The following is a 137,168-nucleotide window of genomic DNA, read 5'->3' on the forward strand; positions in this document are numbered from 1 at the left end:
CAGCACAGCATCCTGCACCACCACAGCATCCTGCACCACCACAGCACCCTGCACCAGCACAGTATCCTGCACCAGCACAGCATCCAGTACCAGGGCAGCACCCTGCACAGCATCCAGTACCAGGGCAGCACCCTGCACAGCACAGCACCCTGCACAGCATCCAGTACCAGCGCAGCATCCTGCACCAGCACAGCATCCAGTACCAGGGCAGCACCCTGCACAGCACAGCACCCTGCACAGCACAGCACAGCACCCTGCACAGCACAGCACAGCACCGTGCACAGCTCAGCACCCTGCACAGCTCAGCACCCTGCACAGCTCAGCACAGCACCGTGCACAGCTCAGCACCGTGCACAGCTCAGCACCCTGCACAGCGCAGCGCCCGGCCGTGCTGCGGCTGCTCTTCAGCCCCGGGCGCTGCCACATCCCGAGGTGGCTGCGGAGGCACACATGCCCGTGAGAACCGCGCTGCTCCGTGCCCGGGCCGGGCGGGCGCGGGGCTCCGGGGCGCAGGGCTCGGCCACCGCGGGGGATGAGCTGCCCTAATTAGCTTTGCCATCGTTAACCCTGCTGTCCCTGCGACCAGCGCTGCCTGCGGAGGAGGCAGCAACGACGGGCGTCCCATCGGATCTGAGCGGTGGCCTTTGGACCGCGGACACCTCAATTTGGGGGTCCTGGGGAGACCCCCCACCGCCCCCATGCCACCCCCCCCAGGGTACCGCCTGTCACCTGCCTGTGACAAAGGCAGCAAGGGGCTGCAGCCCCTCTGCCCGCTGGGAGGATGCGGATGAAGATGAGGATGAGGATGGTGGGCGCCCTCGGTGCTGCTCCCCCCGCGGGGCCGGCTCCTGCTAACAGGATCTGATGGGTGGGGGCCGCGCTGTCGCTCGGGATTTCATAACCGGGCGCGGGGAAGCGGAGCGGGGAGAAGGTCCTGCCTGGACTCGGGGTCCTCAACCGGTCCCCCCATCTCCCCAACCCACCCCCAGCATCAACCAGTCGCATCTCGTATCACAAATCACTTTTATTCCTCATCCCCCAGTTGTAAACAAGAAGCGGCCCCCACACACACACACCCCGAAGGGGCTGTTCCCAAGGGGGCTCTTCACATCCACCCCCCCGCAAAAAACAGTGCAAATCCAGCCCCAGTGCGAAGAAAGGCTTTGGCAGGGGCGGGGGGAACCATGGGTGCCATGGCGGGGGGGGCAGCACCCAGGGGACCCCAGAGGCGCTCGGTTTGGGGTGCGGAGCCTCCGGCAGCACCTTCTGCCCACAGGCAGCGAGCACTAGGGGGCAGCAGGTCCCAGCGCTGGGCCGGCGGCGTCGGGAGCGCATCAAATCATAATTAACAAGTAATAAATAAATGGATGGGTGGCTGGGAGAAGGGGGCGGGTGTGACCCCTCCTCCTCCGGCAAGCGGGGCTTTCCCTCCCCTTCCCGAATGTACAAATATATTTTAACCATCTGAGGTAAGTAACGAGGCTGTAAAAAAAGCAAGAGGGGAGCGAACATTGCCGGTGTCGCCCCCCCTTAAAAAAATAAAGCATCATCAATAGTTCTAAAGAAAATATGAGGATCTCCACCCTCTCTCTCACGTGCACACGCATAAATATAGATTATATTATTATGGATAAAAATATGTTTTTCTCTCCTGTGAATTCAAAAAGTGGAAAAATAGAGGGAGCGAAGGGGTCGTGCTCCCAGGGACCCGAGAGCTCCTGCCCTGTGTCTCTGGGAAAGACAAGGGGAAAAGACAAAGGAGAACCCCCCAGCGCTATGGGTAAGTGGAGGGTGCAGGGAGGCCGGGGGGGGGGTTCAGACGTCACTGGGGGAGCGGGAGCGGAAGGGCGGGGTGGGGGAGAAGCACCCGCAGCACACGGTCCACAGCACTTTCTGGATCTCCTGGTTCCTGAAGGCATAGATGACGGGGTTGATCATGGAGTTGGAGGTGGCGGGGAGGAAGGTGGCGTAGGTGTAGAGCGCCGGGTAGCTGTAATCCCCCAGGAGACAGTAAACGGCGAAGGGCAGCCAGCACGACGCGAAGGTGCCCAGGATGACGGCCAAGGTGGCGATGCCTTTGCGGGTGGTGACATAGTGGGAGCTGGCCAGGAAATGTCTCTGCACGGCGATTTGGTGGGCGTGCCGGCAGACGATCTTACAGATCTGCACGTAGAGCTGCAGCATCACCGCAAAGACCATGAAGAAGGAGACGGAGAGGATGATGAGGTGGTTCTTCATCAAGGGCTTGATGATGCTGCATGTGGACGGCTCCTTCAGGCAGTTCCAGCCCATGATGGGCAGGAGCCCGTAGCAGATGGACGCTCCCCAGGTGAGGATCAACATGATGTAAGTCCTGGTGACCGTCCTCTCCGAGTAGTAGGTCAAGGCGTTGTAGAGGGACAGGTAGCGGTCGATGGTGATGGTCAACAAGCTGCTGACGCTGGCCGTGAAGGAGGTGACCAGCAGCCCCACGGTGAGCAGGCTGACGGGCTCCGACGGGATGAAGTACACAAAGGCAAAATGCAGGATCAACCCCAAACCAGCCAGCAGATCGGCCATGGCCAAGCTGCCGATGAGGAGGAACATGGGAGCCCGGAAAGCCGGGGTGTAGAAGATCACCACCACCACGATGGCGTTCTCGCAGGAGATGATGGTCCCGGAGATGCAGAGGACGACGTCCCACGGGTTCAAGGCGAGGGGTCGCACCACGGACTCCAGGTCCACGGCGCTGCCGCTGCCGTTCCTGGCCGTGAACCAGCCGTGGTGGCCGTTGCTGGAGTTGGGGGGCCCGTCCTCCATCATGCTGGCGGGGGCTGACCTGCTGCAGCTGAAAGCAAGAGCAGCCCGCTCAGCACCCGCAGTGGGGACCCCCCGCTGTCCCTGTGCCACCCGCCAAGGACAGTCTGGCCTCCCCCCAAAAAACTTATCTCTGGAAGTGGGGGCAAAGGTGCATGTGGGGTGGTTTTTTTTTGGGGGGGTGTTTGCTGTTTGCTCTGAGGGGATTTTTCTGAACAAGGTGGTTTGGTTTTAATTCTTTTCAAAGCAAAGAAAAATAAATCTATGAAGTGGGGGGTTGGAGCTAGAAGTGGGGGAACCCCTGCTCTACCGCTCCTGCCTTATCTGCTGGGGCTTGTGCACTGCGTGATTTTGGCGGATAAATGCAGGGGGGCAGCACCGGCCCCGGTTCACCCCCCACCCCCCCGACAGCTTCGGGGATCCCAAGCAGCAGGTGAAGGGGGTGGCCCTGCCCCCCAGGACCGACACCCCGGCGGGGAGGGAGGGGCGCCCTCCCGGCCCCGCCATGCGCCCCCCAACCGGGGGGACCCCAACTCGCCTTGGGGAGGTTCTGCCCCTCCCGAGGCACTCACAGGCAGCACAGACCCGGGGGGACTGGGGGGGGGGGGCGCACGGCTGCCCCTCGCCCTCCTTCCCACAGCCAAGTGGGGTGACACCTCCTCCCGCTCCCCCTCTGATGTCCGTGTTCCCCTTTCCCCAGTGCCCCCCCGGTGTCCGTGTCCCCCCCCGGGTGCCAGGCACTCACCTGCCGGGATGCTCGGGCTGGGGTCCCGCTGCCATGGGCGCCGCCGAGTTATAGTGACCGAGCCCTGCCGGGGGGCTGGGGGTGCGGGGGGGGGTGACTCACCACCGTGCCCCCCCAAAGCCCCGTTCTCCCCGCTGTGACGTCAATGGCGCGTCGGAGCCAATCAGCGCCCCGAGAGGCAGCGCGGGCGCGCGCGCGCCGCATAGTAATCGCGCCGGGCATGGAGCAGCTCATTCATAAAAACAGCCCCCCCCCCATCCCACGCCACCCCCGGGACACCCCCAGCCCGGGTCCTCCCGCCACGTCCTTGCAGAGGAGGGGGGAGCCGGCTTCCCTCGCCCCTCCATGGCAGAGATCTGGGGGCTCCGCTTTGCACGCTGGGCGTGGGGTGCGGAGGAGGCGGCCCGGAGGACAGCGGGGGGGCGAAGCTGGGTCCTCCTCCGCCCCCCGCACAGCCGGGGGTGCGCAGCTTCCCCCTCGCTTCAGGAGCGGGTCCCAGCGGGCCGGCTTTCCCACGCGGGCCTGAATAATTCATTGCCCGGAGAACCGGGAAGGTCTGGCCCGGCCGGGGGCGCTGCGCAAATGGTGGCTGGCAGGGAGCCCCCACCCTGGGGAAGGAGGAAGGGGAAGGCGTGCGCACCCTCGGGACCCTGCCGGGACTCTCCCCGCCCCGGTTCCTCGAAGCCCGGTGCGTTCCAGGGCTTCCCGAGCAACCTGCCCCCGCCAGGGTGTCAGGAGCCCCCCGTGCTCCCAGGCTGGCCTGCGGCCGCCCCCGCGGGGAACGGCCAAGGAGTCCGGCCCAGTTCGGCCCGGCCCGGTTCGGCCCGGCCGGAGCTGTTCGCGGTGCTGAACTCGGCCGCGACGGCCCCGGGTCCCGGCGGGGCCGCCCCCCCGCATCTCCGCCGGCTGCGGCCGCGTCCCGGGAGGGGCCGGGACCCGCGGAGGAACCGGCTGCAGCCTGGGGAGGGGGCTGGGGGTGCGGGGGCTGGGGGGTGCGGCAGGGCGGGGGCGGTACGGGTGCGGTGCGCGTCGGGTGTGCGGACAGAGTAGGGGCAGTGTGTGCAGTGCGTGTGCGATGTGCAGGGTGTTCGGCGGGCTGTGTGCATGCAGTGAGTGCAGGGAGCGCACGGTGTGCGGTGCTCAGACAGTGTGCAGTGCGCGAAATGTCCGGGGCGTGCAATTCACACACAGTGTGCGGGGTGTGCGGGGTGTGCAGTGCAGGGTGTGCAGTGCACACACAGCGTGTGGTGTGTGCGGTGTGTGCAGTGCAGGGTGTGCAGTGCACGCACAGTGTGCGGGGTGTGCGGGGTGTGCGGTGTGTGCAGTGCAGGGTGTGCAGTGCACGCACAGCGTGCGGGGTGTGCGGTGCGTGCAGTGCAGGGTGTGCAGTGCACACACAGTGTGCGGTGTGTGCAGTGCAGGGTGTGCAGTGCACGCACAGTGTGCGGGGTGTGCAGTGCAGAGTGTGCAGTGCAGCGGAGCAGGGCGTGCTGGGAGAGCAGTGCCTGGACCCCCGAGACCGGAGCTGTCCCCGGGCAGCGCGCAGGCGGTGGGGGATTGAGGGGGGCGCGCACCCCGGAGCGGGACCCCGTCATGGGCCGGGCCCCCCGGGGCGGGGCGGGACAAGGCGGGGCCGCCCCTCCCCGCCCCCCCACCGCCCCCGGGGCCGCCTCCCGCGGGCGCGCATGTGCCCGTGCCTCCGCTCCGCTCTCCCGGGAGCTCCGCGGCGCCGCAGCCGACACCTCCCGCTGGGACCGGGCTGAGCTGAGCCTGGCTAAGCCGAGCGTAGCCGGGCCGGGCCATGGCCCCGCCGTGCACCGGGACGCTGCGCTGCGCGCTGCTCTGCGCGCTGCTGTGCGCACAGGGGCCCGAACCCACCCGCGCAGGTACGGCCGGGGACGCGGGGGGCGCCCGGGGGCGGGGGGAACTTTGCCCTGACCCCTTTTCCCGTGATGGGACCGGGAGAGCCCCGTTCCCTCGGCTGGCCCCGGTTTGGGGGGAGAAGGGTCCCTGCTCCTGCTCCCAACCGGGGGGCTGGGACCCCCAGAGCCAGGAGGGGTGCCCTGAGCTGATGTGGGACAAATGAGGTGCAGGGTCTGCCCTCCTCTCCGAAAAGCGGAGGGAACTTGTGGTTTGTGGCGGTTTCTGTGCTGGGGGAGCGGGGAGTGGAGCCGTCACCTGCCCGGGGTGCAACTCTGGGCATCAATTATGCAAACCCCAGGCTTGCCTCTGCTCCCCTTCTCCAAACCCCGCTGTTCACGGGAGACTTTTCCACCCTGACCTGTCCCACGGGGACCCACGCGTGTTCCCGGAGCACCCATCGGGACGGGGCTGCCCTCAGCCAGCCCCACTGCCCCCTCTTTGTTTCCTTCTCGCTCCCCACACCTGACGGCAGGAGCGGGAGTTGACAACGTTGGGCTCAAACGTCTGTTCCTGTGCCTGCCGCGATAAAAATAACTTAAATTATAAACCTGCCTGAAACCCTTGCGAACAAAGTCCTACTTTCCCATTGGTTCCCGGCAGGTCTCTAAATGCCGGAGGGGGGGCCCAGCGTCGTGCCCACCACGCCGTAGCCATGGCAATGGGTCTGCAGCATCCCGCGGCATGCCTTACGCTACCTTTGCTTTCACTGTGGGGGGCAAGGGGGAAGGAAGGGGCCTCTGGATTCAGCTGGATATGGCCTGAGCGCCCAGGAAGACCCTAAAAGCTGGGGGGGTGGGCTGGAGGTGCCCACCCCAAAGGGATATGGTGTGGTAGGGAGCCCTCTGCAAAGCACTGCTGGTGGGGATGGGGCGCAGCAAAGCCAACCACAAGGCCAAGTTGGGTCCCTGTGTGGCCGAGACCCATGGGGAGCCAGGCCAGGGGGGTCCCAGCCCCCAACACCCTCCTGCGAGTCCTGCGGGGGTTGTGTGTCCCCTGAGAGCCTGGAGACGTGCCCAGGGTGGGGAACGGCTCTTGGCTCCGTCCCGGGATGGTGCAAACGCGGGCGTGGGACGCGGCAAGGAGCAGCAGGGCCCGGGCGCAGCTCGCTGTTGCAGCCTCCCTCGCTGCCAGGCAGCCTGTAAATTAATGATGAGCGTGGCGGGGGGAAGAGCTCACGGCAGAGCAGCTCCAGGAACGCCCAAGCGCCTCACTGCCATTGCCAGGGCAATGGGGAAAAGGGGAGGTCCCGTGGAATGGTTTGGAGGGGCAATGGGGCATCAATAACCCCAGTGGGGCTGCTGGGAGCAGCTGGGCTGGTGCTGCTGCCTTGTTTCTTTTAAGCCTCCACCAGAAGATCCGAGGCCGGAGGGGCCCTGTGGACCACTGTGGGTGATGGGGGGAGCCTGGGTGGCCATGGGTGCTGTGGGGTGTCCCCTCTGCAGAGAGCTGGTGATGCTACAAACACCCACAGCTGGCTGGGACAGGTCTGTTAATGCATTTGGTGCTGTGAGAGGTGCCTTCACCCCTTACGCTGCATTGGGAGAAATCCTCCTCTGTGCAGCAGGGGGTGCAGCCCCAAGCCTGGCTGATGCTGGGCTGGGTGGTGACCCTGCCCTCCCCCTGTCCCAGCTTCGGCAGGAGAGTGCAGCGAGCTGAGGTCCTGCGAGACATGCACGGCGGGCACAGCACCGCACAACGTCAGCGGCTGCGTCTGGGTGGGCTGCGGGACCCCCGAGGAGCCAGGTGAGGGGATTCGGACATGCAGGGGGACAATGAGGGGCCACCAGCCTTGAGCCTTGGGCTCAGCACCCTTGGGTGCCTGGTCTCAGTGGCTTTCCATGCTGAAGGCCCATCTCACCCCATGGGGAGAGGAGCACCAAGTGATGGAGATGTGAGCGAGCCAGTGGTTTATAAAGCCCTTTTTTGGGCTCTTCACTGCAAGAGTGCAGATGCAAGCCCAGCCCGCAGCCCCTTGGATGGATGCCTGCCCCTGGAAACTGGTCCTCACCATCCCAGACCATTGGGTTCCCTGGGCCCAAACGCCATCAGCTGCACTGGGTGCCCCTGGGGGCTGATTTTCTGGGGGTTACTGTGGGAATCTCTGCTCCCCGTTCCCGCAGAGCCGGGGAGCTGCGTGCAGAGCGGGGCGGCCGCGCGGGAGACCTGTGCGCTCTACAACACCAGCACCCTGTGTCAAGGTAACGCCGCTCCCCCCGCCACAGCAGGACCCCAAAACCAGCAGCCTTGGGGATGGGGGTGCTGCCATGGGTGTTGGCATTGTGGGGGTGAAATGTCACCACTGGGACAGGGACATGGGGCACGGGGTGCATGGCGATGTCCCTTGACAACCCTTTTCCCCCCTTTTGCTCTGTCACTGTCCCCAGCAGCACTGCGGTCCCCCACCGAAGAGCCTCCATCACGGTCCCATAGCAAGGAGCCGGTGACGCACTCCCCAAGTGAGTGGGTCTGGGGGGGCAGGAGGTGGTGGGGCAGGGTTGGGGGTCCAGGTGCCCCAGGGGACAGTGGCCAGTGGGATGGGACAAGGTGCTTCCCTCCGTGTTTCGCACCCCTGGGGAGGGATGAGCATCCATGGGTTCAACCTTGGCTGCGCCCAGGGGGTGCCAGTGCCACCCCAGTGCCACAGCTCGGTCCTTGACCCCCCTCTCTGCCCCAGGCAATGTTGCCATGGGCTGCAGCGGTGCCAGGATGGGGCTGGGGGGTCATAACACCCTGTAGCCCCCCGAGAAGCAGCTCTGCTGCCGTCCTTGCTGGGAAGTGCCGTCTCTGGCTTGGCTGGAGCACGAGCTGGGAGCGGAGACGGAGCCTCTTCCAGGAAGCGGGAACTGGAGAGCGTTGGGCTAATTACGGCGGGTAATTGGAGCCCAGAACGCTCTGAATTATTGATCCCACTGGGATCCTTTCACCGCTGGCTCCTCTCCCGTGCAGTGCCGGCTGCTTTGGCGTGGGAAGGGGCTGAGCCCATCCCCGCATCCACGTGTCGATGGGGCCGTCCCGTCTCCGTGCAGATCCCAAAGCCCCTCTCCTTGGCAGGGGCACCAGTACCCCAAGGATGCCAACAGCACCCCTATTCCCCCCTACATTTTCTCGTGCCATTAGGAACCACCACCACCAGCGCCCCGTTGACGGGCAGCCCCGAATTCCACCCGCCCGGCTTCGACACGGCCAGCTTCATCGGGGGCATCGTGCTGGTGCTGAGCGTCCAAGCCGTGGTCTTCTTCATCATCAAGTTCATCAAGTCCAAGGACAGCACCTACCAAACGCTGTAAGGCTCCCGCGCCCCGGCCGGGATGGATGGGGGGTCCCATCCTGGGTCATCCTTGAAGCCAAAAATGGGGCTCAGCCCCTGTGTGTGGAGCTCCGTGTCCTGTCTCGCCGCTCAGTGTTGTCACCCATGGGTGTTTGTGCCCGGCAGGGGGAGGATTTGGGAGATGGGGGGGCTCATCCTCCATGTCTGTCCCCTCGCTGGTGTCCGGCTGTCCTGTCACCTCCTCTGTGTGTTGCTGCCTGTCCAGATCCTGGCTCCGAGCCCCGTGGGGAGCCTGGGACCCCAAAATCCACCCCCCTGAGCTGAGCCAAGTGGGGGCTTGTTGCTCTTCTCCCCCCTTGCGTGGTGCCAGGGGCTCACTGTGTCTAACATGGGGGGCCGTGCCCCATCTCTCTTTCCTTGCACGCTGCCAGAGAGGAGAACTAGTAGGTGCTGGGTGCCGGCGGCGATGGGGGGGCTCCCCCTGCACCCCAAAGCTTCACCCTTCCCTCACCCCTCCTGGGGGTGGCGTGGTCCCTCTCTCCTGGTTTGCATGAAGGGGCTTTCCCGGTTGGTTTGCTGTTTTCCTGGGAGCTGTTAGCAGTAGAAGGGAAGGGGGTGTCCCTCCTCGTCCCCCCTGTTCCATGCACAGAGCCCCCGGAGGGATGCAGCTGATGCACAGCCCCTTGACACATCCGTGTCCCTTCTGCCACCCGGGTGACGTGTCCCTGGCCCCCCCATGGCAGCAGGGTGTACCCCCCAAACACACTTGGCAGGACGGGAGCTGCAGGGCCCCTTTCGAGAGCACCCAGCAGCCCCTGGGCACCCCAATCCCCTGCTGCACCCCGCTGCCCCCCCAGCCTTGGGGCTTGCTGAGACAGGGGGTTGGGGTCCCCTCTTCCCCCAATGGGCTCTCAGGTGCTTTTTCCTTCAGCATTTTGGCTGGAGCCCCCAGCCCCCTGCTGCAGCCCCCGACCCCTCCGGCGCGGAGCCAGGGCCACGCTGTGTGCTTTTGCTGTGCCTCTGTGTTGCTGTGGGGGTGTGCGGGGTGGGGGGGTCCCAGTCCCCACCCCCCATTTCTGTGTGTTGTTTTGGGGAGGGGGAATGTGTGCTGTGTGCCGTGGGGTGACACTTGTAGCTCAGGCTGCCCCCATTAAACTCTGTGAGGTGGTGTCTGTCTTGTGTCCGGGGGGGGTTTGTGTAGCTGGGCTGGGCGTGCAGGGGAGGGAACAGCAGCAGAAGCCCTGTGTCCCCCATCCCTACCCTGTGGTACCTCCCATCCCATTCCCAGGTGTGGGGCCAGCCCTTCCCCACGGCATCGCCACCCCCATGGGCACAGCGGGGTGGGCACCGGGACACCCCTGTTTTCCCTGCTCCCTGGGGCTTGCAAGGGGCTGGACCCCCCGGGGAAAGGCCACCGGGGGCTTTTTCTGTTACGTGCTCTTCTCTGTCTGCTGCACCAGGATCTGAGGCCGCTGGTGTGCCCTGGGCTGGGGAGGTGCTGCTGCCCCGTCCTGCGCAGGGAAGGCAGAGAAGAGCCCAACGCTGCCAGCATCCCTGCCCGGTACCAGCATCCCTGCCCGGTACCGGCATCCCTGCCCACTGCCGGCATCCCTGCCTGGTACCGGCATCCCTGTCTACTGCCGGCATCCCTGCCCGGTACCGGCATCCCTGGCTACTACCAGAGTGACCCCCCTGCCGCAGGGTCCCTTCCTGCACCACAACTATGCAAAGGTGGCTCTGCCCCAGCCTGCCCGCTCTGCCCTTGGGGGGGACCTGTCCCCCAGGCCTGACCCCTGTCCCCAGCATGGCTCCTGGGGGACGTTTGCACCCAGTGTGGCCACGGTTGCACCCTCCAGCTCCCAGGGAGAGGGGGCAAAGCAGGGAGAGGGGGGTGTCAGCATGGGGGTCTCATCCAGCCTTGAATCCCAGCCTTGGGTGCCCCTTTCTGTGCTCACCAGGGGACCCAGGGGATCAGAGCACACGTGGCCGTGGCTGGCAGGGGGTGGCCATTGCTGGCCAATCCCCAGCCCCACAGCAGGCACAGAGCCCGAGCCGGCGCGGGGGGCAGACACCAAATAAAGGATTTTTGTCCTATTTCTGGTGTCCGTGTCGTGGTCGCCCATCACCCCAGAGCCCCAGCGGTGGGTGCTGCCCTGGCAGATGTTTGTTGCTAACCCTGTTCCTGCAGTTGGGGATGTGGCTGCATCCTGCCCGCCGCGTGGTGCTGGTCTCAAGTGATTCCAGTCCTCCCAGTGAGCAGGGGAGGGGAACCGGTATGAGGAGGGGCGATGCCACGCTGGAGCACGGGGCGACAGGACGTTGTCCCCTCCTGTCCCAGCGCTCTCACCCCGTGGTGTCCCCATGCATGGGGCACATTCTGGGGGCCAGGGTGCTGTGCCCGCCTGTCCCCTGCATGCCCCCCCAGACCCAAGACTTTCTGAGCCGGGGGTGCTGCATTTCAGAGCCGCAGGTCACAGCTCTGCCTGCAGCCACCAGAGCCCCAGGGCTGCCACCATGGGGGCTGGTGGGATGTGATGGAGGGGACAGCCCCACGCTGGAGGGAGAAATCAGGGTACGGTGCCCAGAGCAATAAACAGCTGCCAGATGTGCCCCCCAGTTCCATTTCATTGCTGCTGAAAGGGTGGGGGGTGCAGTCCCCAGCCCCGCACAGTGACGCTCCGGGCTCAGCTCTGTCCCCAGTGGGTCCCACAGTCCTGCTGGCACCGGGTGGTCCTTTGCGGGGATCCGAGGGCTATGCCCGGGGAACCAGGTTGGTCCGTAGGGGCAGCAGCGCTTCCACCCAGCGCCCGGGCTGCTGGAGCAGCCGCCCCCACACCCCCCGCTCCTCCGGCGTCGAGTCCATCCAGCCCACGGGCAGCCCGTAGCTGCTCCCTGCGGAGAAACCGTCACCGTCACCCCGCCATGCACCGCTGCCACAGAATCGCAGACGGTTTGGGTTGGAGGGACCTCCCCAGCCCCCCAGTGCCCCCCCTGCCATGACAGGGACATCTTCACCAGCTCAGGGTGCTCAGACCCCGTCCAGCCTGGCCTGGGATGTCTCAGGGATGGTTCATCCACCACCTCTCTGGCCAACCTGGGCCAGGCTCTCACCACCCTCAGGGCAACAATTCCTTCTCATGTCCAGCCTGAATCTCCCTCCTTTAGTTTAAACCATCATCCCTTGTCCTATCGCAACAGCCCCTGCTCAAAAGTCTGTCCCATCTTTATCGGCCCCTTTTAAGTCCAGAAAGGCTGCACTAAGGTCTCCCCGGAGCTTCTCTTGTCCAGCTGAACACCCCAACTCTCAGCCTGTCCCCAGCAGAGCTGTCCCAGCCCTCTGGTCACCCCCTGTGCGACCCCTGCCCCACCACCACCATCACCCCCCAGCAGCCACGGGGGGCACCCGGGGCTCCCCCCTCACCTGTGCCCAGGCTGAGCCGGATCCCCCCCAGCTGGCGCTTGGCGAAGGCTTCGTGGTGCCAGAGCGTGAACTCGGCACAAGCCTCGGCCAGGTCCTTGGCCTGGAAGCCGTCGTACACCATGGTGTGGTTGAAGAGGGGGTTGAGGCTCCGCTTCACCACCCGCGTCTTCTGGCGGCTGGCCTTGCTGTCATCCGGCAGCACGTAGCTGGGGTGACAGCGCGTGAGGGGACGCACACACACACACACACACAAGCCCCTCTGGGTGCCCCCCGGAGTGTCACCCCCGCTCACCACTGCACAAAGGCATCCACGGTGCCGCTCTGCAGCGGGATGAGGCTCTGAGCATCCTTCACCCAGATGTGCAGCTCGCCCGTGGGTGGCAGCCCCCCGCCTGCAGGAAAGAGGGGTCAGGGACACCCCGGCGTGCCAAATTCCACCCCCCGGGTGCCCACGGGCACCTCTCACCTTCCGAGCCGGCAGGGATGAACTTCAATGCCAAGTTGAGGTTGCCCCGGCTGGTGAGGCCGTCCGAGGAGATGGGCATCTGGAGAGGATGGGGGGTCAGGGGGCTGGGGGTGGTGGGGGTGGGCTGGGGGACCATGGGACTCACCCGGGGCTGCAGGTTGAACCACTCGGGGCTTGTGTTGGCCCAGTCCCAGGTGCCCAGCGCGATCTCCACCTCCCCCAGGAAGAGGTTCCTGCCCAGGCTGTCGTGGTGCCACACCGAGAGGTTCAGGGTCCGGCCCTGCAGGTCCCTCTTCTCCAGTTTATACTGGTGAGGGGGACACAGGATGAGTTTATCCACCCCCACCTATCCATCCCCCCTCAAACCAGGAGATTTCCCCCCCAAAACCACCTCAAAGCAGGCACAGAAACCTTGAGGGTCTCATTGAAGATGGGATCCAAGCTCCTCTTCCTCACCGTGGTCTTGCGCTTGCTGCGGTTGGACTTATCAGGCAGCAAGTACGTCTTGATGTACCTGGAGCCCAAGAAAAGAGGTGCAGGCAGTGGGTACCACCATGAGCATCACCAGGGTGTCACCCACCGCTGGGGACCGGGACACTCACGGGTCCGACCGCTGCTTCTTGGCCTCGGCCAGCTCGCGGCACCGCAGCACGTGGACCTGCAGCTCCTTCTTGGCCGGGTCGTAGCGCAGGGAGAACTGGACGCAGCCCCGCACGGCCACGCTGCCCAGCTCGCCCTCGCTGTACAGGCTCATCAGGCTGCCGCTCAGCTGCGGGGGGGGACAGGGTCAGGGGGGGCTGGAAAGGTGACCCCCAGTCCCCAAAACAGCTGCGGGTGCCGCACCGTGGAGGAGCTGAGGCTGGACACGGAGGAGCTGGTGGTCAGCAGGCTGCTCGGGGACCTGTGGCCGTTCTGTGGGGACACCCGGTCCGGGGATGCTGGGGATTTCTCGGGGTTCTCCGGTCCCTGGAAATGCAAAGTGCAGAGGGGTCAGCAGCCCCCCCAGACCCCCATCTCCAGTGCGAGTGCTGAGGGCACCCAGACCCCAACAAGTGTCTGGTGCTTGGGCACAGCCCATGCTGTGCTGGCCTTGCACACCCCACACAGCCTCCCAAGCCCCATAGAGCCCCCCCAGTCCCATACAGCCCTCCAGCCCCATAGAGCTCCCCCAGTCCCACACAGCCCCTCAAGCCCCATAGAGCCCCCCCAGTCACACACAGCGCCCTCAGCCCCATAGAGCCCCCCCTAGTCCCACACAGCCTCGCTGGCCCCATAGAGCCCCCCCAGTCCCACACAGCCCCTCCAACTCCACACAGTCCCCCCCAGCACCCCACAGTCCCATAGAGTCCCCCCAGTCACACATAGTCCCCCCCAGCCCCATAGAGCCCCCCCCAGTCACACACAGCCCCCCCAGCCCCATAGAGCCCCCCCAGTCCCACACAGCCCCCCAAGCCCCATAGAGCCCCCCCCAGTCACACAAAGCCTCGCTGGCCCCATAGAGCCCCCCCAGTCCCACACAGCACCCCTCAGCCCCATAGAGCCCCCCCCAGTCCCACAGAGCACCCCCCAGTCCCATAGAGCTCCCCCAGTCCCACACAGCACCCCTCAGCCCCATAGAACCCCCCCAGTCCCACACAGCACCCCCCAGCCCCATAGAGCTCCCCCAGTCCCACACAGCACCCCCCAGCCCCATAGAGCGCCCCCCAGTCCCATACAGGCCCCCCCAGCCCCATAGAGTCCCCCCAGTCACACACAGCCCCCCCCAGCCCCCCCCAGCCCCCCCAGCCCACCTGTCCAGCCTCGGGGCCGCTGCGTGCAGAGTCGGGTTCCTCCTCATCTTCCTCTGTGCTGGATGTGCCAAAGGGGTTCCCACTGCCTGTGTCACCTGTGTCACCTGCGTCACCTGCAAGGGCACGCTGTGGGTGGGGGTCCCCACACAGCAGGGGTGGATGGGGGGAGTCCCATTTCTGCAGCAGGAGGAGCAAGTGGGCAAGTGAGAGCTGGGGGGCTGCACTGGGGGCTCCAACCCCCCAGATCTCAGTTACCTGGCTGGGCTGGGCCGTCCTGCTCCCTCGCTGGCATGTCACCCAGCTCCAGGGGCTGTGACACTGGGGTCTCCTCCAGAGCTGGAGCCGTGGGGCTGGGCTGTGGGGTGTCACACAGGAGAAAGGGTGAACACGAGCACCCTCGTCTCCCCAGCGTGCTCCCCTCCGCCCAGCCTGCCGGGGACAGGGTGGGGACATCCCATGGGACATCCCTGACGGCAGCACCCCCCTGGAGTGTCACCGCCACCCCCCAGCCAGGGCCACGGCAGCCTGGGGGTCCCAGCTGTGGGAGCTGCCCCACTGATCGAGCCCATCACCGGGGCGTCGGGTGCTGGGCACTGACCTGGGGCTCTGCGTCCTCCTGCACGTCCTCCGTGGGGGGGCTGCGAGAACAGATGATAATTAGTTTCTCTTGACAAGGCATCATCATGCTAATGAGAACTTTCTTCCCCACCAGCATCTCCAGTTGTTTATAGAGCCGGGGTCCAGCTGGGTGATGGACAGACAGACAACTGGGATGATGGACAGACACAGGGACAATGGACATAAGACACCGGGTTGGTGGACAGACACTGGGATGACAGACAGGCACAGGGACAGTGGACAGACAGACACCGGGTTGGTGGACAGACACTGGGATGACGGACAGACACAGGGACAATGTACAGAAGACACCAGTTTGGTGGACAGACGCTGGGATGATGGACAGACAGATACCGGGTTGGTGGACAGACACTGGGATGACAGACAGACACTGGGATGACGGACAGACACAGGGACAGTGGACAGACAGACACTGGGTTGGTGGACAGACACTGGGATGATGGACAGACAGACGCTGGGTTGGTGGACAGACGCTGGGATGATGGACAGACAGACACCGGGTTGGTGGACAGACACTGGGATGATGGACAGACACTGGGATGACGGACAGACACAGGGACAGTGGACAGACAGACACCAGGTTGGTGGACAGACACTGGGATGACGGACAGGCACAGGGACAGTGGACAGACAGACACCGGGTTGGTGGACAGACACTGGGATGACGGACAGACACAGGGATGGTGGACAGACACTGGGATGGTGGACAGACAGCAGGACAGCACAGCTCTGGCTGCACCATCCCCTTCACCACAGGCTCTGCTCCCAGTCCCCACCTCCAGATCCCCCAGCGCACCCTGGGGACGTGGCACCCACAGTGGGGCACCAACGACAGATGCCACCAGCCATGGGGCACCTATGGGCTGAGAGTTGTCCCCCCTCAACCGTCACCTCTCCTCCAGCTCTGCCGCACCATCCTCATCCTCCTTCTCCTCCACCAGCGGCTCTCTGATGGCCTCCAGCTCGCCCAGGCTGGGGCCACACTCCAAGTCCTCGGCTCCTGGGAACATCGAGGAGCTCAGCGGGCTGAGCACCAGCCCCTGGTGTCCCCCCATGTCCCCGTCCCTGCCTACCTCGGGGCCGCCTCCTGCGGCGGATGGACGCGCGGACGAGGTCAGAGCCCAGGTGGTGGCGGTGACGCTGGGCACGGGCGTCACAGAACCAGTCCCCGGTCAGGATCCTCAGCCGCGTCGGGTCCGACACCGACTTGCGGAGCTTGCTGGTGGCAGGAGGGTGCCGTTGGGTGTCCCCCAGCCTGGTGCTGCCATCAACCCCCGTGTCACCGTCCCCATCACCCTCCCCAAGCATGGGCCACCATGAGTGGCCCTGGGGACACCGGGGAGTTTCAGACCCTCAGTGCTGGTGTCACCCTACATGTGGCTTCACCCTGCGCAGGCTCAGTGGGTGCTGCCAGCCCCAGGGGAAAGGGGACCCCCAAACCGGCTGCTCATCCCCAAGGATGACTGACCCCAAGCCGGCTGCTCTTGGGGGGGTGTTCGCGCTGTCCCCACGGGTGACGCTGACCAGGGCCCCCCCACCTCACCTGATGCGTCCCTCCTCGCGCCGGCGGAGCTGCCAGTCGCGGCGCAGCACCTCGGCGATGGCGAGCCGCTCGGCCTCCGTCAGGAAGCTCAGGTCCAGCAGCGCCTCCCCCAGCTCCAGCGCCATGGCTGGGGGGGGGCACACGGCGGGGGCGCCCCGGGGCGCTGGCCCAGCTGGGTGCTGAGAAGCGGGGGGCTGCGGGTGGGGGCACTCAGCGTGCCGGGCATGCACCAGCGACGCCAACATCTGCAGAGGGACGGCGGGGCCGCTGTGCGGTGGGGATCATCCTGATCTGCTGCGAAGAGATGGGAGCTCAGCATGCACCCCCCACATTGCACCCCAAAACACCTCCGGGACCCCCAATGGGGACAAACCGAGGGGTGGGATGATGCCCAGGGAAGGAGCGCGGTGATCCCGGCCACTCCTCTGGCACCGGCCCCGTGCCAGGGCCGGCCCTGCCCGGCTGTGCCCGCAGCCCGTGTTTGCCCAGGGTGTTTGCTCAGGGCCGGCTCTGCCCCTGCCGCGTTCCCACGGGTGTCACCAGCTGCCACGGCACCCAGACGGGTGACAAAATGGAGCTGGGCTGCCCCGCCGTGGGCTGAGCCCGCGCTCAGCTCATCACAGCTACCAGGGGCTCTTGCCTCACTGCTGCCTTCCTGGCCCCGGCGTTGGGACAGCGCTGCCCGGCACGGGGTGCTGGGGCAGGAAATTGCAGCAGCCGCGGGGCAGGATCCGTTCTGCCCCCCCCAGCCCCGAGCACCGGCACGGCCGCACCCCGGCACGGCTGTGGGGTTCCCACCGCCACCGCGGGGCTCAGACACCAGTGGCCCTGTCCCTGGCCCCTGGAGGTGACGCTGTCCCTGTCCCACAGGGGCCCCTGTCCCAGCCCCGGGGGTCTCAGACACCCCCAGCGTTGGGGACCCCAGTGCAGGACCTGGGCACTGTGGTGTCACCCCCACAACTACCCCCTCAAAACTCAGCACTGGGGATCCCCCACATCACACACCAGAGTGTCCCCTCACCGCCTGGACCCCTCAGCACTCACTTTGGGTAGGGGGACCCTGCGACACCCACCAGGACCCAGCACCCAGCCCCCTGCACCAGCACTGGGGAGCTCGGGGGCCACGTACCGTTGTCACTGGGGCTGGGACGATGCTGCCGCTGCCTCCCCGCTCGTATCCTGTTTACCAGCGGTGCACAGGGGTGTCCCCCCCCACCCCGGAACAGACCGGCACCCAAAGCACTCACCCAGGTCTGGCCCAGGCGCTGCTCCCCGGTTGCAGAGGGGTGCTGGGCACCCAGCCCTCCCACCCTGCGCGGGAGACCAGTCTAACCAGTTCAACTTCCCCCGTAAGCCACAACTTGGGGGGGCGGGGGGTGCACGTTTCCCTTTTTTGCTTTGCAAGCACCCGCCGTCATGGAGGGGGGTCATGGGCACCATCAACTGTCCCCCCACAAAATGCACTCAGGCTCAGCCCCCCTGGACCCCCCTCCAGCCCCCTGGCGACTGGCAGGGCCCAGCTGTCCCCCCACAGCCCAGGGCTGGTCCCCCCAGAGCCCCCCACCTTCCTCCCATCACCGTGCCCCTGAGCCCATCGCCGTGGCCTCAGACCCCCCCCCAGCCTCTGGCACAGCATGGGGACCATGAAAGACACGGCAGAAATTCAGGTCCTGGACCCCCCATCCCCTCTGTCCTCAGTGGGGAGCAGAGCGGGGTTTGGGGGTTCTGCAGCCCCCCAAGCAGGGTGAGAGCACCCATGTCCCCCCAACCCCCCCCAACCCAGGGTGCCGGTGCAGCCCCGCCATGGGGCAAACAGTGGGGTGAGCCCCACGGCCGCCCTTACCTGCCCAGGACTGCACATCGGGGTCACAGTGGCTTGTGTCCCCTGAAGCGCCCCACGGGGACCCTCGTGGCGGTGGGTGGCCCCCCCGGTCCCCACCCTCGCTGGGTGCTGGAGGCCCAGAGCTGAGTCAACCGCAGCGAGCAGGCGCCTCCTCGCCCCGTCGGTGCGAAAGCAGGGACTGGAGCCAGCGGCACCCGCCGGACGGGACTGAACTGGGCTGAACTGGGCTGAACTGGGAGGCGTCAGGCAGCCTGGGAAGGGGTGGTGTGCGGGGGAAGCCCCCCGGGGTAGGGGACCCCCAAGGGTGGTGGAGGCTGGAAGCCAAGGGGGTGGGTGCGGGTGGGGGGTCTGGGGTGGGACCCCCCTCCATCCTCACCCAGCGGGTTCTGGGGCGCACGCCGGGCAGGATGAGGCCTTGGAGGGACTGGGAGAGCTCTCGGGGGTCTGGGTGGCCATGGCGGGGTGGCAGGTCCCCCCCAGGCTCTACTGTCACCCAGTGGCTTTTACACCTCGGGGGGAGGAACCGTGCTGGGGTGCAGCAGCATGGCAGCTCAGCCTGAGCACAGGACTGCAAGAAAAGGGGATTATTTTTAGCGTGGTTTCTAAGGAAATGAGACTTCAGCAACGGCCCTGTCTGTCTGTCTGTCTGTCTGCTGGCCGCCCTCCTCTTCCTCCCCTCGCTGCTCAGCTCCCATGGGGAGAGGCCCCGGGCAGACGAGGTCCCTGCTCTGGATGCTCTGGAAGCGCAGCGAGGGCGGCCAGGTCTCCGCAGGGGTGCGGGGGGGATGGCTCAGGGACCGTGGTGTCCCCACAGCGGTGTTTGTGGGCTGGTGGCTCAGCCTCGGGTCACCCAGAGCTGTCACCTGGGCCCTTTTTACACACCCCAGCCCAGGACCCTTCGTACCAGCAACATGCAGAGAGAGAAATCGGTCGAGGTTGGGATGGGAAGGACATGGCAGGTCTGTCCCCTGCTCCTGGATCTCTGGAGGTGGATGAACACGTGGACGGACAAACAGATGGTACCTGACACCGCTCGGGGACACAGGCGGCAGCACAGCCAGAGCCAAACCCCACGGCCGGAGGCTGCGTCACCCCGGTGACACCCACAAGCACCCGGCCACCAGCACCAGGTGACACGGCGCTGGGCCAGCCCTGGGGACAGTTTCCTTGCAGAGACAGCGCAGAGCCGGGCGGCTGCGCTGAGGGACCAAACCCATCCTGTCCCCGGGTGCTGGCAGCACCGCTGGGGACCAAACCCGTCCTGTCCCCGCGTGCTGGCAGCACCGCTGGGGACCAAACCCGTCCTATCCCCACGTGCTGGCAGCACCACTGGGTGCGCAGAACAGGTTCTCCCTCATTGCTGCGCTGGGCGGTTGGCAGTGCCGGGACCAGCCCTGCACCAGCGCATCGGACTGGTTGCTCCCGTACAATCCCAAAACACCCCGATCCAACGCGTGCGGCTCTGCCCCCGCCCCAGCCCCGCTCCCTGCAGTTCCTGAGACAGCAGAAATGGGTTAAAAACACCCTGACCCCCTCGGGAGGCGAGGAGAGACCCAGCAGGACAGTCAGGGCTGGATGGAACCACTGATGAGACACCGAGCGTGTTCCTGGGGGGGTTTTGCATCCTCCAGCGACAGATGGATGCAGGATGAACCCTGGGGGGGCTCCTGCCATCCCCCCGCAGCCAAAGGCAGGGCTGAGCTCCCGCAGCTGCAGGGCGGTTTGGCTGGGGGGGCTGAGCAGGAGAGGATCCAGGTGGTGTTTTGTAAGATGGCTGCGCCGCCAAATCCCCCAGCCTTGCGCACAACCTCATTTTAAGGCTGATCTGCTTTCCCCCACCACGCGGCTTCGGCCTCTGGATATCAGACGTGACGGAACATCGGCTGCTCCGTTAGCGGTCGGTGCGGCGTCCCCAGGCCCCGCGTCCTGCTGGGAGGGGGGAAATGAGGCCGGTTCTGCCCACCCCACTCTGCAGCCCCAGCACACGCGTCCCTTCCCCACAGCCTGAGAAATGGGAAATGGGGAATGGAACCACAAAGCCAGTGCCCCCAGTATCTGCGAGAACAGGGATGGAGCCTCAGGACTGTGGAAAGGGAGACCGACCTGCAAAAAGGGCTTTTCTGCTATAAAACCACTCGCTCCCCTTGCGCAGGGCTTTGGGAGCAGGCAGAGCCCCTTCTCCTCCCATGCAGAACAAAGAGCCTGAGCACGTCTGGGCTTCGAGATCTGGGAACAATTCCCCCACTGTGCAATTGGGTTCCTCCTGCCCCAAACCCCCCCTTCCCACCAGCAGGGCTGGGAGTTGTGCCCCGGGCAAAGGGTACGTTTGTGAAGTAAAAGGCGTAGGAGGTTTGGGGTCCAGCTCCTGGGAGCTTTGGGGTCCAGCTCCTGCGGGCAGGGGGTAAAACCAACCACCTCCCGGCTGGGAGGAGGGAAGAGTCTCAGCTGAAGAGATGAGGTGCTTGGAGACATCACAGAAATGAGTTTATTTCCCCTACCGTCAGGATTATGAAAGCATAGAAGCAAAGTTGAAATATTTACAAAGTAAATCCAGCGCCCCGCAGAGATCAAGAGAACAAACAAAGGACAGAGGGAAAGGAAGGGAGCAAAAAACTGGGATCTGGAGGGTGAAGTGAACCTTTAATGGGGCTCAAAGGGGGCACTGGGAAGAAGCCGGTGGCGAGATGAAGAAGCTGATGAAGGACATTCCTCACCTCCCTCCTTCCTGTCCTTTCTTTCCTCCATCTGCATAAGGGAAGCGGGTCGGTGGCTCAGCCAGGGCTTGGGCGAAGCGTCGCCGTCCTTCCCCAGCAGCAAAAGCTCCAACCGACCGCAAGGCCCCTGTGCTGCGCACGAAAACCCTCAATTCGAAACCACGATCTGCTGAAAAGAGTTAGGAGTGAACGACAAGAGTTTTCACGGTGGGGAATGGCACTCGGCGTGTCTTCCGAAGTCCCAGGAGCGGGAACTGTGGCCGGTGGCCGCGCTCCCGGCCTCTCTCCACAACTCCAAGTCTCAGCTTTGGCAAGGCTTGTATAGCTTATCAATAAAACACTGAATCGACGTGTGAGACAGGCCTAAGAGTCTCTAAGTTATTGCTACTGCGTAAGACGGGTTGGCTTCAGCCCTGGGGCCAGGGACTCCAAGCTCATCACTCTGAGAAATCATACTTAAATTAAAAAGAAGAGGCAAAGGACTAATCTCTCCTGTTCACCTGCCTTGGAGATCACGGTTGGAGAACGCAGAGACACGGGGTGGCTCGGTAAGACGCCGTCCTTTCATCGTAAGGTTCTCTTTGATCGAGATCTCTGCTTTCCCGTCAGCCGCAGGCTCAGCCCGCTCTCCAGAGCCCAGGGGCCCCTACGGACCAGACAGCGACGGCTGCTTCGGGTCCGGGTGGAGGGGAAGGGCACAGGGGCTGCACAGCTCCCCCAGCACGGAAAGGCCAGCACCAGGTGACGGAGACGACTGGATGTGACGGAGACACGAGAGGTTTGTGGGTTTGTTTAAAAGTGAGCGAGGAAAAGGAGGAAAGGCAGAAGCCCGAGCAGAGTCCCCAACCCTCCCACACGGCTCAAGGAGCTGGGGAGGAGGATGAAGATGAGGAGGCACATGGGGACAGGCCTGAGGGCCAGCAGGGTGATAGCAGCCACGGGGACGGCAGAGAGAAGCGTCCTGGCTGAGTCCTCGAGGGCAAACCCCGCGGGGAGCGGAGCGCTGCCTTCCCGGGCGGGAGTGGAAAGCTGTTCTCCCCCTGTGCAGCAGAGGGGACCTGCTCACCGCACACAACCCTTCGGCCACGCTCTTCTTTGAACAGCCGCTCGGCTCAGAGCCCCAGCATCTGCCGGTCAGAGCCTCAAACACAGCCCTGGAGCCCTCACCCTGGGGCACGTCCCAATCCCCTTCCTGCCCAGCGCTCCGGAACAATCTCTCTCCTGCTACCCATCCTGCCTGATCCAGAGCTTGAAAAGGGCCATCAGCCCCCCAGTGCGGCCAGACCAAAATTCTTCCCACCAAAGCCAGTCCTGCAAAGCACTTTTACCCCAGGTGCACTCTTCAAAGGATGCTCAGGATGTAAACAGACCTTCTTATTCACCATCCTGCAAGAAAGCCAGTGCCCCAGTTTGTGCCCAGAATTCGGGTGCTTTCCAGTCCCTTCACCTTTTCTTTCAATCTCCGATGGTCCCACTAAGCCCGGGTCTCAGGTGCTGCTCTCACAGACACTTTCAAAACCCAACGCTAAGCTCTTCTGTCCCAGAAACGCGTCCCTGCCGCTGCTGCCGCCGCTGCAGGCCCAGCTACGCTGCGACACGCAAAGCACAAGGGATCAAAGGAAAGCAAGCGGCTCGTGAGAAGTGCAACGCCAATTTTAGACATTCAGAGCACAAGGAGAAGCAGGGAAGCTGCATTTTCTCTGGCACGAGCTAAAAGGGACTCAGCAGTAGACTCCCAACCCTGCAACAGGCTCCTGGAAGCATGTGTGCTGACACGAGCCACTGCATCGACTTTCCTGCCTTTCTGGGCTCACCAGCAGGGCCAGATGGGTTTGTCCTGCCGAAGAGCGCTCCTCCGCCCGTCCTCGCAGCGTCCTGCCACCAACACCTTTCTGTTGCTATCAGGGAGACGGTCGGTGTGTGCCGCGGCACTTACACCCTCAGGAAGAACCCCCCGCTTTGAAACATGCTACGGGGAAACGACAACCGCTTTTTGGAGACCCAGAAGTTTGAGGAGGCAGCTGGTGAAGTCTGCCCAGACAAGAGGAAACGGCCTCGAGTTGCGCCAGGGGAGGCTGAGGTTGGATTTAGGAACAATTTCTTCCCCAAAGGGCTGTGGGGCATTGGAACAGGCTGCCCAGGGCAGTGCTGGAGTCACCATCCCTGGAGGGCTGGACAGACGGACATGAGGTTCTCAGGACATGGGGCAGTGCCGGGGGTGGACTCCATGGTCTTGAGGGTCTTTTCCAACCAAAATGATTCCAAGAGGAAGAAACCGAGTGATCAGAGAGAACCTTACAAGGTGGACCAGCAGGCAGGCTTTGCCTTGCGGCTTTTTACTTGGCACTGAAAGCAAAGGTGCCCACGTCTCTCTTTTCCTGACTGCGTTTTTACCTACCGAACCGCAGAAAGGGAGCGAGTGGGAGGCGTCAGGACCCGACACCGGGAGACACCACCAACAGAATAAAACAGAAGGAAAAGAAGCCAGTTCCAGGAAACAAAGATGAGCTGTTACAATGGAGCGGAGTTGCCACCTTCCCTGGAAAACGCCTCGCAGAGCCCTGTGCCTCCATCTCGCTGCATCGGTCACAGTTTCGTCCTTCGTGTGCCCGCGGAACTGGGGGGGTCACAGCTGCCATCACCGCAAGTGAAGCGTCAGAACAATGGTCACGATCACCCCCAAGAAGAGGACAAAGGGAAGCCAGGTCTTCACAAATCCCCCTATGCTGCAAGATGGAAAAAAGTGAGAGGGTTTAAACACTAGGAACCAGTAGAGAAAGACGAGAGGGAGAGAAGGATGTGAGAATAACCCAAGAAATTAGAGGGAGACAGACGCCCTTCTGACTTTCTCATCCACTGCTGGCACTGCCACACATCACAACCCAGAGATTCAGTTAGTGCTAAAAGTTGAGACTAAATCAGGGCCATAAATAACTGTATCATGAACAATAAGGCTGGACTCTCCTTCCAGTTTAAACTGAGGGTAAAGACTAACACGGTTCATGCCTGCACAGACAGGAGGGGTGAGAGGAGACCACAAATTGAAACCCCATTACCACAGGCCTCATTATTCAGCCTGCTGGTGTCTTTACCAAGCCAGCAGGAACTATATTTGCCTAAAAGCTGGTAGAGAAACTCTTCCAGAACAGGGAAGACCCAACAGAAGGGGAGAACCTCAAAAGCTTCATGCAGAGCAGTCCTGGCAGGCACAAGGACTGAAATGGAGATGAACTGCCCTTTCTAGTAAGGGGAGCTCGGGGTTTCCCTCTCCACTCAAGTTGGAAATCTGACTGGTTTTTATGTAAACGAGATTCAAGCGAGGGAAGATAAACCAGTAAACCTTGGGAACAAGCCCTCCTGTGATCTTACGTTCCGGCATAACCCTGCCAACAGACAAGACAGAGTGAGATTTGCTTTAGTTTGCATTTCCCAAAATCCAGGCACCCTAAATGTGCTGTCGGATACGGTATTTCAGCAGCGGAATCCGGTGCAACCCAGAAAACTCTTGATTATTTTCCTAAAAGGCAGCAGGCGGTGACAGCACCACCCACCAGCAGCATCCACCCACACACTGTGGGGAGAGAGATGTTTCTCTCTTCTCCACAGTATCACAGTATGTTTGGGATTGGAAGGGACCTCAAAAGATCATCCAGTGCAATCCCCCCATGGAGCAGGAACGCCTGGGTGAGGTCACACAGGAACATGTCCAGGCGGGTTGGAATGTCTGCAGAGAAGGAGACTCCACAACCCCCCTGGGCAGCCTGTTCCAGGCTCTGCCACCCTCACTGAGAAGAAGTTTTTTCTCAAATTTAAGTGGAACCTCTTGTGTTCCAGCTTGTTCTCATTACCCCTTGTCCTATCATTGTTTTCCACCGAGAAGAGCCTGGCTCCATCCTCATGGCACTCACCCTTTATATATTTATAAACATTAATAAGGTCACCCCTCAGTCTCCTCTTCTCCAAACTAAAGAGCCCCAGCTCCCTCAGCCTTTCCTCACACGGGAGATGCTCCACTCCCTGCAGCATCTTGGTGGCTGCGCTGGACTCTCTCCAGCAGTTCCCTGTCCTGCTGGAGCTGAGGGGCCACAACTGGACACAAGATTCCAGGTGTGGTCTCCCCAGGGCAGAGCAGAGGGGCAGGAGAACCTCTCTGACCTACTGACCACCCCCTTCTAACCCACCCCAGGGACCATTGGCCTTTCTGGGCACAAGGGCCCAGTGCTGGCTCATGGTCACCCTGCTGTCCCCAGGACCCCCAGGTCCCTTTCCCCTACGCTGCTCTCTAATAGGTCATTCCCCAACTTACACTGGAACCTGGGGTTGTTTCTGCCCAGATTCAAGACTCTACACTTGCCCTTGTTCTATTTCATTCAATTTTTCCCCGTCCAACTCTCCAGCCTGTCCAGGTCTCTGATGGCAGCACAGCTTCCAGTGTCACCACTGCTCCCAGCTTGGTGTCATCAGCAAACTTGCTGATAGTGCACTCTATTCCCTCATCTAAATCGTTAATGAATATATTGGATGATCTGAAGCTTTGGAGGGTGAGGAAGAACCAAAGAACCAGAGCCCCTTCGCCTGCTGGATCGAGCCCGCTCTGCAGCTCACCTGACGTACTTCCCGTACAGGAGCGAGAAGAAGCAGAGCTTCACCATGTTCCAGGAGGTGCTGTTATCGTACCTCATCAGATTTAAAGCCAAAGCTACATGAGAATGGCAATTATCACAGCAGAGGTTGTGCTGGAACAGAAAAAGGGGCACGGGGTTAGAGATCTCATCCTTGAGGCCACGCGGTTCCGCACGATGTGAAACTGCAGGTTCCCGCAGCAAACACCCGCACACCGGGGAGATTTCCCCCCGCGCAGACAGGACATCAGCACAGCCGTACCATTCGGTGCTTGTACTCCTCCGAGGCGTCGTGCACGGCCGTGTCCCAGGCATTGGGACCGGTGGAGTAAACTTTGCCGGGATCCAGTTTCCAGTACCTGGGAGGATGAGAACAGATCCCTCGGTGTTATTGCTGCAGCTTGACAGATTTTGCTGCTCCCAGCAGGAAGCTGCTTAAAGGATTTGGAGAGATCCAGCAACTACTGCTCAGCACCCTCAAAACCCTGAATCGCTTTTGCGTCCCGCAACATGAAACCTTCAAGCCATTAAAAACAAGAACCTGGTCTGATAGAGCCACAAAACAGAGCCACCTCTCCTCCTCCCCCCAGAAAATCATTAACGGGTGCGAGCGATGACAGTTCATTAGTGCAGCACAAGCAGTATTTACTCAGAGCACTTGTTGTTAATGTTATTTTAAAATGTTTTAACCTTTTCTTTTCTTTTTTAAATAAAGGCTCCACACAGCTCTAGTTATTAATACCACTACACTGCTGTCGTCCTTCTAAAAGGATTTAATTTAATGGGTTTTCTTGAAAAGCAGAGACGCCGCAGCCATCCACTTGGATTAGGGCATCTAAACAACAGGAAAAGTAATATTACAGCACGTCTGTCTCTGTGAATTAAAGGACATCTGCGGGTCACTTGGGTAGTTTAATAAAAACTAACAAGAGCACTTACTTCACTGGCTTCCCAAATGCCATGTTGTCTTCCTACAAGAAAGGAAACACGTCTCAAGAGGATAACCCCGCGCAATATCCGTGACATCCCTCTTGCTGGAAGCGCTCGCAGCCCGCAATCGCGTGCTGGTAACACCGGCACCGCGCCTCGGCGGTCTCGAGACACCAATCTTGGTGTGTCTGGATTTACATTCCGATTGGTTTTGTACTCCTGTTCCGGGCACGAGTAGATTTATATGCTCTATGTGTGGTGATATCATCCAGCTATGTGGTATATGTACCTTTCTCCCCATTTTTCCCCACACTGTAAATAATTTGTTAATTCAAAGTTGTCAGTGTCCCAATCTATTAAAAGTATTGATTAACCCAACTTAAAACTCCTTTACTTTCAAAATTCACCGGACTATAAAGCAGTTTAAAAGATGGGCATATAACTGCTGCTGAGCGGCACGACAGTGTCAGGAAGGCAGTTTCTGTTCCTCAGAATTAAGAGAATTTAGGTCCGAAATTCCTAGCTCAAAGCCCAGACTACAAGATTTTCTATCACATCCCCCAAACCATCCCCATTGGCCAGTAACCACAAAGATCCGTCAGCTTCAGAAAAACATGAAGCTGTTACTTTGCAGAACTTTGAGCTATGAAAGTCAGAGGATGGCTCAAAAGTCACCAAGGAAGGTGAGCGGACACCCAGGCCAGATTCTGCTTAAGCACCAGCTCCATCTTCTACTTACTGAGACAAAATACGGCCCCGCGAAGTCCCGAATGACTCCAGTTGATGTGCAGATGCCCATGTGGCCAATGATGGGGAAAAGCCATCTATGGAGGCAACAAACAAACTGTCAGGCTGAGATATAGAATCACTGTGGTTGGAAAAGCCCCTCAAGATCATGGAGTCCAACCATTCCCCCAGCCCTGTCCCTGCCCCGTGTCCTGAGAACCTCATGTTCGTCTGTCCAGCCCTCCAGGGCTGGTGACTCCAGCCCTGCCCTGGGCAGCCTGTTCCAATGCCCCACAGCCCTTTGGGGGAGAAATTGTTCCTAAATCCAACCTCAACCTCCCCTGGCGCAACTTGAGGCCGTTTCCTCTGCTCCTGGCGCTTGTTCCTGGGAGCAGAGCCCGACCCCCCTGGCTCCAAGCTCCTTTCGGGCAGTTCAGAGATCAGAAGGTCTCCCCTCAGCTCCTGTTCTCCAGCTGAACCCCCCAGGTCCCTCAGTCTCCATCACATTGTGCTCCAGCCCCTCACCAGCTCCGTTCTCTCCTCTCAACTCGCTCCAGCACCTCAAGCTCTTTCTTGTCCTGAGGGGCCCAAAACTGCCCCCAGGATTCGAGCTGCAATATTCCACACTGCAGTTTTTCATGGCCAACTAGATATAAGCATCCCAGACAGAGAATAGAGCTCCTGGCTCCAGGAAGAACATTCTCTCCTCAAATGTTCCCATTTCTTCAAAGAGTTTCTCCTCCCCTCCGGGTATTTACCACTCCAGGGAGCAACAGACGTGTATCCCAACCCCCTCAGAAGCAAACACTTCAGGACAAGCTCCAGGTCTCGTCCTCCAGCGCCCTCAGGTTTGCCAATATTTCACAAGAGATCACAGCAACGCGACGCAGCGACAGGCTCACAAATCGCTGCTCAATCAGAGAGACCCTAAATCTACAAAAAAGAAACTGCGGTGGTTGGATGGTACAAAGAAAAATAAGCCGTACGCCCTGTTAAATGCTGCTGAGGTTATAAACAGCATAAAGTGCCTGTCAATACAACCCTACGATGTAGAGAAAGGGCCCTGCGTGGTTTGATCTGCATTTGCACCGCTTACCCCGTGCGTGTTGCGAGCTGGGGCAATGCAAAGCGGCCAGCTTGGCTACCTATGTGAGGTTTTATCAGCCGGAGCTAAAGCTGCATTAACGCTGTCACGGCGCTGCCACCTTCAAAGTTCTAAACACTTCTTCCCCTTTTAATTCTCCCCTCAGCACTGGGAAGCTTTCAAGCCTCCAAATCCAAGGATGACAGGGAACGCTGGAGGGAGAAAATGGAGCAATTATGCAACCTAAGGAGAGATTTTGCCAAACAATGCCACTGAAATTTCTGCTGTGACACGAAACCAACAGGAAGGTGTCCCTGTTCAGCGGGGGACGAACCCGCAGACACACAGGTGCCCAGTGACAGCAGGACAGCTCTCAGCACGCCCAGCACAAGGTAAGAAGGTTAAAAGGTTTGGAAAACCCTCCAAGAAAACACTAAGGTGAAAAATTTAAGCAATCAAAAGAGAAAAGAGGTAAAAATCCAAGCTGGTTTGTAGCCGTACAAGAGACAGCAACAGGGAAGCTGCAGGTTCTTGCCGAGCAGTCCCGGAGCCGTTCCCTGCACCGACCGCGCCACGTCTTCTACCTGACTCCCCGCTCTGGCTCAGTAAACATCACCTGATTGGAGCCAGAGGGGAAGAGGAAGGCATAAAAACAAACCTTTGTGCTCCCACACTATCCCCCAAGCCACATTTTACAGCTTTGCGTTTTCCCACGACTAGAGAAAAACTCAGGCGTTCCCCCTGGAGCCTGCTTACGCTTGGCTGGGAAGCCAAATCAACTTTCAAACTCATTAAAAGCAAAGTACAGAGACTACTCTCAAAGCACAGGGCGCTCTGAGATCCCCGCAGCCAAACCTTTGCTCCCCAAACCTGCCAGGCTTCCCACGGCCCGCGGGATCCTCAAGTACAGACAAGCCCGGTCACGGCAAAGCTTCCCCACACACACCCTGGCTGTGGGGAGAGGAGAGGAGAAGGAGAGGAGAAGGAGAGGAGAAGGAGAGGAGAAGGAGAGGAGAAGGAGAGGAGAAGGAGAGGAGAAGGAGAGGAGAAGGAGAGGAGAAGGAGAGGAGAAGGAGAGGAGAAGGAGAGGAGAAGGAGAGGAGAAGGAGAGGAGAAGGAGAGGAAGAGGGAGAAGAAAGGAAGAGGAGGGAGAAGAGAAGGAGAGGGAGAAGAGAAGGAGAGGGAGAAGAGAAGGAGAGGGAGAGGAAAAGGGGAGGAAAAGGGGAGGAAAAGGGGAGGAAAAGGGGAGGAAAAGGGGAGGAAAAGGGGAGGAAAAGGGGAGGAAAAGGGGAGGAAAAGGGGAGGAAAAGGGGAGGAAAAGGGGAGGAAAAGGGGAGGAAAAGGAGACGGGGGAAAGAAAAAGGAGAGGGGGGAGAGGAAAAGGAGAGGGGGGAGAGGAAAAGGAGAGGGGGGAGAGGAAAAGGAGAGGGGGGAGAGGAAAAGGAGAGGGGGGAGAGGAAAAGGAGAGGGGGGAGAGGAAAAGGAGAGGGGGGAGAGGAAAAGGAGAGGGGGGAGAGGAAAAGGAGAGGGGGGAGAGGAAAAGGAGAGGGGGGAGAGGAAAAGGAGAGGGGGGAGAGGAAAAGGAGAGGTGGGAGAGGAAAAGGAGAGGGGGGAGAGGAAAAGGAGAGGGGGGAGAGGAAAAGGAGAGGAAGAGGGAGGGAAGGAGAGGGAAGGAGAGGGAAGGAGAGGGAAGGAGAGGGAAGGAGAGGGAAGGAGAGGGAAGGAGAGGGAAGGAGAGGGAAGGAGAGGGAAGGAGAGGGAAGGAGAGGGAAGGAGAGGGAAGGAGAGGGAAGGAGAGGGGAGCCGTTCCCCAGAGCCCCGGAGCAGCCGGGCCCCCAGAGCAGCCAGGCCCCCGGAGAGGTGAGGGCCCCCGGGCCGGGCCGTGTCCCCGCAGCGAGGCCAGCCCCAGGCCGCTCGCCGCCGGGCCCGCACTCACGTCAGCACGGGGATGGGTGTCCACACCACGCAGTACGGGAAGCGGCCGCGCTCGGCGTCCAGCCCGGCCCCGCCGCCATTGAACTGCTTCATCTTGGCCTCCGCTTCCGCCATCACCGGGGGCCGCCCCCTCCGCTTGACGCGCTCGCGTCACTTCCTGGAGACCGCGCCCAGCTTCCGGGCACGGCTGGTAACCAGGAAGTGGGAGCGCAGGCCGGCCCAGGCGCGGGGTCGGGGGGGCAGCACGGCCGGGCCCAGCGCCCCCCCTCAGGGTGCCCCCGGTTTGGGGCGGGGGGTCGGGCTGGGAGGGCCCCATGGAGCCTGTGCTCGCTGCTCTCCGAGCCTCCCGCATCCCCCCCGGCCTCGTGTGGCGCAGAACGGCGGGGGTTTGGTTCGCAGCGGAGGCTCCGGCAAAGCCCCTCGGGCAGGTACTTCCAGCCCTGCCTTGTGCAGATCGGCCACACGAGCCTCAGCTGTTGCTTTTCCAAAGCTCAGGAGCCGGTGGAGCCGTTCTGGGAGCTGCCAGGTCAAAAACCCTCTTAGGAACACGCAGCACAGCGAGGTGTGCAACAGCATTTACACATGGAGAAGCGGCTTAGAAAAATAACAATTGCTTTATTAGGAAGTTTAATCCAAACTACACGAGAGAGCTGAAGAAGAAACACGTTTATTCCAGATTTCCAGCCCACCACAGCACACCCAGCGGAACACGGGGATGAACGGAGAGGACGGACGCCCATCCAGCCCCGCTCTGCGTTTCACCTCCATTCCCACTTCACCTCCCTCCCCTTGGAAGCTGCTCCTTTGCTCCCCACACAGACACCTCGCGCTGTTTTGTGGTCGCCAGAGCTCCCCGGCGCAGTTTGAGGTGTCACACAGCAAACGCCAAGGAGTTTTGCTAATAAAACATGTCTGGGACTCGTCCTCCCTCGTAGCTCCAGCACGCCGAGCGAGCACTCCGGCTTTTGTTATTAGCAAACCCTGTTAATTGCCAGAGCCGCGCTCTCAACAGTCATCACAAACTTAGTGCTTCCAACTAACACCCCTGCTTTCTACCGAAATTTCTCTCCTTCATCAAAGCCTTTTCGTATCTCTACTTGACGCGTTCTGCTGTCCGGTACCCGACTTTGCTCAGTAATCGAGTCCAACCTTCCACAATTATCAACGCTCACTATATTTTAGCCGAGTGAAGCTTCCAGCTGGAAAACCCAGGAGACCGGTAACCTCTGCCCGCCGCAGAGAGAATAAATTTGGAGTTGGCGGCGCGGCAGTGGGAAGCGCTGGCTAACAGTCTAGGTTAGAGGTGGCCCTACCCACCCTCGGTATGTGCTAACTTGTCATATGAGTACTCAGGTTTCAACAAAACTAGCTTAGTAACGCACTGCAGACTACATTTCTGAGCCCTCGAGAGATCATCTACCATCCCGCCTTATTTCCTAGTCTAGACCATGTTTTGGGCGAGCGGGAGGGCGGCTCCAGGGGCACCTGGACGGGAGCAGAGCCTGCGCTGGGCTGCTCGCACCAAGCCGCAGCGCAAGCATCGTCTCAGCGTCGCCTGTCGCTGCGTCAGAGTCCAGCAAGAGCCTGAGATCACGCTCCTCGGAATCTGACAGTGAGGGAATTCCCAAAATAGCTCAGTTCCGAGAGAAAGCTGAGGAACGCAGAGACTCCTGAGAGCAAAGCCGTGCCCGGTGCTTTGGTTTCTAACGGCCGCTTCCTATTTTGGCACTTGGGCTGGAAGATGCACACAAAGGTCGTGTGTGTTGCAGCGAACACTTTTTGTTCGATGAATTAATACTTGCATTGATTTACTCCGGGCTAACAGAAATATCAGAGATCCTTCAAATCTATGAGAAAGGGACCAGTGTTCACACCAGCTACCGCGGTCCTGGCGCGCCTGTCGGATTAGGTGATGGATCTGCTCTTCCTGCTCGCGGCTCGGAGGCTGCCAAGCAGCGTATCACCAGGGACCTGCTCCCCTGGCACGTCCCACAGTGAGGACAGCGCCAACAGCCTCAGCAGGATGTGTCCCCCCACTGTGCCACCTCGCGCCCTCCCGTGCGGGCAGGGGCCACTCCGGTCATCCCAGTTTAGTCCCTCTTAAGCCAAATGCAGGAAGGCAAACCCTGCTGTGGCAGCATGGGAAGAACACTGTTTTCCCCAGGCTGGATTTAAAACACCCATAATCAATCCAGCCCTCCTGTACTGCACAGCTTTCTTTTGTGTTTGTCAGGCAAGCAGAAGGGCTCTCCAGCCCCAGCACCGCACTGGCAGCAGACGGGTGAGCTGGAGCTGACAGCAGGGTCTTCCTAGTGACAACTGGAAAGCTGCTGCTGTTCTACTGCTATTGATCTAAGCGGAATACAAAACACCTGAAGTCAGCAGGGAAAAATAGCTGCAGTTGGAAAAGAAACTGCGGGGAAGGGGGAGGAACAGGGAAGGGAGAGCAGGTAAGAAGTTCTCCATGCATAAAATTAAAGGCCGGGCTTTTTATTGCAGCTATCTCGCCTGCCGACAATACTGGATCGATGCTCAGAGCAGGAATTCTGCCATCATTGTTTCTGCAATCTCTCATTTGAGAAGAAACAAAAGGTTTCACCCCCGTTTCTGCCAGCGCTTTGCCACCGATGGCTCCTCTCTCCCGTCAGCCCCAGGATGTTTGTCCTCAGGATCTTTTCCTACTCGCCGCAGGTGCCAGCGCGTCACTCGCACCCCGGGGCTGTGCAGCCTTTCCCAGCGGAGCGGAGCCCGTTTGGGGCTGTCCACACCACCACCATGGCTCTGGCTGGAGCTCGGCCTGGGAGGGGTTTTCGGTTCCCTCCCCTTTCTACCCCGGCTCATCTCTGAGCCTGAAAGAAGCCGGCACCCAGCCAGCTCTTGTTCAGCAAGCGGCTTCCTTGGGAACCTTCCCTGTTGTGACAGCTCCAACATTACAGGGGCTGCCAGAACCAAACCACTCAAGGAAAAGATCCCCTCCCCCTTCTGACATTGACAACCGAGGCAGCAGCAGGCGACACCGCACACAGGAGTCGATTTAAAATGTCACCGAGGCACAGGCTGATGGAGGACACCAAGGCGTCCTTCCCCCCGCCCTGGAGGTGATGCTGGGGTGGGTTGTTTTGCGTTGGTGTTGTTCCTCTCCTGTTGGTCCGTGCCTGCCGCAAGCTGACAGCCTCTAATCGCTCAGCGTGAACCAGAAACGTCACGCTCATCTGTAGCGACGCTGGTGCTACTCACGAGCGCAAGAACATACGCAGGCTTGGCCACCCACCCCCAAAGCGATGCCCTTAAGCCGTCTCACCCCTCAGCTGTAACCTGCAGGTCTTTTCTGTGTCCCTGTCACTCCAGAGCTGCATTTCTTTCTCTCTCCCTCTCCAACTGACACAGTCGAGCCACAGGGCAACTTTTCTGTTTAAAGGGAAAGCCACCGGTTTCTTAGGGACAAGGGAGACAGGGTGGAAGAGCTCAGAGCCAAGTGCAGGTCGCGATGATTTCTCAGCTATGAAATCCCAAACCAGACCCACCTTCCCTCCCATCGGCCTCGTCTCCTGCAGCAGCGAGGCCTGAACAAGCTGTGAGGAGCAGAACGGGCAGAGACCGAATTGCTCCCCCCAACAGCGGCAGTTTGCTGACATGCAGCTCCCGTTTCGCGTTTCCCATCTCGAGCCCTTTGCAGACTCATTCCCAGCACTGCAAACGGTTACATCAGAAAAAAGTGACCTCAGCAGCACGGCTGTGACTGTTCCCCTCCCCTCATCCTAGGGGACATCGCTCCTCTCCCTCTCCAACCCAATTCCCTTATCCAAATTACAAATCAAACTCATTTTCTGGGTCCTTCTAGCCATTTCCACCCCCATTTCAACCACTCAGCATCCCCTTCCACGCTTCCTCTTTGTCCAACCATTCAACCCAAGATCTGACCTAATTAGTTGATTGCCAATTCCAGCTGTGGATGCACATTGCTTTGGTAGAGCAGAGCTGGCTTGTAAAGCAGTAATTTCTATCAGAGAGGATCTGAAATGAAGAGGCCTCAAAGGGCCTTCGGCTGAAGGGTGTCCAACGGGAATTTTGAAATTAAGAGTTTGAATGGATTCTGGAAACAGCTGATTGGGTTTCTAACTCTTATTTAAGGCCTTGTGTTCTGCAGCTTGGAGAGCAGGAAAGTATTTGGGAGGTTTTGCAGCAGGAGCCCAGAGGAGAAAGTGAGGTTGTGATATCCTAAAGGGACCATCTCTGGGTCTAAACGTCGGTGTCCTACATACCACGCTGAGCGCCAGACGCTTTAAGGCAACAAGTAGGTTGTTTCTGAGAGTGGAACCATCTCAGAAGGTCAGTCGGTATCACGGTGACTCAGGGAGTGAGCCTGGGTCTGTCCCACAGCCAAACCACCAGGGCAAGACGCTAGTTAAGAGGCGCTAAAAGGCAAAGATGGGCTCATCTTCCCTATGCAGCTTTTTGCCACCCCACTCACCTCTACCTCTTGGATTCAGCACCGACTCAAAGACAATTTTATCTATTTTACCCCCACGCTGACAAAACACAATTTGGGAAACTAACTCCCTCCAGCAGCGTTTCTCTCTCCTCCCCAGCAAGTCCCCACGGCCATCCTCATCCTCATCCTCATCCCAACGTTTGCAGCTTTAGCTCTAAACCAGGTGCTGGAGGTGGACGCTGCTCCTGCTCCACCACCAGCTCTGAGCTCCTGGATAAACCAACATCAGCACTAACTCAGCAGCCACCACAACTTACAAGCCCCATTTTGGGCTCCCCACTCCCCGTTCAAGTTTCCTGGGCCCTCTGCTCTCCATGAAGCAGCAGAGACAACAACCTGCCCGCCCTCCACCCACCCGTGTCCATCTCCAGAGAGGAGAAAGGTAGAACAAAGCCAGAACAATCCCCCAAAGAAAATGACACCAAGAAAGAACTAGAACAAAGAATTGTTTAATTGCTTAACCCTTTCTCTTCCAGGGACCAGAGAAACAAGTTTTCTGCTCCTTCTAACGAGGGCAGTAAGGCTTGTGTGTTACCTCTACAACCGCAGGGGCAAAGTTTACGAGATGATCATCTTTTAGTACTCGGAAAAGCGAGAAGCAATGGTCATCGCAACACTAAGAGAGTCCTAGAGTCTCCTAACGGAGAGCCCATTGCTAGAATACAAAAATAAAGGAGGTGTCCCTGCATATCCCAGGCTAGAAAGAGTTAACCAGAAAGAGAAGGAAGAAGCTTCCCAAAGAGGGGGTTGAAGTAAACAGCAGAGGTCAATAAAGCAACATCTTCTCCCTACTTCCCCAGCGTGTTTTTTCCTTCACCAATAAATACAAATGTCTCGTTAACAAGCGACAAAGCGGGTAATCTGCCCACAACAAGGGGAAAGGGGGCTAGAGGCAGAAAGACTTTTCTCTCCCCTTCTCTCCCGTTATTCTTTCTCTTTTTTAGCCTAAGCAGCCATTAAAAACCCAACAATCCACTGCAGAGGCAGGGAACCTCGGAGCTTCCGCACTGCAACCGGCAGGTAAACGAGCCGCACTGTCTCGCAAGGGTAAAAACAACAGAAAATAGCTGCCACAGCAAAAGGTGAATGGGGAGGGAGAGGTCTGTTCTCTTCAGAGCTTTCCGTCTCAGTCTCGGCTTAAAAATCAAAGGCTGCAGACATTGTCTACTGAAAGCTGAAAAAGAAGTTTGAGTGGGAGGAGAAGGGGGGGGAAAAGAAAGAGAATGTGTCTAGTAGGAAAACCTAAAGCAGAAAAATGTCAAAAAGCCACCCAAGTGAGAAGAGTTTTCTGCTGCCTCCAGGTTTTGAAGAGCTTTGAGTGTTGGGGTACACAGGGGTTGGGGGAGCTTGAACGCAATCAAAAGGGAAACTGAGGAAGGAGTCGCGTCTACCGCGCCGGTACAGTGGGAAACACGGCAAGGTGGCCTCGGCAGCCAAGTGACAACCGTGCCAGCAGAGCTCTGCTTCCGCAGGGGATGGACGGATGGACGGCCTGCCGGCCCAGCCAGGCGTTCTGGGCACTGAGGGACACGCTCCCACAAGACTGGGGTTTGCTAAGGCTCGGTTTTACCCAGACGTGAAAGAGCAGATGGACATCTTAGTCTGAGGGGCAGAGATCAGGTCCCACTTAGCTCCGCTGCGATGACAAGGGGGCCACGAGGGATCTCTCCATGCAGGGAACAGTGTCCTTGGAGAGATGCTGCCGGCTACGAGACTCTGACCTCTCTCCTTGCCGCACAAGGCTCGTTCATCTCAAAAAGACTGTTCTGGAAGGGAGAGGAAGCCGGTTACCACTGCACAGTCTCTCTCATCGGCACCTGGCAGCCAGAGGAGGAAAGGGGAGGCCTCTCATCCTTCCACAGCAGGAAGACCAGGGATTGCAGCACACGGAAGAACAGCCCTAACGCAGCAAACACGCGCTCCCAGACACACACCTCGCACCCCTGGGACCAGGCCAGCATGTTCAGACCTTCGGCAGTAAGAGATACGAGAGAGCACGGAGCAGTTAAGATCTCCAGGGGCTCTTTGGTCTTAGTTGATAGTACTAGAAAAAAAAACAACCTCTTCGGCTTCGGTTGTAGCACAGCTGCGTGAGATCTATTTGATAGTTAGTGTTTGGCAACTGCAAGAGGGAGAAACAAAGCTGCGTGTTCCATGAGGGGGGAGGAACGGAAGAACAGTGCTGCATTTCTAGGTGTGTTCCTGGCTTTGCAGCCAGAGTCGGCGTGTGGAGAGCGGGAAGAGGAAGGAGGGTTCCTGAGAGGACCACTAATCCATGGGCCGTTGCAGCAGCGAGGCGGGGGAGGCCCGCCCTGGTGAGACAGAGCGGCTCACCGCGCAAAAACGCTGCTAAAAGCTCCAAACTTCAGCTACAACGTGGACACGGTGACAATGTTCTCAGCTCCTGCACAGGTGACATGGAGGGGAGAAGGTGAATACAGCCACACACAGTTCAGGCAATAGAGAGAGAAGGTCTGAACGAGTGTTGTTACCAGCCCCTTTCCTCAGCAGCTTTAGCTACGCGCGTCCCAGGCCGCTGATCAAAGCTGCTCCCGCTGCCGTCACCTCTCTCCACGGGTTCACAGACCACAGGAAAAAGTATCAGAGCTGGGCAAGCACCTCCTGCCCTGTTGAGCTGCGCACACTCAGCGCCTTTCCTGAGTCATCAACTAAGACAGATGCCCAGGGACAAGACAGGCAAGATCCAGTCCTTAAAACAACACAGCCACATCTGGTGACAACGTGTTGGGGATGGAAGCCAGAAAGAAAAATGTTATGGGACAAAATAGGTATTTCGTGGCCAACAACCCTAAAGCAGGGGCCTCTAGACGGGCTGGTAGCACAAAAGCAGAGTGAAGCTTTCAAGACCAAGATCACTGCAGTAAATTCATTCCGTAACCCCTGCCCTAGGTTTGTATTTTATTCAGGAATTTAACATCCCGTCTGCGAATGCATGAATGCGGGCAACATCCTCCTCTACCAGATCACACAGCAGCTCTGGAAAAATACATCGCCAGCTTACACTGCTCACAGACAACTCAAAGACCCCTGTTGGGACTAAACTCCACTAAAAGCAAACCCGGACGGCACTGCCACGCTGCTCAGTAGCCTGACGGGAGGAGGAGGAGGTGGTGGCGATGGTTTAAAGAGACGGCCGCTCCTGCCCCTGCCAGCTTGTCCTACTCTGTGCATAGTGCGAAACAGTGCAGTCATTCGTCAGAGAAAGTTCAGGACCAAGGAAACTAGGTTCCCTTTCAGCCAAACAATTAGAGGAAGGAGAGGCAGTTCTGTTTTAGCTGGGCCGGCACTGGACTTGCCCCTCTGAGCTGTCTTCATCATCTGAGCCTCCAGCCCCGCCACTGGTCAGTCCTGTAATCCGGTACCCCATGTTGAGCAACATCACCTCCAGCGGGTCGGCGTTCATCCGCCTCTGGTTGGCTTGGGAAGCACCTTCCATGTCTACTACCACACGGCCATTGAGAGTTTCACTCTGCAAAAAACGAAGGGAGAGAACTCAGCACGACAGCGCTAGGACCAAAGAGGGGCTGTTACTGCTGCTGTGACTCTCAAGAGATCCCAGGAGGAAAGACCGGAGTGCGTTACATGTCACGACAAGACAGTCTGTGACGGCAGCTCTTACCTCTGGCCTCGGGTTCCACAGTCGTACAACCGGGTCGATGCCGCTGGTAGCCAGGAAGCAGTAACTGGGATGAGGCTGGAGACAATTCACAATCGACTCGTCTCCCTGCAGCACTCTAACGAGGTTGGTGGTTTCTTTCTCCCAGATGAAGAAGGAGCCGTCATCTGAGCCACTGACTATGTACTGTGCATTGCTAGGGTGAGAGGAGCAGAGGCTGGAGATCACGGCTCAGAGCCAAGGCTAGTCTCTAGCAGACAGCAGAATCTCAGCTGGCGTCTATAATCAGCGGGCTGCCACCCCTCACGCTTACGGATCCAGACAAAGCTTTTTGTGTTGCTTCCCTCCATCCCCAGGATTCACGTTTGCAATCCCAAATGGCTTTTCTGAAACGCTAGCCCAACCGGGTCCTCCGTGGATCTGCTACCGAACCAGCTATTCATGCAGCCACACAAGGAGGAGGGTTTCTGTCATCTTTTTCAACCCTGCAAACCGGTGTCAGCGGCATTTTATGAACAGTCACATGGGGCTACGCGTGAGGCTTTATCCGATGGAAGAGAGCACTCTGCTGCTGCTCACACTCCTGTCCTGCATCCCTATTATGCTCTGCCAACATACCTGCCAAAGAAATTGGCCTCTTTGATGTCTGTGGTAGTGTTACAGTGGCCACAATATCGGAATTTGTAGTCGTAGCTGCGCTCCCTCAGCACCATCTCATCCTCTGAGATGGAGTCCTTGCGGCCTGTGGCTCGCAGCCGGATGGGACCACCTCCTTTCTTGTCTTCAGCTGGAAAGACAACAGATTTCCCTCATCAGAATTTGGGGAAAGACATGTTCTCAGCAAACAGAAAGCACTCTAGGAGACCCCAATAGCTTCAGAGAAGAGTTAAGGACAATTCCAGCAGCAAGCAGGGTTTAGAGCACAAGCAGATTATCTCCTGGGCACATCAGACTCCTTTTATCATACCCTCGTTCAAGTGCAAACCAGGCCCAGGCGCAAGGAAAGAACAGGCTCCAGCCAGTTTTTGTGCACAATAACAATCTCTCTCACAAGTCGGAGCTTTACTTCAGAAAGGCATTTTAAGGAGAAAACTCCTTGTCTGATCGTTAGATTTTAGTATAACCTTCAAGAACCACGCTGGCCGCTGGCACTCACCGTTATCGCTCTTGGAGAAGAGGGCTGCGTTGATGTCCCTGTCCAGCGCGTCGCAGGCGCTGCTGTGTGCTTGTTCTGGGAACTTCCCTTTAAAGTCATCCAGACACTCCAGTGCTTCGGCCACGTACTTGAGTTCAAAGAGACAGCGGGCGAGACGGAAGTGGGCCTTCAGGTGGCACGGATTCAGGGATATGGCCTTCAAGCAGTCTCTTAACGCATCGTAATGGTCCCCATCCCTGAAGAAAAAGCAGGGGTGGGTTAGATAGCCCAAGCGGAAATAGCGAACGCTTTCTACTGCTGTTTCCCAGCCCTCGTTTCACCCCACAGCTTGTTTCCAAAAAGCAGAGAGCCCACACACTCATGGACTAACAGCATTTGCTGTTTCCCAGGGGCACCAAGCCCGGCTTCTCTGCTGCACCTCTACACACCTTCCTGTAATGTGAAAGCCAATGGTACCTGGGGTGGGTTAGAAGGGGGTGGTCAGTAGGTCAGAGAGGTTCTCCTGCCCCTCTGCTCTGCCCTGGGGAGACCACACCTGGAATCTTGTGTCCAGTTGTGGCCCCTCAGTTCCAGCAGGACAGGGAACTGCTGCAGAGAGTCCAGCGCAGCCACCAAGATGCTGAAGGGAGTGGAGCATCTCCCGTGTGAGGAAAGGCTGAGGGAGCTGGGGCTCTGAAGCTGGACAAGAGGACACTGAGGGGGGACTCATTCCTGGGGATCAAGATGGAAAGGGGTAGTGTCAGGAGGATGGAGCCAGGCTCTTCTGGTGACAACCAGGGACAGGACAAGGGGCAATGGGTGCAAACTGGAACACAGGAGGTTCCACTTGTATATGAGAAGAAACTTGTTCCCGGTGTGGGTGGCAGAGCCTGGCCCAGGCTGCCCAGGGGGGTTGTGGAGTCTCCTTCTGTGCAGACATTCCAACCCGCCTGGACACCTTCCTGTGTAACCTCATCTGGGTGTTCCTGCTCCATGGGGGGATTGCACTGGATGAGCTTTCCAGGGCCCTTCAACCCCTGACATTCTGGGATTCTGTGATCTTCCTGTAACGTGACCACAGAGCGAATGCACAGCAAGTCCTGACCTGCCATTTTAAATCCGACCGAGCTGATCTCACAGAGAGAACACATTTCGGGAAGTCCTTTGAAGATGGAGGATGCAGGAGCCCTCTGGCCAAGCAGACAAGGCCTCTCCTGCACAGGCGAGCGGGCTCGTGGCAGCGCGGCGGCTCACGCGTGCCCCTGTGTGGACGCACGGCGTGGCAGCACGATTCCCTGCCCACAGCCACTTGTAGCCCTCGAGGAGCTACGGAACCACCACACTTCACAGCCCTGATGGACAAATGTGTAAAGCAGCGGTCTTTGCTCACCCTCATAGGAAAAATCGGCAAGTTTTAGAAATAAGCATTACAGCAGACTGCTGTCACAATGGATATTTATATCCTTTTTACAGTTACTGGATGCTACGCTTGATTTCCCCAAGCTGTGGGGATAAGAATGGCTCTGCGTGTGCTCTGGAACGGGGGAGTCTTGGGGAACCCTGGTGCTGGTATCCAGTTCGGACTGCGGGAGGCTGAGAAGTCCGGCAGGGCTCGCACACCTGGTGCACCAACGGCACAGAATCAGCCAACCGTTTCGGTCAGAAAAGACCTTTAAGATCATAGAGTCCAACCTCACACTAGAAATCAGCTAAGTATCACGAGCATAGACCCTAAAAGCAATCTGGAGAGGGATGCAGTTGGCTCTTACAAGCAGATTTTCAAAGGACGGCCTTAGTGCTGCAGCGTACGAGCAGCATCTTCAGGGAGATGAGCACGGGGAGGTTTGGAAATTACAGACTTTTTTTGCCAGATCTCTTCAGTTTTCAGCAAACGAGGCCAAAGCAAGACCTGCAGTATTCTGTGGCCTATAGCCGTTGCTGCTCGGAACATGAAGGACACCTCAGAGACACACCTGGTTCAGCATGGGACACCGTCCAACCGCGTCACCCCCTTTTGCAGTGACACCCGGCCACTTTCTGCCATACACCAGTAGATGTTTCCAGCAGAAAAGTGCCCTGTTTTTTCTGCACCTGAGAAGGTATCAGCTCAGTGCTACTTAAATTGCAATCATTGCATGCCACAGGAACCCATTGCGCATGTATTTTCACATCTTCCTCCTCCCAAAAACTATAGCAAAGCAGTAGCTGACACACAGAAAGGTTCAGATCTGCCAACATCCTTCGGGAAAAATGATTTCTATAAGAAAAATGTCATTCAGGAGATCAGCACTCGGCTTCTGTCTTCCATTCCTTAATCCCAACCTATTGTTCTTCTCCCTCTGAACACTGAGGTCTTTTTGAGGCAGCTCCCAAATCTCTGCTATTGCAAAATGGCCAGTAGGCCAGTTACCAACAGTCACAACAACGGCTGGCTGCTCTTTATCTTGGCAAGAAGATGGGAGAATTCATCCTGGGGATTTCAGCAGGGAGAGGAGAAGGATATCCTCACAAAGCAAATGTCGATGAAGGACCACAGCTATTTTAAATATGTTAATGGCAAGTCATGCTCCTCAGTCTTACCCTGCTCAAGGGGACAGATACTAAAATAACTCAGCTGTATCTTGCAGATGCAGCTCTGGCTATTGGTCAGAGAAGACATTACCTACTGCAGAGGCTAACAGAATATTTTGCAACAATTAAGGCAGAACCTCCCCCAGACTCTGCGGCACCAGTTGCCACCTCCCCAGATCCCTCAGGGGGGTTTGTTTCCAGTCCCGGGAGCGTGGGTTAGCCGGGGTGACACAGTCTAGCTGCGGTACCAGTTCCTTGGCTAAAGCAGCAACCAAAGCAACTCCAGGCAGTCCCACAACCACCTCATATCACGAGATAAGGAGTTAGGAAGCACGGTAACCATTACCTCATCTGTTGACAGCCGATTTAGAGCCACACTCTAATGCAGATCAGAACTACCCAAAGAAATGCAAACACCCTTGGAGACACTCATAATGCTGTTACTCAGAAGTGGAATTTTGGTTTGTTTTTAAACAGGAAAGGAACAGAACGTTACTCAGCATGCCAGCGGGCAAAACGATGAGCTATTACCAGCTGTGCTTGCCTGTGTGGGATCTGTGGCTGTAATTTCTCCAAGACACGCCGCTGTGCAACCCCCTTGACCTATGCCAGAGGTGACCAGTTACAGTTTGATCCAATAACCCCCCACATCAGCAAATCGAGTGCTTCGCAGAGGCCAACAAGGCAGCGTGGCACTCAGAAGTGACGCTAAACTCCCCGATATTCTCTCCTTCCTTACCACTTGCGCTTCATGTAGGCAGCGGCCCTGTTTCCGTACAGCATGGCATTGTTGGGGGCCTTCTGCACTGCTTTGCTGTAGAGCTGGATGGCTTGTGTCCACAGCTGGCAGGCGAAGGCCTCGTTGGCTTGCTGCTTGATCCTCTCCAGGTAGGGAGGTAACTCCACTTGGGGACTGAAGGGGAAGCAGAAAGGAGCACGGGTAAGCCAGGAAAATGTCTGCAGTGTTTTGTTCCAGCTTAGCAAATCCCAGCATTAACCAATACCAAAAGCTGCAGAAAAAAGGCAAAAGAAACCCTGTACCTGAATAACCTGAATGCAGGAGGAAGGTTTCTTTTTGACCATCGTGTGGCTGTTACTGTTTTTGCTTTATATACAGACATAAATTCAGAATTGAACAGTGGGTATTTTCAGCGTCTAATCCCTCAGACTTCACAATACGCCTTTTTTTTTTTGACTGCATAAAAAACATTTCTAATCCTCTTTTAGCAATGTATAACAGAATGCAAATTCGGGAAGAAACCAAGCATCCTGCACAAGGCTCAGCAACCCCAAATTGCAGCCACATCTCTGCTGCCGTGGTGGAGGGGCCATCTAGAGGAAACGAGCCGAAAAAATCCAACAAAATGACTTTGGTGGAACCTAACACTACCCATATATGGTATTAAGCCACTGTGTCTTGACTTTTAACCATGTCTCATCAGCTGGAGGAAAAGCAGTCAGCAAGATGTGCTTCGAGTCTCCTTCTGCTTCATCCCAACTGCATTTTGCTGGTAATGAAAGCAAGCAGCAGGAACAATAGAAGAGGGCTCTCCATCCCTTCCCCACTCACGTGCAGACTGCGGATACTCCTGCGCCACTGTCGTAAAGCAATTTGGGCTGCTTCAGTTCAGTCTGCAGCAGGAAGGTGCCCAAAAAAATGGCAAAGCTCTTTCGACCTGATAACCTCTCCCATTTACCGAGACACAGTTCCTGCAGGTCTGGAAGCAACAAGTACTCAGGACAACAAAGAACACCTTGCTTCTGGGCCTGAAAAGTCATTTCTCAGTTCTGTCTGCACTAATTCTTCAAAAGAGGGGAAAAATCCTCATGGACAACACTTCTCCCAGCGTCAGATCTTGCCTGATGTGACTCTAGTTCGCAGCCCACACACCAGAAGCAAACGCAGCTCCTAAGGCAGAGGCCACTTGACAATCAAGTCAACATGCCAAGTGGATTTGCACTTCACGCCTTGTTTAGTGGTACCAAACCCTGGCAAGAGGACGAGGACAGAGCCGCAGGGCTTTCACGTAGGTAGGAATGTCCCCTTACCTCGCGTGTGCTCTCCCTTCAGACAAGCGGAAGCCGTTGCTGTGCAGATGGATGCCGTTCGACACGCCGTTGGTAGAGGTTTTTCCATTCTGCACTTCTGGAGGTTAGAAAGAAAACAACCATACAGGCACGCTAAGTACCAATGTTGATTATACAAACTAACATCTGAAGCTTCAGGGGTTTATTGTACAGCTGAGCCAACGCCCATTCAGAGCAGAAATCAAACTTCCATGATTCCGTGCATCCCACCTCCTCCAGCCACACGGATTTGATTTGCCTTCTTACATTGGCTAAAATAACCTTTGCAGCGTCCTTCGCAACACACAACTCGAGAACAGAAGAGTAGATACACGTAGAACTAAGTGTACACACACAAAGAGAGCAGAGCGTGAACTGAACTGCACTCACACTGAGCCGAGGCCGTAATGGAAGCATCTGATGGATCATCAGAAGCCTGACATTTAAAACTGCTCTAGTATTTAGTAACATTAGTAACTGTATATTTTACATTCAGTCAGATAAAGAATCATGGAGCTAAGCTGTTGAGCAGTTAATAGAACAAGGAGGATGAGTAGAACTGCTGGAGGAATCCAGTAAAGGAATTCCAGACGCTTTCCTCCTTTCGTTCTTTTCTTACCCTGCTGCTCGAGGAGCTGTTACAAGCTGAACTAATCCTCTGAAGGTCATGCAGCCACATCACCTGCCATTTCTGCAGAAAATATTCAGCTTCAAGCTCTACAAACTGCATTTACATTGCAGCTGGGAGTGCTCCTGCGGCCATTTCACAGGCTGGGAAATCGGGGACACCGTCCAACCCATCTACCGAACCGCTCAGAGATTTTGGTGTGCGGAGACGTGCAGGCACATGAAACTCAGCCTTTGTACCGATGCCGCCTTTTCACAGCCTTTGTCTGAATTTTCTGTGCCCAACAGGGTGGAGCGTTCGCTGCAACCACAGCACCGTGAGCCTGTTCAAACGCTCTCCTGCCATTTAAAGCGTGACCTCACCAGATCCCGCCGTACGGATCGCCCACAGGCATTCAAGACAGAAGAGAAAGGCAGGCAGGACGTGGATTTGCTACCAGGATGTGTGTGTTAGATTAAGGCCTAAGGCGCGCTGAGTACACAGATCAAACCCCGCCAGAGCGCTGGGAAAGCAGGGAAGGGGCTGAGCAGGGAACACTCCCTGATAAGAGTCAGCTCTGCCCGGGGAATAACGCTGCAGCCGCTCTGTGCCTGCAGTATCTGTGTGCAAACAGGCCCTGTAAGAAACAGGGCCAGGAATAAAAAGGCTTTTGGCTATACTTACTCATCAAATAAATGACTTTTTGATTCAACTATCTCACCCATCAGGAGGGATATTAGTGCCAGGCCAGATTCTTAGACTAGCGAAGAGATTGTTCTGTCTCCTTCCTAATAGGCGCATCGGGGGATAACAGATGTATTCTACATTTTACTGTTATGTTTAAAAAAATAAAAACATGCTATTTCCATGCCAATCCACAAAGATTTCCCCCTCAGTCTAAGGCAGGATGCTGGGACCCCAACCCCTCGATGAATTCTGCTTTATCCTTCGTGCGCAGCTTTAAACGTTCTCCTTAGTTCACACATGCGCACACCTCTCGACAGCTCACCTCTCCTCTCAAGACACAAGTTTGTCACTCTGTAGAAGGGGTTTAGAACACGGGGTACGAACTGCACTGTAAAAACAGCCCAGGAACACCCGTGCCCTAATTAATTTTCCTAGTTCCTGCCCAAACTGGGCTGCGCCCTTAAAAAGAGTTGTGTGGTACATGGTTTCACTCTGCCCTTCCACTCCCTTTCAGGACGGCATCGTACTTACCCCCTGAAGTATGGCACTTCTTCGGGAGGAGAAAAGTGTATGGTCGCTGTTTGTATGTTAGATCAAACAAATAGACCTAAGGAATGAAGACCAAAAAATAAAAAGTCAGTGAAACACAGAAGCTCAAGTCACAGAAATAAAACAGAGCTGGATTGTACGTGGTTCCATGTCTGTGTTTTGCTATTTCCAATTTTCTAACTGGGAAACTGGTTTATAGATGGGACGACAGCAGCACCAGTGGCACGTTCCATTCCTGCGCTGGGTTCTGAAAGGATAATGCTAAGAAACAGGAGCCCTGTTGTACCCAAGAGGTAAGAAAACCCTCTCCACACCTCCAGAACTGACCACAAGTGAACCTGCTCCAAAAGCTTCAACTCCAAGAAGATATTTTAACCATGTAAGTAATGCAGTGATCATGAAGAAATCAAGCATTTATTGAGAGGAAAGATGCAGTACACTAAACCAAGGTAAAAGTCTCTCAGAGATGAAACCAAGATTTCCTGAGAGACTCCAAAAGCAGCCCTGCAAAGCCCTAATTTAAAACTGCTGGTGTAGGAACTAGTAGCCCAGATCAGACCCACAATCCATCTCACTCAGCACCTTCTCATAAAGGGAATGAGCACACGTGTGAGAGAGATCTGTAGAGGACAACCACGGAGTAACCTGCCCACGAGCAAAGTTCCTCCTTAATCCATGCTGATTAATGCTGTCAGGAGGATTTTCTCATTTCACTGATGGGCTTTACAGAAGATCCATGAATATTGCCCAGCGCTTAAAATTAAAGCAATCAATATTGCAGGTGAAGGCCTCTGCCTCCCTAAGTTCCTTGTTCACTACATTCTATTACAGAAGCAGTTTGATGTTTCAAGAATGAGTTATGTAATCTTTTCTAGGTCAGCAAAGGTCAGTTCCAGAACTGGTTTGGTTTTTTTTCCTCTTCCAGAGAGTGAAATGTGAATTGGAAAACCAGACAGAATGCGGTTCAAGTTTGATCAGTGGCAGCACAACAAATGAATCCCTAATACCAAGCTTTTGGTCTGAAAAAAACAGAAAGCGGTTTACAAATCAATCACGTTACCCTCAGAGAAGGTGCTATACCTGTTTTCAAGAAAGCACAACATACAGTAACTCAACAAACACAACCAAATGTGAAGTTTCTGCCAATCTGTAGCTGTTTCCCTACCTGTTCCCCTCCCATGTTGACCAAAAGCTCGGTGCCATCAGGACTGAAGGTGACGTACGTGGCCACCAGGACTCTCAGCCGGTTGTTGTAGTCTGGAAGCTTCACGGGAAGGTGCCCTGTGGAGAGAAGAGGTCCAGGTGTATTAGCAGAACCGGTAACTGTTGTCTTTGTCCTACCCCAGCTGCTCCCTTTCACAGGAGGTTGTTAGGAGAGCAACGTCACTCCACATGCACCCAAGTGATTTTCCATGTCCCGTATTGGTTATTGAATCCTTCCATCAGCCACCAAAACACGGAGATGTGCGTAGCTGCCTCTTCACAAGTTCCAGGTATCAATTCTGCAAGGCCACCTCCATGTGAAGAGAAGACTGGATTTACAACTAGTTTGCTAACAGTGGAGTCTGCAGAACCCAGCAAATCTCAGTTTTAGGGATTCACTACGGATTCGGCTTCTGCAATTTGTGGCCATCTGCAAACAAGAACCTCCAACCTCAACCCTGTGAGCAGGTTTCCTTAATAAAGCCCTCAGCACAATCAAACTAACACTCCTAAATATTCAGCTCACACACAGGTTCTTTTGCTTCAGACAGCAGATGTGTTGCATGACCAATTCAGATTTCTTAAATTCTCTGGCGGGACTCATCAGAAGCAAAACAGTCAAAACCGGTCTGCTGAACGTGCTGGTCTAAGACACTTGAAAAACAATCAAACATTTTGGGGGAAAGAAATAGTAAATAATGAGCACTGGAAAAGAATGTCATCTAGACTGCCCAGACACTGCATCGCTGGTTCTTCATCCGCAGGATGAGGACGAGCCACTTCTGTGCCAAAAAGATGTTGAACAGCAGCCTTGCTGGGACCAGTTCCAGGAGAAAGCCTAGAGCACCCAGGTTATCCAGTCCCCAACTTCCCAATAATAGTGACAAAAAGGCATTTACGCTAGACCAGAAGTGATACCAGCTCACCAACACACAGCACTGCCAGATCAGGGAGAGCGAGCAGGCAACGTCAGCAAGAGTTACACAGAATCCCAGAATCTGAGGGGCTGAAGGGCCCTGGAAAGCTCATCCAGTGCAATCCCCCCATGGAGCAGGAACACCCAGATGAGGTTACACAGGAAGGTGTCCAGGCGGGTTGGAATGTCTGCAGAGAAAGAGATTCCACAACCCCCCTGGGCAGCCTGGGCCAGGCTCTGCCACCCACACCGGGAACAAGTTTCTTCTCATATACAAGTGGAACCTCCTGTGTTCCAGTTTGCACCCATTGCCCCTTGTCCTGTCCCTGGTTGTCACCAGAAGAGCCTGGCTCCATCCTCCTGACACTGCCCCTTTCCATATTGATCCCCAGGAATGAGTCCCCCCTCAGTGTCCTCTTGTCCAGCTCCAGAGCCCCAGCTCCCTCAGCCTTTCCTCACACGGGAGATGCTCCACTCCCTGCAGCATCTTGGTGGCTGCGCTGGACTCTCTGCAGCAGTTCCCTGTCCTGCTGGAACTGAGGGGCCACAACTGGACACAAGATTCCAGGTGTGGTCTCCCCAGGGCAGAGCAGAGGGGCAGGAGAACCTCTCTGACCTACTGACCACCCCCTTCTAACCCATCCCAGGATGCTTCACAGCCCAGAAGCAAAATAAGCTGTGATTCTGTGGAACGTCCCTGTATCAGAGAAGAGCTCTTCCAAGCAGCGGTTTCTGGTGTGAAGGGTGCAACTCTGCTTCTTCAGGCATTAAAGTCCCATCAGTCACCCCCAGCACAGGTCCCCGTACCTGCCACATAGTACTGCGCCGCTCCATCCGGGAGGGGCTTCTGTCGGTCGCAGAACGTGTGAACTCCAGCTGAAGGACTTTGCTTCATGCTTTTTCTGTCCAAAAAGAAGAACAGTCTTATAATCACAGCATTCAACTGCTGGAAGCCTCATCTACGCTGGCGCTTGTTGTTCATGCACAAGGGCAAGGCCAACACAGCTGTGAAGTCACAAGCCTGCCTCACACACCCCAGTGCGCTCACACAAATGGAAATTATTCTCTGAGTGATAAAAAAATACTGGTAAAAATCCACAGCAGGACAATCAAGAGCCAGATCATTGCAACCCCCCCTTCCCATCAGGGCCCTGGACAGATTTCTGTACCACTCACATCTGCCCAGAAAAAACAGTTGTCATTACCGGTGGTTGTGGATCATGCGTATGTCGTAGAGCCGAACAAAGGGGCCGCTCGCCCCTACTGCTAAGTAGTTGTTATCCTGGGGGTTGACCGTCAGGCATTTGGCCTCCACCAGCTGCCCGCAGTACTCGGTCAGGTCTATCAGGACTTCTGAACGCTTGCTGTTCTCCCGCAGGTCGTACTGTCTGCAAAGGGAAGAGAGCGTCAGGCAGCCCGTGCCACTGGGTAACGGAATCACAGAATCATTTTGGTGGGAAAACTCCTCAAGATCATCGAGTCCAACCATTCACCCCCCCCATCCCTGCCCCATGTCCTGAGAACCTCATGTCCGTCTGTCCAGCCCTCCAGGGCTGGTGACTCCAGCACTGCCCTGGGCAGCCTGTTCCAATGCCCCACAGCCCTTTGGGGAAGAAATTGTTCCGAAATCCAACCTCAGCCTCCCCTGGCGCAACTTGAGGCCGTTTCCTCTGAAGAGGTGACGCTAATGACATTAACTGCTATTTGTGCCACCGGTTACTGGAAGTCCCTCAGTTCAAGAGACACGAGGCCTCAGTACTGGGATAACCACTAAAACCAGCTCTATAATGTGCACAAAACTATTCACGTTTCAAATTAAACTCCCAGTCGTGACCTCACAAATAGCAGCTCATACGAAACAAACTCTCGTAGTAACATTGCTCATCTTAGTGCCTCAATGACTCTAGAGGGAAACGTCTCTCAGCGTTGTATCTCCCTTCCATTTGATGTGGCTGTTCCTTTCCTGGCCTCCCTTTTCAGTGGAGAAAAACAGAGGAGCTGAGGAAAGTACTTATCAGAGGAGTCTACATTTCAAGATGAATCCTGCCCATTTCAGGAAAAGGAAAGATTAGCTTAAGCTCTTTAGTACAGAGACAGTTTCTCTTCAGATCTGTGCACAGTACATACCGCAGTGGATCCTAATCCAATTAATTTTGGGGCAGAACGACGAGAGTTCCGTACCTGATTAGCCCGTCTTCTGCTGCACTCCAGAAGGTGTTAGGCCACATGGGAGCCGTGGCAATCCGCTTAACTCTGTTGGTGTGATCTCCAAACATGTGGATGGTCTCCTTGACAGTCAAGTCATGGACGTGCACTTTGGAATCTGCAGCTCCCGTGATGAGGATCCGATCCCCCGAATGCGGCAAGAACTGTAGGGAACAGATTTGCCATTTCAAAGCAAGAAGCGCTGAGGCTGTTCACACGGACACGGCCGAGGTGGCCTGGCACATCACAGAGTGGCTTGTTTTTAGGAACATGCGATGACCCACGTTATCACCTACATTACACACAGGCCAGCGTGCACACTGAACAGTCACCAGCTCCAGCGACACACAAAACAGTCTCACCCCCATTTGCTACAACCATTTCCTTTGAATTTACAAAGGGAATGAGATAAGTCCAGGAGCTGCATAAACTAAAAAGTGCACATAGTAGATTTAATGCAATTTTTCCCTGACATTAGAAATATTAAATTATTTGGAAGGGGAAATTGCTTGCAGGAAAATGTTTCCCAGCAAGAATCTATTCTCTGGCTGCTTAGGTCACTGATTCGTTAGCTGTTCATTATACCTAACCATATACCTTGACAGAAAAGATGTTTGCAGTATGTCCCGTGTGCATAGAAAGGAGTTTCTTGTGGTGCAGAGGATCCCAGACAATGGTATGCTGGTCATCAGAGCCAGAGGCCAACAAGCTAAAAGAAACAGAAGACAAGTATGCATCAGGTATTCTGTTCTAAGCCATGCCCAATTTCTTAGAGTGGTTTGACCACAGCCATTAAGTTAATTCAGCTCCAAGCAGCCCATTTCCTCCCTCTTTCCTCAGCCATGTGTTCCAGTTGCTCCCCGTGCACTGATCCATTCAGCCGGTTCAGGGAGCTAAACCAGCCAAACATCAGCCCCACAGCAGATAAAGCGAGCGCTCGTCGTTGGTTCGGCTCACTGAACCAGCTCATCGTAGACTCGGGTGGCGTGGGGGAAAACAACAGGAGCATTTGGTCAAGAACAAAATGCAGGGCCTCCATTTTCCTGATTAGCCTGGCTTAATTAACTGCTCTGCACCATCCACAATCCATTCCTGGGCTGCGGATGTGCCCAAGCCGTCCCAGGCCAGGGCTCTCTCAGTGATTCACAGACTGTTTTCCAGCGCAGGGTGTGGGAGCGGTATTGCAAGGCGCCGTTTGCCTTGTTCATCTATCTTCATTCAAAGCAAAAGAATCTGACATCTGCAACCATCAGCTGTTTTAAACTTAGTTCCCTGTAGCCTGATCTTTTAAATACATGAAATGTTCACTAGTAAATAATCCTGAGTGTTATCAGACAGCAGGACTTTGGATCTTACAAGAGGTATGTCAAAAATATATGCTCTTCCACCCAGTCCTTTCTCATGCAGATGCTCTGTTCCACTTGGCTAACAGAAATGCTCTTAGGTTTAGTTTCCCTCTAGAACTGGAGAGAGGGGTAAATGCTCTGCCTGTCTCCCTTAGATATTTGTCCCCCAGCAGAAGCTTTGAGCAGCACGGCGAAGGGGGTGGGGAAATGTCACTACCAGCTGGGCAAATCCTAAAGATCCATTATAATCCATAATACCACTTAAGAGAAGAGAAGCAGCCTTCAATCTCCACTTCTTAGTCTGACCATTTCCCTTCTGAACTCACGAAAGGGGCGTTTCTAATAATATCCAGATATATTTAACAAAATAAAGCTTCTTTTGAAGCCTGAGCTCTACTACGGTTCAAAACTTGGAGCCTGAGCTCCACTTGACCAGGAATGGGAAGCAGCTGCTTATGATAAGTCACCCCACATCCTCCTCTTGGGAAAACCTGGGGTTATGGGTTTATTTATCCCCCAAATCAAGGCACATACTTACTCTCCTTTTTCATTCCACTCTAGACAGTTGACACACCCAGAGTGACCCTGAGGAACAACAAGAATTTAAAAAGGGAAGTTAGTATTACACAAACTTCGGACTTATCGAACAGAGCTGTTCTTAGACAAGGACACGGAGAACTTGCAGCACAAAACAACTTGTTCCCATACAAGCAGGTTTTTTTATTCCAACTCTGAAAAAAAAACACCCCAAAACACCCACGTGGCAGATAAGCACCTCCAGAAAAGACAGACATGCTATAGCAGGGGAGGTAGAAAACGCAAAATGAAATGGCAGTTCAGTCTCAGAGGCTGCAGATGAAATCCTGCTGTACACACGGAAAGGTGACTTTGCCTCAAAAGCCCTTGGCTAGGCTGACAAATTACATGTGCAGGTTCTCTGGGAATGCAGGGAAAACACACTTTTGCTAACTCTTTTAGAAGCACCTTGCTGCTGGGTGACTGCAGCACACATCTTCATCCAAATTAACTCCCAGCTGCAACAGGAAAGACTAAGAGAGCATTGAGTAGCGTCTGATATGGGAGATGTGGTAGAAAAAGGGGGATAAACGAGTTCTTCCTTCCCCCAAACCAAGATATCTTTTTAGGCTGTGTCAGGCTGCAACACAAGCACCTATTCTTTAAGTCTTCAGTGTCAGAGCTGAGTGCCTTGCCCAGCTCACAGTTGTCTTCTCTGGGTACCCTGTTAGGATCAGTCCATCGACACCCGTTAAAGGTTTGTGTGTAGGTGCGTTATCTAACACAGAAACCTCATAGGAGGTCCCACCAAGCTATCCCTGGCCCTTATGAAGTTCACAGGTCGAAGTAATCAGCACCTATCCCACCCGAGAGAATTCCATACACTCCCGCACGCTGTCTTTTCTGCATTAAGTTGTACAAGTAGCTCAGTTTGCTATTTTAAACAGGACCCACTCACTTGCAATTCTGCTTCCAGGCCCAGGCGTCGAATGAAGGGATCGGTGACGTGATAGTGTCGCTCGAAGCCCAGCGCACCCCTCTCCTGCAGGAAGCAAACAAGCCACACTGTCTACAGTGATACAAATACACCTCTTTTTTTTTCCTCTTTAGGAGAAGATTCAAGAACTTTAAAAATCAAGCAGGGTCTCTGCCATGTATTGGGTTGTGCGTAGCATTAGGTACCTGTCCTGCAGTAGGGAGACATCACCCGCATCATCTCCAGGTAGGCAGTTTGTAACCCTTGCCCCTGAATTGCTTTAAAATGATGTTTATCTAATTGCCAGGCTCCGCCTGGGTAGCCAAGAAGTATTTTGAGAGGTCTACACCAAGACAGAATAAGTTGCCTATTTCGGGGCCAGAAACGATGCCTGTCGCTATCCCTCGGCAAGGATCTTGAAAGCAACTCACTCCTGAAGACACAGCTGCTCAGAATTCTGCCATTACACAGAACTTTATCACCACCACAGGGCGAAGCACTGGGGAACGTAACTGGGAAGCGTCCGTTAGAGATGGCTTATTTGCTCAGAAATGGAGCAGGAGCGCGTGGCCGCGGCACCACAGCACAGCCTGTTCTGCAGGGAAGGAACAGCTGCCGCAGAACCGCCGCAGTACGAATGAAGGTGAAGAAAACAGGACAGTTGTTTCCCCTGTGAGCTGGCGGGGTCCACAGATGCGTGAGCAGATGGCTTCCATGAGAGGAGGCCAACTGCAGAGGCAGGCGTGAGGGAAAGAGAATGCGAGTCATGTTTTGGATGGAACATCTGATGTCCGAGGAGATTCTGTCCCAGAACCTGATTCAGCCTCAGTCCTGTCCCATGCCGTGCTATAGTCAGGCAACTCAAGCCATCGTTATCACAATTTATAGATGAGAATACTAATGGCAAAATCATAGTTACGGTACTAGGAATGCATCAGGAGTCACAGGGCAGACACAAAGAGCTAGTGTACGACATTACAGCTCTGCAGAGCAACGTTAAGCAACGAGCTCCGCACAACAAAAGCTTTTGAAAACAAAATGGAGACAGATATAAGGCGATTGGAGGAAAAACAAAACCGAACAGGCTTTTAGTAGCAAGTTCCATTCCAAATGTGAAACCCCTTGACATGTTATTACAGATAGCACTCCCAAAACACTGCTGGGCCCGGTGCAAGGTGCTGCAGTTATAATTGCCTTGCTATTGCAACCTCAGTGGCCTTGTGAGCTCTGTGCAGCAGGATATTGCTTGTTCTACAAGGAACCGTCAGACTTAGCAACCTTGCCAAGGTCACATACAGACGTCTAACAGAGCGGCCAGGGTGAAAAAGTCCCAGGCTAATGCTCTAACCACAAAACCATCCCTTCCTTGTTAGAGCCACAAAATAAATCTGTGCGCGTGGATTAAATAGCAAGCTTATAACACAAAGTTTGGTACCGAACTGCAAAGTGAGCATTCAAGCTCCTAGTTCTTTATTCTGGCCACTAACAGACCATTTTTGTGAATGCTGATTACCAGCAAAGCTGCAAATGATTTAAGGCCTCTGAGTCCAAGTAATAATTGCCTATTGTGTCTTCAGGAGCTGGTCCTTTCACGTTAAGAGATATTTCACAAATGCAGCCATCAGATGACTGATCCGACCACCGCAGAAGCTTTTCCCTGCACAGAGGAAGCAAACACACCACTCTTTAAAGAAGAGAGACAGAAAAAGACTGAGACAGAGATCGTCAACTCTACTACAGTCAGAAAATACCTTTGATGGCAAGATCACACAAAGAGAACACGTAAAGCTGCAGACAGAAAACTCTCGAGGGAAGCTGGCTAAGGGTTCTTTGTGGTGCCCAAACACGAGCAGCCAGATTTCTCTCTTCAATGTTGCGCTCAAAAGGAACAGACCTGCTGATGTCAAACCAGCGGGTGCGCTCCTGCTAGGGAGAAGAACCGTTACGCCGCGCTCCATCCCAGCTCTTCAGTAAGGACAGCGATAGGTCCTATGTGTTTGGTCTCTTAAGCTTCTTATACAGCTTATCGATACATAAGCAGCAGAGATCTTTCCATAAGTAAAGGCAACAACATGAGTATTTCGCGACGCAGCAAATGCCGATCCCGTCTGCTCTCCACCCAACACAAGCAAGCGCTTGGCCAGCACGTACCTTGATCTGTCTGTGGATGATGTCTCTGGTAATGTTGGCTTTCGCCATCTTCTGGCAATGGGGCAGATGAGAAGCTATCGGAAGAGCTGCTGTGCATCCAAGCATGCCACCGGAGCGAAGATCCACACCAAGGGTGTTTAATTACCTGCAGAACACAACAGGGAGAGAATGAAGGCAGACAAATACATTAGGCCATTCATATACAACGTCAAGTACCTGATTTTCAAAATACAGCGGTGGTTAAGAACTGAAAAGTTTTGTATAAAGGCTTCTGCAAGAAACTTGAGGATGGGAAGGAACAACGTAAGACTGAAGAACATCTGATGAAAGAGGCCATGCCCCGTTTGCAGAGAAATCCACGACGAACAGAACTCCAGACCTACATCAGCATCAAGAAGTCGCATTTTTATGGCAGCAAAGACCCCGCAAGGCCAGGGCAGCACCCTGATCCACAGCTGAGCTCCCACCATCGCATCCGAATTCACATCTCCCAAACTCTCCATCAACAAGATGGATTATACTGTGAATAACAAAGCATCAACATTTTTGGCCACCTTTTCTCTCTCATTTACTACGTTTGATTACCAGCCAAAAAAAAAGAACCGAAAGGGCATAAATGTTCCTCAGAAATCACAACAGCCAACCGTGAGGTGACACTATCACCTCAACACTCAATTAGCAATAGAAAAGGGGCGCTCATTTAAAGTTGTATTTCCAGGAGAAATTAAAAGTTTTCCACACTGTTAACAGAGTTCCATATTTAATGCACTAACCTAAATAATTTAAACCCTATAGAATTAACTAAACCTGCTAGAAAACATTCAGATGGTGGAGTCAATGTCGCAACCCTGCCCAGCATAGGACTAGCCAGTCTCTGAGAAATTATGCAGTTCACCTCATCTACACACCACAGGCCCTGAGCTGTCCCATTTGGGTATTTCTACAGTTCTCTTACAAAAAAACTTAAAAAATAAAATAAATATTAAATATCCGTTTTGTCCTATGCAGCCCACTAGTTTTAAATTCTCTTTAAAAGCTTTCACAAGCAGAACAAGCCCAAATTTTCAAACATGTCCTCTTTTGAATGAGGAAATGCTGATTCACTGAAACAAGAACATTTCACAGCAACACAGCAACAAATAACTCAGCTGAGGTCAGGCTGAAGTTTCGACAAACCCTGCCTGATGCTCCACCGGTTCCTGTGTCGCGTTGCTGCAAAACGACGGTTCCGACTGTGAGTGACTTCAGGTAGGAGGTACCAAACATTCCCGTTTCCGCACAGAGTTTGGCCAATGTGGAAGTTCGGCTCCTCCGTGCAGCAAACACAGCAATGTCATTCAGACCTACAGATGGCAAGAAAAGCCAACAAACAAACTGCAAATTGGAATTCGGAGCAGTAGGCTCCCAAGCAGGAATTTCTGGGAAGGCGCAGGATCTCGAGTACAACACAGAGAGCAGGCACAGGTGTTTGTGGGTCTCTGCGGATAAATGTCGCTACAGCAGCCGATGAGCAGCCCTCGCGGTTGTATTCTGCCTTATTCTGAACATATGATGAGAATAAAACTGATCACATTCCCACAGTGAGAGCGCAGGCCTTGAACACAAGGTGAGTCGGGACAGCGGGAAGACTTCGCTCCTACTTGTGCCCAGCAAGGGCTGATGAGGCCGGACCTTCCCCAGCTCCGACTCCAACCCCAGACACGCACACGCAGCCCAAACTCACCCCGTCCACGTCAGCAGAGACTTCCAGTAAAGCAAACAGCCTCTGCCACACACCTCGACTTCACCAGGGTGGGCGAAGCTCAACTCACACCCCCAGATGTTGGAGCAATGAGCTGAGATTTTGTGGATCTCATCATCTGTTTTAGTGAGTAAATCAGGGGTTCCCTAGAAGCCAGTGGCCAGTCTGAAACTGAGCTAGTGTGTATGGATTTGTCTGTCACGTACTCAGTTAATCCACATTCCTTTTACTCCAGAAGTAGAAGCACAGAATCATTTTGGTTGGAAAAGCCCCTCAGGATCATCAGGTCCAACCATAACCCACCCTGTCCCTGCCCCATGTCCTGAGAACCTCATGTCCGTCTGTCCAACCCTCCAGGGATGGTGACTCCAGCACTGCCCTGGGCAGCCTGTTCCAATGCCCCACAGCCCTTTGGGGAAGAAATTGTTCCTAAATCCAACCTCACCCCCCCAGGAAAGCCAGCATGCATGCCCAAGAAGACACCTTAAGTTTTAAGCATATTTAACCTCACTCACTCTCATGTTAAGTAATGCTGGTTCAGTCCCAGGCTTAATAGCAGGAGGCAGCACTTTGAACGCATTTGCTCATCAATATTTCACACTAATTCTTGAAGTAGATGATTAAGCTATCAGATTTTGATACCTATCCTCTGGCTTTCCACCTGAGCTTAGAGGAGGTATTGGTTTGCATGTTTATAGAGACAGAGTCTGTATGGAGACAACAGCAGCTGCCGGGAAGGAGGGGAAGCAGGAACCTGCAGCAAAGTGCATGGAGGGGCTGGAGTGAGTTGAGAGAAGGGAACGGAGCTGGTGAGGGGCTGGAGCACAAGTGTGATGGAGACTGAAGGACCTGGGGGGTTCAGCTGGAGAACAGGAGCTGAGGGGAGACCTTCTGATCTCTGAACTGCCCGAAAGGAGCTTGGAGCCAGGGGGGTCGGGCTCTGCTCCCCAGGAACAAGCGCCAGGAGCAGAGGAAACGGCCTCAAGTTGCGCCAGGGGAGGTTGAGGTCGGATTTAGGAACAATTTCTTCCCCAAAGGGCTGTGGGGCATTGGAACAGGCTGCCCAGGGCAGTGCTGGAGTCACCAGCCCTGGAGGGCTGGACAGACGGACATGAGGTTCTCAGGACATGGGGCAGAGACAGGAGTGGGGCAACGGTTGGACTTGATGGGGGTCTTTTCCAACCAAAGTGATTCTATAATTTGGAGGACACAACGTGTGTCATTAAATGATTTCCGTTTTCCTTCCAGTGCCGTCTGTGGGAGTTTCCCTGTGTCATGAGGCTCTCAGGACATGGGGCAGGGACAGGGGTGGGGAACAGTTGGACTCAAGTAGCTTGAGGAGCTTTTTCAATCCAAAAGGATTCCACAATTTGAGGATTCTAAAGCACTCAGCACAAGGGCAGGTGGATCCTGCTGCCTCTGCAGCTCAAAGGTGAACATGGGAAACCAGGCCAGCCCCATCACTACCTGTGTCCCAGGCCAGCTCCACATCCACGTGCCAGCCGGGCTCAATGAGCCACATTGCTGGAGACACCCACGGGGATGTGGTTTCCAGACACGCTTTCCTGCTAATTTCTGCAAGAAAGACGACGACTGCCAACTCAAAAAGCAGCTTCAAGTCAAACGGGAACACATGAGCCCAAGGTGTCTCTCTTGTCTAGACAGGGCTTGGTTTGGCGACCAAATGTTGTAAAATGCTTAAAGGTCTCCCAGAATATGTTTGGCCAGGAAGACTCTAAGAGCCTTTCTTGTTTTCCTGATGCTGTTTTTCTGTTGTCCAACAGGTATTGCACAGCCGCAAAGCCTTTGGCAACCTTCAATTATCATGGAATCACAGACAAAGAATGAAAAAGTCCCAAATTCTCATTCCAGGTCCAACTTTGTCCATTAGCCACAACTGGTCACAATCCCAGACTCACATTCACCATCAATATCATCATTAATTAGTTCTGGAGTTAATACACGTAGAGTTCTTACTATGAAACAAGCATTAAGTGCTCTTAACACTAGATATTATATTGACCGCATCATTGTCCATGGAGATCAACAGTTTCTAATTATGTTAGAAACTGATCCTGGCATAAAGCATAAAATACCCCAAGATTTGTAGATGTCCTGGAAAAAAATATATAAATAATCAAAGAAAAATAAACAGTGTCTCCGATTTCTTAGACACATAGAGGCTTCCAATCATGAAAGCCCTTCAAAGAGTTTGTGCATTTCTTACCACTAAAGACATGGAAATTCGTGTAAGATGTTCCTCTTTCAGCAAAACCTCCCATTTTTGCTCCAGCAAAAAACGCTGTGCAAATTCAGTTCGCTTTTGGATATACTGTTTCCTAAACCATTCATGCAGTTCTCTGGCTTTTACCTAAACCTGCACAACCAACTCGTGATGAAATGAGAGGATTAAGTCCCGGTGACAGGGAACAATTTCTGATAAATTCGCACTATTGCTACCAGTGATGATCCCACAAGCAGCTTCACTTTGGCCACCCATAAGAGACCATTGTGACCTTTTTTGGTCATTTATTGGAAGACGCTGGAGCACGTTTTTCCATCACCTTTCACGAGTATGTCTGCATTCAGTTACAGGCAAGGACAACCTTCCCTCATCCCGCACTATTCCAAACCTGCCTGGGATACCCCAGACAGGACTAAAAACCTGTGATCCAGTTACAGTCTTCACCTCATCCACAGCGGCACCATGAAGCATCCGGAGGGACCATCCGACCTGCAGCTCACCCGCGGACTCTTCTGCTCCCGCGACGCAAAGCTCCAGGGGCAGAAAAAGAACTTTCGCACACTTGGCCTTTAAATCTGCAGTCAAAAATTAACAAGCCGCAGATTTCTGCAGGCTGTGGGCTCAAAAGCTGCCAGGCTCTATTTACACTGACAGTAACGTAAGAGCCTCTTAAGCTCCTGGAAAAGTGCGCTTTGAAAGGGTGCTTCAGGGTACGGGGAGGGAGGGGAGGAACAAGATTCTCTGCCTTTCCCCAGCTGGATCTTCTAATTTTCCTGAAACACTCACTCCAAGTCTAGAAACAAAGCCTCAACATCGATAATGCAAATGATTAGGTTGTTTTAATAATGAATGGTCCCAACGCAGCCGGGATTTGGGGGGTTGTTCCTTCACTTGAATGTATTTTCCCTTCACAGAACCACCTACACACACCCCCTGACCTCACTTACACACACAATAACGCGCTGACCTGCAGACGGGGCTTCAATGTTCAAACCTGGTGACCATCGCCCTTCCAAAAAGCTCCATCGCCATGAAGAAACTCCACGAAGCAGCAGCACTCGTTCTTAAGTGAGCAATCCAAATCCTCACTGTTTGGATGCACCCAAGTTTCTCAGCCTCCAAACTCAAGGTCATTGATAAAGCAGCAGTCTGCACACCATGAGCCTTGCGGATTCGCAGTTCATCCCTAAGGAAGATTCCTGTGACCCTTCCCTTAAGCATCTATAAATTACTTCACCCATCCAAATACCACCTAGAACCCAACTCAGTAATCTTTAGCCTCTCAACTTGTTTTCCCTATCCTCTTTACCTTGACTTTCCAGGGGGTGACGGATCAAATTAAAATATATACATGTAAATAGGTCGATTTTTTAAACAAATCTAGAGAAACAAGAAGAAATGACCTGGTTAACAGCAGACACCTTGTAAAAAGAAGGTTTTGCTACAGCTGATGGGAGTTGCCAGGAGCAGCAGTCGCTCCTCAGGACAGATGGCTCGGAACACAGATCCAGCCAACAACGGAAGAGCTGCTAAAACAGAGGTGGACAGGAGAGGAGGTGGGAGCTGCGACCTGACAGACCCAGCACAAGAGGACGGTAGTGTCAGGGAAACTTTGATATGCCCAGAGACACAGCGCTCAGAGCTCGGGCAGCTGCCCCCTAAGCTGGCATCGCACCTTTAGTCTTCATCCTCCAGCTGATCACCCACAGGAAAAGAAGAAGATGCAAGACAACCCCTCGACCCAGCACAAGTTACAGCCCGATGCCAAAACCCACACGGCCCAGTGGCTCCAGGAAGGAGTTCTGCCAGCAGACACTGGGCAGAGGAGGAAAGGTTGGTATCTCCACGCAAGGGGCTCCAGGACACCCACCAGGGCAGGGGAGAGCTTCAGGTGAAGGCTTTAGCGAGGGAAAGGGGAGCAGGGCAGAGTCAGCCCCTAGGAAAGGGAGATGAAAGTGAAGCCAGGGCAGTGCCAGCTGTGGGAGGGGGGAAAACAGAAGCCAAAAAGCAGGGGTTGAAGCTGGGGGGTGGGTACCAGCCAGAGGATGCAGGTATGGACAGGGCTGGGGGAAAGGGGGGCTTGGTTAGTGGGGGCAGGCAGAAGGGATGGGAAAAACAGGGGGTGAGGGGCTGGAGGGGGCTGGATAAAGGAGGGTTTGTGAAGAGGGATGGGGTCTGACTGCTGGAAAAGAGGAGTGGGGGGATGTCTGGCAAGGAGATAAGGGGGGAGCAGCTGACAGGACCTGGGCGGGGGGTAACCCAACCCCCAGGAAAGGGGGGACAGCGGGGGGCGTGGGGGGAACTGTCAGATGAGGGGAGGGGGGGCTGCTGACAGGAAAGGGGGCGCAGGGGGGACAGGTGACAGGAAAGGGAGTGCAGGGGGGTACAGCTGACAGGAAGGAGGGGCTGCGGGGCCCGGGCGGCCCTCGGGACCGTTACCTGTCAGGCCTCCCGGGCGCAGCGGGCACTGGAAGTTGCGAGGCTCCATCCATGCGGGGGGGAGAGCGGCACCGAGAAGAGCGGGGAAATCACAAGGGCCCCGCAGTCACCGGGCGCCGTCCCCGGGGCTCGGGCAGGGCCCTAAGGTGCGGGCCGGCCTAGGCCCGGCCGTGCCCCCCGCCCCCTGCCCTGTTTACCCCTCCAGCTGTCCGGGGCTCAGCAGCACCCCCCGCCGCCGCTCTCCCCGCGCCGCTCTGCGCATGCGCCACGCCAACTGCGCCACCGCCCGCCTCACACCCGCAGCCACCCCGACCTCACGCAAAGGGCGCAAGTCGCTTTCGAGAATACCTCCTCGGCCTGCCCTCCAGGCCGCCGTCACGCCGTGATTGACAGTTCCCTGAACCAACGGGAGAGCGCAGAACACTTCCTTCAGGCTCGACCAATCGGCGTGGAGGGGGGCGGTAGTGCGGCACCGCGAAGGGGCTGCTGGGAGTTGTAGTCGCAGAGGCGCCATGGCCGCCGGCCGGGGGCCTCCGCCCGCGGAACCGGAGCCTCACGGCCCGGTCACCCCCCTCTGCCTCGCCGCCGGGCCTTTCCGCGGCTCCCCTTCCGCCTTCACGAAGCCCCGGGGCTGCTTAAAGCCAGCCCTCGCTGGGCTGAGATCCCCTCATCCCACAGGCCGCAGTGGGGCCTGGGCCTCAGCTGCCTCACACACCCCACAGGGTGCAGCGCCCCAGCCCCAAACGCGGCCTCGATGGGGGTTTGGGCTTCCCAGCCCCTTTCCGTGACCCTGCGGGCCTGAGCCATCCCGCACCGCTCACCCCACCGCTGGGGAGGTCTCCACGGGCAGCTCATGGCGTGAAGTCCCCACGGCCACTGAATCCCTGTGGAGAAACTACTCCCAGTCCCGCAGTGTTTGGCCTTTGCACAGGCAATTCGTAGGAGTGAAGCGCACAGCTCCGTGAAGCAACACAAAGTTAAGTCTTTTTATTTGGGGAATAAAAAATAACACTGTGGAAAAAGCCAGGGGGTGGCAGTGTTTGCAAAAAACCTTCCCTTGTCCTGACAGCCGCTGGTTCTGGGGACACCGCTGGCCCTGGGGACACCGCTGGCCCTGGGGACACCCCGCCAGGCTGCAGGGGGAAGGCAAGGTTGGGGTCTCTGTTAGCCCTAATTACCCTAATGCACCCTCCTGACGTGGGGTAGGGGGTGTAAAGTAAATCAAAAGTTATGAACTGACCTCTCTATAATTTATTTCCACAATTAAACCTCCTGAAGTCAACTAATGAAGTGCAATGAATAGTTTTAAATTTTCATTTAGAACTGAATTCCATGGCTCCTGGATAATCCCAGCTGCACAACAGAAGAAAATTGTGTCTATTGTGTGTTAACAGAAAGAGCAAAAAGCCCCTTAAATCAGACCTTAGATGGAAGTGCGAGGACTCTACCGTACACCTTCAGACTCACAAACAACAGACCAACCATTAGCTGTAATGATTTGTCTTTTTATCTCACAACCCATTAACTTATTCAGCTGTTGTCCAAGTTCTTCATGGAAAATAATGGTTAATTGTTGCCTCTGTATCTGTCGGGACTCTTTTAATTAAACAAATAATAATCGGGATCCATCATTATCATCCTTACAACGGGGTTTTATCTTCTTTTCTCAGATGCTGTCCTCATGGGGAACTAAAGCTGCACACAGAAACCAGGCAGGCTTTGGATGCCCTTGACATGTAAGTTTTACTTGCTGAGGGACAAGAAATTGGGACACAGGAGCTTGATTTTCTTTCTGTGCTGGTGACAGACAGACAGACAGACGTAACAGGGGCTGAGGCCAAGGAGGAACTGGTTGGGATGGTCAGAGCCGAAGTTTCTCCTGCAGTCTCACAGGGAACTGAAGGCATCTTGGGCAATGTAAATAAGGCGTTTTCCCTCCCGCAGGGTAAACACCACCATGGTGTTCACCTCGTGAAACAGGGCGGTGAGGTTTTCAGTGCAAAGAAAGGTAGAGGGAGTGAGGAATAAAAGTGCCTGGGAGCTGGACTTGCCCTTCTTACAGTGTGAGGGAAAATCATTTCAGTCGCACAAAGCATTTTTTAATGCTTTCAGTAAATATCTGTCTTCTAGTCTGTCCTCAATTTATGCTACACACAGAAAAACAACAACAAAAAAGACAATTCAGTGTAAAAAACCCCACAACATGCGCACAAACGTTACATTTTACACCCTGTGCCATAGTTAGAAAGTCGTAACACACATGTACACAGGTTCATAGGTGTAGATTTGATTCTGTGAGGGAGAAGCAACACAGTTTGTCCTGCAGCCATCTGGAGCTGCTCTAGGATTTGTTTGAGGGTTGAAATGGTTAGGCTAGAGCAGCTGAAATAAAATAGAGTGTTATGCATCCTTTCCTTTACACTTCCCTGTGCTGTTTGTTGGGGCAGATTGGAGGAAAAGAAAATAGTTTGGCTGAGAGAGAAAGCCTGACCTGCACTTACTGGCAAGTGGGGATGGAGGAACAGGGGCAAAGTGTCAACAGAGAGAGAGGTCGCGGTGCTGAGCTCATCTTTATCAAATAAATGCACAGAGGAGGAGAAAAAGCGAGCTGAGTCTAGTATATAATAGAAATGGGCCATAAACATATAGAAACATTCTTATCGCTTGCTGTAGCAAGGTCTGCACTCCTGGTTTCTTTGAGCAAATCTGCTGCCGAGTCCTTGCACGACTTCAGAAAACCTTTCCCTTTGGGTTCACCTCCCTGTGGCGCGTAAATGATGTTTACCTTTTGATGATTGATATCTGCTGCAAAATATTTAGACCCTCTGACCAAAGCTACTGCAGAATAGCAAAGCTCTGCGGAGGATTCTGCTGAATTCTGGATGATTTACATGTGAACGCAACTCTGGGCATTTGCTGGGTACAGGATTGGTGTGTCACGAAGCTCCATGAGCTTGTATGGCCCGGAACAGCCAGGAAATGCCAGTGTCTGGGTCAGAGAAGGTGCCCAGCTGCTCCAAGGCAGGAGGTGTGAAGTATTTCCAGGGGCCAAGGAAGTTACTTATGAACTTAGGTACACACACAGTGTCTGATTTTGCTCACTGAGATACAACAGGATAAGCTCTGGTGTATTATAACGTCTGCAATTTGCTCGATGGGACATTTTTAAAGCTCCCCCTGCCTGTTCATGCAGTTGTATCGCTCTCCCTTTGCAGGATAAGAAGCTTAACTGAAATTATGCTCCATCCTGGTGCATGGGTGGTGCAAGTTCCAAGAATCACAGTGAGCATCTCGACTGGGCCAGGAGAAGCCTTAGGTGACAGGATTTACTCTCCTAACACAGGAGACACAAACAACTGAACAAATCCCCAAAGCAACTGAAGCTCCAGGCCCTGACGGGGATATTGGGCACTGTCAGAGCGCTGCAATGCTGCCGGATTAACTCAGGAACACAGATTTAACTGGATGGCTCCAGGTCTTCATCTCCTGGTCCAGAGGAAACAGGAATAGCTTTCCGTTTTGTCAAGAATTTGCACCAACCGAAATCCTTTGCAGAGTTCAACAGGTTGAAAAGCCCTTGTCCAACCAGTATCATCCAGCCAAGAAAGCTGGGAGCGTAAACTACCAGAATAGCAAGAAGTGAAGTTGACGCTGCATTCCCCACTGACAGATGTACAATAGCCAGGTACCGGCTGGTTCAGACCAACCCAGCAAGGCTGCCAGTTGATCCAGGCACGAGGAGATGGAAAAATCTGACCCAGTTATTTAACGAGAACATTGCGCTAGTTTTAGCTTCTTTAGTTTCTGAAATAAAACCAGCCCCGGTGTTTTCTCCTGAACAAGCCTCTGGTTGTCTGTGTGCTGCCAGCACACGGTCCCACTTCAACCCAAACGCGTACAAACCGCTGTCATCTAGAATCAGGCTTCTCACCCAAAGATGAGTAAGCCATTTGAAAACGAGAAACGCTCAGCATTCCTTGCTTAATTGCTAAAACAGATTAATTCGACTATCCAGAACGTAACGAAGCGGAAGTGAGGAATTGACACACCTAGCTGGTTCCTGCTCAGGCTGGTGATTCACTTTAATTGACGGGTCACGTTTCTTGTTGATGATTTTCACCAAGTCGCTGCAGCAAGGCTGCTGCGCTCCCCTTCTGTCTGCCGAGCACGTCTGAGCGCCAGCGCTTCGGGAGCTGATGCCATCTTAAAATGAGAACGTAACTGATGCCAACGTGCAAGTACAACCTGCAAAGCTCGAGTTTTAGCAGCCATGCATCCCATCTAGGGCCCATGCCTTCCCCACACCGAGTGCCCCCAAGGATTAGGGACTGCATCTTTACCAAAAGGTTCATTTGCCCCTAAAGTTTAACTAATAAATCAGTTCAAAACTCGCGCCGGTTTTGATCGTCCTGGTCACACACACGTGACGCTCAGGAAATTGATATCAGAGCCAAGAAATCAGGGTGGCTGAGCCCCGTCACACGGTGCCCAGCAACCCCCCCACGCTACTCCAGCGCTTTTACTAGAACCTTATCAGATTTCCTGGTGACTCAGACTCCGCTGGTGACCAGGACGAAGGGCACGGCGGTACCAACAAGCACAGATGCAGTTACAGCACCATGTTGGGCCAGAATTTCCGCCAGTGCCCACCAGGCCCTGCACATCCCACCACCCCAGCGCTGTCCCATCTTCCGCCAGCACCCCTCTGCTCCTCCTTTGCACTGCACCCCTGTTTGTATCGCGCCCCTGACTCCATGCAACACCCCCTTTCACTCATTCCTTTGCCCTGCACCCCCTCTTCCACCAGCTCCCCCTGGTCCCTGCTCTGCAGCAGCACCCAGTTCCACAGGGGACCCCATCTTTCACTAGAATCCCCTCTCCCATGCGCCCCCCTTTCTATTGCAGCCCCTCCTGCACGCACTCCCTTTGCCCTGCACCCAGTCTTCCCCTAGCACCCCCAGCTCCCACCCATGCCTTTTCTTGCCCCCCCTGTCCCACAGCATCACCCGGTTCCGCAGAGCACCCCAACTTCCACTAGCAGCCCCCACTCCTGTGCTCCTATTTGCACTGCACCACTCTTTGCACAGCACCCCTTTTACATCAGCACCCCCAGCTCCCCCATCACTCTGCAGCAGCACCCAGTTCCACAGAGCACCCCATCTTCCACTAGGACGAGGGGCCGTCCAAGCTCCCCCCTTCGCAAAGCACCCCTTTGCACCGCACCCCCTTCTGCACCAGCACCCCCAGTTCCCCTCAGCAACTCCACAGAGCACCCAGTTCCGCAGGGCACCCCATCTTCCACCAGCACCCCTTGTTCCCGTGTTCCTATTTGCACCGCACTCCTCTTTGCACCACACCCCCCTCCACACCCCCTTTACCCCGCACCCCTCTCGCACCAGCACCCCTAGTTCCCCGCCTTTGCACCGCACCCCTCTTTGCACTGCACCCCTTTGCCGTGCACCTCCTTTCACACCAGTTCCCCCAGTTCCCCGCTCTGCAGCAGCACCCAGTTGTGCAGAGCACCCCATCTTCCACCAGCACCCACTGCTCCCCCCCTTTGCACCGCACCCCTTTGCCCTGCACCTCCTTTTGCACCAGCACCCCCAGTTCCCCTCTTTACCCCGCACCCCTGTCGCACCAGCACCCCCAGTTCCCCCCTTTGCACCGCACCCCTCTTTGCACCGCACCTCTTTGCCCTGCACCTCCTTTTGCACCAGCACCCCCAGTTTCCTCCCCCTGCTCCGCAGCAGCACCCAGACCCATCTTCCACCAGCGCCTCTCTCCCGTGCTCCCATTTGCACCGCACCCCCAGTTCCCCCCTTTGCACCGCACCCCCGCCTCCCCCGTTGACCCCGCACCCTCTGGCACCAGCACCCCCACCTCCCCCCTCCCCGCCCCGCAGCACCCCCGGTCCCGGTCCCGGTCCCGCCCCCCCCGCTCCGCCGGCGCTGCCTCCGCCCCCGCCTCCTCCCCGGGGCCGCCCCGGCCGCTCGGTGGGATGTTCCCGGGCGCCGCGGCCGGCCCAGCTCCGCTCCGGCTGTCGGCGGGGCGGCTCCAGCCCCACGCCGCCGGCGGGCCCCGCCGCCCGCCCGAGCCCCCCGCCGCCCCCCGCCGCCGCCATGGGCGCCGCGGCCCTGCGCGCCCTCCCCTGGGCCCTGCTGCTGCTGGGGCCGCTGCTCCCCGGGCAGGGCTTGCAGGCCAACCCCTCCGAGCCCCCGCAGGGCCAGCCGGCCCCGCTGCCGGGGGCAGACATGGGGGGTTTCACCCCCGCGCCCCCGCCCTCCGTGCAGGAGATCCACCCGCTGAACAAGCAGCCGGCGAACGGCTCGGGCGAGGGGCACGCCAAGCACCGCAAAGCCTTCCCCGTGCTGGGCACCGACTACACCCGCGTCCGCATGCCCTTCGAGATCTCCCTCTGGATCCTGCTGGCCTGTCTCATGAAGCTGGGTAGGTCGCTGGCGCCACGGTGGGGTCCCGGGGGGGGAGCACCGGGGGGGGAGCCCCGGGTTTATGGGGCAGGTGCCCTGAGCATCCCAAGGATGGACCCCCAGAGCATCCCAGAGTGGGACCCCCTGAGCATCCCAGGGTGTGACCCCCTGAGCATCCATCCCAAGGAGGAACCCCCTGAGCATCCCAAAGACGAACTGCCCAGAGCATCCCAGGCTGGGACCCCTCAAGCACACCAGGGCAAATTCCCCCGTGCAGCCCCCCAGGCAGGGTGGGCACGGCTCTCCCACGACCTTGGGTCAGCACTGCAGGCCTGGCGGACAGGGCAGCGGCCCCCCAGCCCCTTTACTCGCCCATGGGCTCACTCATCTCGCTGCAGATGCTCGCTGACCCCTCACCATCCCTGTTGGGACCAGGTCTCTTTTCCTCCCTTTGGCACTCAGCGAGGGGGAAGCATCCGGTTTGTTTCCTTGCTTCCTTTTCTCAACCACAGATGCCTTTTGTAACCTTGGAGAAGTCACTTAAAATCTCCCAGTGCTTCAGCCTCCTCTTCCTGCCCCTCCGCAGCAAAGCGGGCTGGGCAGCTGCCCCTGCTGCAAAGCATCCGGAGGATTTCTGCCTTAAAGATCATGAGCGTCACGGGCCAGAGGGCCGGGAAAAGTCACCGCTATGATGACCCGCTCTGGGAAAGCATCACTCTGCCGGGGTGGAGGTTGTTGACAAAGTGTTTTCCAAACTTCTGCAGCTGGATCAATACCAAGTGAATTACCCCAAAGCGTGTGATGTGATGTAACCGCTCCGTGCGCACCGGCGTGCCGGACCTGGCGCCGGCAGCGCAGAGCTCGAACTGGCCCTGGTCCCGTCGGCGGTGACAGAGCCGAGAGGGCAGGTGAAATGTTTGCCTGTTCCTGCCTTGGAGCGGCTGATGCGAGGGAGGGGAGCTCTGCGCTTCCGTCATTTTGCGCCTCAATTACCATCAGCGATTTAATAACGCTAACGGCAGTGCTCCTTATGGAGCACTCCAGCTTGCTAATGGAAGTCTTGCTTTGGGAGCTTTTTGGAGCTGGTGCCTGTTGGAAACTGTGCCGTGTCCTGGCCCGGATGGGTCTGAGAGACCCCCAGGAGCTCAGATCCTCCCTGCCCATTTTTTCTAACAATACCTCATCCCCTTCCCCGCCTGCGCGTAGGCAGGTAAAGCCCCATTTTCCCAATCCCCCCGGGTGTTTTATTTACATGTAGACGCAGGAGCGCAAACACTTCAGACCCAGAGGCTTCCTGCCTGTCTGCGAGACGAGCGCTGGGGCGCGGAACCGGCGGGGATCCGCGGGGCTTATCCCTTCCCGGCTTTGCCCAAAGTGATTCAAGGCACGTTCAGCGCCAAGGTGCCTCACCGTGGGCGATGCAGCCGTGAAACCTCCTTTCCCAGGGCTCGCCCAGCGCATGTTAAGCGACCTCTGCTAGCTGTTCGGGGCTATTGCACTGCGCTTGCAGTCCTGCTGCCTCGCAGAGCACCGAGTGATGAAATCAGAAGTATCTGTGCGGAAGCTGGAGGAGAAAGGAGGGGCTAACGGCGCTGGCCTGCGTCCCTGCTCGGGGCGTGCGTGGAGGAACCGCCGCTGGAAAGCACCAGAATGGGCAGCGGAAAGCGGTTCCCCAGGGATGGCCGCGGTGGGGGCACTGGGGCATCGCCGCCCCTGCGCCCACGGGCGCCCTTTGGTGCTGGTCGCTGCGTGAAGCCGCTTCTGCCCAAAGTTAGGGCTCGTCGGTGCTGCGGGAGAAGTTATTTCTGGCGGTGAGCTGAGTCCCCACGGCTCTTACGTGTTAAAAGTCTTATGCAAGACTGCGTGTTTAAGGGGTGTATTTTAGGAGGAGCTGCCGTGCAACTTTGGCAAAGGTCCTCCGGAGACGGCAGGTGATCTGCAGAGCTCCGGGGATGCTGATTGTGCCAAAATCATACCTGCGCCTCTAGCAGGGGCTTCAACAGCAGAGCAGTCCTGGGGAATCCTTGTCCTTGGCCCCTCCAGGGCTCTGAAGCTGCATCAGAGCGAGGAGATAATGTTGCTTGTTCATGTTTGTCTTGGTACATCATTCCCAAGTTGCTGGTACAGCTGAATATTCAGGCTCGTGACCTGCAGAAATGGCTCGCTGCTCAGTGTCTGAATACTGGCCCGTCATTCCCGCCCTGGATCAGAGGAGCTTGTTCAGGAGCGGCAGAATATGCTGTTTTTCCACGCGGAGATGGCTCTTACACAACCGGGCGCCTGTGCAGTACAAGCCCTGACGAGGCACACGCAGCCCTGGGCTCCCCAAACACAGCGGGGTTTGGAACCTGCAGGTTCCTTGCAGAGGGGAAAGGGGATGATGAGCAGAACTCTCATCCCTCTGTCCCTCCTGCCCTGTTAATGTGCATCAGGGTAACCCTGCAAAACCCCGAGGTGCAGGGGACAAACATCTCTTCTCCAAGGGAAGGGCTTTGTGCAGCGTGGCTGTGCATCACGATTTGGCACCTCCTGACTTCCCTTCCCCAGCCTCTCCTGCAGCTCGGGGCGCCCCTTTGCTGGGCCGAGCTGGGGATTGAGCCACGTGTTGCTGCAAAACACAGAGTCTTCAGCCCTGTTAGTGGTTTCTGGGTGTCATCCCGAGGTGACCACGTCGAGGAGCTCACAAGTGCTTACAGGGCTCAGTTTGGGGCCAGGAGATGCAACCTGACCCTGCTGTTACTCGGTTTCCCCTTATCACTCTTGACACTTCAGACAGCTCTTCGGGCTCAAATGAGCCCCGGCGTTGTCCCTTCCAGGTGATTTATCCTCTCTCCGGTAGCCCAAACTGCGAGTTAGTTTGGGGAATCCAAGGCGCGAGTCGAGCCCTTCCCCTCAACGCAGATTTTGTAACATGCCTTTTGTTAGTTCTGGTGGATTCGCTTTGTGGGACAGAAGGACGTGTCACCGGCGTGTCCTGCAGGCGTGGGCTGTTCCTGGTGTGCTAATCCCAGTAGAGAAGGGGAAGGCTGGTGCCGGCTGCTTTGCTTAATACTCACGCGGTATTTTGAGCCTGTGTAGGAGAAGAGGGGGTGATGCACAGCTACATCCCTGCTCCGGCGAAGCCACACAGCTCCGTGTGACAACCTGTTGCATTGCTACAGGAGGTCGGACCTTCATAAAACGTCCAAATCAGGAGCCCGCTGCGCCCGTCTCCAAGGGTTTGCAAGGATATTGCTGTGCCCGAGGAGGGGTAGGGAAGGGCTTGGGGGGTCTCTCAGCACAAGATCCCTGTTTCCTGGCTCTGAGCACTGACCCTTCGGCTCACACGCTCCAAGACGTGTTCAGGGAAATTTGGGTTCGGCTGTAAATGTGTTTCCATTTCAGGAGAAAGGGCAGGAGTGAGTCAGGAATGTAAATACAGATCGTGCTGAGCAGTCGCTGCGCTGGCTGGGCAGGCACGGGCTGAGGCCGTCAGACCTTGATTACGAGCCACCTCGGAGAAGAGTGAGGTGACCTGTGTCCCCAGAGCACGTCTCAGCCCCTGCCTTCTAAAGCAGGAGAGCACAGCAGTCATATTTCTGTCCCTCATTAGGAGCTGCCTTGGATCAAGACGTCTGTCCGCGGGGCCGTCTGTCTGCACCAGGCGGCTCTTTTGCATCCGAGAGCTTCCATGGAGCGTCCCGACCTTTCCACCCACAGCTCAAAGGGTGGTGGGGACTTGATTTCCTACGTGTTCGTGCTGGAGACTGCTACAGGGGGTCCCTGCGCGGACATACGAGCTCTCCTGCCTTGCTTTTGCTCGCCGATGCATGCTGCTCGCTGCTCCGGTTGGGGTGTAGCAATCAGCGAGGTGCCAGTGTGTCGTACCATGAGCATAGCTAGACTAGACTGTCTAGACTCAACCACAGTACTCTCTATATTTTACCAATGACCGTCTGCAGAGCATGAGATTACAGCTTGTCTCAAAACTCTTTGTCCCGCTTTACTGCCTCACACATCTTCCCTGAAGCCATTTATAATGACCTCTGCAGGTTGGCTTCAAAGATTTGAAAGCATCTTGGCATCTACTGGCTTAATGCTGTAGCTGCACACCCGTGTGGAACCCCCCAGGTGAATCCGGACAGGGGGTTCGGCACCACTGAGGTTTCAATGCATCACTTAGGTCTTTGGAAATGTTTTAATTCTTTCCATTTCCATCAGACAGTTCACGTCTTGAGAGCTGAGTATGACTGGTTGGTGACGCATCTCAGCCTGGTTTACTGGGCACAGGGCAGCCCGGTGTCAGGCTCTGGTGCTGCTCCTGCGGCAGCCGGTGCTGATCATCCCCATCGCTGCTGCTGGCACGGGAGGAACAAGATTAAGGAAGTTCCCAGTGCCTGCGGGGTGGTGATAGGAGCTGGGAAGAGCAAAACAACCACCAATGACAACCAGTGACAGGACAAGGGGCAATGGGTGCAAACTGGAACACAGGAGGTTCCACTTGAATATGAGAAGCAACTTGTTGGGGTGAGGGTGGCAGAGCCTGGCCCAGGCTGCCCAGGGGGTTGTGGAGTCTCCTTCTGTGCAGACATTCCAACCCGCCTGGACACCTTCCTGTGTAACCTCATCTGGGTGTTCCTGCTCCATGGGGGGATTGCACTGGATGGGCTTTCCAGGGCCCTTCAACCCCTGACATCGTGTGGTTCTGCGTGCAGGTTCTGGAGCCTGCCAGAGGCTCTGGGCACGGCCGGGTGGCTCCTGCGCTTGAAGGAGCGGGGACGGCAACAAAACTGCCAGAGAAACGTTTCCAGATGCTGGCAGCTGCTGACTGGCAGCGGGGTTTGGGTGCTAAAACAGTTGGGTGCTTTTCAAATGCTTTTATCGGCCCACATCCCTCTCCTGAACCCGGGGCTTTTGGAGGGGCCACCCCAGAGGTCTTACAGCAAAGATGCGGACATGAGGTTCTCAGGACATGGGGCAGTGCTGGGGTGGGAACGGTTGGACTCGGTGATCTTGAGGGGCTTTTCCAACCAAAACAATTCTGTGATTCGGGGATTTGTTTGGGTGAGGTGCCATAAGTGGAGCAGCAAACCTGCTGCTGGAACTGGATCTTGAGACAAGACGCAGCACAAACACCCCAAAGCAAAGCGGGGACACTGCTGCCACTGCAAGGCTCGGGACGGGGACAGCACAGGCGCGTCGGGAGCCGTGCGTCACCCCAGCCTTCGTCATCGTGTTGGAAATACGTGTGTCCGATGTACGGGACGAGGTTATCTCTGTTCTGCAAGGCTGGCTCCTGGGGACTCGGCTGGGAAGAGGTTTCGTGGGCTCGTTTATCTGGATCTGTGGGGCTGGTTGATGTGGATTCCCTCGCCGAGCCGGAGGGAAATGTTTGTCTTAAACCCTGCCCACTCACAAGCGGCAGCCCGGCTTATTTTAGGCGTGGGCTGCAGATATCGAGGTGGCAGGTGGTCTGAGATCACCCCAAAGGTTTCCCTGTTTGTATTGGTGAGCGGTGGCTGTTCTGCAGGGGAATTGAGGCTTGATGAATAACTGTCAGGGAAGGATTTTGAAATACTGATGCAGCTGGTGCCACAGAAGGGTAAATTGTCATGATAATGAATTTAAACAGCCTCTTCTAGCACAGACTTGTTGCGTTTCTGCTTCCAAACGCATGCTGTCGTTTCCCTTTCTCTCTGCTTTGCCGTCTCAGAAGGAACAGCCACAGTATCTTTTCTCCTCCCTAATCTGCCCATTGCTGGTGTCTGAGCAAAACACCATCCAAACTGTTCCTTCCACAGCCCTGAGAAAACCATCTTGTTAATTAGTGCTGGAAGAGTGGAAGGTTCCCGCTGTGGAATAGGAGATGCGGATGGAGCAGGAGAAGCTGAACCTGTCTGCAGGGGCAGCCCACGCCTCCATTAAAGCAGAATGACGCTGGGTTTGCAACCGTGGCTTTGTCCTGCAGGGACCCTGTCATCCATGGCTTTATCCCCACGGGGACATTGTCACCCATGGCTTTGTCCCACAGCGACCCTGTCACCCGTGGCTTTCTGGACCCCAAGGTCACTCAGGACCCCAAGTTGTTGTTTCATCCATGATTTGGCCCGTTTGGTTCGTGTCCTCAGCCCCAAACTGCCCCAGCACCCAACTGCAGCTTGTCCACGACACCCAGCGGTGCTGGAGTCCCTTTGGGAGTTAGGGGGCTGGAAAACGAGTCTTTTGCCTGCAATTAGCGTAGTTAAATAGAGTTCTTCGGGATTTGAGGAGGAAACTGGGCTTTGGTGATGGGAGAGGGTCGTTCTTTGGGTTACAAGCATATAAAACTGGGGCACAGAGGGGCAGACCTCTCAGTGGCACTTGTATAAACCAGGTGCTCGTTAGAAGAGTATTTCATTACCATAATCCTTTCCCTTTTCCCTCCTGCACGTCCTGGGCGTTGGCTGTGGAGACGATGGGTCAGTGATCATGGGACTGTGGAGACCATGGGGTTGTGGAGACCATGGGGTTGTGGAGACGATGGGGCTGTGGAGAGGATGGGGCTGTGGAGATGATGGGGCAGTGGAGATGATGGGGCAGTGGAGACGATGGGGCTGTGGAGACAATGGGGCTGTGGAGAGGATGGGGCAGTGGAGATGATGGGGCAGTGGAGATGATGGGGCTGTGGAGACCATGGGGTTGTGGAGACGATGGGGCTGTAGAAACGATGGGGCAGTGGAGATGATGGGGCTATGGAGACGATGGGGCTGTAGAAACGATGGGGCAGTGGAGATGATGCGGCTGTGGAGACGATGAGGCTGTAGAAACAGTGGGGCAGTGGAGATGATGGGGCTGTGGAGACCATGGGGCTATGGAGACCATGGGGCTGTGGAGATGATGGGGCAGTGGAGATGATGGGGCTGTGGAGACCATGGGGCTGTGGAGACCATGGGGCTGTGGAGATGATGGGGCTGTGGAGACCATGGGGCTGTGGAGACCATGGGGCTGTGGAGATGACGGGGCTGTAGAGACTGTCCCGGGGTCACGCAGGGGTTGGTCCTTCACCAGAGCATCCTTGGAGCTCAGAGTGCCGGGAGAGGAAACTTTAAGCAACAACGAGGGTGAATTACTGCAGCTGCCTTCTAAACACTTGATTTATTTTATTCTTTTTTTCTCTTTTGGGTCCCCAAGGCTTAATTTGTTCAAATAAAAACTGAAATCCATGCGGAATACTCTGTGAAAACACAGGCTCTCTGAGCGGAGATGGAGCTGTGTTGTAGCTCCCTGGGTTGTCAGGGGTTTGTTCTCACCCGTTGGGGCTCGGAGCTGCTGGGGGAGGTTGGAGAACGGCCTCAGGGTTTGGAAATCAGGGCTGGGGAGGCAGGGAAGCTGCGGTGGTGGTTTGACTTGAACCAAGTACTGATGCTCGTTCCTCTGGCTTTGCGGTGCTGGCCTTAGGCAAGGGGTATAACCACCATCTATCCTATGTGGCGTTTGATATCTTGCTTATCTAATTTTCCAGTGTCTTCCAGTTGTGTGTTGATTGAGGGATAGATACTGAAGGGAGTGGAGCATCTCCCGTGTGAGGAAAGGCTGAGGGAGCTGGGGCTCTGGAGCTGGACAAGAGGACACTGAGGGGGGACTCATTCCTGGGGATCAAGATGGAAAGGGGCAGTGTCAGGAGGATGGAGCCAGGCTCTGCTGGTGACAACCAGGGACAGGACAAGGGGCAATGGGTGCAAACTGGAACACAGGAGGTTCTGCTTAAAGATGAGAAGCAACTTGTTGGGATGAGGGTGGCAGAGCCTGGCCCAGGCTGCCCAGGGGGGTTGTGGAGTCTCCTTCTGTGCAGACATTCCAACCCGCCTGGACACCTTCCTGTGTAACCTCATCTGGGTGTTCCTGCTCCATGGGGGGATTGCACTGGGTGAGCTTTACAGGGCCCTTCAACCCCTGACATTCTGGGATTCTGTGTCTTGTTCTTTTGCTCTTTTCTCAGGCAGAAGAACACGTGTCTTTCTGCTTGGGAATGAAGAAATGCAACGAAAAGCCCTGCATAAGGGCATGCACACACATGTCGCCGCGTGTTTGTCAGGAAAGGCGAGACCAAAGATTGATCATTGCTTGGAGAGAGTAATGAGAACAAATTGGGTGATGTGTCACCTTGGGTCACACCTCACCCACAGCTTGGGGCTCCTTCCCAAGAGAACCTGACCCACGGGATGGGTTTGATAGAGACAGGGGTGACCGGAGGCTCGTTTGGAGCTGGGCTGATGTTTTGAGATCCCTGAGCGGAAAGTTGGAGAATACAAAGTACTTTTTGCAATCGGAAGAGAACAAATTAGTTTCCTTGGGTTGCCCAGAAGTGATGCACAAACATCATCGCATCAATGCTCTTTGTCTCCAGAAAGTCGCAATACAATCAACCTTGAGGGACAGCTCTTAAATTCCACTTAATAGAGGGTACTGGTAGGGAAATATAATAATTCCCCTCTCCCTGTCAAGCCTGCAAGGTGTACATTTGCAGAAGCAGACTCGCTTTTGCAGTGTTGGGTGTTTTTCAGTGCCTGGAATTATGCTGCATGTCGGAGTCACGGCGTGCTAAATCTTAGTGACGTATTTGGAGAGAAGGCAGCTCCCCACCCCGGCGCTGGAGATCGTCACAGGCACAGACTTAAGCACACAAAGGCCTTTAAAGAGAAGAGCTGGTGCGTCCAGCCCTGCTCGTGCCTCAGTTTCCCTTGGGAGCGCTTTTCCCATGGCAGCGTCGCTCCCGGGGGCGATCCTGTGGGTTGGCCGGGTGTGAAATGGCATCTCCTGCATCCCGGCTGAGGGGGATGCTCAGAGGATGACGTGGGGTCTGACGGGCTGGTTCTCCATCCCCTGGGTCTCGCTGGCACTGTGGTTAACAGGGGGCTCCCCACACTCCGGCTGCTTGTGCCGAAATCCAGGGAAGGGGTAAAGGCGACTGGACGCTCGTCTTGGCTCTCGACTCGTCGCTGGCGTGTGCGACAAGCGCTGTTGCTTTGTCTGGGTTTGCAAAGCCCGGTAGTAATCAGCGATAATTGCAATTACCTCCTCCCTCCCATCAGAGCGGAGACCAACAGGTTATTTCCTGAAAAGCTTTTGTTTGTCTTTCCTGCCCGCGTTCCCGGTAGGAAATCTGCCTTTCCTGGGAAGGGCGATTGGCACTGGGGAGTTTGTCATGGTCACCTCGGGCAGGCTCGGCTTTAACTCTTCCCGGGGCCTCGAGGGCCGGTGGGAGCCGTGTGTTAAATGCTGCATCGTGTGGTTGGGGACGAGGAGCTGGGAGAGCAGCCGTAGCATTGAGGGTGTTGTATTATTGTAGCGTGGAGGGTGTTGGGCTCTGCTCCCCAGGAACAAGCGCCAGGAGCAGAGGAAATGGCCTCAAGTTGCGCCAGGGGAGGTTGAGGTTGGATTTAGGAACAATTTCTTCCCCAAAGGGCTGTGAGGCATTGGAACAGGCTGCCCAGGGCAGTGCTGGAGTCACCAGCCCTGGAGGGCTGGACAGACGGACATGAGGTTCTCAGGACATGGGGCAGGGACAGGGTGGGTTATGGTTGCACTCCATGATCTTGCGAGGCTTTCCAACCCAAATGATTCTGTGATTCTATAGATTTTGGGTGACCATGGACCATCTTTTCACATCCCCTTGAGTACCCACCGCTCCAGAGCAATTCAATATCTGCATTAAGCAGCGTGGAATTTCGCTTTGCGCCGTGCACGTGGTAACCGGGCGGGTTTTACGGTAGAAACGGCGGGTCGAGGCAGCCGTGCGGCGCTGAGCCCTCCGCACCCGGCCCTTGGTGGCACCCGCTGGCAGCGCCTGGCTGCTGTGGTTATGTTTAGCTCCTGGCTCCCTTCCCCGGAGCAGTTTTTCCAGACCTTCTTTTATTAGGCCCTCCTCAAAACACTCAAGTCCAGCTGCTGTCGCTCTTCTGATGCTTTTCAAGGATAGAAACCCGGGTGAGGACGCTGTTGCCCTATGGAAAACTCAGTTTTGTGGGTAAATGAGCTGTGCAAGAAGAGCCCAGAAACCAGAGAGGGTGGACAAGAGGCAAAATGAGCCTTTGCGCAGCAGTGATTTGCTCGGTGGTTTGTCCCGTGCAGCTCGGGACCCGCGCGCCCGGCGCTCGCTGGGTTAATGCCACAAGCTGGTGAGGATCCACACAGTCCCGCCTTAGAAAAACTGCATGGAGCTCACCCAAGGGCTTTGAGCAGGTTCGCTAATCTCCGCCTGCGGTTTGGGAGCGGCCTTGTAAGGCGCCCGTTAGAGGAATGTAGTCCCCGCGTCAGCGGGATCGGGGTCAGCGCAGCACCCAAAGTCACCGGCGAGTTTAAACAGCCACCAGTTTCTTCTCCAGAGAACGCTGGGTTTGCAGCAGCTCGTCTGGAGCTGCAGAGGGGTGGAGGGGCTGCTCTGCGCACAGCTGGGCACAGCTGGATCTGCAAGAGGTTCCTTCAAGGCGTGATGAAGCCAAGCCGTGAAGCTTCCCCGCCAGCTCTGCTCCAGCAGCATCTCCAGCTGGCTCCGTGCTTTCCTCCCTGTTTAAAATGCGGTGGCTGTCGGGTGACAGTCCGGGGCGCCGTGGGTTTCTCGCTCTTTAATAAGCAATTAGGTCTTTCTTAATATCTGCTCTTCTTGCAGAGTGTCCTTGGCTTTCCTTCTCGTTTGAAGGTGAAGTGTTATCTAAACACAGGACTGGAAACTGGGAGCTGCTGGGTTCTCACACCGGCTCCCGCGCCGTTCACTCGGGGACCTGGGCAAGTCCATTTAATGTCTTTTGTCTCTCATTTCCCTTTTACAGCTTGGAGGAAATTAATACCAGCTCTATAAAAGACTCCCAATTGATCTGTTAATTTCTCGTGAGTGCTTCGTAGATAAAACGAGGGGACGTGCCTTTGGTGCCTCGCTTCTCCCTACTCTCGAAAAAACAAGTATTCAAGTGTTTCTACTCAAAAAGCCATTTTTAGGGCTTGTGTGTGCGTCGCCAGCTGAACCAAAGGGTGAGTCAGGGAGGCAGCGATTGCCCCTGCACTTCTCTGCCTGTTTTGGGCAGGTTTTCCTGGATATGGGTCTCCCCCAAACGCAGTTGGTGCCCCAGGTCAGGACCAGCTCTGCAGGGCTGGGCTGGAACGCTGGGCAGGCCGGTTCCAAATCTAAGCCTAACCTAAAGCTAAGCCTAAGGCAAGTGAAAGCGCAGGGTGGAGCGGTGCAGACGGGCAGCAGGATGAGTCCCTTTCCCACTGATGATGCCAACGCCACAATTAGAGTTTGCTGCAAGCTGCTCCGCACAGCCCGGCAGAGCCAACTGTTTAGTTTGGGTTCATCTTAATTAATTAGTGTATCTTTTCGAGTTGGAGGGGGAGGATTAGAGAGTGCTGAGGCTGTTTGCTGGCTCGCCTGCCTGACCAGATCTTCTGTGTCAGGGCAGCGAGGTCTAATTGGGAGGAATTGCTGCCGGCTGTTTGGCGCTTGTCTGCGAAGTCTCAGGCTTGGCGACACGAACGTTTGCTGTCTGGTTTGCGGAGCTGTGGGGAACCGTGCAAAGGTTTTGGGGGCTTCCCCGAGCTGTCCCATGCCAGGTGCTTGGGAAAAGAGAGGGACAAAGCCCCTTTGGATGGGGGAATAGCCGAGTGGGCAAATGCAAATCAAGGAGCAGCCCCCCAGCTTTGTGCTGGAGGGGTGAGTTTGTGCCGCAAGGAAGAGATCTCTCCGTGTTATCGCTGAAGTCCTCTTGGGCTGCGTAAACAGCTTGTTTATAAGTGTACAGAGCGCTTTCTGCAAGGGGGGGGCCGCCCATCCTGGCAGGCTGATATCCAGGGTGTCTGCGGATGATTCAGAGCTCTCCCGCCTGGGATCGGTGCGTCCTCCTCCCGCTTTGCAGCACTGCGGTGCTGCCGAGGTCCCGCGGCGCAGCATCCTCCTCCTCCTCCTCCTCCTCCCCCGCGACCTTCCAGCGGGGCTGTGGGCAGAGAACACGAGATTTCCCGTGCCAAGGGCTGCGTTTTGCTTGCGGGGCTGGCGTCAGGGCGGGTGGGGAGCTGGGCTCATCTGCATGCGGCGGGTGGCTCCGGCTGCTGCAGGACGCAGCGATGCCTTTGCTTGTGTTCCCCGGGCTGCTCATCTTTTTGGAACCTTTATTCGTCTCCAAATCCAGCCCTACTGTAAAAGAACAACCTTGTGGTTTCCTGCTAGTGCTGTCACCATCCTCGGGTATTGCACAGAACCCCCGAATGTGAGGGGTTGAAGGGCCCTGGAAAGCTCATCCAGTGCAATCCCCCCATGGAGCAGGAACATCCAGATGAGGTTACACAGGAAGGTGTCCAGGCGGGTTGGAATGTCTGCACAGAAGGAGACTCCACAACCCCCCTGGGCAGCCTGGGCCAGGCTCTGACACCCTCACCGCGAACAAGGTTCTTCTCCTCTTTCAGTGGAACCTCCTGTGTTCCAGTTTGCACCCACTGCCCCTTGTCCTGTCCCTGGTTGTCACCAGCAGAGCCTGGCTCCATCCTCCTGACACTGCCCCTTTCCATATTGATCCCCAGGAATGAGTCCCCCCTCAGTGTCCTCTTGTCCAGCTCCAGAGCCCCAGCTCCCTCAGCCTTTCCTCACACGGGAGATGCTCCACTCCCTGCAGCATCTTGGTGGCTGCGCTGGACTCTCTGCAGCAGTTCCCTGTCCTGCTGGAACTGAGGGGCCACAGCTGGACATAAGATTCCAGGTGTGGTCTCCCCAGGGCAGAGCAGAGGGGCAGGAGAACCTCTCTGACCTACTGACCACCCCCTTCTAACCCACCCCAGGTCCCATTGGCTTCCTGGCCACAAGGGCCCAGTGCTGGCTCATGGTCACCCTGCTGTCCCCAGGACCCCCAGCTCCCTTTCCCCTACGCTGCTCTCTAATAGGTCATTCCCCAAATTACACTGAACCTGGGGTTGTTCTGCCCAGATTCAAAACTCTACACTTGCCCTTGTTCTATTTCATTCAATGTTTCCCTGCCCAGCTCTCCAGCCTGTCCAGGTCTCTCATGGCAGCACATCTTCCAGTGTCACCACTGCTCCCAGCTTGGTGTCACCAGCAAACTTGCTGATAGTGCACTTTATTCCCTCATCCAAATCATTGATGAATATATTGAATAATATAGGCCCATCTCTGCTCCCAGATGCTGTGCACATCTGGGAGGGTGCTGCACAGCCAAAGCATGAAGCTTTGCACCTCTTTGGATGGCACAGCCCGTTTGCACGAGCCCTTGCAAAGTCCCCGCGCTATCGGTGGCTGCAGCCAGGCTGTTGCACGCTGGTACCCCACAGCGTCTGCTTTTTGTTCCATATCTTTCAGGTTGTGACTCGTTCGTGGGCTGGCCCGATGCTATCGACGCTTGTTCTTATCTGTTGCAAAGCAAGCAGGGGCCAGGCAGGTCACCTTCTCACACACATCGTGGGCGTTGGGGCTGAGTGCGTGGGATTTAGCGAGCCGGAGGCTGTACCAGGCGCCTCTCGCTCTCCTATCGCAGCAAAATCTCCATTTGTCCCCGGTTTGTTTGCAGTACAGGGGGAAAAGAGCGAAAACAAGGCGCGATGCAGCGGCTGCGAGGTGGGACCCGGGTGTTTGAGCAAGGCGAGAGGGACAACGTCACACCGAGAGGAAATAAAACCGTACCTTTGGCAATTAGCAACGGCTCTTAATGGCTATTGACTGCGATGACACAACTTGTAGGGACTTTGTGTGCGATGCAGCTCAGAGCTGGGGACGGGGGGCTGCTCGGCATCCCAACCGGGCTGCGCTGGCACCTTGTGTTGGGTGCACGGACCCCGCGGGGCTTCGTCTCCCTCCCACCCACATCCCATCTGGATTTGCTTTTAGCAGACAAAGCGATTGTATTCGATCCCCGCTCCATGCAGACGGGGACTGGCTGGAGGCTGTGGGGATGCTCGTGGATTTTAAGCTGAGTCCTGAGCACCAGGCTGGGGTGCAGGGGAGTGACCCCCAAAACCAGGGCTGGGCTTCTTGCTTTTCCCTTCTGTGCCCGTCTCACTTTGCACACAGCAGGTTTGGATGGGTGCCGGCTGTGTGGTGTCTGCATTAACTCAGTGAGTCACAAAAAGCACTATAAATTAATTACTATACCTTCCTGGTTCTTGGCTTTTCTTCATAATTAGCGACAAGAAAATAATGAGGGTTGAGTGAAACGTTTGATTTGATATGGGGGAGATGGTTTTCCTTAGGAGCTCTTTCTGTACCATTGTATTCAAAAAACAAAACCAAGTCCAATTCTAACCAGGAAATGTCACTTTGGGGTGGAAAATCAAAGCTTCCCATTCGGAACTAGGCGGCTGTTGGATGCTTATCTTAAAGGTTGCCCCAACCAACCCAAATGGCCAAAACCAACCCAAAGAGAGCTGCAGGACCACGCGGGAGACCTGGACCCGCTCCGTGGTGAAGCACAAACGGATTTGGCGAGGCCGGCGGGGGCGGCGCTGGTGCTCAGTGAGGCTGAAGGTCCAGGGCAGGTGCTGACGCTGGAGCTCGTGGGACGCGAGGGCTGTAATTTAAGTACCGCACTTTTCCCACCTCCCCTTGTGGGGTCACACCAGCCGTGGCTTCGCTCTATTTTTAGGCGTAAATCGCCAGCTATTTAATTCCTTTCTAGCAAGTTCAATTTTCATCCCCCTCCCTCGAGACTTCCCCGTTGTATCTGGTGCCGGGTGTATCTGGTGCAGCTCTGTCCGTGCCCTTCCCCGGGTTCCTCGGTCGATGGATCCAGCTCTGTTTCTCAAAGGAGGATGCACAGCAGGACCCACGAGGGTTGTGCTGGAGGCCACCAGCAATCGGCAAACCTGGCTGCTCTTTGGGTGACAGCAGCAGCGGCTGATGGCCGGGCAGGGAGCAGAGCAATCCAGCACCGTTTTGGGGCGGAAAGGGAATAAATAGAAAGAAGCCGTGGCTGGAATCTAAAAGCCTGAGATGTGTTTGCACCTGGGAGCTGGTTGCAAAACGTTCTGTTCCTGCGTCGCCATCCTTGCAGGGTTTTAACCCACAACCTCAAGCCTCTGCTACCCCAAAATACAGGGTGTGCGCTCCAGGCTGGGGGGGTCTCGGCGCTCTGCAGACCCTGGAGCGCAGCCCCGGCCCCCCCCGCCCCGCGCTTGCGTCTAAGCGGAGAAATAAGGGGACGGTGCTGGGTAATGGCTTTGCAGATGACGAGTCCCCGTGGATGGTGACACATCAGTGACTTTGTGGCTCATCCAGCAAAACATCCACGTGCCCGGGCTGTCCGTGGTCTCCGCGTCCCTGCCAGATGGGTGTCCTGAAGGGTTAAAGTGGCCTTTGGAGGGACCCTGGTGCTGCCGAGCCACGTGTGTGTCCTCCAGCCGGTCCTCTGCAGTGTCCTTCAGAAGGGCAGCCCTTCTGAGCATGCCTGCTCCCCCTCGCCGCCTCCTTCCCGGCCCCCCGTGTCTTCTCCTGGGGCTTTTCCAGCTCCGCACCCAAACCCTGTGCTGCTCCATCCCACCCTGCAGCCCAAACACCACCCAGGGGTCCCCGCCAGCAGCATCACCCGGGGGTCTTCACTGCCCACGCTAACCCCTCATCTACCTCCTTTCAGGAGAAAAAGAATCATCCAGGAGGTGACTGAGCCGCCTAATCCCTGGTTAATCATTGTGTGATTTCTCTCTCGGGGCTGCCGCCTGCCTGCCGGAGCCTGCAGCTGCTCCCGTGAACTGCTGCCCCGGGAGGATGGGGCGTTGTTGTAACCGGGCTCCTTCCTTGTGCCTCCTCTCAGCTAACAGGCACCTCTGGAGCAGCCCGGCCTTGCCGCGGGTGCGTGGGCCTCCCGGCGAAGCCGCCGCAGCGTCGCGCTTAACCGTGACGGTGCCGAGCAGCCGCGGCACGTGCTCCCGTCCCTCTTTCCTCCCCTTTTGCACCCGGCTCCAGCTCAAACGCCAACCGAGTGGCTTTTCTTCCTCCCTCCTTCCTGTCTCTTTTCCTCCTGGGAGAGGAAGGGGCGTTAGTCCCAGCCTAATTCAACCTGCGGCTCTGGGAGGATGTGATGGCCGATGGAAATTCCAGCTGGGGAGACTGTGCGGACCCCATGGTCCCCAGGGCTGGCACGCTGTCTCATGACACAGGCTGCCATCAACATTGTATATATTTTTATATAGAAAAATACTTTTAAATTTCAATTTTATTTTATTTCTCACCTCTAAACACCAGCACTTTTCAGGGCCGTGGGGACTGAGCAGCTCTTAAAGCTCCGACTCCAGCCATGTCCCCATGGTGGGAGGTAGAAACACCTCCCAGACGTGGCCCGGAGCAGGGGAGCACATGAAAGCTTTACCTCCTTGCTTTCATCATAAACCTTCTTTTCAAGTATTTGATTAGAATGTGATTAAAATGTTCTTTCCGCGCCGCTTTAAGAGAGGCCTTTAAATCCAGGCGAGCGCTGCCAGAGCTCTGACTAAGCCCGACCTTGGGTCTAGTACCATATGGAGCTGGATTGCAGCAGCTGGGGCGATGGGGAGGGAGAGAAGTCCTGCATGGGTGGGACGGGGAAATGCCATCGGGGAGGGAGGGGACCTTATGGGTGCTGTAGGAACCCTCAGGGCTCTGTGCTACGGGCTGAGCGAGGAGCGACGCTCCCTGCGCCTTCTGCCGAAGGCTCCCAGCACCAAAACCACCTCCAGAGCTGCTGTTGGTTCAAGAGCTGCGGATCATCCCCTTGGGCCTTAAGGGGGGTTCCCAAATCGCTGTGAGTGGCTCAAGGCACAGAGATCTCTATTTTAGCCACAGTGTGAGAATCAGAGGATCATAGAATCAGTTCAGACTGGAAAGCCGAGCCCAAGGAAGAGCTGAGCACCAGCGGGCAGCGATCCTGGGCACACGCAAACCAGGCTGCGCGATGTGGCCGAAGAACCATTTTAATACGAACTATTAACTTCTGGAATTCCTTTTCCTTGTTTGCTCAGGCTCTCGGGGTTGATGTTTACTCAACCATTCTTGCTTTTAATAGTTTTCGGTGGTGTTTGATGACGCTGAGAGGGGAACTGCTCCCATAGGGTCTGTTTTCCAAAGGAAGAAGCTGGGGTGACCGTACGCACACTGCGCTGGGGATTTGGGGATCGCGGGCGGCTCTCGGGGGACTCTCCTCCCTGGGGGGGTTCAGGAAAACCAGTGAGTGATTGTCCATGGGAAAAGCTGGGATTGAGATGGTTCTCCCAGCCTGGAATCGCCCCCGTGGTGAGAGCGTTTCACCCCATTCATCACCCGCGCCCCACGCGGGATGCTGGCCCAGCACCCCGAGCTGGATCCCAGCAGGATCCCAGCAACAGATTGGTACCCATGAGCTTGGGAGTGCGCTAAAAATACCGAGCGGAGAACGCAGGGAGCGAGAAATGGCTGAGATTCAGCGAAATCAAAGGCATAATTAACACGCAGCCCATGCGAGGGTATTTTTAGGGCCCTACAAAAAGGCTCTAAAACATTGAATTCACATCAGCACACGAATGTTCCAGTTTAATGGGATCCTGGGGCCTGTGGGGAAGAAGCGAGAGATGCTTAATTGTCAGCGTTTGTGTTTTCTTCATGATTGAACATACTTAGCAAAGCGAAAACTGGTTTTCTGCCGGCTTCTCGCTGCTTGTGCGGCTTTAAACCTTATTTTGGCCAGGGCTGCCATATGTTGAGATGGGTGGTCATCTGGAGTGCTGGAAGGGCCGGTTGTTCCCGGCGTTTGCTTGAGCTGAGCTTGGAAAAGGGGATTATTGTCTTTCCCCCCCATGGAGCTCCCTGCCTTGGGTGGGGGATCGGAGACAGGAGAAAAACCCTGTGGGGGTAAATCAGAAACCTCAGTCATGCCGGGGGGTCTCTGAATTCACAGAATCACACAGAATCCCAGAATGTGAGGGGTTGAAGGGCCCTGGAAAGCTCATCCAGTGCAATCCCCCCATGGAGCAGGAACACCCAGATGAGGTTACACAGGAAGGTGTCCAGGTGGGTTGGAATGTCTGCACAGAAGGAGACTCCACAACCCCCTGGGCAGCCTGGGCCAGGCTCTGCCACCCTCACCCCAACAAGTTTCTTCTCATCTTCCAGCGGAACCTCCTGTGTTCCAGTTTGCACCCATTGCCCCTTGTCCTGTCCCTGGTTGTCACCAGCAGAGCCTGGCTCCATCTTCCTGACACTGCCCCTTTCCATCTTGATCCCCAGGAATGAGTCCCCCCTCAGTGTCCTCTTGTCCAGCTCCAGAGCCCCAGCTCCCTCAGCCTTTCCTCACACGGGAGATGCTCCACTCCCTCCAGCATCTTGGTGGCTGCGCTGGACTCTCTGCAGCAGTTCCCTGTCCTGCTGGAACTGAGGGGCCACAGCTGGACACAAGATTCCAGGTGTGGTCTCCCCAGGGCAGAGCAGAGGGGCAGGAGAGCCTCTTTCAACCTAATTCAGGTGGTTGGACACTGGGAGAGCAATGGGCTGGTTCCCGTCCCCTCCCGGTGTCCCCAGTGCCCCAACCAGAGCACCACAGGGGGTTTGCTCAGTGATGGGTGCTGCTGCGGCAGAGCCGACGTAGAAACCAGACTCGCTGCAACACCCAGGACCCAAAATGGTGTGTCTGGCCCTGCATGGAGCCTCGAGTGCAATGAGGGATTGTGGAAGCAGCTGCTTTTCCCATCGGAGCCAGATCCGTGCGGCACTTTCCCCGCTCGGCCGTGCAGGTGGAGGAGGGATGAGCGCAGATGTGGTCCCCGCAGGCTCGGCGGGGTTTTGCCACAGCCCAGAGCAGCTCCAGATCATCGGCGGGATGCTGACTCGTTAGGGAATATTTTCTCTTTTATCTGCTGTGAAATGCTGTGCAGATGGCAGAGCCGCCGGGCCGGAAGGAACGGGGGAACATGGGATGCCAAGGCAGGGTTCCTTATTTTAAACCGCTTCCCTTGCCAGGGAACAAATGTGCCTCGCTTCAAAATAATAATTATAAAGCCTGGGAGAGGATCCAGGGAACCCAGAATCCTTCCGTGGTGTCGGTGCGTTGGCTGAAGCGCTGCTGTGCTTGGCATTGAGCTGCGTCGGGGCTGGGGTGTCAGCCCAGCGGGTCCCGGCTGACCTGTTGCCATAGGACAAGGGGTGATGGATTAAACTAAAGGAGGGAGATTCAGGCTGGACATGAGGAAGGAATTGTTGCCCTGAGGATGGTGAGAGCCTGGCCCAGGTTGGCCAGAGAGGTGGTGGATGAACCATCCCTGAGACATCCCAGGCCAGGCTGGACGGGGTCTGAGCACCCTGAGCTGGTGAAGATGTCCCTGTCATGGCAGGGGGGCACTGGGGGGCTGGGGAGGTCCCTTCAACCCAAACCATCCTGTGATTCTATGAAATGTGGGTCATGCTGCCTGTGCCACAGATGGGAGTCTGGGGTCCCCTCAGAGACCCTGGGGTGCCCAGAGGGCGGCTGCCACCTTTTGAACTGGACCTCACTGTTATTATTCTGGGCTGAGATCAAGCAATATCAGGGTATACGGGGCTGGTGAAGCCACAGGTTCTACTTTACAGCGTGGGGAGGAAGGGGGTTAGAAGGGGAAACTGAGGCGCACAAAGAGAAAAGGATCCTGAGGAGCGGAGCGAGGGCTGGGAGCTGGTCCCTGGCTCCTGCAAGGGTGTCCTGCACAGACCATCCTCCGTTCACACAGCAAACATGTGTCTTGCTCTCTTCTCCTTCTCTCTAGGCTTCCACGTGATCCCTTCAGTGTCCAGCATCGTCCCTGAGAGCTGCCTGCTCATCGTGGTGGGCCTTCTGGTTGGGGGGCTCATCAAAGGGGTGGGCGAAAAACCCCCCATCCTCAAGTCGGACATCTTCTTCCTTGTCCTCCTTCCACCCATCATCTTGGATGCCGGCTACTTCCTCCCCTTGCGCCAGTTCACCGAGAACCTGGGCACCATCCTCATCTTCGCCGTGGTGGGGACGCTCTGGAACGCCTTCTTCTTGGGTGGCCTCATGTACGCCGTGTGCCAGCTCGGTGGCCCCGGCCTGAACCACATCGGCCTCTTGGCCAACCTGCTCTTCGGCAGCATCATCTCGGCCGTGGACCCAGTGGCCGTGCTGGCCGTTTTTGAGGAGATCCACATCAACGAGCTGCTCCACATCTTGGTGTTCGGGGAATCCCTGCTGAACGACGCCGTCACAGTCGTAAGTGCACGAGGGGATCACCCGAGGGGACAGGGTTTGCTTCAGTGGAGCTTTTTTGGGTGGTGGCACCAGGATGGGCAGCTGTCCATCAGTCGCTGTGGGCAGAACCTTAGATGGGCCATTGCAAGCTGCCAGGTGCCTCCTGCCAGCAGCAGCTCCACTTGCTCCTCACCTTTTGAAGGTTGTAAAGCCAAATAGAGCGACTTAAAACACTACAGAGGTGAGTTAAGGTGAAGTGTTTTCCTTGGTGGTTTGGGGAGGCCAAGAGCACGTCCCCGACCAACTCCCGCCTCTGGGTGACGAGCAGGATTGTCCCCAATGCCTTGATCTGCTGGGGATCTGCTCTGCGGGGTGAAATGGCTGCCCGTGGCCGTGCTCGAGCCTGTCCTGGCCGAGCGGGAGAGCGAGGGGCCGGCGCGGGGTCAGGCAGCGCTGCCATGTCGCTGCTGCTCCTCCCGTCGCCTTCCTCGCGTGGTCTTCCTCGCTGTGCCCCAGCTGCAGCGCCGAGGAGGTGGGAGCGCAGGGCACTGAATGTTCATATATGTTGTTATGGTTAGGGGTTAGTTTTATGGGTTAGGGGAAGGGTTAGTGATTAGGGAATGAGTTAGTATTATAGTTAAGGATGGGGTTAGGGTTAGCAGTTATGACTTAAGGTTAGGGTTTCAGCTAGGGTTGGATGGTGGTTAGGGTTAGAGTTGGCATTACCAGTTGGGGGGAGGGTTAGAGTTAGGGTCTGGTGTTACGGTTTTGGTTAGGGGTAGAGTTAGCGTTAGATGTTTAGGGTTAGACTTGGAGTTAGGGTTAGGAATTACAGTTAAGGTTAGTGTTAGGGTACAAGTTAGGGCTTAGTTTAAGGGTTAAGTTAGGTTTAAGAGTTAGGATTGCATTTAGATTTAGGGTTAGCACTAGGGTTATCATTTAGATAAGGGTTAGTGTTGGATAAGGTTTAGGGTTAGGTTTAGATTAGGGTTAGGGAATAGAGTTAGAGTCAGGGTCAGGATTAGAGTACAGGTGGCCGGGGGGAAGCTGTGGGGGCTACAGCCAGGGTAGACCCCCTTGGTCACCCCTGAACCCCAGTCTTTGAGCAGCAGCTTCACAGGGACCTTTGGGGACCCAACCACCCTCTCTGGGGCTGTGCCATTTCCAAAGGCCATCTGTGTCCAGGTGCTGGCTCCGCCGTCAGCGTGACGTCCCCTCTGCAGAGCTGACCTCCGGATTTACTCCTAACCCATGGCTTTTTCCTGGCTCCTCTCCCACATCCCAGCTGTCCGCTGCGCCGCACGCTGCTGACGAGGTTCCTGGTGACGAGGAACACGCTGTCCCACTGCGGGGCTTGTCCCAGCCACGTCTCCCCGCTTTTTTGACCAGAGGGGCTCCCTGCAGGGTCTGTGTTGGAGGGCAGAGCTGGCCCAGACACACCTCCCATGGCACCATGCGCAGATGAGGTTCTCAGGGATGTGGGTCACTGCCAGGAGTGGGTTAATTGTCGGTGTCAGGGAGGCACCCAAAGGCAGTTTTAGGCGGACAACAAGTTCCAAAACAGACTTTATTCTGGCTGGAAGAGTGCAGCCAATAAACCGACCCAAATGACGTTTATACAATTAGTTAGCACTCCAACAACATAAAGTACAGGTTCATATATCAGTTGAGGAGATTATTGGGGTACAGCAAAATGAGAATAATGAGGATCCACAGTGTGCATGCACACACACAAGAAACAAACCAGAGCCCTCTGACTCAAGGGTACTCACTCGCCTGGTTAGGCAAGGACTCACGCTCACCTAGTTAGGCAAGGACTTATTCAAGGATATATCCAGTAAATTATCGCTGATTCAAACAAGGAGCTGAGACGCTCCCAATCCTGGGAAGTTTCCTTAGACGGCGTTCCAGTCTAAGGGGCTCCGGCCCAGCAGAGCCGCTGCTCCGAGATCACACACAGGGGATCTCAGCGGGAGCCCCGTTTATAGTCTGATCGGATCTGGCTGTGGGCATCCCAGAAGCTTCTCAGCCTCTCTGGGCCCCTCCTCTGCTAACAGCCCTGTCAACCAGCTCCGAGTCCCACAGAAGAGCCATTAACTGCCCCATTGAAGGCTCCAGTTCTCAGACGGGGATGTGCAACTGCCACACCAGTTCTCAGGGTGGGAAGAGCAACTGCCACAGTTGGACTCAATGATCTTGAGGGTCTTTTCCAACCCAAATGATTCTGTGTTTCTGTCTCCCTGTGGGCCACAGAGAATGGGGAGCTGGTCCCTCTGGGTCTGTGTCTTGCACAGCAAAGCACCAGCAGTGTTTTGTGGCCAAGCTCAGGGTCACCGAGCACGGGCACTGCTCATCTCAGGTGTTGCTCGTCTCACCTTTGCTGTCCCAAGGAAGGGCCCTGTGCCGGTTTCCTCCGAGATGAGGCTGTCCCTTACCAGGGGGACAGTGTGAACCCCCCTCTCCCTTCTCCTTCCCAGGTCCTTTACCACCTCTTTGAGGAGTTCGCCACCTTCGAGCAGGTCACCATTATCGATATCATCCTCGGCTTCCTCAGCTTCTTCGTGGTGTCGCTGGGCGGCGTCTTCGTGGGTGTCATTTATGGGGTGATCGCCGCCTTCACATCCCGCTTCACCTCCCACATCCGAGTCATCGAGCCCCTCTTCGTCTTCCTCTACAGCTACATGGCGTATCTCTCCGCCGAGCTCTTCCACCTCTCGGGCATCATGGCGTGAGTTGGGCAGGGCTGGGTGAGGTGCCTCCGGTCCCCAGGGCCGCTGGGAGGATTGACTCCGGTGTCACCGCAGCTTCTGGCTGTCCCAGTATGGCCAGTACGTGCCCAGTGAGGGTGTGTTTGGGCTGGGATGTGCGGGAAGGCAGATGCGGGAAGTGACTCTGGTGTTGTCCCACAGATCCCAGGGCACTGGCAGCACGTCCTATTCTACTTTAATTTTTAGATAAAATACAAGTAGAAGGTAGAAGGAAAAGCCTGATATAAAAGGAAGAGTAGCAATGGATACCTTTTTAAGTGTAAGAACAATTACACTGGGCAAGTAGTGCTCACATATATGGAAAAACAGCCACCGAGTTAGGACAAAGTGTTTACATGTGTGATATACAAACAGTCTAAGAGAAACCTTTTCTGACTGCCTGCTGCAATGAACGGCTCAGCAGCAGCACAACCGAGGCCAAAAGGAATCCAGAAACGCATGCAATACAGGGTATAACTGGAGTATGATCTACTATGTGATGAACTAGGTATAAGGAAGAAGTATTTTATCATGAGGGTGGTGAGAGCCTGGCCCAGGTACCCAGAGAGGTGGTGGATGAACCATCCCTGAGACATCCCAGGCCAGGCTGGACGGGGTCTGAGCACCCTGAGCTGGTGAAGATGTCCCTGTCATGGCAGGGGGGCACTGGGGGAGCTTTAAGGTCCCTTCAACCCAAACTGTGCTGTGATTCTATGATTCTCCTGGGCACACAGTAGCAGGCGGGGCTGTCCCCGTGTCCCCGTGGCTGCTGAGTGCCCTGGCCTTGCCCGTAGGCTCATCGCCTCTGGCGTGGTCATGCGGCCCTACGTGGAAGCCAACATCTCGCACAAGTCCCACACCACCATCAAGTATTTCCTCAAGATGTGGAGCAGTGTGAGCGAGACCCTCATCTTCATCTTCCTGGGTGTCTCCACCGTGGCCGGCCACCACTACTGGAACTGGACCTTCGTCATCAGCACGTTGCTCTTCTGCCTCATCGCGAGAGTTCTAGGTGAGGTGGCAGTGTGGTGGCAAAGTCCTCGGAGATGGCCATGGGTGAACTCTCAGAGCCATGAGGCCCCAGTTTGCGTTGCTGGGGAGACTGGGGTTGACTGGGAGGCACTGCTCCACCGTGGGCATCAGCCTTGCTGGAGTTGGCTCTGTGGGGAGGTGGGGTAGAGGCCACGTTTGTGCTCGACGTGGGATTGAAGCTGGTGAGGGGTGTTGGGATGAGCAAACAGGACAGCACCCACCTGCACCCATGGCCCTGAGGGGGTGACACAGCTCGGCGGGTCCTTTTGGGGCTGGAGGACATTTTCCACCATCCACTCACCCACGTCCCTGCCCCACCCCCCCAGGCGTCCTGGTCCTCACCTGGTTCATCAACAAGTTCCGAATTGTGAAGCTGACGCCGAAGGACCAGTTCATTATCGCCTACGGGGGCCTACGGGGAGCCATCGCCTTCTCGCTCTGCTACCTCCTGGACTATAAGCATTTCGGCATGAGGGACATGTTCCTCACAGCCATCATCACCGTCATCTTCTTCACCGTTTTCGTGCAGGTTGGTGGCCCGCAGGTGGGGACCATCTGGTTTCAGAGGGAAAGGGGGAGCCACACGTGTGTGTGGAGAGTGAGGAGCACATCTCCAGCCTCCATCCCTAACCCCGTCACTGGCCCCTTTCTCCAAAAGCTCTTGAGTACTGCGTCCAGCTCTGGGTCCTCAGCACAGGACACACATGGAGCTGCTGGAGAGGGGCCAGAGGAGCCCCAGGAATGACCCGAGGCTGGAACAGCTCTGCTGGGGACAGGCTGAGAGTTGGGGTGTCCAGCTGGAGAAGAGAAGCTCCGGGAAGACCTTAGTGCGGCCTTTCTGGACTTAAAAGGGGACGATAAGAAAGATGGGACAGACTTTTGAGCAGCGTCTGTTGCGATAGGACAAGAGATGATGGTTTAAACTAAAGGAGGGAGATTCAGGCTGGACATGAGAAGGAATTGTTGCCCTGAGGGTGGTGAGAGCCTGGCCCAGGTTGGCCAGAGAGGTGGTGGATGAACCATCCCTGGAGACATCCCAGGCCAGGCTGGACGGGGTCTGAGCACCCTGAGCTGTGCAGACGTCCCTGTCATGGCAGGGGGGCACTGGGGGGCTGGGGAGGTCCCTCCAACCCAAACTATTCCGTGATTCTATGAAGTGACACCAGCAGTGCAGGAGCCCTGTGGTCTGGCTGTGCTGAACCCGTCCCTCTCCCTTGGGGTCTCACCCCCCTTCCCATTCCCCAGGGCATGACCATCCGGCCCTTGGTGGACCTGCTGGCCGTGAAGAAGAAGCAAGAGACTAAACGCTCCATCAACGAAGAGATCCACACGCAGGTAACCCGCTGCGCCCGGCCGGCCCTTCTCTTCGCCGCTTTTGCCCTCTTCTCTCTCTGCTTCTGCCACCTCCACCGCTGTAACCAGGCGGGTTTACAGAGCGGGACCTGCCCCTAAATCGGTGCCCAAGGTAAGGGGGGACGGAGCGAGGGTTCTCCCCGTCTGTGTTGTCCAGTGCCCGCTCTGACCCAGACCTCCCCTGTGCCTGGTAGCCCAGCAGCCTGGCTGGGTAGGACTGTGCTGCCCTCCTGAGGCCCATCCTGGACCCACAGCCCTAATTTTGCCCCCCAAGTGCCCTCACCCCCGTGTCAGCATAGGTGTCCGGGTGGGGAGAGGGTGGGCAACAGCCCTGCGAGCTGCCTACACCTCGGACCTTCTCTTGCAGTTCTTGGATCACCTTCTGACGGGGATCGAGGACATCTGTGGTCACTATGGGCATCACCACTGGAAGGACAAGTGAGTGTGGAGGTTTGGTGACTGGGGAGACCTGTGTTAGAGATGGGGAAGGGTTTGAATCATGACACAAGAGGTTTATCAGCCGTGCGTGAGGTTTTTCCCCAGGCTGTGATATCCACACAGATGGGCTGAGAGAGTTGGGGTGTTCAGATGGACAAGAGAAGCTCCAGGGAGATCTTAGTGTGGCCTTTCTGGACTTAAAAGGGGCCAATGAGAAAGATGGGACAGACTTTTGAGCAGGGGCTGTTGTGACAGGACAAGGGGTGATGGTTTAAACTAAAGGAGGGAGATTCAGGCTGGACATGAGAAGGAATTGTTGCCCTGAGGGTGGTGAGAGCCTGACCCAGGTTGGCCAGAGAGGTGGTGGATGAACCATCCCTGAGACATCCCAGGCCAGGCTGGACGGGGTCTGAGCACCCTGAGCTGGTGAAGATGTCCCTGTCATGGCAGGGGGGCACTCGGGGAGCTGGGAAGGTCCTTCAACCCAAAATATTTGATGACTCTATGATCTTCTGCTGGCCTGGGCGAGGGATGGGGAGCAGGGAGGTGGTGCTGGTGCAGGGCCAGGTCTGATATATCTCTGCTCCTCCTTTCCTCCTGTCCTCGGGAAGGCTGAATCGCTTCAACAAGAAGTACGTGAAGAAGTGCCTGATAGCGGGGGAGCGCTCCAAGGAGCCCCAACTCATCGCATTCTATCACAAGATGGAGATGAAGCAGGCGATCGAGCTGGTGGAGAGCGGGGGCATAGGCAAGATCCCCTCCGCTATCTCCACCGTCTCCATCCAGTGAGTTCCCTGGCCGTCCTGTGCCTCTGACCGGCCCCGTGTAGGCTGAGCATTCCCTGCTTGTGGCCACAGGGCAAGGAGCCCATGGGCCCTGCCATGGCCATCACTGTGTCACTCTGAACCCCATCTGTCCCTGCAGGAACATCAACCCCAAGACCCTCCCCGTGGAGCGCATCCTGCCCGCCCTGTCCAAGGACAAGGAGGAGGAGATCCGCAAAATCCTTCGCAACAACCTGCAGAAAACCAGGCAGCGGGTAAGGTGTCCACGATGGCTGTTTCATCCACCTCCGAGGGAAACGGAGCCTGTCTGTGTGTCTCGTTTTAACATTTTCTTATCTCGGGGTCTTCTCCCAGTTGCGATCCTACAACCGGCACACGCTCATGGCCGACCCCTACGAGGAAGCCTGGAACCAGATGCTCCTGCGGCGGCAGAAGGCCCGGCAGCTGGAACAGAAGGTGTCACGGGGGTGCTGGAGCAGGGATGCTGGAGCAGGGATGCTGGAGCGGGGATGCTGGAGCAGGGATGCTGCCGCAGGCTGGGCGGGGATGTGGGGCCAAGGAGGGCTTCCCAGCCTGGGAAGGACATCAGGGTCCTGTATGGGGAGGGGAACAAGGTTCAGATGCCACTGGGTCACCCTCACACACCTTGGGGTCCTCTGAACCCCCCATGCCCTTAGCGAGTCCTTGCAGCGTGGCTTGGAGGATGCACACACGTGTCCTCTGTGTCCCACTGCTGCTTCTCACTCATCCCAGGGTCAGTTCCCTGCCTCCCCCTCCCCGTTTATCCCGGACGCTCCAATAGAAACGGTCCCTGTGCTCCCATTCCAGATGAACAACTACCTGACGGTGCCGGCTCACAAGCTGGATTCGCCCACCATGTCCCGGGCTCGCATCGGCTCAGGTAGGTGGGGTGGAGCTGCTGGGGATCGTCACTGCGGGCACCTCGCTGGGCGTCACCGGCACTTTGATAGAAGCAGAGAACCGTTTTGGTTGGAAAAGCCCCTCAAATTCATTGAGCCCAACCGCTCCCCCACCCCCGGCACTGCCGCATGTCCTGAGAACCTCATGTCCGTCTGTCCAGCCCTCCAGGGCTGGTGACTCCAGCACTGCCCTGGGCAGCCTGTTCCAATGCCCCACAGCCCTTTGGGGAAGAAATTGTTCCTAAATCCAACCTCAACCTCCCCTGGCGCAACTTGAGGCCGTTTCCTGCAGCTCACCTGCAGCTCCCCAGCCCCGATCATCCCCATCCCGCTCCCCTGTGTGTGATGAACCCAGCCCCAGCATTTGCTGCTCTCCAGCCTGGGCAGAATCCCCCATTTCACTTCCCAGCACGGTTCCTGCTGGAAAATCAGCCTGGCTGCTCAGCTCGGTCCATCCGCGCAGCCACATCTCTGGATGTGCCGGTCCCTGCCCTCTGCGGGGGAGAGGGCCGGGAGTGCTCAGCACCAAGACCTGCCCTGCACCCCCAGCACGCATTTTCTCTGCCATCTTTGGTTCCTCCTGTTCTGCGTGTCCTCTCCTGCTCCGGGGACAGCGTGACAGGGTGTGACGGCGGTGCTGGCGGAGCCGGCGGTTCATCGGCAGAGGGCAGCTCCGTCCCTTGCGAGCGGCTCAGTGTGGGAAGCAGGGCTGGGCTGTCTGGAGAGGCTCCAGATGGGATGTGGAGATCAGAAAAAAGGAGTTGAACAACAGGCTTAGAAATCAAGAGAAAGACAACCCAGGCGTCGCAGCCCCAAACATCTGGGGTGCATTAGCTGGGGGTCCCTGAGACCCCTTTTCCCTTCCCCACGTTATCCTCACCCCCCTCTGCCCCCCCAGACCCGCTGGCCTATGAACCCAAGGCAGACTCGGAGAACCTGCCCATCATCACCATCGACCCAGCGTCCCCGCAGTCCCCGGAGTCTGTGGACCTGGTGAACGAGGAGCCCAAGGGCTGCGGTGGGCTCCCGCCCTCGCCCGAGGAGGATGAGGAAGGGCTGGTGATGCGGGCGAAGGAGCCTTCCTCCCCAGGAACTGACGACGTCTTCACCCCGGGGACCAGCGACAGCCCCAGCAACCAGCGGATGCTGCGATGTCTGAGCGACCCGGGGCCGCGGCCGGAGCCGGAGGAGGGGGAGCCCTTCATCCCCAAGGGCCAGTAGCTGCCGGTGTGCGAAGCCTCCCACGCCTCTGTACGGTTTTTCTCTCTTCATTCGTTCTTTCTTTGCTCTCCTTTTTGTTTCCTCTCGCACTACACACCGGGTTTGGGATGGAGAGACCATCCTGGATGGACCGGGATTGCCAGGACAGCTCTGCCCAGCGAGCCCTGGGCTGGCCCCGCGCAGCGGAGACGGAGCCCCCGGGGTGTCACCGGGCTCCTCAGCCACCGTGGGCTGGGGGTGACGGACAATTTACCGCCCAGCACTTGTACCTGCAGGTGCCTCGCAGCCCCGGGGGGGCTTTTCCCCACTCAGGACCTGCTGGCGCAGGGTGGGCTCTGCCCGGGGGGCTGGGGGGTCCAAGGCTTCGTCTCTCCCTGGCTGGTGTTTTACCTGCTCCGGAGTGGGGAGATGGGAAGACAGGAGCTGGGCTCTGGGCTGGGACACCCACCCCCTCATCTGGGACCCCCCAGGCTCGTGCCGCTGCTCCCCGCTGTGGCCGTGTCCCCCACGGGGCCGCCTGCCCCCCGGGACCCTCTTCTCCCCCAGCCCCACATTTCACGCCAGGTCTTGTTCAATAAACCTCCTATAGCCATGCAAGGGGGGAGCCGGGTCCCCCCTCGCTTCGAGCGGCCCCGCAAGCCTGGGCCTCTCTGTCCCTCCTGGAACCACTGCCTGTCACCCGTCCCCGCGGGGACCCTCTGCCACCTCGCCCTGTGCCAGCGCGGCAGCGGCATCGGCCGCTTCTTAACCAAAGACGGCGTCCGGGCCCCCCAGGCACGGGGAGGGGACATGGGGGGGGTTCCGTTTGCTACATGGGGAGGATTATTTTGCTCTCCCTGCAACCAAGAGGAGCTGGGGAGGAGCCAAGAGCCAATTCACCCAGTGTGGGGACACGTTGGGGCTGGTGTGGGGGGACAATCTCCCCCCTGGGGGGGATGGCTGGGGGTGTCCGTCCCCAAGGCTTGGCTGTGGGGAGCGCTGTGTTTTGGGTGACTTTACAGCCCTCCTGGGCTCAGGGTGTCTTGCATTGTCCTCGAGCGTGTCACCTCGTCCCCCACCTGCCGCCCGGCTCCCACCACGTGCCACCCGGGTGCTGCCCCCCCATGCTTCGGGGTGCTCGTCGCCCCCTCCCCGCGCCGTGCCTTGCCACGCACCCCCTCTGCCTTGGTGGGCACCCGTCCCGCATGCCCACCCGCTCCGCGTCCCGACCGGGACCCCGGGGACCGGCGTCCGTGCGGCTTCGTCCCACGGGGGCGAGCGCCCGCGCCGCTGCCTGCGCCTGCCTGCCCTGCTCTGTCTCCAGGAGGATAAAACACAAAAGCAATGAAAATTCTCTTGTATAAAAAGGAAAAAAAAAAAACCAAACACATGTAAAGAGAATCTTGGTTTTTATCATGAATGTTCTAATAAATTAATGTTACTTTTTAGTGGGTTTTTTTCCGGCTGTTTGGGCTCCTTTGGGGCGGTTGCAATGGGAGCGTGTTTCGTGGCTGCGAATGAACGCTCTGATTCAGCGCGGCTGTGACTCACCCCCTCGCCATCCCCGGGCGCATCGTCGCTGGCTTTGCTCATCTACTGAAAATACCTCAAGCGCAGGGTCCCCCGTGGCCCCGGGCAGGGACATCAGCCCCGGGGCTCCCCCGTTGCCCGGGGGGTCGTGTGCAGGATGATGCAGCCGGGATGTGGGGCAGGCGACGCCGTGGGGCTCGCAGCGGTGCCGGTTTGGGGGGTGCCATCCTTGCACCCCACGTGCAGTTGGGGTGTCTCATCCCCGGGGGTGACGGGGACCCCGAAGCAGGAGGGTTTAGCAGGGCTGGGCAGAGCTGTGTTCTTGCTGGAGGAGAGTGGTGGTGTTACCGTCCCAGCCCAAAGGGTGGGGGCACCCAGAGGCGCTGGCGCAGCCCGGTGATGGGCACAGGGGGAAAGCGGGAGCCCCCGCCCCGGCATCGCGCCCTCCCCACGTGCCGCGGAGCCTCACGTGCGGCCGCCCGCCGTTTCAGTCATTCTTTTGGTGCGAGAACTCGGCAAACCGAGGCATTTCCAGGATATTCTTGGTCCTATTTTAAAAGGATGAGTAACTTTTGTTAATGAGGAAGGACTAATGAGCCCTCCAGGGCTGGGCCGTCACCGCTGAGCAACTGCCAAAGCACACGCAGCGCCGAGGCCGGGGGTGGGTGGGCACGGGGGTTCGGTGGGTGCTGTGCGTGTCCCCAGCCCCGCGGGGCTGGTGTTGATGCCTTTTCCAATATGCAGCCCCCGCTGTCCCCTGTCACCCCCCCCAGCTCCCTCCCAAAGCACATTTGGCTGTGGCAGTGACACCAAGGACAAGGAGAATAGAGGGACCCTCAGTGGGATGAACCTTTTCTTGCACACGCGTGTGCCGAGGCGTTCATGGCTCTTTCCGTAACACCCGCCCGTGCAGGAATCTGCCCTGGCCAGGACCACGGGCACCCCTGTGCCTCAGTTTCCCTCTGCGTGGTCCGGCACAAAGCCCGGGCTTGCAGCGGGGGGCTGAGCAAACTGCACGAGCAGCAGGGACCGAGACCCTTCGGGAAGGGCCGGGGAGTCACCCACGGTGTGTGGGAAACTGCAGCGGGTCTGTGGAATCCTTGACAAAAAATATGGGAGTAGAGATCAGCCCTGAGGTATTAAGATTTACCCTTGAGAAGGATGGGAGTAAAGGAGTATCCGGAGAGAGGAGAGATGTACCCATGAGAGAGAAGGGGATAGAAGAATAACATGGATGATAGAAAAATTAACCAATGAGATGTCAGTGCTGTAACTTGTATCCAATAGTGAAAAGACACATGAACTGGTAGAATTGTATAAAAATGCACTTGTAGCAATGAATGGCACCCTATTACTTTCATCTTGAAAGAACTTGGTCCATGTTGTTTGTCCGTCTCAACCATGACAACGGTGTCACCAGTTCCAGGCTCAGCAGCCCCCCAAAGAGCAGCTCCCGCTGGTCCCCAGCTTTCCCACGAGCTTCAGCGGGGTGACAGGCCTGGTGATGCCGAGCAGCTGGCGGGCGATGGGACGGGGTGCGCCGGAGCTGCCACCACCCGCAGCCGTGCCCGGGTGTCACCCGGGGGCCAAAAACCCAACGGGAAGGGACTGGCTGTGTTCCCTACCAGGCTCAAATGAGTGGCCTCGAGAAGGGTCATCCCTTGCCAGGGCTTTAAAAGCACAAGTCACCCCAAGCGAAACAGCGTGTGATGTCACCAGGAAGCCACCAAGCCCTGGACACGCAGGTCACTGTTCATGCCACAGGGGGCCTGAGGGGCAGGGACACCCCCAGTGACACCCTAAGCAGCTTCAAGGGAGCAGCTCGGTACCTGCCCCGCTCCGGGGCCATGCGGGTGCCGTGTCCCCCTCCCCGTGCCTTGGCAGTGCCGTGTCCCCCCGGCGCGTTTTGCAGCAGCCGGGGGAGGTGACGGGTGCCATTCCCCAGCTCTGTGTCACCCGCGGTAATAACACCTTGCGCTCCCTTTCATGTTGGGGCCTCCGAGGTGTCCCTCTCCAGGGCGAGGACGTCCCGGCGTCATCACTTATCATTAATTCCAGGAGGCAGCCGGGGATGTCGAAGGGTCTGGGGGTCCCGGCCAGTGACATGGGGACCCCTGGCTGAGAATAGAGCTGTGGCACCCCTTGTGCCAGGCAGTGACGTGGGCGCTCACCGTGCCGCTGTGCTGCCTGAGACACCACGTTTGGCCTTGCTGTGGCCACTCGGGGCCATGGTGGCACAGCCATGGGGACATGAGTGTCCCAGCAGTGACGGTCCGGTGGTGGCTTCACCTCCTAAACCCACAGCGGGCGCGGGGAGGTGGGTGTGTGCGTGGGGACAGCATTATGTGCATGGGGACAGTGGCATGTGTGTGGGGACAGCAGCACATGTGCATGGGACAGTGGGTGTTTGCATGGAGACGGTGACATGTGTGCATGGGGACAGCTGGCATCTGCGTGGGGACAGCACGTGTGTGCACAGGGACAGCTGCTCTGTGTGCACAGGGCAGCCCAGACGTGCACAGGACAGTGGCTGCATGCATGGGGACAGCTGTGTCAGGCACGGGGACAGGCAGTGTGTGCATGGGGACAGCTGTGTCAGGCACAGGGACAGGCAGTGTGTGCATGGGGACAGCGTGGAGTGTGCACGGTGGCGATGCTGTGGCAGGGGCTGCTGTGGGAGCGGGGCAGGAGGAACGTCCCTGCCCTGCCGGGGAGCGTTGCTGCTGCCCCGGGGGTGACACTGCGTGACGCTGGTGGCTCTGGGAGAAGGGCTTGGTCCCTCCTGCTTGCTCAGGGAGTTGACACACACCCTGCGTAAATGCGGGTGGGACAGAGCCAGTCCCAGGAGGATCAGGGAGTCCCCCAGGTCTCTCGTCACCTCCAGGCTGCGCTGTCACAATCCCCAGCTCCTCCAGCCCTTTCCCCCCACGATGGGCTCTCAGGGCAGAAAAAGGTCCCAAATGGCCCGGGGGTCTCCGCTCAGATGGGGGGCTCAACCGGCACCCCCAGCCGCCCTCCCCGCAGCCCCTGCCGCTCTCCAGCCCCATTGCTCCCCACGCACACGCCGGGCGGCTCCCAGCTCCTCCCCAGCTGATTTCCCGGCAGGGCGAAGCCGGTGTCCCCGGGCACAACTGGGATGCTGCCAACCCCACATCCACAGGGACAGTGGGGTCGCAGCATCCCCAAGTCTCTGGCCCACCCCTATACCCCTAAAATGGGCTTTACAACCCTTGTGCCATCACCCAGGCAGCAGGATCCGCCCGCATTTCACTCCAAGATGGTGATTATTCCTTAATTGCCAACAAAACAACCGAACGCAGCCGGGGCCGGCCCTTGCTGAGCTGGAAGGAAATGGCCGCGGTGCCATTCCCGCACCGGCTGCGCTGCCGGCAGCTCTTTGGGGTAATCGTTTGGTGATGGATGTTAACGAGCAGCTCAGCTAGTCCGGCCTGAGCGCGTCAGCTCTTTTTAATGAGCCCGTGTTTTCTCCAGAGCGATGAGCCTGCCTGTCCCTCTCGGCCCCGGCAGCGCCCGCGTGTGTCCCCTGGCTCGTCACCAGGCCACCGGCTCGTCCCCAAGGATCTACAGCGCCTTGTTCATCCCTTCGGCTCTGCAGCCGCATCCTGTCCCATCACCCAGGGATGGTGCTGGGACCCCCCGCACCGCCCTGCCCGTGGGGTGCTCAGCACCCAGGCAGCCCCTCCTCCCGCACCCAAATCCCCCGGCCGGACCCCGGCATGGGCTGGTGGGACGGATCTCGACCCCTAAAGCCATTTGGCCCCTCTCAGCCTCTTGGGAAACTCTTCCTGATGCAGCTGTTTTGCCGACAGGATCAAAAGGGTTTTGCAATGGGAGGTGGCTGCCTGATTTTTTATCAAGTTACTTGGAAAATGACTTTCTGGCAGGGCAGCACCTCCCGCACCCCAATTCGGAGCCTCGTGGGGCGTAACCAGGAGCAGCATTTAATCCCAATGGAGATGCCTGGTGGAATTAGTCCAGAGAGCGAAACCCTTTGGCATGAAGAGACTCCCCAGCACACAATACCCCTGGGGCTGTTGGTGCAACATGTGGGGAAGAATTCAGAGGAAACCAGGGATTGCAGGCACCCCAGGACCTGCTCTCCCCTCCAACCCCAGCTGTGGGTGCTCCTAAACACCACGTTTCTCCCCAAAACCAAACCTCCCCATCACTCTTTCCGCAGCCAACCCCAGCTTCCAGTGGAACACCCCTGGGACACGGGAGGGGACAAAGCACTGCCACCGAGCCTCGGCTTCAGGGACGGACTTTCCAGCCTGGCAGAGTTTTGCAGCCGCCTCTCTGAGATTCTGTGCCCCAGATTGGGGGCCTGGGGGTTTTCAGGTGCTGCTCTTGCAATAAACGCTTGCAAGAGTGTAAGAGCAAACCAGTGCTGGCTTGCTCCGTGACTGGGCACGTGGCTTCTAAGGATGGATCCAAGCAGGAACAGAGCAAATGGATGTGGAGGCTGCAGATGCAGATCCTGGCGCTGTGCCCGTCTGTCCATGGGACCGTGGGGCATTGGGCCGTGGCTCGGCGGGGAGGCGCCTCCTGGAAATGTCTGCAGGGTTAAATGCTGCGGAGAAATGAGCTCTTTAAAGTGATGGGAATTGCTGGGATGAAAGGAAATGGGCGGCCAGCGGCTGGGGACACTGCTGGCCTGGGGAGGAGGTGGTGGCCTGGCCAGTGCAGGGCCATGCCGTGGGTTTTAGAGGCTGGAGTTGAATTTCTGAGGCTGGGAGCGCCCAGCATCAGCCCCTCGAGCTGGTGGGCTCTGTCACCCCGGGGTGTCACTCCGTGATGTGACCCTGTGTGTCCCGGGTGTGGGAGCTCCCTGCAGCTGGTGGGTGCGGTGGGTGCCGGGGGACACTGCTGGCTGGGGAGAGAGGGCCCTGGGGTGGGGGGTGTCCAGCTGGGGGGCACCGGGCTGGGGGGTGCCTGGCTGTAGTGTATCAATGGGGTACCAGGGCATCAAGGGGGCATCAACGGGATATCAATGGGGCATCAATGTGGCATCCACTTGGCATCAATGTGATATCAACGGGGCATCAATGGGGCATCAATGTGGCATCCACGTGGCATCAATGTGATATCAACGGGGCATGAACGGGGCGTCAATGCGGCGTCAATGGGGCATCACTGGGGTGTCCCTGGACTGTCCCTTTAACACTCGCCCTGTCTCGACCAATCAGCGCCGGGATTCCCGCACGCAGTACGCCGCTCCGGAGGGGCGGGGCTCCACCGTCCTGTCCCGCCCCCTCCAGCCTTCGCCCCTCCTCTTTCGTACTCCTCCACTCTGATTGGCGCCTAGCCCAGCTCCAGCCTTCACTCTGAGCCTATGAAAGCGCCGGAGTGGCGGCTGAGCCGGGCAACGATTGGCGGCTCGGCCGGGCCAATGGGGGCGCGGTCGGGGGCTCTATATAAAGGGGCGGCGGGCGCGGGGCAGCGCAGCGCTCAGCGTAGCCGGTGGCGGGCGGGGAGCGGCGCGGGCCGGTTCGTCCGTTGTAGCGTCTCTTTCGGGCACCGACCGCGCCTCCCCGCCTGCGCCCCGCGGGACCCTCCTCTCTCAAGCAGCTTTTTTTGTTGTTGTTTGTTATTTTTTTTCCTCCCGGCACTTCCGGGTGACTCGGGCTCCTCTTCCGGCGCGTTCGGGCTGCGGGGGGCGATGCTGGTGGCGGAGGCCGCGCCCGCTCCGGGCCCTGCGGAGAAGCTCGGCGAGCGCTTCAGCGTCCTGACGTGGGAGCAGGTGCAGCGGCTGGACCAGATCCTGGGCGAGGCCGTGCCCATCCACGGCCGCGGGAACTTCCCCACGCTCTCGGTGCGGCCCCGGACCATCGTCCAGGTGAGGCCCGGGGCGGGCAGGCCTGGGTAGGCCGGGGTGGCTGGGGGGGGTACGGGCCGCGCTTCGCCCCGTCGTTGGACTCTGCCCCGCTGCCGTGGGGGTCAGGGAGAAAATAAAACTGCTGAGGCGGCGGTAACCGGCCCGCCGGGCCCCGAGCCAGCCCCACCGGGCTCCGGGCAGAGCTCCCGGCCGGGTGCGGGTCCCCCCGGGGGGGCTGGGGGTTTAAAAACCGGGTGGGGTGGGGGGGCAGGGGGACCCCATCGTTCTGCAGGTGCTGGGTGCTCGGTTGGTTCCTGGTGCTGGAGGCCTCGGTGGGGCTGGCAGGTGCCTCCCTTCATCTGTTCTGCTGCAGTTTTAGCAGAAATGTTTAAATCTGGAAGGAGCCTCCTCTAGAAAAGAACCGCATGTGTTTAGAACTCATGCGTGATCCCTGGAGCTGCTGTGACTTGTGCTGTGGATCCCTGCTTGGCTTCATCCCATCCTGCCTTCTTCTTTTTGGGGTGATTTAGTGCCCAGGGAGCTGTGGAATGGGGGTGGGCAGAGCAAGAAAGGCTTTTTGGAGCTGCTTCCATGAAATGGCTTCATGCTGGGGACGTGATGGGCTCGTGCGTTGTAGGAGGTGGTTATTAATTTAAATGCTGGATCAGATGTCAGTGTCCTTTGATTCTCATCACACTGACTGTACCTTCCAGAGTCTGCCGAAGACTCCGTCTTGTTGAAGAGTTCCTGTTAGTTTAACCATAAAGTAATAACTGTGTTTAATATTAAACTAACAATGTAGTTCAAATAAGCTGATGCATATTCATGTTTGGGAGGCAACTTCATTCCTCAGTAATGACTCATCAAATATAAAATCGGACATGTTAGCTTCTAATTAAAAAGACTATTCACAAAGCCAAAACCAAACTGTCTTTCACAATAAACTAATCACTGGGATTCTGAAGCCTCAGCTGCTTGAGGAATATTTGTGCTTAAGCCTGAAAACATGGAAAGGTGACATTTGAAAGAGCCTCAGCTGATTTTGAATTCCTCGAGTTCCTGCTGCATCTGTTGAGGGCAGAAGTGCTAAATCTTGGCTGCTAAAGCTTTAAACTGAATGACAGCTCAGAGCTACCATCAGGACGCTGCTCTTGGGTTGTGCCAGACCAGCGTTAAGGGAGTTTACACCAGCGCTGTTAAAATCCCAGCGCGGTGCAGCATCAAATGTTCCACCACTTATTACTGTTTAGTTCCATAAAACCGAAGCGTTTTGGTGTCGAAGCTGCTGAAAAGGATGTTGCCACTAGCAACTTCAAACACTAAATAACTGAGGGCTGTAATTCTGACCAACCGCGCTGGCAGACCCTGTATTTAGGGCTGACTAATGTGAAGCAAGTAACCTAAAAGGCACTTATTTATTGCCTGCCTGCTGTTGTGGGAGGTGGGAAGCGGCAGGTCGGGGTTTGCGTGCGCCGGGCTGTCAGACTCAATTATCTGAACCACACGTAACGTGAGGTGCTGCTTTAGGAAGCAGGTCAGCAGCTGGCTAACCCTCGAAATATCCAACCCTCGGGGAAAACACGTACTGAACCCACCGGCAGCAGCCGGGAGATGCGCTTCACGTTGAGACGGGTTGGCTGAAGCTTCCTGTCCTTGGGGAAACAGCGAGGCTGGAAGTTTTTGTGGTGATTTTGGATGAAACTGCCTGAAGTAGCTGGGTTTTTTTATCCTTTTTTGTCGTACGGGTGGAACTGTGAGCCTGGGGAGCTCCAGTAAGCCTGAAGCTTATGGGTCTGAAATGCTGCAGATCCTGAGCCAGGCCCAGAAAGGGGTTAAGCAGCTGCTCTTTGGGGTTAGGAAATTAATCTGGGATGGGATCTTCTCCAAGCACTGCTCCCAGCTCTGCATCTAACGCTTTTCTGACCTATATCTTGTCTCGCTCTAAGCCTAATAACACAAAACCCTTAACGCCACAAGTAGCGCTGGAGCTGTGCCTTGGGTGAGTGGATCAGTTGGCATCACTGCACACCAGGAACTCCCTTGGATCCACTGCCTGGGATTTGTTCTGTGTGGGGAGATAACCCAGGGTCTCTTTTAGGAGTAAATTCAGTTTTCAGACTGTCTCCCTGGCTGGGTTGGATGTACTGGAGGGGACCTGGGGCTTCTGATAGTGAACTGTTGTGTGACATGACACTGTCACTGTTGGGCTGGCCAGGAGCCCGGGTGTGTTTCTAGTCTGAGCAGCAATGGCTCCTGTCAAGGAGTAATAAGGGAAATGCCAGCAGAGAAGCTGCATCGTGAGACTTAATGTGTTTAAAAATGTGCATTCTTTGGTACCAAGATACAGTCTGTTTGCAAGGGCACCTTGGGGTAGCAGGAGCTTGGTAGCACGGTGTCTTAGCTTGGTCACCAAGTGGTCCGTGGCATGCTAAGGGTTCCTTACTGCTGTCTTTCCCCTTTATTTATTAATTCTTCTACACAAGGCTCACGGAGGGGCAGTTTTATAGCTGCTGCGACTCGCTGGAGCCGCAACGCTCCGTGTCCCCAGAGCTGTCTGCTCAGGGCCCTGTCAACTACGCAGGACTCGCAGCCCCTCTGAGGTTTGGAATTCTACTCTCAGACCGGGACAACCTCACTGGGCTGAGCAGCCCAGTCAAACTGGCTCCTAGGGATATAATTTGTGTGTTTGTATCCCAAGCTTTGGCTCTTTCAAGCTCTAACCTTGCTTCAAGCACCGGCTGAGCAGACTGGCGAGCTGGGGCGCACAGGACAGCTGGTAATTGCTGGAGAGAAACATGAAAGCAGGGTGAGGGATGGGAAGAGCTTCTGGTGGAAGATGGGGACTTAATCATCCTGGGATCTTTGAGCTCAGTTAAACTCAAATTATAAGCTGGTGTCCAGGTAGTTTATTTTTTTGGTCTTGGGGTTATTTTGGCCTCCTGCATGTTAAGTAATCGGGCAAATGATTCAGCTTAGCTCTGAAGGAACAAAGCTTTGGAGGTACCGGTGGGTGTGCCGGGCCTGAGCAGGCAGCATGAAAATCGCTGGAGTAACACCCGTCAGATGAAAGCTGCCTCTTGCGCTTGATAGCGTGCCAAGTTCAGCACGAAGCTCTGACACACTGGAAATTGTTAGGATACACTTACTAGTTAGGACATGAACTTGCATACGCCTGGCTGGGGCTTTTGAGCAGTTCTGGCATCTTGATTTGCATTTAATGAATCTCGACAGGCGGAGGGGACGGCTGAAAGGCGTGAGCCACCCTGATTAAATCAACAGGGACTGCCGCAGACTGTGCTGCCGCCTTGCATTTGGAAAGGCCTTTTTGGATCGGCTGCGCTTGGCTTGGTGGCTGGAAGGTCTGGCTGCGGCTGCAGGGGGTGAAGGGAGCAGAGTGCACCCCAAAGAGTTCAAATAATCTCTCGGTTCTGGTGGGGGAAGGAAGGGGAGAGCAGGCAGCTGTAGTGGAAGCAGAAACAGCTGTTGATGTGCAGTCAGAGCCCTTTAACTCAGGGAGATCAGTAAGGGAGAGCTGCCCCAGCTGCTGGCCAGACTGGATGCTTCCCAAAGTGACCTATTTCTGGTGGATTAGCTTTTTATTTCACTGTCTGGCGCTGGAGTGACCCGTAAAGCGCAGGGAGTGAATCCTGCTGCCATAACCAGGCTGCTCCAAGAACGTATTCTTGCTTCTCACTGACTCTCTTTATATCTCAGGTTGTCCGTAGTCGCCTGGAGAAGAAAGGAATCGCAGTGCATAACGTAAGGTTGAATGGCTCAGCAGCCAGTCATGTTCTACATCAAGACAGTGGCTTGGGGTACAAAGACTTAGACCTCATCTTTGGTGTGGATCTGAAGACCGAAGATGTGTTCCAGCTGGTGAAGGACGTGGTCATGGATTGCCTTCTCGACTTCCTCCCAGAAGGTGTCAACAAAGACAAGATCACCCCCATGACTCTGAAGGAGGCCTACGTGCAGAAGCTGGTGAAGGTTTGTAACGAGACCGACCGCTGGAGCCTCATCTCGCTTTCCAACAACAGTGGGAAGAACGTGGAGCTCAAATTCGTGGACTCTCTCCGGCGGCAGTTTGAGTTCAGCGTGGACTCCTTCCAGATCATCCTGGATTCGTTTCTGCTGTTTGGGGAGTGCTCGGAGAACCCCATGGCCGAGAGCTTCCACCCCACGGTCACCGGGGAGAGCATGTACGGGGACTTCGAGGAGGCGATGGACCATCTGCGGAACAGGGTTATCGCCACGAGGAACCCGGAGGAGATCAGAGGTGGGGGGCTTCTGAAATACTGCAACCTCTTGGTGAGGGGCTTTAAGCCCAAGTCGGAAGCGGATATGAAGGTGCTACAGCGATACATGTGCTCCAGGTTTTTCATAGACTTCTCAGACATCGGGGAGCAGCAGAGGAAGCTGGAGTGTTACCTTCAGAGCCACTTTGTCGGCATGGAGAGCAAACGATATGACTATTTGATGACCCTCCACAGAGTGGTCAATGAGAGCACGGTCTGTCTCATGGGACACGAAAGGAGGCAGACCCTGAACCTCATTGCCATGCTGGCTGTCAGAGTCCTGGCTGAGCAGAACATCATCCCCACCATCACAAACGTTACCTGTTACTACCAGCCAGCTCCTTACGTCAGCGAAATAAACTTCAACTACTATGTCGCCCACGTGCAACCCTTCCTGCCTTGCAATCAGTCCTACCCGACGTGGCTTCCCTGTAACTGAGCCAGGACAAACTTCAGGGTCTGTCCTCCGAGGTATTTCCTTGCCTTGGGGAATGGGGAGAGTGGGGGGCAAAAAGAAAAGAGCTAAAAAAAGAACTTTCTAGAACTTTAAGCAAAGGAAACTTCCTGGACTCGTGAGCGTCTCGTTCCTGGGGTGGCTGGAACGAGGCCTGTCTGCTGTACACTGTGATGGGAAGTGCAGTGCGTTGGAAATGAGAGAACTCGGACGTTTATTACAGGAAGACTCGATTGCTTTTTGAATCCTGGAGGGCAGGGAAGCGCGAGGGGAGATTGTAGAGTTCTGCTGAGGTAGAGCTGCACTGCCCTGAAACGGATCTGAATTGGGATTTATGTTTGTTTTAGTGCGGGAGGTGTTATGGGTGTGCAGACTTGTGGTTTCTGAAGATAGAAGCCAGAGTGGCTAATTCCTTTGATGGACCAAAGAATCCTGTTTAAGTGCCTGTAACAATATAAACACAACTGTACTGTAAACCTTCATTTTCTTTTGCAGGGGCTGACATCCCGAGAGCTCGAGTGGGGATGTCCAGAGAGCAAAACGTTTCTGTTGCGGGGTGGGGGGGTCGTAAGATCATTTCTAGTAGCCTCGCAGAAGCACGAGTGGGATGCGGGTTACGTGTCGCTGAGGTTTTCTGATGGCTTGGCGCCTGGGGGGGACAAGTGACCCCATGGGAACGCCTGAAACTGGGGACACTGCGGGGAGAACGTGCAGAGCTTGGTGGAGAAAAGGCACCAGGGACCTGCACATGAATTTCCTCAAGCTCCCAAGTCTGTGGTGCCAAAATGTGATTGTGTCCATGAACGGGGAGGCAGATCTGTCCAGGAGCCTGCCCCAGGCTGCTCTACCTAATCCTGTATTTTCTAGGGGAATTTGAAATGCTGCTTGTATGATTTTTTTTTTTCGGCATGCAGTGTGGTTTTAATGCACAAAGGCAGAAAACCAGCTGGGTTATCCGGGGAAATGAGGCTTGTCCTTTGAAGCACAAACCAACTAGTTCACTAGTCAGTTCTACCTCCAGCTCTTGCTGTGATGGGGCTGGAGCCTGTGTCCTTCTAGGAGACAGACAGACAGACCTTCTCCAGCCTCCTGTGGCTGGAGATCTTCCCTCGGGCAGGTCCTATCTTCAAAAGCAGCTATTTCTAGCTACGTGATTCCACATGTGAGCCGCTGATAGCATTTGAAATTCATCCTCTAGATAGAAATTCGGCTTGGGCGGGGGGGTGGGAAGTTGTGCAAAAGGCAGTTGGAAATAAAAACCCCAAACCTATGTGTTCTCTAAACAAACCCCCTGGAGGGTTTGGCTTTCAGTCAACCGTGGCTTTGAAGTCATTGGGTGTCAAAGAGCACAGTGTTTTTTCACGGGGGTGCCCGGATCGCTGTGTCCCTCTGGGGAGACCATTGGCTCCAGTTTAACCGTGCGGAGGGAGCGGCGAGCGGGCGCTCCGGTGCTGCTCGGTGACGCCGCGGCTCCGCGGGCCAGCACACTCTATTTCCTTCAACTTGGGGTTTTTTGTTGGTTTTTTTTGTGACAAAACTGTAACGAATAGCTGGGCGGACAATGCTCTAATAAAAGACTTAGATCCTTGGAATGCACATAGCCAGATTGCTCCCTTTTTTGGGGTGGAGTGGGTGTAAAGGGGTTGGGGGGGGGGAGTGATTTTTTTGGGGGCTTTTGGACTTAACACAAACTAACCAATTTACAGCCGGTCCAGCTTTGCTTCCTGTTCAGTCAGAGCTGAAAAAGTGTCACTAACGATGTAGTTACTACAGGTTTAACCGCCTCCCCTAGAACAGCTTTGCCTTCACGGCCAAGCTGCTGCGTCAACTCCGCCACAGCCCCGAAATCCCTGGTGCCCGGAGCCTCATCCGCGCGGTGGGGCTGAGATTTCCCAGTGCAAGGTAAAACTGCTTTGAGATGCCGCCTCACGGCTTCAAGGGAAGATATATATATATTTTCCTAGCGTTTTAACCTTCAGATGAACATAGATGGCATGTACCGTGCTCTTTGTGCAGGCTGCTCACCCCCTGCCCACAGCCACATAGGCGCACTGAACTGAGATTCCCTCCTTCCCGTTACAGATGTCGAGATTCCCAACAGGGCGACTTAACGTTGCGATTGCACTTTTGATTGATGGCGTGTGTGCGGTGGGACTCCTGTGAATGGGTTGAATCTGAATTTTTCTAGACCTTGCAGTGATACTGTGCTGCCTCCTGTGAGGGGCAATTGCAAGATTCCGGTAGCTTGAATGACACTTGATTTTTTTTTTGGTTTAAATGTCTTTTTTTTCCTACACCTGTATCACTTGTCATGCGATGGGCTTGACATAGACTCACTAGATTCTTTAGAATCTGTTACAAATAAATACAGTGTATTCAAATTGGTTGGATTTCTTGTTTGCTTCTCGTCCGGGCGGCGCGTTGGGTGACTCTGCTCCCATTAAGAACCAGTCTCTGGACCCACTGGTCTCCTCGAGAGGAACGGGGTGAGATCCTGGACCTGGCCAGGGCTCCTTGGTCCCTCAAACCGAAACGGCAGCTGTGTGGCTGTTGGTGGCTGAGGGAGGTTTCTATTTATAACACTGGTTTTTAATGTTGTGAGTGTTTTCCTGGTGGTTCCTCTGGTTGCTGCTGGGGGAGGCGGCCCCTTGGTGTCCACCCGAGGTCCCTGTGGGGACAGGATGGGAGGCTCTCGCTCCTGGCTTTCCATGATGGACCCTTGTGTGCTGGCGCCCGGTGCCAAGCATGAGACAAATGCTTCATTGATATGGACACACCAGGAGGGCGATTTGCTCCCGGTGGGGCTGGGATGGTGCTGAGCTGCCGCAGGGCGGTACAAACCCCATCCCCTCGGCCGCGGAGCCTTGGGAGGGTGACGGCCGATAGCGAGAACCGTGCAGCTTATGCTCTGCCCTTGAACCCTACCGTCTTATCTCCTGGCTGCTGCAAGTTCTGCTTCAGGTTTTTGAAGCAATCAGGTTGCTTGAGTAATTAATACTTGCTGATTTTGTGTAGCTGACCCACCTGCAAAGCGATTCCTCTTGGGAAGGGGAGGTTGAGATGCTCCGGGAGGTTTATGTCCCAAAGGAAACCCTTGAATCTGTGGATATTAGGGCTCCCCCGCTCTGTTTGCCCTCCAGCCTCGGCTGAGGTTTCACTTCCCCTGGCCGAGCGACAGGCAGTTCTGGTTCCACTGCACCCACCCAGCGCAGGACAAACCTGCTGACTCTGCATCTCCGCATTTCACAGCCTGGGCCGAGCTCCCCGCTGCCAGCAGGTTTGGGTGGCTGCTGCTGGGCCGGGTCCCTGTCACCCGTTTTGCTCTCGCGGGGCTGGTGTCTCTAAACCAGTTGGCAGGCGCGTGAGATGCTCGGTTCTCGCTGGCACCCGACCCAGCGCGAAGCTTCTGCTTCCCCGAGCGTCTTGCCCATGGGAGCGGCTCGCAAATATCTGCTTAGTTTGTCAGTTGTCTTCTCAGTGCCAGTGGTGGGGCCTGTTGATGCTCTGGTGAATAAGCTGCCTCTGGATTTGTGATCCTGAGCAGAGCAGCAAAAGCCCTGACAGAGTCGGCTTGTCATTGTTGGAGTGGATCAGAGAACACAAAGGGACATTCGTGGAAAGTACTGGTTGTGATCAGAAAGGAGCTATTAATGTTTACCGCTGGGATTTGGATCCCTCTTTTGTTAATTGTCAAATAAAAAAAACACAACAAAACCATATATTTTTTTCCATAGCCTGTAGTCTGTCATTATTTTTCCTCTTTGAACAGAGGGTGACGGACAATCGGGTTGTGCACAAGTGACTGGTGAATGGGATTTGGACTCTAATGGGGGTGTTGGTGTGTACTGGGTGTCTTGGGGCTCCTCTCAGGTGTGTGTTGGGTATCTCAGGTGTGCGCTGGGTGTCTCAGGGCTCCTCTCAGACACATGCTGGGGTGTCTGTGGCTCTGCCCCAGCAATCCCCTCTTTTTAGACCCCAGTGTTCTGCCCAGCTGGGTCAGGACCGGAGAAGCCCACGCTGTGTGTGAGCACAGCCCATGCCCGGCAGCACCTCTGCAAAGGGCTGGTGCGCGATCGATGTCTTGAGATGCATCCAAAAAGTATTCACTTGTATCAGCTTGATCACTTCCAGGGCTCGCGGTGCAGGGTTTACATCTGCAGCCTTGCTGTTCTCCTGGGAGGATGGCTGGCTGAGCTCCAAAATCACTGAAACGGCAGGAATTCGACTTGAATCTGCAGAATGCAAGAAGCGTCTTGCTCCAGCCTTCCTGCTCTCAGCTCTGCTCAATCCGCTGGCTCAGCGCCGAGGGCGGCACCATCCGCATGCAGGCGAGTAGCTAGACCCAGCCTGGCACTCTAATTGTATCCCAATCTCCCTAATTAGCCTCTGTTGTACTACGGCAGCGTTTCTGCCCGCCTGCTGTCCTCCTCGGTAGCCGCTCGGGCAGCGCGGGTGTTAACTCCGCCGTTTGAGATCGCGCCGGATGAGAGAACACTCTGTCTGTGCGGCTCCTCTTGCCATTTATAGCCGTGTTTAGGCGATCCAGCACACGGACCCTTGTGCGCTGGCGCCCGGTGCCAAGCACGAGACAAATGCTTCATTGATATGGACATACCGGGAGGGCAGTTTGCTCCCGGCGGGGCTGGGACGGCGCTGAGCTGCCGCAGGGCGGTACAAACCCTGTCCCCTCGCCCGCGGAGCCTTGGGAGGGTGACGGCCGATAGCGAGAAACGTGCAGCTTGTGCTATGCCCTTGAACCCTCCCATCTTATCTCCCGGCTGCTGCAAGTTCTGCTTCAGGTTTTTGTGTTACAAATAGGATTTAGCTCATGGTAGAGCTGCTGTGGAGGCAGAGCGTTTCAAAGGCGCTTTTTTGTTGTTCTGTGCACGGGGCATTTGCGCTGTTTATCTCCAAATGCAGTTTACCTTTCGTAAGGCAGGGAGGCACAGAGGGAAGCTCCATGAATTCCTGTGTCAGCCACATTCCCCCACCTCTGATTTCTTCCATCCAGCCTCAAATTGGAAGCTCAGGCGTCCCCGTCCCTCCTGAGCCACCGCACCAAGAGACCAGCCTGTGCCGAGCCTCCCGCTCCCCACACCCCGTGTGCTGCTACAGAAGCCACCGCCGGCTCCTTGGGTTCCTGCTCCAAGGTGTTGTAGCTGAGATCATGATGGTTGGTTGGACTCGATGATCCTGAGGGTCCAAAGTGATGCTATGGGCAGTGCTGCCATCCTGGGAAGGCTGAAAGAAACACCCTGATTGTGGGTGGTGGGAAGGCAGGAGAGACAAAGCCCTTCCCTATGGTGACAACAACCTGCGAGGGACCGTGGAGTCATAGAATGGAATCACGGAATCATTTTGGTTGGGAAAGACCCTCAAGATCGAGTCCAACCATAACCCACCCTGGCACTGCCCCATGTCCTGAGAACCTCATGTCTGTCTGTCTGAGCCACTGCACCAAGAGACCAGCTTGTGCCGAGCCTCCCGCTCCCCACGCCGCGCGTGCTGCTACAAAAGCCACCGCCGGCTCCTTAGGTTCCTGCTCTTCCCTGCTCCTTCTCTTCCCCCAGCTCGCCAGCCGGTGAGAGCCGCACGTGTGCCGGGCGCCGGCTCCGGCTCGGCTGCGGTCGCTTTGCTGTTCCCTCGCCTTGGGTGGATCCCCGTGCCCGGCCACCCATTTCCAGCTTGTAGAAACTTGATGGCTCTGACAAATTTGATGGAAATCATCCGCTGGCATCCCAAGTTATTAAGGAGAGTGACTGACAGCTGCTGTGAAGTCATGTTTTCTTTGGAAAGGAGGGGAAAAGAGAGTCAAGCTGTAGCCTCAAGCTGTTGCACAAGGAGCTGTGAGATGGGACGGGTGTTCTCGTACCCCCTTACCCAGCGTGCTGCCGAGGGGAAATAATGGCATTCGTAGGAGAGAACAGGACGTGTAGGTGGCCCGTGGGTCGGGAGATGGGCGTTAGGCTGGCGCGGTGCCCGGGGAGGCGCAGGGCAATGTGTAATGTGCTCTTGTTCCTCATACAAGTGAGAACTTGCATTTTTCAATCCTAAGAGCTCCCATCGTTTTCTCCAGGGTGTCAGAGCCGCGTATGGAAGGGCCGTTCCCACCCCTCCTTCCCGGCCAGGAGCTTTCTCCTGGGTGACACATGGGGACGTCCCTCTTTGGGGTAGCGCTGGGCTGCTTGGGGCTCAGCCGATGGCACTGGGGTGGTTGATCGTTGCCCTCTCCTGCCACCGTGACATATTTACCCTGCTTATCTCGCCGCTATCAACCCCCAATTTCAGCAGGAGCGGTGTCACTGCCTTCAAAGGAAAAGCCACCAAGCAGCGCGTTCCCTGGGGTGTTTGCCTGCCCTATATTTTTGCCTTGTAATCCAAGGAGGGGCTGGATGCAGGACACCCCTCCAGCCTCCTCCCTTCCCCCTGTAACCACCCGGCCGGCGTGGCTGGAACAGCTGATTACTTTAAGCATCCCTCTGCTAATATACAATTACAGGTCGCTTGGGCTTGAAATCCCAGTTAAATCCGCATGGCCGCAGCGTGACTCACCTAACTACTGCTCCCTAATGAAGCCTGGATGCATTCCTTAAAGACTGGACATCATGTTAACATGCTACTTACTAACCATCCTTTTCAAATATCACCCGAGTAACGAGTTCGGCTGGTTTCTTCCCCTGCTCCTCCTCCCCAGCAGCTCTTCGTGGTCCCTGCGTACTTCGGTCACAAAGGCTGAGCGTTGTCCCCCTTCACAGAGAGGTTTTCTTGCTGCTGTGATGGGACTTGGGAGGAATCGGTCCCCGAAAGGATGATAATCTGCCCAGGGTGTTGTAGCTGAGATCATGATGGTTGGTTGGACCTGATGATCCTGAGGGTCCAAAGTGATGCTATGGGCAGTGCTGCCATCCTGGGAAGGCTGCAAGAAACACCCTGATTGTGGGTGGTGGGAAGGCAGGAGAGACAAAGCCCTTCCCTATGGTGACAACAACCTGCGAGAGACCGTGGAGTCATAGAATGGAATCATGGAATCATTTTGGTTGGGAAAGACCCTCAAGATCGAGTCCAACCATAACCCAGCTCTGGCACTGCCCCATGTCCTGAGAACCTCATGTCCGTCTGTCCAACCCTCCAGGGCTGGTGACTCCAGCACTGCCCTGGGCAGCCTGTTCCAATGCCCCACAGCCCTTTGAGGAAGAAATTGTTCCTAAATCCAACCTCACCCTCCCCTGGCGCAACTTGAGGCCGTTTCCTCTGCTCCTGGCGCTTGTTCCTGGGGAGCAGAGCCCGACCCCCCTGGCTCCAAGCTCCTTTCAGGCAGTTCAGAGATCAGAAGGTCTCCCCTCAGCTCCTGTTCTCCAGCTGAACCCTCCAGGTCCCATCAGACACACGGAACACGTGTGTCCTTCTGTGCAGCTTCTGGGTTGCTCTTACCACAAACCTGGGGGTTTTGTGCCGTGCCCTCCCGAAGAAGGCGGCCTTCGAACCCAACCTGCTCATTTGGGGCTGGATCCTGCTATTCCAACTCAAACTCGGCAGGTTCTGCCCGTGACGGAGGGCACAGAGCAACGTAAGAACAGCCTCGCCACTGTCCCACGTCACGGGTGACCTGCCCCTGGGAGCGGCCGGGTCCCCTCTACCTCCCAGTAATGCCCAGGGAATTGGAGATGGGTGGCATTGCTAATAGCAATAATTGCCTGGTAGTTGTTGAGCCGATGATTTGTTTTATCCAGGCAGGCTGCCCTACGTCCAACCTCAACCCCAGGGCCATCCCGGGCTGCGCGGATGAGCTGGGAGAGACCGCAGGGACGAGCTGTTTCCCAGCCAGCTCCCAGCTGGATGAACGTGGTTTATCTGGTGCCAAAACCGAGCCCTATCTCTCGGTCATCCGTCCAGTTCCTTATCTGGAGGCACCTCTTTCTTCACTCCTTGCGATGGGGAGAATAAAAGAGACATTTAAGGCTTTTGTGGGACCACGGGGGAAAACAAGTGTTCAAATCTGGCTTTGTGTGTGCCCTGCTCGCTGCTGCCTCCCCGTCCCGCCCCAGCGATAGGGACAACAGCTTTTTGGCTGGAATAAAGGAAATTCCTGGTGTAGGGCAGTGATCCCTGGAGAAACCGGGATGCTCCTGGGATCGCTGCTTTCCCTGCAGCACAACCAGCCCCCAGCGGCCCCAGGTAAGTGCAAAACCCCCTGGCAGCTGGGAAGAGCCGGGACCTGCATGCCGGAGAGGTGACGGCACATGCTGCTGGCCCCGGCGTGCCAGGAGCCCCCACATGGGCTGGGCTGCAGGGTCCATCTCCCCCACAGCAGCTGATGCTCAGGGGAGACCCAGGGGTGCTGCGTGGTGTTCGGGTGCTGAGGTTGGTGTTTGTGGGCAGGGGGAGCTGCTCCGCTCCCCGGTTTACGGCACAACTAAGACACTGGAGCTCCTTGGCCATCGCATGGGTGGGAGGACGCAGCCTCATCCTCCAGCCTAAACCTTCAAAAGCCGGGATTACCAGCGTTATCCTATAATTGAGGAAATCCACCCTCTCATTGCCCCAGCAGCGGCTACTCCCTCGTTCCCTTTCCTTCTGTCTTCTCAGGGGGGTGTCCACCGCTCCCCGTGTCCCCCCAAATCTCAGTGAGCGTTGTTCTGCCCCACAGCCCAGGTCTGTCCCAGCTCCTGCTGCGCCCTGTGCTGGGGACACGCAAACCGCGCAGGGATGCTCCCACACCGGGTTGCTCTGTCCCCATGGAAGAGGAAGCTGCTGAGACACTCGAGGAGCTCGGCTGGCACAAAACCCCCCCTGTCCCCGTGCCAGCTGCTCCCCTGCCCGTCTGCAGCCCATGCTGCTCCCGGGTGTGAGTTAGAGCTGCGAGCAGCTGCTCTGGCGCATCTCGCTGGATTAACGGGGTGAAAGGAGGTGTTGCAGTGGAGCCCTGTGAATAGAGACAGTACCCGGGGAGGAGGTGATGGTTTTCACAGCATCCCAGAGTGTCAGGGGTTGAAGGGCCCTGGAAAGCTCATCCACTGCAATCCCCCCATGGAGCAGGAACACCCAGATGAGGTTACACAGGAAGGTGTCCAGGCGGGTTGGAATGTCTGCACAGAAGGAGACTCCACAACCCCCCTGGGCAGCCTGGGCCAGGCTCTGACACCCTCACCCCAACAAGTTTCTTCTCATATTCAAGTGGAACCTCCTGTGTTCCAGTTTGCGCCCATTACCCCTTGTCCTATCGTTGGTTGTCAGTGAGAAGAGCCTGGCTCCATCCTCCTGACACTCACCCTTCATATATTTATAAACATTAATGAGGTTTTACACTAAAGGAGGGAGATTCAGGCTGGGCATGAGAAGGAATTGTTGCCCTGAGGGTGGTGAGAGCCTGGCCCAGGCTGGCCAGAGAGGTGGTGGATGAACCATCCCTGAGACATCCCAGGCCAGGCTGGACGGGGCCCCGTGCGGGCAGGACGGGCTGGAGCGGGGTGGGGTGTGAGGGGAACATCACCCTCCCCAACCAGCTCTGGGCGTCCCTGTGCCGTGTGTCACACTCAGAGACCTTTTAATTGTCCCCTCCCAGGACACGGGCTGGGAAGAGGAGGTGATGAGCCACTGGGTGCCTTGTGAGCCCCATGTGCCCGATGCCGGAGCTGCCGTGCGTCCCCAGTGCCGGTGGCCCTGCCAGCAGCACCAGCTCCGTCCCACCAAGTGCTGTGGGATGAGGTGAGCCCAGAACCCCCCAAGTCTCTGAAACCCCCATCGTCCACACCACCACCACGGCACCAAAACCCCGCAAAAGCCGCAGCGGGGCTGGGTTATTTGCTCTCAGTGGACTGTTTGAATTTCTCCCGGTGACCCTGCGGCTCAGGCTCCCCTGGCCGGGGCAGAGCGAGAGGACAGGTAATAAATCCCCCTTGCTCTGCCCCGTTCTGCAGGTGTTCTGAGATTACAGCAAGCTCTGTGTCCTGGCTGCTTTCTCTGTGCACAGTACGGGAGGCTGCAGCCGTTTGGCGTTATTTATGTACATAACTTTGGGGTTATCAAAGCGCCTAGGAGAGGGAGATAGCAACATTAAATTGGCTTCGGTTTATAATGCTTTTGTAAGGCTAAACTGACAGGTTTCTAAAGTGCATAAGCTGCAGCGAGCATGAATATTGTGCCTTTTCCACACTCAGGATGGGCCAACCGTGCGGCCATGCAACGCCAAGTAACACTTTTACCTTTTCAATTAGATTTTTGGGGCGTATTACCACTTGCTTTAACAGGCCAGGGTGCGAGGAGGAATGCAATGTGGCTATTTTCCCACCCCAGCTGGATCTCCACATGTCCCGGCCTCGGAGTTTTCTCACCAAAAGCTTGAGCAGCTCTTCTCCAGTGGAAATAGCGCTTCAGCTTGGCCAGAATTCCGGCAGCAAGGGGAGATCTGAGCTAAAACCCCGGGCTGAAAGCAGAGCAGCTGATGGGGGTTGGGGGGTTGTGATCTCGGGAGCCCACGTGCAGCTTGGGCTTAAATGTAGGACGTTTCCTGGCTTTGAGCTGATGAGACCACTTGGCACACTTGAAAATCTGTTCTCAGATATAGGAAAGATTTGAAGGGTTTTAGGACAAGGGTGAGTGGGGAAAATACAACCCTATGGTCTGATTCAGAGGGGTTTGAAAGGACGGGCAGGGTTTTTGGGGCTTAGCGGTGTCCCGGCGTCCGGGAGCAAAGGGAGGGAGCTGATCCAAAACCCTCACCGGGAACTCTTCCACCCGGTGCGCTGGGCTGTAGATCAAACCTCGGCTGACCTGCGGGGCTGACAAAAGGAGAACGGCCTCTCGAGGTTTGTTTAATGTCCCCAAGGCTGGGAAGGGACGTTCCTCGGTCTCCGACCTCCCTTTGTTCCCCACGTTGGGCACTGTAGCGCGGAGCCCCAGCTGCGGGTGTGCTGCCCCGGCTTTTCTGCTTAGTCCTTGGCCGGGCAGATTAAAGCTGTTGGATCTTGGTGCTCGCAAGGATTTTTCAGTGGGGTTTAGGATGCTGCACATGGTGTGGGGGTCTGTTTTCTGGGGTTTTACAGAGGAAAGGGTGAGGATGCAATGCCAGCATCTCCCTGGGCTGGGATGGAGTGGAGGGGGGAGGATTGTCCCCCAAAAAAGGATGGAGCAGGACCTGCTCTTGGCTCTCATGAGGCTTGATGTGTCCTACAGCTCCATTCCAGTGCGGGCAGGAGGTGCCAGCCAAGCCAGCACCCAAATCTCCCCATCGGGGCTTCCCGTGCAGGGGAAGGGATGGGTGCAGGAGGAGGGTGCTGGCGTCACCCACCACCAGTGGCTTTCGGTTTCAAATCTCCGTCTGTTCACCCTCCTGCCAGCATCAGCCAGAGTGAAAGAGGAATCAGCACAGGCAGGCTGGATGTGCTCAGCCCCGGCACGTCAGCCCCCGGGCTGGCAGAACGCAGCCCCCGCAGCTCCCACGGCTGCTTTCCCAGCAGAGCCCGGCTGTGATTTCACCGCAAACCTCCCGGCCCAGCCACGGCATCGTCTCCAGCCCTGTTCCTGCATCCTCATCTGCATCCCCTGTCTGCATCCCCTGCCCGCATCCCCTCCACGCATCCTCTACCTGCATCCTCTACCTGCATTCCCTGTCTGCATCCCCCACCCGCATCCCCTTACCCACATCCCCTGCCCGTATCCCCTTACCCACATCCCCTACCCGCATCCCCTTACCCACATCCCCTGCCCGTATCCCCTTACCCACATCCCCTACCCGCATCCCCTTACCCACATCCCCTTACCCACATCCCCTTCCTGCATCTCCCTGCCCGCATCCCCTGCCTGCATCCCATACCCGCATCCCCTGCCCGCATCCCATACCCACATCCCCTACCCTCATCCTCTACCTGCATTCCCTACCCGCATCCCCTACCCTCATCCCCTTACCCACATCCCCTACCCGCATCCCCTACCCGCATCCCCTTACCCACATCCCCTACCTGCATCCCCTTACCCACATCCCCTACCCACATCCCCTACCCGCATCCCCTTACCCACATCCCCTACCTGCATCCCCTACCCGCATCCCCTACCCACATCCCCTTACCCACATCCCCTGCCTGCATCTCCCTGCCCGCATGCCCTGCCTGCATCCCCTACCCACATCCCCTACCCGCATCCTCTACCTGCATTCCCTACCCTCATCCCCTTACCCACATCCCCCACCCGCATCCCCACCCGCATCCCCTACCCACATCCCCACCCGCATCCCCTACCCGCATCCCCACCCGCATCCCCTACCCGCATCCCCTACCCACATCCCCACCCGCATCCCCCACCCGCATCCCCACCCGCATCGCCACCCGCATCCCCACCTGCATCCCCACCCGCATCCCCTGCCCGCAGTCATGGTCAGTAGGAGCTGGCAGAGGCCACAGCTTTGGCTGGAGCGGGTTATTTCACCCCTCACAGAGGGGTTATCAGCGCAACCGCCGTTTTCCACTCAGGGCGATAGCGGAGGAGCAGCACGGGGACGTGGCAGGTTCCTGGGGACAGAGGGACCTGTTTGCTTTGCCTGTCCCAAGGTGAAGGGCAGAAAGCAGAAAAAAGCACAGCCCCGTGTGGCTGCAGCTGTGGGAGCCCCGCTGGCATCAGCAAAGCTTTCCATGGAAAGAGCTAAAGGAGGGAGATTCAGGCTGGACATGAGAAGGAATTGTTGCCCTGAGGGTGGTGAGAGCCTGGCCCAGGTTGGCCAGAGAGGTGCTGGATGAACCATCCCTGAGACATCCCAGGCCAGGTTGGACGGGGTCTGAGCAACCTGAACTGGTGAAGATGTCCCTGTCATGGCAGGGGGGCACTGAGGGAGCTTTAAAGTCCCTTCAACCCAAACCATCCTATGATTCTATGAAACTGTTGGCACTGGGTAATAGCGCTTCACCTCTGGGACACAGCAGAGGTGACACACCTCGTCCCCATGTCCTCCAGTTGCTGTCTGGTCACCCAAGGGACCACAAGCCACTCACCACACTGATGGGATGAGTTACTGGTGTCCCGTGTTTGGAATGGTGTCTCATGGCACACAAACCAGGCAGCACTCCACAGCCGGGGGTGGTGTCGGCGTGGAGGACCCGCAGTCCCGCGGATGTCCCTGCAGCACGGTGCTGCCGGTCCCCGTCCCCGCGTGTCCCTCCGGTGGGTATTTTTCTTGGCAGCCCCCAGGCAGGAATGTTTCCCCGCTGCTGAGCGAAAGTGGAGGCAGGAATTGCTGGAATAGCGACAGGCTGAGTAACAGCGCTAACTTTATTCTCCGAAACAAAGGCCAGTGTCCCAGCCGCCGAGGGCTGGTCGGGCTCCCGGCGCTGGGGAGGCCAGGGCTGGGGAGCGCGGGCAGAGCCACAAATGCCGCCGCCGTGGGGGTTCCTGCCCCAAATTCCTGCCCTGGAACCCCCAGCTGTGCGCAGCTCCCACCGCAAACCCCTCTCCTGCTGCCATCAGCCAAAACTGCATTTCTAGGAGCAAACTGGGGTTGAAAAATAGCACAAAAAAGGCTGAGATTTCCCTCTAAGACCTTCAAACAGCTTCCCAAGGCTCTTCCCTCTGCAGGTGTATTCCCAGCCCATCTCCTGGAATTTTGGGGTCTCCAAGCCCGGTGCAGACCCCCAATAACCTTGAACCCTCTGTGTGCCTGTTGCACTCTCTCTGCACCCCAGGGTGCTGTGGGATGGGGTGCTGACCCCCCTCCATCCCCACTGTCCCCTTCCCTGTGTGATTTCCTGACTGCAGAGGGGGCTGAGGAGGAGGTAGGTCCCAAATCTGCCCAGAGCATCCTCGGAGCTCCAGGCTGGTGTGTTCCCGTCAATAACGGTCAGGGTTTTGCATGTGAGCAGGATCCATCCCCAGTGCCGGGTGTGAGCAGCTTTCCTGCCAGGGAACAGCCTTGGCTGCGGGGCTCGGGCAAGGCAGCGCTTTCCAAAGCAAATATTTGCACAGCACAATAACACATGGGAAAGAGCAGGGGCGTTTGCTTCCCCGGCTCCGGGTGGAGGTTCCTGGGGAGCCGGACTCGGTCCCGGGGGTTTCAGCCGTGTCCTGACCTGTCCTCGTGCTGAGCTGCCCAGGTTTCGAGTCTCTTTACGCTCTGTGGGTTTGCACAAAGAGGTTTTTAGAATAATTTGCACCCCAGTGAATGGGCATCGCTCTGCGCTGGCCCTGGAAAACCCCACTGGGCACCGGCCCCAACACACTGGGGCTCCCAGCCGCCTCAGCACCCCGTGAGCACCCAGCGCGTCCTGTGCTGGTGCCTCGGCAGACGGGCTGAGCCCGAGCACCGAGGGTCAGCGCTAATTGGGCATTAGGAGCACGGAAAGCCCCGGGGTGAGGCCAGGTTAATGGCCTGGCTGCTCCCGGCCAAGGCACCAACGCCTGGTGTGAGCTCTTCCTCCTCCTCCTCCTCTCCGGCAGCCATCAGATGTCATGTAAAGGTGTCAATCCTGCCTGTGGTCCTGCTGATTTTTTAAATCCCCATGTGTTTTGTCGCAACGAGTCCCTCTGGCCATGGAGCTCCCAGTGTGCCTGCCCGCTGCCTAAAACCTGCGGGTAATTAGTGCATCTCCCAGGGAAAAACCCACCTCCCCTGTCCCACTGCGGCCAGGCAGCTTCAAGCCGTGTCTCAGGACTGTCCCCATGGATGATGACATGTCCCAAGCATGTTGTCCCTGCCATGTCCTGCTGGGGCCCCATTGGGTACCCGTACAAGCCAGGGCTTCCCCAGGGCTTCTCCATAACGGGAGCTGCTCCTGGCTCCTCTTCCCTCCTGCTCCTCTCCATAAGAGGCGAGGCGATGGGGAGAGCCGAGAGGAGCCTGCGCTTGGCTTCCCTCGGCGGATTCCTTTCCTGCCTGTCACCGACTGATATAGTCCCCGGCGTCAGCCCAGCGTCACCGTGCCGGGGGACAGGCGTTGGGCTGACGCACCCCGGGGACGTCGCTGGGTCGCGATGCCTCGTTGTGCCCGGGGTCCCATGCGGGATAGTGGGTGCAGCGCCCTGCTCGGGGGTTATTTCCATCTGGAGAGGCTGGTGTCAGCCGCCCCACAGCACGGGGATGAGCTTGGCCGTGCTGCGAGTGGGAGAGGGCAGAGAAAGGAGGGCTGTGGGTTGCTTTTCTTTCCCTTTCCTTCCCTTCCTTCCTTGCTCCACTCAGCTCCGCCATCGCACAATCGCGGGACTCCAGGAGCTTGGTCCTTCACAGACCCCGGGCAGCAGGACCAGCCCACTGGGATCGGTCGTGCCCCAAAACACCCCATTTCCAGCTCTGCCAAATGAGCTTTGCTGATCGAACGAATCCGCCTTGAAGTAACAGAGTTGGGAAGTTTGGGGCTTTTTTTCCTTAAATCCCCACATCGCGGAGCGACGGCAGCGTGCCGGCCCTGGCTTGGGGTGCCAAGCTTTGGGTGCCCCCTGTTTTGCAGACACACACCGACATGGGGGAAGGTGCCATGCACGGGAACTGGGACATGCCACCATCTCACAGGTGAACACCCAGAGCTGCCCCACTGGAAGGGGAGCCCCAAAACCCCAAACTCATTCATTTTGAGCATTACACCACTGCAGTTTTAGGGGATCCCTGCACACAGCCCAGCGGGCAGAGCCCGGGGCCCTCCAGGTCCTCCCAGGGCAGGCAGCAGGCTGGGATGGGGGTGCTGCAAGTCATAACTGGTGCTTTTGGCAATTAATCTCTTTAAAGCCCTTAACGAACCCTGATCAGGTTACAAGTCTCCTGTCCCGCCGGATTGCCGAGGATTAGCAGGGACAGCTGAACGAAACGTGCTGGGAAGGGGTTATCTCCCTACGTCTCTCTGCTCTGTGCATCCCCACTGCAGGGTGGGCTGTTGGTTTTAATATCTATATATTCAATTTATTTGTATATCTATATTAGGGTTTGAAGGGGGGATCTGTTCTCACCACCCCCAGCCCTGCCGTCCGTGAGGTGGGAAGGGAGCAAGGCGAAACCGCTCGCCCGCACCTTGCCCTTTGCTGGACACATTCTATAGCTATTTTGGGGCGCAGTCCTCTCACTGTGACCCTTTCCAGGCCTTGCTGCAGATCGGGCTGCTGTGGGTGTAGGAAAATCCCGGTGCTGTAAGGAAAAGGCTTGTGCAGATCCTGGGATGCTCAGGATCATCTCTGGGGAGGAGCAGGATAATTCCCTTCCATTGAAGACACAGTCTTAGAGAAGATGCTGGATCCTGCCCAAGATGGTACCATGAAAAGATGAATATATGAGGTTCTCAGGGACATGGGTCAGTGCCAGGAGTGGGGTAACAGTTGGGCTCAATGATCTTGATGGGCTTTTCCAACCCAAATGATTCTGTGATCCGTAAAGCACCTGTGAGCTTTGGGAAGGAGCCAACTGCGGTGCAGAAGGGGACGTGGGATCGGATTAGGGCAGCCGGGCTGGAAATAGAGACACCGCTCCATGACTGGAGACTTGAGAGGCACTTCAGCCAAACCCGGGGTGGAGACGAGATGCAGAGATACCAGAACCCTGGATAATCACAGCTTGGATGGTGCCACCTGTTGCAAAAAGGCTGAGCTTGGGACACTTGGTACTGCTGGGGACACTGAGCACTGTCCTGCTCATGTCACACGCTGCCACAGATCCGCTGGGGCTGAGACAGGATTTGCCCAGGACCTCCCTGCGTGTGGGGCTGCCATGGTCAGTTCTGACTAATGTCAACTTTGACTCAGGACAGCAGGGTGACCATGAGCCAGCACTGGGCCCTTGTGGCCAGGAAGCCAATGGGACCTGGGGTGGGTTAGAAGGGGGTGGTCAGTAGGTCAGAGAGGTTCTCCTGCCCCTCTGCTCTGCCCTGGGGAGACCACACCTGGAATCTTGTGTCCAGTTGTGGCCCCTCAGTTCCAGCAGGACAGGGAACTGCTGCAGAGAGTCCAGCGCAGCCACCAAGATGCTGCAGGGAGTGGAGCATCTCCCGTGTGAGGAAAGGCTGAGGGAGCTGGGGCTCTGGAGCTGGACAAGAGGACAGTGAGGGGGGACTCATTGCTGGGGATCAATATGGAAAGGGGCAGTGTCAGGAGGATGGAGCCAGGCTCTGCTGGTGACAACCAGGGACAGGACAAGGGGCAATGGGTGCAAACTGGAACACAGGAGGTTCTGCTTAAATATGAGAAGCAACTTGTTGGGGGTGAGAGTGGCAGAGCCTGGCCCAGGCTGCCCAGGGGGTTGTGGAGTCTCCTTCTGTGCAGACATTCCAACCCGCCTGGACACCTTCCTGTGTAACCTCATCTGGGTGTTCCTGCTCCATGGGGGGATTGCACTGGATGAGCTTTCCAGGGCCCTTCAACCCCTCACATTGTGTGATTCTGTGGGGGAAATGTTTGATGTGACTGTGCCCATCCCCTTGTGGGCGCAGGGACTCTGCGTGCTGGGTGTCGGGAGGAAACAGGGCAGGAATTAGGCAGGTTAACTTGTGGGGCAAAACAAAGCGATTGCTGAGGTTTAACCAGATCAGTGACTTAAGGAGCTTTAGGGGGAAAGAGGGAACTGGACCAAGACACGTTTAACACAGTGAAGCAGCCACGCATGGCAGGAACCGGCTCCCGTGGGCAGGGAGCCCACCAGAGCCGGGGGAACAGCCTGGATGGGGACACGGGGACAGGCTGCCAACACTTGGGGGAGCCCAGGCTGGGCTCAGCGGCCCCAAGGCTCAAATGAGGGTCGGAGGGGGTAATTCTCACCCGCTGTGGCTAATTGGCCTGTAACAGCCTCTTAAAGGAGTAAAGACTGGAGGTGGGAGGGGGCATGAAATGGGGGTTGGAAGCCCTGGGGCAAAAGGGTTAAGGGGGAGGCGGTGGGAAATGTAATTTAAGTGCGAATACAGCCCTCCGAGGAGGGAACCGCTGGGCTGCGGGGGACGGAGACACCAGGCTGGGTCGGGGACTCCAGAGGAGGGGGGGACACACACATCCCCAGTGCCGGAGAGCGGGGTGGGATCCGGGTTCCCCGTGCCCGCTGTCCCGGGGACGCGGAGCTGCGGCCGGGGCTCCTGCAGCGCCCTCTGGCGGCAGCGGCTCGGAGCACCCTCGGTGGCCTCCTGGCACCTGGCCGAGGGACCTTCACGGGGACAGCCCTGTCCCGCCATCCCCATCACCTTCACACCTTCCCTGTCCTCCCTCCGTCACCCTCACCCCATCCTTTCCCCCCCCTTATCACCCTCTCCCCATCCCTATCCCTTCCTCCATCACTCTTGCCCCATCCTTATCTCCCTCCATTGCTCCCACTGTCCCTGTCCCCCCTCCATTGCTCTCATAACAACCTGTCCCCACCTCCCTCCCTCTCATCTCATCCCTGTTTCCTCCATCACAGCCTCTCAGCAGAATTTTGCCTCTGGGGAGTTTCTGTCCCCTCACCCCTGTCACCCTCCCCAGCACCGGCCTCGCGCCAACGTGCTGCATCAGGACCAGCCTGAAGGAATTAACAGTGAAAAGGAGAGAAGCTGGGCTTAGGAATTAACAGGCCACATTAATTTTATTTTTCCCAGAAAGTCTGTAACAAAATAATCTCATAAAACCAACAAGTGTTGGTGCTCTTTATGTAACGTTATTGCTGGCAGGAAGGCGAGCGGGGTTATGTAAAGCCCTGCGCTCCCGGGGCAGGGGGATGCTCCCCAGGGCAGGCACCAAAGGATCAGCTTCTGCTCTGTGCTCCCCCTCTGACCTTGTGCTGGAGGTGGCGTGGGGTTTTGTCCCCAAATCCGTGCCCTAAACTGGCCCAGGACCCTCCAGCAGGACTTTGCTGTTGTGCCCTTAGTGTGAGAGCAGCCTGGTGACAGTGTTGGCCGGAGCTTTCTGGGGGTGGCACAGGACTCCTGTGCTGTGTGGGGTACAGGAGGTTCACGGACCAAGTCACCCACAGAACAAAACCAGGACAGTCGTGGATGTTCCTGCCCGGTGGCTGGACCAGCCTTGTCCATCCATGAGCGAACTGGGACATCTGTGGCACGGGGACGGGGCTCACTGCACCCACAGCGCAGCGTTGGGGGTCCCGGGGGGCTGGAGACTGGTGGTGTCTTGCAGGAACTGCTGCCGAAGTCGCTGGACAAGGATTTACCTGCAGAGAAGGTGCGGGAGGCGAGGGCTGCTCGGGGCTGTGCGGCTGCTCCCGGCAGCGGAGCCACCCCAGAGGTGCGTTATCCCGGCCGCAAACACCGTGTAATGCCGCTCTGCGGATGGGTTTTATTCTCTTTTTATCGCATCTCGCTCCAGCATCAGGCTGGGGGGCTGCGGTGACCCCTTTACTCTGGAAGGAAAACAGGGGGACACCCACTGCCCTGCCCTGGGACATGGAGGGGACCCCAACCGCCTTTCCGCATCCTTTGAAACCCCTGTGCAGCTTTCCCTGGACACCTGGAGGACGCAGGTATCCTTATTTCAGCTCAGTGTGCACTTACAGCGTGGAGCTGTGAGGACACGTGGGATCTCCTCCTCACCCTTCCATCCACCCTCCTGTCCGCTAGGAAGAGGGGAATAGGAGTGTGAGTTGTAATTGATGTTACGTTCCAGCTAAAGATCCTGCAGGAACACAAAGTGCGATGAGACCGAAGGGTGTGGAGGAATGTTTGCATCGAATTATTTTGGTCTTAGTGGTTTAATGGAGTTGCTTTTTTTTTATTAAAAGGTCTTTCCCTGCAATTCCTTTAAGCAGGTTCTGCTCTAATCAGGTCAAAAGCTGATTTGCAAATAATCACCAGGGAGGGGGAAAAAAATGAGGGATTTAAACCCAAGCTGTGCATTTCATACTATTAATTGAAAGCCTGGGAGAAGATAATGTGCCCCTTCTCCTGGCTGAGACCTGTAAGCTGCTCTTAGCAGCAAACTCCCCACCCGATCTGGGGAATCACCTCCTGGTCCAGATTACAGCTCTGCGCCCATGGGAAACACTCCAGCGGCAGCGAGTTAGTGAAAGGGCAGAAATCAGGGAGCACCAAGGAGACAGGGGGTGTGAGAGCACCTGTGAGCTCTGCGTGGGGCAGCACAAAACCCAAAAGGATTGTTCAAAACCAGAGATTAATAGAAGACACACCCTCCCAGTGCACGACCGGGAAGTTATGCTGGTAGCTCAAATATTTCTCAGCTGCCCATTTTCTGCACATATTCAGATGCAAGCTGTACCTTATTTGTGACCTTACGCGGATTTTTCAGGACAGACTGTGTCTGTATGTGTGTGTATATATATTATATATATGTACATCTGCAGTGCCTGGCAGAGTCCCCCGACACCCACAGTGCCACCCTGCTGCAGCTCCCAATGCACTTTGCATGTCCCTGCATGGCCCAGGGAGCGAAGAGGTCAATAATGAGAGAAATCTACTCTGGTATTAATTACCAGCCCTTACCAGGGCTTTTTTACTAATCCCCTTTCTAATCACCTTCTCTGTTATATTTCAGCCAGCACCTAAGGACACCGCGTGTAATGAATAAAAGATATCAAAGTTTAATGGTGCTGGGCCCCGCTGCGGACGGGCAGCACCGTGCAGGGCGAGAAGCGAGGGTTACACAACAGACCTGCTGTCTCACACCAAGGTAGTCGCGGCACATTCATGAGTCAGTGAAATCCGCCCCCCCCCGCCCTCGCAACCCAAATCAAGTGGGTTTTTTGCAAATTAAGGGGGGTGAGTTATGGTTTTCCAGCAGGAGGGAGGGAATCATGCAGCCTTTGGGGAAAGTCACTGCGAAAGCTTGGCGCGGCAAAGCGAAGCCCCGCTCTGGCGGCTCGGCCGAGGGATGGCGTTAGCCAGAGGACGGTGGCAGCCCGGGGCCGGTGGACGCTGCGGCTGGGGCCGGTGATGGAGCGGCTCATGAGGGCTTTGCCAGCTGAACGGCTGCAGCTCCCAGCACGGAAGGGACGATGCTGTGGGGTCCGAGCCCTCCATCCCGAGGCCAGCTCAGGGCTGCTGGGGACAGCGATGGGGACGGCAGGGCCAGGGTCCTGCACAAGCCTTCTACCCGGAGCAGGATGCTGTGTCCTGAGCCCACCTCTGCCTCCCTGCGCTTTCTTGCCTCTCTGGAGCCTGCAGTGACACTCTCCTGCGGGGTGACATTGGCGGATACCCAAGGACTCTTGCTAGAAGTACGAGGAGGCTTCAAGCATCACCTGCCTGGTCAGTCATCAAAGCAGTCCCAAAAATCCAGCTCGGTGGGAAACAAACGGTCCTGTGGTGAGCACCAGTCCTCTCCTGCTCGCTGCCCCACGGGGTGCACAGTCCAGAGTCGAAATCACTGTCCAGGGACCGTGAAAGTGGAGTGACCCTGCGCCCCCTCGATCCCCACTGAGGCTTGCACAGGGATCCGTGAAGGCTGCACCCGAGTCCCAGTGTGAGGTTCAGTCCCACCAGTGTCCTGCTGGCCCAGGGTCTTGGGGTCCCCTCCTGGTGGGCAGCGGCGTTCAAACAGGGAAGGGGCCCTGCCCCACAGCGGCTGCCCTGAACCTGCTGTCTTGGGGGGAGGTGACTCCAGATTTGGGGTGCTGACAGCACATTCCCCTATAAACACCCTCAAACCTGGCATGATCCTCTGGGGACCCCAGACCCTGCTGGGTTCCCCAATCTCACTGCCCCCCTGCCCCGTCCACCAGCTCACTGCACACCCCTGGACTCCTGTCCCTGCAGGGTCCTTCAAACATCCCAAAGCCCCAAGGTCCCCTAGGGAAAATCGACCCCAAGATTCTTCAGGGCATCCCAAGGTCCCCAGACCCCTCTGGGTCCCCCAAGTTCCCCCATGCCCTGCATGATCCCCTTGGGACGCCCGAATTCACAGGGTCCCCTAGGGACCCCCAAACCCTGCTGACCCACTGGGTCCAAATCCATCAGACACCCCAGGACCCCAAACCCCACTGAGTCCCCTCACTCCATAGGATCTCCCAAACCCCGCAGGTTCCCAACCCCGCACACTCCCCAGCACCCCCTCAAGGACCTCAGACCCTGCTGTGTCCCCCCAAGCCCGCAAATTCCCAGCTCATCACACTCCTCAGCACCCCCTCAAGGACCCCAGACCCTGCTGGGTCCCCCCAACCTCATGGGTCCCCCCAACCTCACAGGTCCCCAGCCCCTCACACTCCCCAGCACCACCTCAAGGACCCCAGACTCTGCTGGGTCCCCCCAAGCCCGCAAGTTCCCAGCTCATCACACTCCTCAGCACCCCCTCACGGACCCCAGACCTTGCTGGGTCCCCCCAAGCCCGCAAGTTCCCAGCTCATCACACTCCTCAGCACCCCCTCAAGGACTCCAGACCCTGCTGGGTCCCCCCAAGCCCGCAAGTTCCCAGCTCATCACACTCCTCAGCACCCCCTCAAGGACCCCAGACCCTGCTGGGTCCCCCAACCCATCACACTCCCCAGGACCCCAAACCCGCAGCTCCCCGGATGCCGGTCGCTATGCGGGGCTGCGTGGCGCCGCGGGCAGTCGCCGGGCAGCGGTGGCCGGTGCGGCGGCGCCGCGGGAGCGGGCGGGGGCCCAGGGGACGCAGCTGCGGAGGGCGCGGGCGGCGGCCAGGAGGGCGGCGGGCCGGGGCCGGGGGCGGCGGCGCAGCCCCTTCTGCAACCGCTGGCTCTGCGCTGCCAGCGCCAGCTGCGCCTGGGCCACCCCGGCCCCCAGGCGGCCCAGGGCCTCGGCGCGGGCGGCCAGGCGGAGCTCGGCGTGCCGCAGGGCGCAGTGAACCTGCCGGACCCGGCACTCCAGCTCCGCCGCCGCCCGGCGACGACCTTCCGCCGCCACCAGCCGCCGCCGAGCCGCCGCCAGCTCCACCGGCCCGGGGCTGCTGCTGCTGCCGGTGCTGCCGGTGCCGCCGCTGGGGTTGGTGGTGGTGCCGGTACCGCCGCGGTCGGGGCGTTGCTCGCTGCCGGTAGCCGGACTTGGATCCGCCGCTGCCGCCGCCGCCATGGGAACGGGAACGGGAGCGGGGCAGCGCCGCGGCGGGGATATATAGCCCGGGGGCGGTGCCGGCTCCGTGCGGCTCGGCCCCGCCGGGGGCGGCTCCGGCACCGGCTCCGCACCGGCACGGAGGGGCGCGACCCCGGCCCGGTACGGTACAGCCTTGGCGGGGGATGCTCGGGCTCGGTACGGCACCGGTACCGGCATCGTCACGGGTCCGGGCTCCGTGCCGGCACCGGGCTCGGTACAGCGCGGCGCCGGTATCTGCACAGACACAGGCCCGGCCCGGCCCGGTACGGTACAGCCTTGGCGGGGGATGCTCGGGCTCGGCGTGGCCCAGTGCGGCAGCAGGCTGGGTATGGCGCGGTATGGTACCGGCTCGGTGCTGGCACCGGGCCCCATACACCTCGGTACTGCAGCGGTATCGACACCGGCGCGGCCCCGGGCTCGGTATGGCCCGGTACCGGCATTCTCACGGGTTCGGTGCCAGTACCAGAGTCGGTCCAGTGCAGCACAGCGTCGGTACCAGCAAAGACACGGCCCCGGCCTCGGTACAGCTCGGAACAGCACCGGCACGGCCCCGGGCTCCGTATAGCCTGGTGCGGCACCAGTATTGACACCGACACAGCCCCAGGCTCGGTACGACCCGGTAAAGGACCATCCCGGTGGCGTTAGTGGCTCCCGGCGTTGGAAAACTGCCGTCCCTGGCGGGGGGAGCTCGGGGAAATGCGGAGTCATTGGGAAAGGCTGGATTGGGAGAGGGTTACTGGGAGGTTTACTGGAGGAATGGTTGGGAAAGGTTTAGGCTGGGGGGGATACTGGGAGGGTTTACTGGGAAGGGTTCAAGGGAAAGGCTGCACTGGGACAGGTTACTGGCACCAGGACAGCGTGTCCTTGGTTGCACGACTATCACAGCAATATCACTGCCAAGGTCATTATCATTTAAGACGTTGTTAACAGGCGGGAGTGGGCCGAGGCAGCACAGGGAGGGGGCTGGAGCGGGAGGGTGCCGCTGTCACCTGCCTCCCCGCAGAGAGTCTGGTTTTTGGGGTTCCTCCTGCCGGGATGTCACGCTCAGCGGCTGCAGCTTCACGTAGGTGGGTGGGATAAAGCCTGCTGGTGTTTCACATCAGAGAGGATAAAATGCATGGCAGAAACCAGGTGCTGAGGTCTCATCCCACCCCCAGACAGGAGCAAAACCCAGCCTAATTCTGCTCCAGGCAGAGCCACGTCCAGGCCTGTGGTGGATGTCACCCTCACCCAATGTGGGCTGGTGATGGCTTTGCTTTCCTTACCTTAGGAGGCAGAAAAACCCCCATCTCTTTTGCTTTGCATCACAATCCCGCTCTTGCCAACGCTGCCACGCATCTGCCAGACACCGGAGCAGCGTCAGCGGCTGCTGCGTCACCGCTCCCGGCCCTCGCTCCTGTTCATCCATCCCTGCCCATCCGTGGCCTCCCACCGCGTCTCCACTGCCCGGTGTCGGAGACACGGCCACGAGATTTGCTCCGGCTCTGCAGGCTGCATGTCAGGCTGTAGGGAAGCTGAAGTAGAGGCTGAGCTGTTCTCGTGTATGGGATGCAAATGCTGCTATAAATGGGGCTTGGGAAATTGAAGGGTGCTGCTCCACGGCAGGTTCAGGGTCAAAGTGCTGCTCTTGCTCCCTCTGCCTACAATCTGGAGAAACTGCGGGGACGGGCAGCTATTAAGCAGAACATCCTCCTCTCTGATTTGTTTGCTCTGCTTTGGTGGAACCTGGACCCCAAAACGGGGAAAAGCCTGGGGACTGTCATAAAGTGAGCTTCCCCCGTTGCCCCGAAGTGACACCTCGGAATTGCTGAGATTAGAGGAACCTCTGGAGGTGTCAGCTCCATCAGTCACCTGCTCATAAAATAATGGCTTTTTTGGGTCATCCCCCCAGTCCATGCTGCTCCTCACCTTCCCGGCATCACTCTGATCCAGGGTGAGAAAAGGAAATGGAAACGGGGAGCAGCTGTGCCAGGACATGAGTTTCAGCAATAAGAAGGGGCCAGATGAACTGGGAGCATTGGCCAGTGAGGCAGAGGGTGTCGCTGAGTCCCCTGCAGTCATTGTGTCCCCAGGGTGTCCCAGCCGCCCATCATGGATCTCGGCAGACGAGCAGACAGAGGCTGGTAAAGGCAAATAATAGAAAAATATAATAAATGTCCCTGCCCCTCGAGATAAGTCACTGCCGAATCCCAGAACCCTCCTGCGCTGCTGCAGGATCTCTGCACGGGCTGACGAGCTATTAATGATTTAGCAGAGGAGTCTGAAATTAGCAGCGCTCAGAATAAACCTCTTTGATGCAAAAGCGTGGTTGAGAGCGTTGTTCTCCCTTCCCTGTCCATGAGCCTCTGCACTCTACAGCCAAACACAGAGGCACTGACGGGCAGGATGGGGCACGCTGCATCCCGGTGCTGCTCCCTGGCGCTCCCCCCAGCGTGCCAGCAGCCAGCCCCACATCGGCCATGATCTGCCCCAAGGCAGGGTAACCCTGCAGGAGGATGTAGCCAAGGGCTGTGCGCTGGCCTCTTGTCTTCAGCCTCTTTAAGGCCCCGCATTGGGATGTGCTCCAGAAAAGTGAAGCCTTGTTATAAGCAGTAAATAATTAATATGAGTGCCATCCCTCCCAGTCTCTCTGCAGGTTCTTCCCCAGGTGTCCCAGTTACTGGGGGAGGGGGGACCCAGGCGCTGCTTACTCAACCCGGCCCAGTTTAGGAGAAGAAATCCTGCATCAGGAATTCAGGGTTAAACCCCAGGACCGCGGGGTTGACTCAGCTCCCTGCCCGTCATCCTGGACCCGGCAACGCTGGCAGCAGCGGTTTGGGACCGGAGCACTCAGCTCAGCTGGGAGGGGATGGGGCACAGGGAAAATGCAGGAGCTGAGGGGCGTCAGCAGCGCGGTGCTGGGCTCGGGCCCACGCTGTCCTGCCTGGCTCATCCTGGCAGTGCCACGAGGGGTTCTGTGGCCAGGATCTGTGCTCAAGGCACCGGCAGAGGAGGAGACGGTGCCATTTCCAAGCAGTGCTTTGAGTTACACACAAATGAAAGCCCAGCCGCAGAAACGACACCAGCTGGAATTCAGCGTGTGCCAGAGGCTTAAATAAATAAACACAGTCTTTGTGCCCTTTAGAGAAGGAGTGAGCGTCTTGACACTGACACCATCCTTTAAGTTGATTTTCCTCCTTTTTCCTCTTGGAAACTGGCCGGTGCACCCGAGTTGAGCAGCGGCTGCTCCGGCTGCAGCCTCAGTGCACGGCTGCCACTCTGCCTTTGGGACGGGATCCTCGGGGTGAGGATCCATGGGGAGAGGGACCCTGGGGACAGGAATCCCTGGGGACTGAGACCCTTGGGGATGGAGACCTTGGGGACAGTGATCCTTGGAGATGGGGATCATTTGGGGCAGGGATCCTCAGGAATGAGGATCCTTGAGGACAGGGATCCTTTGGGACAGGATCCTAGGTGATGAAGGTTCCTTGGGGCAGGATCCTAGGGGATGAGGATCCATTGGGATAGGGGTATTTGGGGAGTAGAGACTCTTGGAGATGGAGACCTTACGAGTGGGGACCTTGGGGACAGGGATCCTCGAGGAAGGTGATCCTCGGGGACAAGGATCCTCAGGGACAGTTGGGGACACAGACCCTTGGGGACGAGGATCCTCAAGGACAGTTGGGGACACAGACCCTTGGGGAGGAGGATCCTCGGGGACAGTTTGGGACACAGACCCTTGAGGACGAGGATCCTGGGGCAAAGAAATGCTTTGACACAGCACCCTCGGGGGCCAGGATCCGTGTGGATAAGGGATCCGCGGGGACAAGGGGTCCATGGGGACAAGGGGTCCTTGGGGACAAGGGTTCCGTGGGGACAAGGGGTCCTTGGGGACACGGGGTCCTTGGGGCCGGGGACCCCGCGCAGCGCGGCCGGAGCCGCTTCGCCCTCCGCGCTCTGCTGTCCCTCGCGGCGGCCCGTCGCGCGGGTCACGTGTCTCACCTGGCCCAGGTGAGGCGGGGCCGCCGCCGTTCCCGGGCTCGCAGGTAACGCCGGGCCCGGGGGTTCCGGGGAAACCGGCCCCGAGCGCAGCCCCGACCCCCGGCCCGGCCCTCCGGCAGCGCCCGCCGCCGCTCCGCGCTTCCCCCGGCCGGGCCGCCGGTGCCGGGCCTGGGGCGGCAGCAGGCCGCGGGCGGGAGGGAGGGGCGGGCGCACCGGGGATCCCCGGTGCCGTTCCCCGCCGAGACCGGCTTCTCCGCTCCCCGCCCCCCCGGCCGTGTGCCCCGGGACCCCCCGCCCGGGCTGGGGGCAGACCCGCCACCCGCTGTCCCCGCTCTGTCCCGTCCCGCTGCCCGGGACCGGCCCGGCGCTCGCCCCAGGGCCGGGAGGAGCCTTCCCGGAGGGGTTCGGGTCCCCCCGGCCTCCCCTGGGGCTCCCAAGGGCGGGAAGGGCCGCGCTGGGGAGCGGGAACGGGCAGGTGTGGCCGGGCCGGGCCGGTGGCTCCGCTGGAACCCGGCTGCTCTGTGTCACTCACTCCTCTCCTGCCAACAGCCCGCCCTGCCCGGGGCGCTGGGTGGGCACAGGGGCCCCTGCTCGGTGCCCAGGCGGGTCCCCCCCGGCACCTCTTCGTTTTTAGGACAAAGGGACAGATTTGGTTTCCCTGCGCCGTGGGTGTTGGCTGGAGCGGGGGGTTGGGGCACAGGGAAGCGTTTGGCTCCTTGGCCGAGTTGTTCTGTCCCCAGGAGGTGAACGAGGGGACACGGGAGCAGCCGGATCCGTTACGCTGCGCCGGGGTCTCCGGTGCTGCCAGCAGAACAGTCCGGGAGCTTTTTGGGGCGTCTTTCAGCTCCTGGCAAGGCTGCTTGGAAAACTTAACAGCTCCTGGTGCTGCTGTGTATTTAGGGGGAGTTGTATCCACGCGTGAATCTTGTAATCTGAGTTTAGGTCCGTTTTTAGGGAAATGCTTTGACTTCCCAAGCTTCTAGCAACAGGGTTGTTGGCAAAACAGTGTAGCTTTGGTAAGCAGATTTACAACTGAATTTAGCTTTTTTATAACTTTCAAAGGCAACCCCGTCCTCTGAACAATGAAGATCTTAGACCCCGGCTAACCCTGAGACGCGCAAACCGTTTGTGAATCCTCCCTCGCTCTTCTGAAGCAGATGCTGAAGTTCTTTGGAAGA

The 137,168-nt window shown here is 57.0% G+C and overlaps 8 protein-coding genes across 10 annotated transcripts; 3 read left to right on the plus strand and 5 right to left on the minus strand.

Moving 5' to 3' along the window:
- Positions 1-1,815: 1,815 nt before the first annotated feature.
- GPR3 (G protein-coupled receptor 3) lies at positions 1,816-2,802 on the minus strand (the record flags this gene model as incomplete). The annotated part of the gene is made up of 1 exon (XM_080357551.1): positions 1,816-2,802. The coding sequence occupies one exon, from the start codon at positions 2,800-2,802 to the stop codon at positions 1,816-1,818; it is 987 nt and encodes a 328-aa protein (XP_080213677.1).
- A 2,540-nt stretch (positions 2,803-5,342) lies between these two features.
- Positions 5,343-8,751, plus strand: CD164L2 (CD164 molecule like 2; the record flags this gene model as incomplete). Its single annotated transcript, XM_080357785.1, has 5 exons — positions 5,343-5,427; positions 7,103-7,207; positions 7,585-7,662; positions 7,849-7,920; positions 8,582-8,751. 5 exons carry the CDS (start codon positions 5,343-5,345, stop codon positions 8,749-8,751), a joined length of 510 nt encoding a protein of 169 aa, XP_080213911.1.
- A 2,691-nt stretch (positions 8,752-11,442) lies between these two features.
- SYTL1 (synaptotagmin like 1) lies at positions 11,443-17,900 on the minus strand. The gene is made up of 15 exons (XM_080357401.1): positions 17,839-17,900; positions 16,592-16,885; positions 16,122-16,267; positions 15,940-16,048; positions 15,008-15,047; positions 14,665-14,764; positions 14,410-14,504; positions 13,463-13,585; positions 13,222-13,388; positions 13,031-13,133; positions 12,765-12,926; positions 12,620-12,698; positions 12,446-12,545; positions 12,154-12,359; positions 11,443-11,624 (listed from the first exon to the last, which is right to left on the minus strand). Exons 2-15 carry the CDS (start codon positions 16,834-16,836, stop codon positions 11,485-11,487), a joined length of 1,815 nt encoding a protein of 604 aa, XP_080213527.1. The 5' UTR covers positions 16,837-16,885; positions 17,839-17,900; the 3' UTR covers positions 11,443-11,484.
- A 3,082-nt stretch (positions 17,901-20,982) lies between these two features.
- Positions 20,983-30,635, minus strand: TMEM222 (transmembrane protein 222). Its single transcript, XM_080357560.1, has 6 exons — positions 30,447-30,635; positions 27,440-27,524; positions 26,710-26,741; positions 26,033-26,129; positions 25,754-25,884; positions 20,983-23,874 (listed from the first exon to the last, which is right to left on the minus strand). Exons 1-6 carry the CDS (start codon positions 30,557-30,559, stop codon positions 23,787-23,789), a joined length of 546 nt encoding a protein of 181 aa, XP_080213686.1. The 5' UTR covers positions 30,560-30,635; the 3' UTR covers positions 20,983-23,786.
- A 7,192-nt stretch (positions 30,636-37,827) lies between these two features.
- Positions 37,828-62,190, minus strand: WDTC1 (WD and tetratricopeptide repeats 1). 2 transcript variants are annotated; one of them, XM_080357370.1, is made up of 16 exons: positions 61,929-62,190; positions 55,504-55,648; positions 53,335-53,418; positions 52,399-52,445; positions 51,112-51,223; positions 50,491-50,678; positions 49,515-49,697; positions 49,117-49,211; positions 47,356-47,471; positions 46,173-46,248; positions 44,330-44,426; positions 43,020-43,193; positions 39,731-39,966; positions 39,193-39,361; positions 38,578-38,770; positions 37,828-38,427 (listed from the first exon to the last, which is right to left on the minus strand). In XM_080357370.1, the coding sequence occupies exons 2-16, from the start codon at positions 55,606-55,608 to the stop codon at positions 38,230-38,232; spliced, it is 2,073 nt and encodes a 690-aa protein (XP_080213496.1). In that variant the 5' UTR covers positions 55,609-55,648; positions 61,929-62,190; the 3' UTR covers positions 37,828-38,229. The 2 variants fall into 2 exon arrangements, with proteins under 2 accessions (XP_080213496.1, XP_080213497.1); XM_080357371.1 differs by lacking the exon at positions 61,929-62,190 and adding an exon at positions 60,457-60,477.
- Positions 62,191-67,935: 5,745 nt separating this feature from the next.
- On the plus strand, positions 67,936-98,797 carry SLC9A1 (solute carrier family 9 member A1). Its single transcript, XM_080357402.1, has 12 exons — positions 67,936-68,375; positions 88,049-88,509; positions 90,966-91,216; positions 92,030-92,247; positions 92,594-92,796; positions 93,513-93,602; positions 93,988-94,058; positions 94,670-94,843; positions 94,983-95,097; positions 95,198-95,299; positions 95,672-95,744; positions 96,662-98,797. The coding sequence occupies exons 1-12, from the start codon at positions 68,048-68,050 to the stop codon at positions 96,982-96,984; spliced, it is 2,409 nt and encodes an 802-aa protein (XP_080213528.1). The 5' UTR covers positions 67,936-68,047; the 3' UTR covers positions 96,985-98,797.
- A 5,124-nt stretch (positions 98,798-103,921) lies between these two features.
- TENT5B (terminal nucleotidyltransferase 5B) lies at positions 103,922-110,281 on the plus strand. Of its 2 annotated transcripts, XR_013923124.1 has the most exons (3): positions 103,922-104,350; positions 108,044-109,371; positions 109,574-110,281. XR_013923124.1 is itself a non-coding variant. In XM_080357531.1 (2 exons), the coding sequence occupies exons 1-2, from the start codon at positions 104,174-104,176 to the stop codon at positions 109,061-109,063; spliced, it is 1,197 nt and encodes a 398-aa protein (XP_080213657.1). In that variant the 5' UTR covers positions 103,922-104,173; the 3' UTR covers positions 109,064-110,281. The 2 variants fall into 2 exon arrangements, 1 of the variants encoding a protein (XP_080213657.1); XM_080357531.1 differs by having other exon boundaries at positions 108,044-110,281.
- A 21,200-nt stretch (positions 110,282-131,481) lies between these two features.
- TRNP1 (TMF1 regulated nuclear protein 1) lies at positions 131,482-131,988 on the minus strand (the record flags this gene model as incomplete). The annotated part of the gene is made up of 1 exon (XM_080357664.1): positions 131,482-131,988. One exon carries the CDS (start codon positions 131,986-131,988, stop codon positions 131,482-131,484), a length of 507 nt encoding a protein of 168 aa, XP_080213790.1.
- Positions 131,989-137,168: the final 5,180 nt, after the last annotated feature.

This window comes from Nesoenas mayeri (genome assembly GCF_963082525.1).
Source record: "Nesoenas mayeri genome assembly, chromosome: 21".
In the NCBI taxonomy this organism is placed as follows: domain Eukaryota; kingdom Metazoa; phylum Chordata; class Aves; order Columbiformes; family Columbidae; genus Nesoenas; species Nesoenas mayeri.

Coding starts and splice junctions, on each gene's coding strand:
- TENT5B (XM_080357531.1), top strand. CDS start 104,174: ATGCTGGTGGCGGAGGCCGCGCCCGCTCCGGGCCCTGCGGAGAAGCTC. Junction 104,351..108,043: donor GGCCCCGGACCATCGTCCAG/GTGAGGCCCGGG, acceptor TTTATATCTCAG/GTTGTCCGTAGTCGCCTGGA.
- TMEM222 (XM_080357560.1), bottom strand. CDS start 30,559: ATGGCGGAAGCGGAGGCCAAGATGAAGCAGTTCAATGGCGGCGGGGCC. Junction 27,525..30,446: donor ACACCCATCCCCGTGCTGAC/GTGAGTGCGGGC, acceptor TTGCCTCCATAG/ATGGCTTTTCCCCATCATTG. Junction 23,875..25,753: donor CTGTACGGGAAGTACGTCAG/GTGAGCTGCAGA, acceptor TCCATCTTGCAG/CATAGGGGGATTTGTGAAGA.
- WDTC1 (XM_080357370.1), bottom strand. CDS start 55,608: ATGCTTGGATGCACAGCAGCTCTTCCGATAGCTTCTCATCTGCCCCAT. Junction 49,698..50,490: donor GCAGAAGACGGGCTAATCAG/GTACGGAACTCT, acceptor TTCCCTTTGCAG/ACAGTACGACCTGCGGGAGA. Junction 38,428..38,577: donor TGTGGAACCCGAGGCCAGAG/GTAAGAGCTGCC, acceptor CGTTTTTTGCAG/AGTGAAACTCTCAATGGCCG.
- SLC9A1 (XM_080357402.1), top strand. CDS start 68,048: ATGGGCGCCGCGGCCCTGCGCGCCCTCCCCTGGGCCCTGCTGCTGCTG. Junction 68,376..88,048: donor GGCCTGTCTCATGAAGCTGG/GTAGGTCGCTGG, acceptor CCTTCTCTCTAG/GCTTCCACGTGATCCCTTCA. Junction 95,745..96,661: donor CCGGGCTCGCATCGGCTCAG/GTAGGTGGGGTG, acceptor CTGCCCCCCCAG/ACCCGCTGGCCTATGAACCC.
- SYTL1 (XM_080357401.1), bottom strand. CDS start 16,836: ATGTTGGCGTCGCTGGTGCATGCCCGGCACGCTGAGTGCCCCCACCCG. Junction 15,048..15,939: donor GCGGCAGAGCTGGAGGAGAG/GTGACGGTTGAG, acceptor CTGTTCTCGCAG/CCCCCCCACGGAGGACGTGC. Junction 14,505..14,664: donor GGACGGCCCAGCCCAGCCAG/GTAACTGAGATC, acceptor CAGGTGACACAG/GTGACACAGGCAGTGGGAAC.